Here is a 144,018-nt window from a genome sequence, read left to right on the forward strand (position 1 = left end):
GACTTAATAATATTTAGCATTTTACTTAAATATTTGATGTTTACATAATGCCCTGCTGTAGGATTTCCGGATCCTTTTCAAGGCGTGATTTGTTTGAAATCGAAACTATTTGTAGATATTGTAGGTACATACGTAATATTATAATATTGTTTTTAATAATTTTTATTTTCGGGAAAAATACCCCATTATACATATAAACTATAAAATATACATGACTAACATAGAAAACATGCGATCTGATAAAAGAATAAAACAAGCTCAAATTAGTTTACAATGTCATATAAACGCTTTTTACACGCGTCAATTGACTTTAATTTAAAAACATCCAACGTCAATATATCACTTAAATTGATTGTGACTTTATAGAAAACCATTTTAGAAATTAAATTAAGACATCAACAATACAGCAACGTTTAGCCTTCTACCTTTTATAAGTTATAATTTGTTTTATTTTTATTATATTGATATTCATGCAACAATTAATATTAGGTATATTGATTTTTGGCTACGGATAATGAACTGTTATAAAGAATCACGAAATTATGTCGTTTAGGCTTCTGAGGCTATACAAACACCTAAAATTTAAAATTATTTGATTTATATAAGAACCTCCTCAAATAAAAAATTACTGCGCCCATGTGTAAATAGTTAAACTACAGCGGACCAGTAAATTCGTTCATTTCTTTCTTAATCCATGACCGGTGTAAGTCTACCGAATAGACTTTACTGTCACTTGGCCATGATATGTTGAACCTATAGATCTATCGCGTTTTTTTTTATTATTAGGGAAATGCCACTTAACTGGCTTTCGGCTCGCGTTTATGATAAAATTAAATAACTTAAACGAATGTAATCCTACAATAATTATTTATAATTTTCAAAGCACATTTCTGTAATCGAAAGACTAAGTTTTCAATCTAATAGCACATAAAACAACACTAAAAATGTTGCTCCACATCCTACCAGATTGAAAACAATGGGAACATTCTCTGGTTACACCTCCCGAGGCTTTTAAAATTTGCAAGCCATAACGGATGTGCTGAGACTAAGGAAGATGAGGGAATTTTACCATTTATAATTCACGTCCCATCTGCTCAGCGCGGTTAACTTCCAACGAGAATGGTTCCCTTCGTACTCCAATCAGAATAACCATGTTAATCAAAAATGAATAACCATTTTCAATTTCGTTGCAACACGAAACTACTTTTAGTGTTGTTTTATGTGCTATTAGATTGAAAACTTAGTCTTTTGCTAGCAGTTGCCGCTAGGGCATCCATGCAATTTCGTTCGTTGCAATTCGTGACTGTACGCCGGGGTTTGTCCTGGTTGGGTCAGAGAGAGCAGCATATGTGCCACCTGATGAGAGACTAATAAGTTTCGAAACCGGTAGAGGTGCTTGCAGCACCCTCTGATTGAACTAGAATATGATGCGGCTGTAGTTTCGTGTTGCAACGAAATTGAAAATGGTTATTCATTTTTGATATCCGTAATCATTATGTTAAACATGTGAAAACAAGTTAAATGTACAATATACTCGTAATATATTGCGAGGCAAAGTTAAGATTATAGAAAATTATGCTCATTTTCATAGTTGATTTTTTCGTGAACAGATTAACGGCTTCCTCTAATTTTGTTTTTATTATTTTAGGGTTTTCTTTAGTATTTACACACTTGCATCAAGGTTTACTCAAAATCCTTTTTTATACTTATACCGGGTGGAAGAAAAAATTTTTGAAGTTATACTTCTTTACGCGCGATATGAGGGTGAATTTTTATATGTTAAAACCTACGATCCCGGCGCATGCGCATTATAACTTTGTTCTGATTGGATGTTCAAATGACATGTCAAAAATTATCCAATATGGCAGCTGTAGCGCAGCTGTGGTTTGGACGGTTGACGGTTTGGTTATGTATGGTTGTTGCGTTTTAAAATTTGTGGGAAGAGAAACAACAAAGGTTAGTTAATAGTTATACTGCCTTTTTAAATAGTTTTCATATTATATTTTTGAAGTTATACTTCAAAATGTTTTAATTTATGTATGTATCAGTCCAGAAAAGGTGTGGAAAGAATATATTAGTGTTTTTAAATATATTTTTCTACAAACGTGTTAAAAATGCAATTTTTAGGACTTCATAGGAGCGTTAAAAATGCTACTTTAAGGCACTAGTGCTTTAAAAATTTTAAAGTACTGCAGTTAAAAGTGAATTGTCGAATTGTGAAACGTCAAAATATTTATATTTCATTTATTAAGATTAATATTAATAATACAACTTGCGCAATTTGAAAAAGGTGGTTTAAAAGGTTTTTTATTATAATTTTGTTTCTTTGGATTTGTCTTCCTTGGGCGTAAAATAGTAAAACATCTATTTTTATATTTCACTTGTCACCGTGATGTATAATTATGTATATCTGAAAGGTAACTAGCATGCGGCTTGATGGCCTTGTTGGTAGAGCATTGGACCAGAGATCAAAAAATCGCGAGATTGCGGGTTCAAATCCCGGACGATTCATACTTTTTTCTTTTTTTTTTTTAATATTTGGCATTGTTAAGTTTTGGTTCATTTTTGGTAATTATTGTTAATTTTTTGTATTGTAACTGTTAAGTAGGTATATTTATTTCGTTGAAATTATATTATAATAGAAGTATAACTTCTTACGTGCGTACAAAGTACACACACATTCTTTTTTTTTCTTATGCTAAGTTTGAGGCACCCTGTAGGGAGAACGAGGCACAAATGTGAGTATTCATCGAAATCGTATGGTAGTCTTATGTTTTGTGAACATTTTGTTTTTTGAATCTCCCTGATATCTTTAGAAACAAAAAAAAATAATAGGTGGTTTTACTCCTTTACATGTATTTTAACGGAAATAAAACTAAATTAACAATAAAAAATAACAGTTAACAAAAATTTAAAAATAGAATGGGGGGCGTTCAAGTATTACGTAACGCGATTTTTGACCTCCCTCCCCCTATGTAACGCACCGTAATGGACCATTCAACTATTACGTAATGCAATTTTTGAATATTTTTGACCACCTCCCCCCAACCTGCGTTACGTAATACTTGAACGGCCCCATGGCACATTACGTTATGTGCCCCATGGCACATAACTTCTTATCGACACCTATAAGAATTATTTGTCGACCAGGTAAGCGGTATGCACTGCGCAACATAAGAGACAAGATGGTTTAATGAAGACTCTGATGTTTTGGGGTGGAATTACCTTGAGAGTAAGTACGGATTTGGTGTCTATACATTTTTTTCTTTTAACACTCGCACTATGTATAGGAAATAATTTCATCTTATCTACGTCGCACGCCGTCTGTTAAAACACATTAAAGAGTAAAACCGTCTAGTTTCTTTGATATTAAAGATATCGGAGAAATTATAAAAAAAAATTCATAAAATATGAGACTACAGCATACTATTGATGGATATGTTACCGGCCAAACCCGACTTCAGGACTTTGGCCTAGGCCAAACTAGTTTGTCCTGAACGCGTTAGAATAAACTAGTTTGGCCTAGTCCAAAATAGTTTTTCCTAAACGCGATAGGATAAACAAGTTTGGCCTAGGCCAAACTAGTTTATCCTGATATTATTACGAACACTGCAGGAAATATACGAAAATAGGTAATACAAACAATCATATTCTAAAAAATAATCAGTGTTTTTTATAAAAGCAATAATTATGCCTCAATTATAAAAATTACTATTTTTCCGTGGAGTGTTTTGGTGACACTTAGAATTATTGCGGATTATCATTGCCTTCTTGCTCTTGCAGCTGTTTCTGAAACAGTTTTGTTGCAGTTACACTTCACAAAATCTTATTCTGATCCAACTGAACCTGTCGGAGCTTAGTGATATTTCAGAGCCTTAGTTTACTTATCTACTACTATCTACTACCTATAAAAAAGTTTGATGACAAATGTCGAATCCTTATCTGAAAACAAATTAAAAATCTTTTAGAGACAATAATACCCCAAAAATTTAGATAAATTATCTCTAAAATATCACTAAGAGTTGCAGCTACGAGAGATTCAGTTGGACCGGACAAGGTTTTGTCAAATGCAGCTGGAACAAAAACTGTTGCACAAACAGATGCAAGTGCAAGAAGGCAATGATACTCCGCAATTCGAAGTGTCATAAAAACACTCCATGGAAAAATAAATAATAATTTTTATAATTGAGGTATATTTATTGCTTTTATAAAAACACTGATTATTTTTTATAATATGATTGTTGTATTACCAATTATTCATTAGTTTTAATGACGAATCATTATTATCGTTTTAATAAAAATTATTATTTTCCAATTACGGAGTATTTTTTTCAGTTTATCTGTTATTTTAATTTTGCAGGTACACTACAATGTTTATACTAATCCGTACTAGTAGTGGGTCTAGCAGTGTCCTTATTAACATCAGGATAAACTAGTTTGGCCTAGGCCAAACTAGTTTGTCCTGAAATCGGGTTTGGCCGGTAACAGATACACACCTTTTTACCTTTTCCTACCTACAGGGTGTCTCAAACTTTTATTTCGGTTAAAACACATGGTAAACTACAAAACCGTCTATTTTTTTTTTGTTTTTAAAGATATCAGGGAGATTTAGAAAACAAAATGTTCACAAAACATAAGACTATCGTAAGGATCCGATGTATACTCACATTTGTATCTCTTCCTCCCTACAGGGTGTCTCAAACTTAACACAAGAAAACATTTCTTTTCTTCGACCCAGTATAATTACAAAAAATTAATTTGAGTAAACTTTTGCAAAACTATATAAACACTAAAGAAAAATGTAAAATAATAAAAAAAAATTAGCGGCATCCATTAATATGTTCACGAGAAAATCAAATATGAAAATGAGGCATGATTTTCTATATCCTTAACTTATGTCTCGCAGTGTAGAGTATGTAAATCAGAGAAGTATTTTGTTTTTTTTTTGGTTTTTTGGCATTGGGAAAAACCCGTTTGACCACAAAAATTTATAACGTTTGAAAATCTATACATATAAATACAGTAAATGAATACAATTTGGTACAAATACAATTTTTACAAATCTCTACATATGTATATGTAAATACAGTAAAAAGTATTTTGTAATTTTCTTGAAACTTTAAATACTCAAGGGAATTAGCGTAAGAAGCTTATTTTCAAGTAATTCTCCAACTTGTTATTTTTGCAATAAAGATCACAACTATTTACAATTGCAAATCCTTTATCACCTTAAGTCCAAACAGACTAGCTGAAGTTAAAAAATTGAAACTCTGTATCAATTGTTTACTGCGCTGCAGAAAATGTGACAAAAGTAATATAGTCTATTACATTTTGGTATCAATAATCAAGGTAACACTAGTAACTCATCGAGAAGAAATATATCCGGAAGATAATCAAAATTTCAATTCTCTCCTGAAATTAGCGCAAACTGTTTAATTGCAGGTAATAATTGCTCGAGCATTTTGTTTTGTTAATTCCCTTGGTAGATATATCTGATAGTACGGTAATGTACTTTCTTGTCATATACAGTCCGTCCAATACACTTACCGTTGCACGTCATCCGCGTCATAGCCCCTGACGTCACATGATACCAACACGAAATATTTAGGCGGTAGGTCTGTTCCTTTTTAGAATCATTTAGCGTAGAAATAATATTGGAAGATTCTATTTATGTAAATTTAAAGAAACATACCCTAACTTGTTTCATTTAATTTGTATAAGTGGAATATAAAGCGTTTTTATAAAGCACACTTATTCGGATTACACTCTAACTGCGATCGAACAGAGGTAACATTTTGGCATAAATTGGTAACATTTATTTGACAGTTGCGGTGATGACACTTCGTTTGTTTTTATTTTTATTATAAGTATTTGTTTTATAATATTTACTGTTTTTATTATTTACTTTAACGTAAGATTATAACTTAATTCTTGTTTTCTATTTCTAAAGTTTCATTTATTTACATTGGATATTAATTTGTTTTGTTGTATAATCAACTTCCGCAAACATTATGTGATATATTTGATTTAAAATGAATTCAAGAATTTTTTGTAATTGGGCAACAATGTTAACTTAGATCTCTGACGTAGATAATGACGTACAACGGTAAGTATATTGGACGGACTATTACTTGATAGAGGTAGCGAGTCAATGTTTATCTCTGAAGACATGTGTAAAAAAGTTAAATTTAAATACAACACCAATGCAATATTCTATTACATCATCATCAGTGGCGTCACAGCTCTTTATGAGCCAAAGCCTTCTTCAGAACAATCTGGCTGTCTCTGTTCTCTAAATCCAATAGATTTTAAATCATTGTCTAAGTTGTCTTGGTACTTAAGTCTCGGCCTTCTTCTTGCTCGTTGTCCTACCAGCCCTCTTCGGTCAAAAACTTTTCTAACAATGGCATCTTCCTCTCACCTGATTACATGCCCTATCAATCTAAGGCGTGCTACCTTAATGAATTTTACAACGTCAAGTTCACCAAGACTTCTATACAACTCAAAGTTCTAACGCCTGTGCCACAAACCTTGTTCTTTTATCCCTCCATATATTCTTCTTAAGGCGCATTTAAATCAAACGAACACGAACGAGGGAACGAATTCGTAGGTGTTCGCTTGGTCATTCGTTCGCTACAAAGTAGGACCATTTACATTGAAGCGAACGTTCGCATTCGTTGATGATCGGGAGTGCATATTGACTGCAGATGTATTTAAGATGGGTCAGTCACACATTGTGTTTAAGTTTATTGTCGTGTTTCTTGCTGGGTAAATTTAATACAATAATAGCTTATAAAATGCAATGTGTGTTCTGTAAGGAAAAAAATATGTCATATTCATAAATATAAGTATAAATTTTGATACGACTTCAATAATTTCATTTTGTCCTGTCTCTATTCTATAATTGAAATGAATGTCGACTCGATTCAAGTTTTCTGTTAACCCAGATATGAAAATATCAAAAGGCACCGCTAGGAAAATATTCCAAAAAGCGATTCAGAGAACCTATAAGAAACGAGTCTTTGTACTCTCATACAGAGTATGGCATTAGTAAAAATAGAAAAATAGACGGTCTCGTTTTGATTTAAATCTGTCTCCTGTCATCCCCCGATAGCGCTATTTCTGGGTCTACCTGTTGTCAAGGAGGCTATGCAAGAAGACAAATTTACATCAAAACTTCCGTAGTTCTCGGTACACAATAAAACTATTTATACCGGAGTAAGGTTAGAACGCCCTATAACGGGGAATAAGCGAAATGAATGTCGACTCGATTCAAGTTTTCTGTTAACCCAAATATGAAAATATCAAAGGCACCGCTAGGAAAATATTCCAAAATGCGATTCAGAGAAGCTATAAGAAACGAGTCTTTGTACTCTCATACAGAGTATGGCATTAGTAAAAATAGAAAAATAGGCGGTTTCGTTTTGATTTAAATCTGTCTCCTGCCATCCCCCGATAGCGCTATTTCTAGGTCTACCTGTTGTCAAGGAGGCTATGCAAGAAGACAAAGGGTACCCCCCGTTAAGATAGGCAAAATGCCCTCACTCCCAGAATTCAATTTTTTTAATTTTTTTTACGTTCTATGCAATTAAAAAATGAGATAACGCGGATTTTTAGTTTGCCACCCCCTTACCCCTCCCCCCACAGCCATAAAAGTAGATTTTTAGATTTAATTTTTTTTAGTTGGGTTGCAATTGATTTAAAAATTTAAAAAAATTCACACATATATCTGAGACATCTACAAAACATGTCCATTTTTTATGGACCTGTAGGTCGAGTGTACATAACCTCAAAATTTTTTTAACTTTTTTAAAGCTTATAACTTTTTCTTGGAGGGGGCTGCAGGTACAATTTTTTTTGCATTTTGTGTATTTTATCAAAAGCTATCTCCATGATTTTTTTTATATTTTTCCGTCACCTGTGTCATCTTGAAAAATCCGGAAAACTGTTTATTTAGGGGGTTTTGGGGATTTTCTCCATTTTATAGACTGCAATATAGATCAACTCAAAATTTTGTTAATATATTATGCATAATTTGAAATAACTGAGTATTTTAGGACTATCAAAAATTGGGCGAAACACTTTTAAACCCCCCCAAAACCATGTTTTTTTTTAAGTTATATAAGGGTTTTTGCGGGCTTAATGATATTTTTTTAGGTCGATACAACCTTAATACATTTTTTATTTTTTTACGTTATACGTGATTAAAAAATAAGACTCATCGCATTTTTAGCCCACCACTTCCTCTCCCTGCCCCCACAAAAACGTCAATTATTTTATTTTTTATTTAGTTTAAGTTTTGTAAGGGTTTTTGCGGGTCTAATCATATTTTTTGAGGTCGATACAGCCTGAATATTTTTTTTACGTTCTATGTGATTAAAAAATTAGACCTCACCGCAATTTTAGCCCACTTCCCCTATTACCCCTCCCCACGGGCGCCCATACAAAAATTTTCAGGGGGGGGGGGCAGACGTGAAGATGTTGCACATTATATTTTGTATACTTCGGATAACCATATATAGTCTACAGCACCCGAAAAGTTAGGGGGGGGGCACGGCCCCCCCCTGCCCATGGGTATGGGCGCCCATGCCCCTCCCCCACAGCCAAAAACGTAAATTTTTCGATTTTATTTTTTTTTAAGTTGGCTTTGCACTTAAATCGCAAATGTTGTTCTAAAGCTATTTCTTTGTGGCATTTTTGTAATTAACCATTCTAAATGGGAAATAAGCCACAATTTAACTAAAAATGATTTTATTTTTCATCTGTAACGCGTTAGAGAGAATTCGATAATCTGTGACGCACTGGAAAAAGGGTTTGGGGCGATCTATATAAATAAGTCAGATTAAATTAAATTATTAGATATTTTTAAGATAAGATTTTTTTACCAAGCAACATTTTTGTTTAATTTATTAATATTTTGTATTTTGACAAAGACGTCCGTGGTGGACGTCGAAACGTTAATAAAATCATTTTTTAATTAAATTGTGGCTTATTTCCCATTTAGAATAGTTAATAATTATTAAATTATAAATTACAAAATGTACATTTTAATATATCATAATTCTTGTAGTTTTGTGAATCAAAACACTTTGTTCTTTGTTCATTAGTTTGTATTTAGTAGGTACCCTAATATTACCTTACATTATACATATTCTAATTATTCAAACATGTGCGTGTACCATCTACATAACCTATATGTATCTCTACCTATAATGTCATGTTGCTTCACGTTTACTGCCACATAAAACACCATAAAAAGAATGAAAAAATATTACAAAAAATATCATTAAGCCGGCAAGAACCCTTATATAACTTAAAAAAAACATGATTTTGTGGGGTTTAATCGTGTTTGGCCCAATTTTTGATAGTCCTAAAATACTCAGTTATTTCAAATTATACATAATCTATTAACAAAACCTTGAGTTGATCTATGTTGCAGTCTATAAAATGGAGAAAATCCCTAAAAACCCCCTAAAAAAACAGTTTTCCGGATTTTTTAAGATGGCGCAGGTGACGGAAAAATCTAAAAAAAAAATGAGAGAGATAGCTTTTGATAAAATACACGAAATGCAAAAAAAATTGGACCTGTAGAACTCCAAGAAAAATTTACGTTTTTGGCTGTGGGGGAGGGGTAATAGGGGAAGTGGGCTAAAATTGCGGTGAGTCCTAATTTTTTAATCACATAGAACGTAAAAAAATAAAAAAAAATATTCAGGCTGTATCGACCTCAAGAAATGTAATTAGACCCGCAAAAACCCTTACAAAACTTTAACTAAATAAAAAAAAATAAAAGAATTGGCGTTTTGTGGGGGCAGGGAGAGGAAGTGGTGGACTAGAAATGCGATGAGTCTTATTTTTTAATCAAATATAACGTAAAAAATGAAAAAAATATTAAGGTTGTATCGATCTCAAAAAATATCATTAAGCCCGCAAAAACCCTTATATAACTTAAAAAACATGGTTTTTGGGGGGTTTAAAAGTGTTTCACCCAATTTTTCATAGTCCTAAAATACTCAGTTATTTCAAATTATGCATAATCTATTAACAAAATTTTTAGTTGATCTATATTGCAGTCTATAAAATGGAGAAAAACCCCAAAAACCCCCTAAATAAAGTTTTCCGGATTTTTCCAGATGGCGCAGATGACGGAAAAATCTAAAAAAAATCAAGGAAATAGCTTTTGATAAAATACACAGAATGCAAAAAAAATTGGACCTGCAGCCCCCTCCAACAAAAAGTTATAAGCTTTAAAATAGTTAAAAAAAATTGAGGTTATGTACACTCGACCTACAGGTCCATAAAAAATGGACATGTTTTGTAGATGTCTCAGATATATGTGTGAATTTTTTTAAATTTTTAAATCAATTGCAACCCAACTAAAAAAAATTAAATCTAAAAATTTACTTTTTTGGCTGTGGGGGGAGGGGGGTGGCAAGCTAAAAATCCGCGTTATCTCATTTTTTAATTGCACAGAACGTAAAAAAATTTAAAAAATTGAATTCTGGGAGTGAGGGCATTTTGCCTATCTTAACGGGGGGTACCCTTTGTCTTCTTGCATAGCCTCCTTGACAACAGGTAGACCTAGAAATAGCGCTATCGGGGGATGGCAGGAGACAGATTTAAATCAAAACGAAACCGCCTATTTTTCTATTTTTATTCTATAATTATTATTTAATTTAAAAAATTTGATTTTAATAATTAAACTAAAATAAAAATTATTTCCAGATACAAAAATAATTTATCCAAACATTTTTTATTTTGTTTAAAATTTTGATAAGTTTTTTTATTAATATTTTATTTAAATCTGGCATTATCAACTAAAGTTTGAGATAAATAAAACGTTCAAAAATGTCTAGCAATTATAAATTCATATTTCTTCTTCTTCTTAAGATGCCGTGCATTTCTGGGTAGGCGTCCACCGTATATTGTCTTGTTTATAAAATATTACTGCTTTTAGCAGCATGGCAAAGCATTTCATAGCCGCGGATTCTTGTCCACTGGCGGTGGCGATTACGCAGCCATCACATCTTTTTCCCAGACCCCTCTTACCCTCCGTTTATTTTATTTTTCCGTCGAGTATGAGTTGCTGAAAAGTGTATCTTTCCCCTCGTAATATGTGCCCCAAGTATGCAGCCTTCTTACTTTTAACATAATTAAAAAGTTCCCTATCCTGTAAACCCGCTCTTGTTAGTACTTAATCATTTCTGACTCTGTCCGTCGATGATATTCTAAGCATTCGACGTAGGCACCACATATCAAACTCTTCAAATTTGTTAATGGAACTGGCCTTTAACGCCCATGCTTCCATTCCGCACAAGAGCACAGGTCAAACATAACATTTTTAGTATATAAATTACTGATAAAATATTTGTATTCATATTTCTAATAATGACAAAAAATTATCTTCTTAAAATAATTTTGAATTCAATATACAGGGTGTAACAAAAATACAGGTCATAAATTAAATCACATATTCTGGGATCAAAAATAGTTTGAATGAACCTAACTTACCTTAGTACAAATATGCACATAAAAAAAGTTACAGCCCTTTGAAGTTACAAAATGAAAATCGATTTTTTCGAATATATCGAAAACTATTGGAGATTTTTTATTGAAAATGGACATGTGGCATTCTTATGGCAGGAACATCTTAAAGAAAAGTTATAGTGAAATTTGTGCACCCCATAAATATTTTATGGGGATTTTGTTCCCTTAAACCCCCCCAAACTTTTGTATACGTCTCAATTAAATTATTACTGTGGTACCATTAGTTAAATTCAATATTATTAAAACATTTTTGCCTCTTAGTATTTTTTTGATAAGGCAGTTTTTATCGAGTTGAGGCTTATTTTTCAATATGTTTACATACAAATTTTATGGGGGTTTTGTTCTTTTAAACCCCCCAAATGTTTGTGTACGTTCCAATTAAAATATTACTGCGGTACCATTAGTTAAACACAGTGTTTTTAAAACTTTTTTGCCTCTTTGTATTTTTTCGACTTCTTTTTATAATATGGTTCAAAATATCCCTAAAAATGTAAATCATAAATAAATGTTCATATTATTACCAAGTCTCCATAATCGTACTTAACCATATACAAATATGTGGTGGATTTGACAAATATTCGAAATATCTCGATAAAAACTGACTTTTCGAAAAAGTACTAAGAGGCAAAAAAGTTTTAAAAACATTGTGTTTAACTAAAGGTACTACAATAATAATTTAATTGGAACGTACACAAAAGTTTGAGGGGGTTTAAAGGAACAAAACCCCCATAAAATTTTTATGGGGTGTCCAAATTTCACTATAATTTTGCTTAAGATGCTACTGCCATAAGAATGCCACATGTCCATTTTTAATAAAAAATCTCCAATAGTTTTCGATACATTCGAAAAAATCGATTTTCATTTTGTAACTTAAAAGGGCTGTAACTTTTTTTTATGCGCACATTTGTACTAAGGTAAGTTAGGTTCAATCGAATTATTTTTGGTCCCAGAATATGTGATTAAATTTATGACCTATATTTTTGTTACACCCTGTATTTAGGTAGGTATGTACCTGTAATGTGCTTCGAACTAATGAACGCAATCTGTATCAGCAGCCAGGTAAACTGTCAAAACATTAGAATGTAACTTTTCATTACTGCCATGTTTATTATAAACATGGCAATAATGAAAAGTCACATTCTAATGTTTTGACAGTTCTCTTCCGTCAAAAATTTTGACCTACGTAATATCGCTTTTGTAGTAAAAATACTATAGCAGGTATTACACGTTGTTTGAGGGCGCATAGAGAATAATATATTAAAAAACCAGCTTTTTTAAAATTTTCGTCTAAATGATGCCAGAAGCTAATTCATTTTTTTAGTTCAGAGATATCACAATATCCATTCCTATAGAAATGTTATTCCAAACATCAGTGTTTCTGTTTATTATTTTATATTGGGACCGTGCAAGTTCGGCAAAGCGACCCCTATTTCTACGCTCTGTACTTTTATTCGCACTTTTAGTTATATTGGCCAATTATATTAGTCCTGGTTACTGGATAATTGTCAAGGCCATAGTCCAAAAAATAGTAAGAAGAAAAAATAAGATTCAGGTTATGTTATGAAAACGTGAACAATTGTATGTAGTAAATAAAATTAGTTATTAAAATGCAGTACTGCACTCAAAATACAATTAATTAAATTTACCTTTATATAATAATTGCATATCATATCAATATTGTGGAGCAATATATAATTTTTCTGCTTCAATGACAGAAGGTATGAAATATACGTCAATTTGACAATTTCAATTGACAATATGAATTATTTAAGATATACAATATTTCTCCGCGACTCGCGCACGGTCGTTTCTCGTTTCCCTTCCAAGTACTTGCACACCGCGAATAGCTTCGATTTCGGGTTTCATAGGCATTCTTCATTTCTACATAACTCAATTAATTGAAGTATTTTTTCATTGGTCCATTCTATGATTCCATATTGCAAAATTATGTTTTCACGACTACACAATAAACAACCCTCTCAAACTAATGTTTGTAAATAAATTAAATCAGTACTTCTAAACGAATTCGTTCGCTGCCGTCTATCCACTGTCCACATTGAACAACGATTTCCTTTGACGATTCGCTAACTTACCGACATCGGTTGGAACATGTGCGAATGCGAACGAATTCGTTCCATCGTGCTCGATTCGCTGTACAAATACAATAAAGTTAACGAACGAATTCGTTCATTCGTTCGTGTTCGCTTTGATTTAAATGCGCCTTTAGGATTTTTCGCTTGAAACGTTTGAGCAGTTCTTGGTCATTCGTTCATAGATATTCTATTACAAGTGTTGACAAAAAACGGGGTTCAAATGGGGTAGTGATGCGCCAAATAAGATGCTGTATCCTGTTAGCATCGCTAGGCTCTCCTACTCAATTCCGACTCTCACATCACGAGGTGGACTCGGAAATAAAAGCAACCCCGGGTAAGATTGTGCTAGCCAACCCCAGTGGAAAGTAGGGTCAAGGCTAACGAGAGCGGGAGAAATGGTCCTCCGAAGATTAGGAAGTTGGGCAAAAGGTTAACGACCTCTTCCCTTAAAAAACTTATTGTTAAAAAGCATAAAGAGGAAAAGCCGGACCGTTTAATTCAAGATGACCTAGCAAACGACAAAAGGATAACGAATAATTGCAGATTAGCGCTTGAAACGTAGGAACCCTTTATTCCCAGGCACCAAACGAAAGCTGATGTAATTAGCTATTCAAGATGAGATGGAATCGTTCAAGGATGTGAGAAGAGACTGCCATATACTATAACGGACATGCCACCTAACACGAGTTTGTCAGTGATTTTATAGTCAGCAAAAAGCAAAGTTATTAGTCCTAAACTTTGATCCCAATAACAACAGAATACATATTATGTTAGCTACATCTTAAAGGAAAATTATATTATTACAGCTTACTTAATGTATTTATTACAAAGGCTTATACTTCAACATACAGAGTGGTTCAAAATTATGGAATAAATTCATTTTTTCGAGAATAGGCCACTTTAGAAAAAAATCCCGAGACAGGTCGATTTTTAATTTTAAATTATGATTTTTTGAGATTTTATATGCCATAATAGTGACGTCATTCGTTTGGGAGTGATGACGTAATTGATGATTTTTTAAAATGGGAATAGGGGTCGTATGGCAGCTCATTTGAAAGGTCATTCAATTCTCTATTCAGTAATATAAATATTAACATCATTATTTATACAACGTGGCCAAAAAATAATTGTTTAATTAAATTAATTGGAGCAAAAAAAGAGTGTATGTAATTTATTTAACTCAAAATACATTTTACTGATGTCAGGAAATATAAAAAAAATGTTCATTTCATAAGGCCACCCTGTATAAATATTGATGTTAATATGTATATTACTGAATAAAGAATTAAATAACATTTCAAATGAGCCACACGACCCCTATTCCCATTTAAAAAAATCATCGATTACGTCATCACACGCAAATCGCTGACGTCACTATTATGGCATATACGTCAAAAAATCATAATTTAAAAATAAAAATCCACCTGTCTCGGGATTTTTCTCTATTTTTCAAAAAAAAAAATGAATTTATTACATATTTAATTTAGAACCTCTCTGTATAAGAAGTTGATATACATAACATAAGTGTATAATGAGTTACATACCCATAAGGCCTGTTTTAAGTTGACTATGGTTCGTACAGTATAAATACTGTTGCACGTCATCCGCGTCATAGCAAGTGACGTCACGCGCTTTAGGTGTGTTCCTATCTGGTCTTTAGGTCTGTTCCCATTTTAATATACATACAGTCGGACCCATGAACGATCCCATCAATCACTTATTTTGTATTTGCTGTCTTTTTCTATAAATAACAAACGTTTGTTATAGAAAAAGACAGCAAATATAAAATAAGTGATTGATGTGATCGTTCATGGGCATTCTTTCATTTTTCCGACTTGTACTTACGTTCATATCACCTCAAAATTTTACTAGTTGTGGTAATTCATTAATTCACTTTAATTATACTTTATTAAACTAAAGTGGATACAACCTGAGATAATTTCCAACAATATTAAATATAATAAAATTTGTTTTAAATAATATTAAATATAATAAATTTTATATTTTTTACATTCTATAATATATATTCTCAAACAATAAAAGAATATTTACAATTTGTTCTACAGATCTCTAATCACAGTTAGGAAAATTTATGTTTTTGCTGATAGCTGAAACAAATACACACTTATTATTAAATAGTCATGCTTTCATACACAAAATGAAGTGAATAAATAAATTAAGGGCGTAGGCGCAAAATTTCGCGCGAATGTGTTTTAAATGCATTTATTTTTTCGAATCCTGAGGAAACTAACTTTTTAAGTATTTTTGAAAATTTTAAACGCCGAATGAAAGATTGCATTATTACAGAGGTCCGAAAGTCTCTGAAAACTTATATAATGTTTATTTTAATTACAAGTTACAAGGGTGAAAAAAAAAAGAGAAAATTTAGTGTGACTTTTAATTTTAAGTATTTCATTCAAAAGAAACTTTTTGGTTATTCTAAGCATAATCTAAGTAATCTTTCACACTGCGTTATGCGTTTAAATTTTTCAAAAATGAAAATGTTTTCTGAAGATTTGAAAAAAGTGAATGCATTTAAAACACATCCGAAATTTTGCGCCTACGCCCTTAAGTACATACATATATACATGTAAACCCTTAAGTACAAATGAAATGCGTACATTATGTTAGTTACAGTTGAGTCCACGATTCTTTACCCGTGCTTTATCATTTAAAGCATACGAAATAAGTCGGAAATCTATTTCACGCAACAGCAAGTGACAGAAAGTGACTACAGCTCCGATCACGGATTATATTATAAAATTTATAATAATAATAGTCTCCCGTTTTATACCGCTCACGTGGCTTTGGGAGTATAGCAGGGTAGTCTGCTATATCTAGGGCCTACGGCATACAAGGAAGGTAACAGGGCCAGTGCTACGCTTCAACCGCCTATTATTACCCCTGGTTTTACTGAAGGTACTCATTTTATTCAGGCTGAGTCGACCTGGGGCCTATAAACATTTTAAAAATATCTAGTTGTTCTTGCCGGCGGTAGGATTTGAACTCCGGACCACCGGCACGCGAGCCAAGCACACTACCGCTTAGCTACGCCGGCCCACTATTATTATAAAAATATGACAATAAAATATTTTCTTTTTGTTATTTTTTCACTTTTATGGAAAGTTAAACAAAACCAATCCTTAACTATGAATGAGGTTAATTTTGTATGTAAATTAATGGCAAAATAAAATACACTTACTATGTACCATAAAATTACAAACTTTAATATAAAATTAGTTGTGAAAACAACAAATTTGTGTAACATAAATAACTTCTAAATGCAAAAACAGGACACAAAAACAGCAAATAAATCCAACGAACTGACAGTGACAAGCAAACAAACTAGAAACGTCACAAATAATTGTTCTTAATATCTGAAATCGTCCCCAGCACGTTTCTGTACCTATCTGTTTTCGATGTACTGAGTCCAGAGCGTTCAGAAAAATAGCATGTGTCTTTACTTAATAACAGGCGGTAGCTGTTTTGTCTTTAGTTTCATGAGTGGAAGACAATGATGCTAGATAAAAAGTATGTGTTTCATCTCGCCAGGTATTAATGACGCACGGGTAAAGAACCCTGGACTCAACTGTATGTTTTATATCATTAGTACATTAGTTACATAGATTGACATAAAATTTGGCATACGCATAGCCAACATGTCAAAGAAAAAAAGTGATATTGTGCCGATGTGTGCTTTTGCCCTGGGTGTGACTTTCAACCCTTCAAAATGCCTAATTCTAAGCAACTTTTATTCTATACAGTTTTTTCACCAAGTCAATACATTAGCATTAGACAATACATATTTCGCAAATAATTCCGTTTTGGTCCGTTTTGATTTGACATAAAAAAATCGGAAAAATCACCCCCTAATTAACAACTTAAATAGAATTAATCGTTACCGCTTCATATCTTGCTTTATTTATGCTGTGTCTATATGATCTGTAAGGTTCATCGATTCAACGTGCTTATTTTTGAAAAAAAAAAAATGGTTTTAAAATAAAATTTTTAATTTTGAAAAAAATTCTCTTTTTCAAAATAACTTGTAAATTATTAGTACATAATAGCAAAAATCTCAAGAAGTAATAAAATGTATGTTTTGCTTTTCTGAATATTTTGGACTTCTTGTTTTCCTGTTAAACAAAACTCGGTTATGCTATGGCTGTTCAAAGTTTGCATACACTCGGGATTAGTGACTCGTTCAAGCCATTTTAACTACAGCCTTTTCAAAAATAAGCACTTTGAACCGCTGAGACTTACAGATCGTATAAAGAATAAATAAGCAAAGTAACTTGTGAAGCAGTAACGATTAATTTTATTTGATATGCTAATTAGGGGGTGCTTTTCGCGATTCTTTTTACCAAAAAATAAAAGGTACCAACAATATTTTGAGCATAACTCACTTATTTTTAAGGTTAGAAGTTTTTTTAAAAAACAAAAATAAACCCTTTTTAAACACTTTAAAAAAGTTGAAATGAGTGTTCCCCGAAAAGTGTTCCGTTTTTTGTTATTTCTCGATGAAATATACGATTTGGAATTTGACGAATAAGAACACACTTTTCATTAGCTACAACTTTGCTTGGACTAGATCTACAGACTTAATATATGCACCATTTTTTTCATTTTTTTATAAACTATATTTTTATTAAGAATGTTTTTTTCGACAAAATACTTCTACAAAACCGTCTAAAAACGTGGTTATTTTCTTTAAAAATGAACAAATTCACTCGCAAATAAATCGAAAAGTATTAACTTGGTGAAAAAACTCTATAGAACAAAAGTTGCTTAGAATTAGTCAGTTTGTCAAATATAGAACTTATTTTGGACATATAATTTTTCACCCCCGAGAAGGGGTGAAACTCACCCCCAGGACAAAAGCACACATCGGCACAATATCACTTTTTTTCTTTGACTTATTAGCTATGTGTATGCCAAATTTCATGTCAATTCAGGCGGTTCTTTAAAATTTAGAGGTTTTGCAATATTTTATGGTTAAAGAACGTACTACACTGAGTTTAGGCGGAAAATACTGGAACCAGTTCATGTTTAATTTTAAATTTATATTCTGTGAGATTTTTTCTTTTAGTCTTAGTCACGTCATCTATATGAATTTGATCTGACAGCAAGCAGTTATGTATCACCCATCATGCAATAGTTATTATAACATGAACAGGCCTAACTGGCATTTTGATGACAAAATTCTTATAGGTACAGGGTGTTTCAGAAAAAGTTAACACTGTCTCTAGGACAGATAAAAAACTGAAAAATAAGGAGTTTGCTTAGTAAAAATGTTTTGTAACGCCACCCATTTTCAAGATATAGGGCGTTGAAGAAAAACAAATTTTATACATTTTTTACGATTTTGCCGAAACTACTGGCAACATTGTAATGAAATTTGGTGCGTTTTTAGAGGTAGTTGTTGTGCATTTTTTGACAAACAAACATTTAAAATACATTTAAAATTTTGACAGGCGTCAAAATTTTGCATTGTGTTCCTTTCCTCTTAAGAATTTTATATTCATCTGAATTTTTTAAAGAAAAAAAATAGTACGCTTGTGAGATATTTCAAATTAAAAGTTACTTTTGAATTCATCGTTTAATTTGTAACAAAAAATCTATCCTCTCTTTTTTTCATACGACGCGCCATTTTTATGTAAAAAAAAATAACTTTTCGAAATAAGTTTCTATACATTCATAATAGAAACTTAATTCAAATACTTCAGAAGTGTTAAGATATTTTATTTTTTGCATGAAAACAGCGTGTTGTATGAAAAAAAGGGATAATAGATTTTTTGTCACAAATAGAACAAGGAATTCAAAAATGATTTTTAATTTGAAATATCTCAGTGGGATACTATTTTCTTTTCTTTAAAAAATTCAGAACATTACCTGTACGAGTGCTAATGATAAAAATATAAAATTCTTACTTGTATGTTAAAAAATGCACAATACCCTCTTAAAATCCACCAAATTTTATTACAATGTTGCTAGTAGTTGCGGCAAAATTGTAAAAAATGTTACAATTATTTTTATTTAACGAATTGAAAACAGATAGCGTGACAAAAAATTTTTACTGAGTAGCCCCCAATTATTTTTCAGTTTTTCCTGTACATACTAGAGACCGTATTACCTTTTTCTGAAACGCCATGTATATGTGAAAAGCAAGGATAGGATACACAGATTAAAAGTGGATTGATTGTAAGAGTGTCATATTTTTTCAATGAATTCTTAATTCTGATTTGATACTTAAGAGGTAACAGTAGTGATCAACAGGTAGCAACAAACGCGGTCCAAGATTGTGGCTGTAATTTTGAATATTTTGTCGAGATATTTGGCACACATATTCGTAATATAATAAAGAATGGCGGTACAGAGCCCAATTTGAGAAATATGTTAGTATGTGGAAATTACTCTATAACTAAATAAAATATTGCAAAAAGGAACCTGTACCGCCATTAAGAAGAACAAAAAAATAAACTTTCTTCCAATAAACTTTTTTATCCCGTGCCTAGATTTTGTGTCATATTGGACCTAGTAAAATTTTTTATCTCTAAAAAGAAATCGAACATATTATAACTAGATAACTGATAAGTCAACATGGAGAAAGTGTCACTGTCATTTTGACAAACCTGCGTCAGATTTCTGTTCAGCATAGGGATTACAAACACTCGATAAGAATCGTATCCGCCATGTTTTACCGTAAGCTGCTACAGTAAAACATGGCGGATACGATTCGTATCGACTGTTCGTAATCCCACCTCTGGGCCCAGAGCACGCCAAATAGAATTCCATTTTGCTGATGTCACAAAATAGAATTTCATAATGGGAGAATCGACGGTTGCTAGGCAACATGACGTCACTAAAATAGAATTCTATTTGGCGTGCTCCCGCTACCGCAACAGAAATGTTCGGTTCCTTGTTATGAGATAAAAAATTTTACTAGGTCACAAAATCTAGGCATGGGATAAAAGAGCTTATTTTTTTGTTCTTTTTAATGGCGGTACAGGCTCCTTTTTGCAATATTTTATTTGGTTATAGAGTAATTTCCACATATAGACATGCCTGTCTGTCTGGATAGACAGACAGGCATGGATTATGTAATGGAGTCACATTTTAATGATGTAAAATGGGTGAAAAAAGTACTACTAAACTGTACTTACCTCACAGCTCTATACATTTGATAGCATTGAGTCATTGCTACAAATATATTAACACTAAACAAGGAATAGTTTTTGGGTATAATCACCAAAGAATACCTAGACCATATAGCTCCTGTAGCAAGAAGAGCTCCACATTGAGCTGGACTAATTGTGTCAGCAGGTCTCTGCAAGTCAGCTATGCCAGCTATGACTAAACCCTAAAATAAGTTATATACATATCACCTTAAAGCTATGGCTAGATAGCTCTTATAAAATCTCTAATAAATTATTGAAAATTACAAATGATTCCCAAACTCAATAGTATAGATTCCCTATAATTGCTCTTCACTAATTGGGTAATTTGTCTGTTACACCATTTAGGGCCGGTTGTTCGAACGCTAATCAACAATGATCATTATCAAATAATTAATTACTGTCAATGTCAAATGTTAAAACATAATTAATTACAATTCTGAGACTATAATCAATTAATATAACAATAATTATTAACATAATTAATAATAAATCTCATAATGGACATTAATTATGTTTTCAGCAACCCAAACAAAGTTGACATTGACAGTTTTGGTGACAGTAATTAAATATTTAATAATGATCATTGTTGATTAGCGTTCGAACAACCGGCCCTAAGTCTAACAGATTATTGGTTTCAACAAATTTAAATAAATAGCTTTTTTTTATTAATAGAGATTAAAATTTCTTTTGCCAACAACACTGGCATAATACCAGTGTAGACAAAGATGTCTAAAATTTTCGAAAAATCGCATGATTTTACCAAATCATTCTAAGTGCACAAAGTTGCTAGGTCAGTCAACTGATCCTGTTTCATTTTAGATCTCATATCATTTTTTATGCGAGAAAGAAAACTAAAAGGAACTTTTCCCTTTTTGCGACTTCCACCGGTAATCTGCAAAATATTCTTGACGCTATAACGACGTTAGGAAATAATGACTCCAATTTGGGATGTTCAATTTTATTAAGTAAATCTATTGGAGAAAGTTGAGATTCACAAATATTTTCCTTGTATATCGCTCTATCGGCTTCTTTATAAAACTCGCAAAATATATCAATTTTTTTTCTGTATATTGTCATTATCTTCATCTCAGAATGTCCCTAAAATGTTAAATAGCGACTGAATTTCAATTGTTGCAGTAAATCTTCTGGTTAAGTTGCTTATTATACAATCTATGAAAATATTAAATCTCCTCTTCTCTCGGACCATCACTTCAAGTAGAATATTGGGCCATTGGGTGCATCTAAGTTTCTTGGCAGATGGTGTAAGATGGCTGATGGCCTCAATACTAGGCCCTATATTTCAGGTCTTTGGTCTGGTCCATGCCAGGCCCCAGTAAAATGTACCGGCTGTACCCCCTCTCAGCGGGCCTGCACCCTGTAAGTAAGTTACAGCCACGTTTTATTAAGTGATTTGGGTTAAATCTTAATATTTTGAGAACAAGAATCTACAGTTAAAATATTTCCGATTATTAATTAAAAACCCTCTACAGTTGAGGCCAGGGGTCTTTACCCATGCGTCATCATTTAAAGCATATGAAATAAGTCGTAAATTTACTAAACGCAACATCAAGTGACAGAGTGGCTACTGCTCTGGTCACAGGTTATATAATATAAAATTTGACGTTATCAAATAAATAGAATGTCAAATGTCGGTTTTGCTTTAAAATTACAGCTACATTTGAAGTAGCTTAATAAATTCTTTTAATATCATTGATTAATAAATAAATAGACAATTTATATAAAAAAAGCAATAACATTTTCTTTTTGTCATTTTATTCACTTTGGCGGAAACTTCCTTAAGGGCCGGTTGTTCGAACGCTAATCAACAATGATCACTATCAAATATTTAATTACTGTCACCAAAACTGTCAATGTCAACTTTTATTGGGTTGCTGAAAACATAATTGATTAAAATTATGAGATTAGTTAATCAATTAACATAACAATTATTAACATAATTGATTAAGTAATTTCATATTATGTTTTCAGCAACCCAAACAAAGTTGACATTGAGAGTTGGTGACAGTAATTAAATGTTTGATAATGATCATTGTTGATTAGCTTTCGAACAACCGGCCCTCACTGTCTAATAATTAACTGATTAATAAATAAATAAATAAATAAACTGTGTGAATGAGGTAAGCTTTGTATGTTGTAAAATGAATGTAACACATGTTGTAAATACACTTACTATAAAATTTCAAACTCCAATATAAAATTAGTTGTGAAAAAAACTGTTTGTGTAGGTACTATAAAAAACTTCACAATGAAAAATTCGACAAAATTCAACAGACTGGCAGCCACAACAGTAAACAAACCAGAAACATCACAAATTATTGTACCTACTCAAAATCTGAAAACATCTCCAAACAATTTTTTTGTAAAAATGTATAAACATGTGTCTTTTTTTGTACCTATCTCTTTTCAATGTACTGAGTCTAGAGCGTTCATAAAAATAACATGTGTTTTTACCTAATGACAGGCGGTAGCTTGTTTGTCATTAGTTTCATGAATGAAAGAGAATGATGCTGCTAGCAGATATAAAGTTAATAAAGTATGTCTTTTATCTCACCAGGTATTAATGACGCGCGGGTAAAGAATTGTGGACTCAAGTGTATATAGAATGATTATGATATGAAGACTTACCCATTTAAATACTGGTGCCCAGAAAAATACAGTTTTTGGTCCTGTAATTCAAAATACTTATATAAATATCTAATTCGCCAATTTGCAAAAAGTAGGTTCTTTTTTGGGGTATTTGAAAACAATATTCTGATTGCTAGTTTGTAGATTTACGTTAGATAACACTAACTTAAAAGTTAACTTAAGGACATTTGTAAAGTATGCTAATATTATAAAATTGATTTATTTACCTGCAGGATGCATCCATAACGGTTGTAATTTTGGTGGCACTACTTTATCTAATGCAGACATTGTTTTATGATAAATGGCAGACATTATTCACGATTAGAAAAATAAAATTAACTACAAAATAAAGTAATTTTACAAGGTTATCTGTAGTATTTTTCCTCTATCATCTAATCAAATCCTGGCAACTAGTGTGAATATAGCAACTATTAATTCTCCACGCAGAGACATGTCAAGGGTAGACACGGAATACTCACCAAAGAAGCGTAACGCGGCTGATTCTAAATCAAATTTCGACCAAAAATAAGTCGCTTTCAATATGGCGACTGTCGAAATTATTTGACACGGAGATGAATGAATGGCCAAAAGCGAGGTTAGGTTTAGTTTAGATGTGTTTTGTTTATTTCTTGCAAGGAAAACTAAATCAAAAGGTATTATAATATAGCTGGGTTTAATTGAAATTTGCTTGTTTTGAGGAATTAGATAGAATAGTATTAAATTAGAAATATAATAATTGAGAATGTCCACAACATGAATCATCAACTCAATGAAAGATGTGAGGTAATAATCTGGGAAAATTAGTAAAAAACAAGGAAAATTAATTACCAGCTATTTTATTGCTGGACATGCTGAAATCAAATCTTAAGATTTCCTATATTAGTAATATAGCTGTGCAAAGTCCACAGAAAGTGTGCTATTTTGTTTATAAACAAATTAGCGCTCCGAAATCTTTTTTTTTTATTATTGCTCTATAACTCCGAAAATTTTAACTTTAAACCAAAACACTCACATAAAAATTGACAGTAATTTAATTCTGCACATTGATAATTTATTCCAATTTCCTTCGACGGAAATTTTCTTCGGAAAATTCGGGTTTTCCAAACAAAATCTTTAATTTTCAACTAAAATTTGAGGGAAGTAATTATTTATCAATAATTAAATAATTTGGTGACAGTAACATAAATCTTTTTTGTTATGAGTGTCTTGAAGATATGAAAATTTGTATGTACAGAGAGGACCGGAATTAAAAGGTATCTAATGGTTCAAAGATTAAAATCCTGTTGTTTATAACTCTGTCGCAAATGCCGGTCAAATTTGACCGGTTATACCTGGAATCACTCCTCGCAATTCAATTTGTTTTTCTTCGAAAAGGACACAGAAGCCGTGCTCTTTTGAACAGCGTTAACTTAATTTAATTTAATCTAATATTTTCTGAGGGGTTCTATTTGTTTATAAGCCAAAAAATTGTTTCTTTATAACATTCCTGAGACCGCTCAAATGGTCCAATTTCAATCCTGTAAGGTACGTTGAATAGGTATAGTGCTTTTTTATATGAAAATCATAGTTATTCTGGTGTATCATAATCTTTCTGGTTATTATTTCGACCGAAATTTTTTAATTAACATTTTAATTATTGCTAAACTATTGGTTAGATTGTCGCCGGTCTCCTGATATACAGAGAGGGGCTAAATTATGGAATAAATTCATTTTCTCTAAAATGGACGATTTTAGAGAAAAATCCCGAAACAGGTCGATTTTTATTTTTAAATTAAATTTCTTGGCATATATTTCAAACTAGTAACGTCATCCATCCGAGCGTGATGACGTAATTATTTTTTTAAATAGGAATATGGGTTCGTGTTGTAGCTCATTTACAAAGGCGTTCAATTCTCTATTCAGTATTATAAACATTAATATCAATATTTATACAGGGAGGCCAAAAAAAATTTTGAATTAAATTAATTGACGCAAGAAGAAGAATGCATGTAATTTATTTAACTCAAAATACATTCTATTGCTGTCAGAAAATAGAAAAAAATGTTTATTTTGCAAATAAACATTGCTTTTAGCTTAAATTAAAAGTTCAAACTGCCAATAGGTAGGAGGGAGGCTGTTTGTGATTTAATTTAAGCGAAAAGAAATGTTTATTTGTGAAATAAACCTTTTTTTCTATTTTCTGACAGCAGTACAATGTATTTTGAGTTAAATAAATTACATACATTCTTCTTTTTGCGCCAATTAATTTAATTCAAAATTTTTTTTTGGCAACCCTGTATAAATACCTAATGATATTAATGTTTATATTACTGAATAGAGAATTAAACGCCCTTTCAAATGACCTACCACACGACCCCTATTCCCATTAACAAAATTATCGATTACGTCATCACGCTCAGATGGATGACGTCACTAGTATGAAATATATGCCAAAAAATTGTAATTTAAAAATAAAAATCGACCTCTTTCGGGATTTTGCTCCAAAATCGTCCGTTTTAAAGAAATGAATTTATTCCATAATTTAGCCCCTCTGTATAATCTACTATAATAAATCTTTCATGTCTTCAATTATTTAATTATTGATAAATAATTAGGTACTTCCCTAAAATTTTAATTGAAAATGGCAGATTTTTTGGGAAAACTCGGATTTTCTGAGTAAAATTTTTGTTGAAGGAAATCGGAAAAAAAATAACTTTGTGCAGAACTAAATTACGGTGAATTTTTATTTGAGTGTTTTTGGCTCAAAGGAAAAATTATAGGAGTTACAGACCACTAATTGAAAAAAAAAAGAAGATTTAGGAGTGCTAATTTGTTTATAAATAAAATAACACACTTTCTGCGGACTTGTCATACCCCATATTACTAATATATGCAATCTTAAGATTCGATTTTAGCAATAAAATAGCTGGTAAATAATTTTTCCCAAAAATGGTATTATTTCGATAATTTTCCCAGACTATCAACAAAATCCAAGAAACCGAAGCGCCAACCCAAATTCTGAGCAGTCTCAACATGATAAGGTTAATATCCCCAGTTGCTGTCATGGCGGTGTCGAAATGAAATTGCGACTGTCGAAATGAATTAGAATCAGGGCCGCGGAAACAGCATGGAAACAGTCGATCGGTGGTCTATCTATCACTTTTAACCAAGCGACCCCGCGCATGTGACCGACAAAGATGGCTATACCACTTAATCCTATGTCGGCGTTACACCTCGATGCATTGAGTGGCATCATGCCCCGCTAACTCTAATAAAAAACATGTAATCGTATTTATTTTCCTTCCGTTTAGTCAGAGGCGCTGATGTCGGCATTGTGATTGGTGGAACATGACTTTTGACAAATCCTGCGCTATCTGTGAATCTGTAATCTGTGTTCGTTCGTTCGTTGTTCGTTGTCGTTCACTTATTTTATATGGTCGGTTATGTGATGTGTTTGGTGTTTGTGTTTAGTTTGTGTCACCATAAAAAGCTGATATTCAGTCGTGTTTTTTGATATTTTTGTTATTTCATAATCGAGTACCTTTTTAAAGGTAAGCTTTTTTGATTGTAGGTACTGTTTATCCAACAGTTTTAAAATACACATTTTATTTCGCGTTTTGTTGTTGGGTCTAATGGCCGATCAGCTGTTGTGTGCAGCCGATAAATTCAACAAGTAAACATATATTTAATCGAAATTAAATACTCATATTTCTATGTAAAATGTCACATTATTGTATAAATAAATAATTAAGAAACAAAAGTTGTTTGTGTTTTACCTTTATTGTCCACTTGAATAACATAATATTAAATATTGGAAGTACCGTATGGAGGCTATGGTGTACCTAGCGTGGAGGCTAGATAACGCTACCCTTCCTATCCAATCAACAGCAAGAACGTTTAAAATTTCACACCTATCATGTCGAAGCTACAGACCACTTATGTGGAGGCCAGATTTGTAGTATCCTTCCAATTTTCCAGGTGCTGAAATACGTGACATATTTTTGGAAGGGTAAGATCGCATTCTACCAAATCACACAACACTTTTTTCTATGAGTGGCATAAAGAGAGATATTGCAAATTTAACACAGCCTACGTTGCGCTATTTACACCGCGCTATTTTGACAGAATTGACATTTCTCAGATGTTTCATAAATGCAGATATTAGAGAGATATTGCTGAGTCTTTTTTGCACTTGCTGTATTACAGCACGCGTTATTTTGACAGTAGAGCATGCGCAGATGTGATATCTGGCTTACGCTGCGTTATTGGAAATACGGCCTGCCGTTATTAGAGGAGTCGTTACGCTGTGCGGTATTCGTTGCGCTATTTTGTTTTCAGGTTATGTTTGTTGTTTATCTTTCATTTAAACCATATGTATTCGTAATAATTTGCTAAAATTGGTACCTCAGACAGTAGCAAACGAATTAGATTTACGTCTGATGACGATTTGTGTTTATTAAAACAAGTTTTATGTCAAAATCCATTGACTTCTCCAGAAAATTGGACGTTAGTTCAGTAAAACATGAAGAGTGCAACAGGAAAATCTTTTATTTATAAGAACATTCAAGGATCATTTGTTTCTCTTGCTCGATATTTGGAAGAAAATACAAACCTTTCTTCCATCTAGATTAAATTCTGGATTTTGAGTACAAATTAGATAAACAACTAATCTTAATTGAGCCGTAAAATACCGCAACCAAAATGTTGATGTTGAGCAATATCTGCATTTATGAAACGTCTGAGAAATGTCAATTCTGTCAAAATAGCGCGGTATAAATAGCGCAACGTAGGCTGTGTTAAATTTGCAATATCTCTCTCAACATTGCTCAACATTTTGGTTGCGGTATTTTACGGCTCGATTAAGATCAGTTGTTTATCTAATTTGTACTCAAAATTCAGAATTTAATTTAGATGAAAGAAAGCAGGTTTGTATTTTCTTCCAAATATCGAGCAAGAGAAATAAATGATCATTGAATGTTCTTACAAATAAAACATTTACCTGTTGCACTCTTCATGTTTTCCTGAACTAACGTCCAATTTTCTGGAGAAGTCAATATGGATTTTGACATAAAACTTGTTTTAATAAACACAAATCGTCATCAGACGTAAATCTAATTCGTTTGCTACTGTCTGAGGTACCCATTTTAGCAAATTATTACGAATAAATTTGGTTTAAATGAAAGATAAACAACAAACATAACCTGAAAAGAAAATAGCGCAACGAATACCGCACAGCGTAACGACTCCCCTAATAGGGAGTTTTTGTGCACACAAATACGTAAACGCAACGCATCTTTTTGACATATACGCTTGCGCATTAATGGTTGAACTCCCGTATCGCGATACGTATTACCTAAGATTACGGGCTGGTACGTTAGGTTCATACGCATCCCTATCGAGCCGAAAGTCACCGAATGCACACGAGGATCTTGCCCGATTACCTACCAAATGAACATTTCATCAGCGTGTACTATCCGTTTATAAACATTTTAAGGTTATATTGGTTATTGGTTTAGTCTATTTGAGTAAAATTATTCTGTTTGTAATTGGAAATTGGAACTTCATAATAGATTTAAAATTTTATTGTTTTTAAGTTGTCTATTAATAAAGCAAAACAAAAAAATCTTGTATTAATTTAAGAAATACAGTGATCACCACAATTAGTAACTAGATAAACAAATGACCTAGTTTCAGTAAAATTTTCAAATAAATATTACCACACTATTTACATTATACCTACTGGAATTCTGATGTAGATATACAATAATTTACAACTAAAAAGTAGGTATAAACAAAAATAAAAAAAATTTAACCTAAGGAAAAATAATATTTTTATATTTAAATAGAAGCAATTAAAACCATACAATTTCATTATTCATTTATCTTTTTTTACATTTGTATATTAATTGTATATTGTGTGAACATTGGGTGCATTCAGCAGACGCAATCGCTGACTAATCGATTAGTGATTTTCTGCTGAATGCCACATAAATTGTCGATTAGTTATCATTTGATGACTTATCGGTCGCCATTTTAAACATCGGGTTTGAAATATGATTACTTAGCGAAACGAAACAAGATTGACGTATGACGTGTGACTAACAAGTGTATCATGTATTTTACATGTATTTTAAGACTGATTTTAAGTTATCTGCTATCTTAACAAAACAAGAATTGAATGCAAGGAAGGCATATAAATCACGCTGATAAAATAAATCAGCAACAAAACAAAAATGGAAAAATATGACAGTTGTCATAACCTATTTCGTATGTACATGAAAGTATACCATTCAGAAGAATCGTTAGCGATTACACATCGCTAAGTAATCGATTAGTCATCACAGTTTTCTGCTGAATGCAGCCATTGTTTTATTTTTTTGAATGTCAACGGAATTTAAAAGTGACTTTACGATTTGCTTTACGTTACGTTAAGGCAGTTACAAAAACTACCTATTTTAATTAACGGCAGGCCGTATTTCCAATAACGCAGCGTAAGCCAGATATCACATCTGCGCATGCTCTACTGTCAAAATAACGCCTGCTGTAATACAGCAAGTGCAAAAAAGGCTCTGCAATATCTCTCTATTAGGGATTCCAATGAACTGTCAGTGGTGGTCGGTGGATGGCTAAACTGACATGGCCATAGACACAGTTAAGGGGGGTGGTCATGGCGTATCTAATGTTTACATTGAATATTGACAAATTTGTAAAGAATATCCTGTTTGGTTTTGTTTTTTTGTTAATTGTGTAGCGAAATTTGTGAAATTGTGATAGCAAATTAAATATGAAGTGGTTTAAACATTGGATACGCCTATGGATGACAGTTTCGCCATCCAGCAGCCATATTATATCACGTGATTTGGAATGCCTAATTATGACTAGCTATCTTTGCGTCCACGTTTTCTCAACTGTCATCAATTCGCAAAATTAAATTCCGACAGAGGGCGCTCAAAATTTCAAAGATGGACGATAACTCTAGGAAAACAAATGATTTTGTCATTTGACCCCACAGTTCTAAAACGTTAAATTATAAAATCATTTTCACGAGTGTTTTGCCAAAGTAACCACTAAGTTTTGCCACTAAGACATCTTATAGGTTAAAGACGACTCAAAATTATGTTTCTTCTGTATGCATTCATTAAAATTTGATGCTTAACTACTGATTTGTTTTTACCTTTTCTTCATAAAAAAAATCTGACTAATCACACACCGTTTTAAAAATTATTAATCTATCTTAAAATTTCTAATTTTGTTTTAATTTAGTTAATAGGTACAGTACAATTTATTTTACACTAACAGATGACAATTTTTAATTAAATAAAAACTGCAAACTAAGTTTGTGAATTTATTTTATAATAATTGTGTTTTGGAAATTGTGAGGTGGTCGGAATATTTTGCATAAGAATGTACATTCTATGTACAGAATATATACTACATTTTATTTATTTATTCAATTTTGCTGTCGCTTAAACATTTAAAAATACTGTGTTTAATACAAACGTTAAATTAACAAAAAGTGTGATTTGGCATTGGTTAGTTTACGTCCTTACGTAGAGTATAATAGGAATGAATACTGAGGAACATTGCAATAGTTTTTTTAAGTCGAAATCATTGTTAATTACAACATAAACTGACCGCAAATATGTACACAAATTAATGACAAATGTCTGTTTCCCTAGAGTCTAGAGTTGATGCTTTTCAAATTCGCCACCAGACCGCCCACTTTGCGGTTCCTCGACTAATTTCACGCGTAAGCGTAACATAAAAAATATGCAGTGAAATCCAGATCCCGTAATTTTTTGAGCGTTAAGACCTATTCTCAAGGCCGCGTCCCACCATCAAATAATTTGATCAAACTGGTTTGAGCAAACTGAAGGCCGCGTCTCACCATCAAATAATTTGATCAAACAGTTTGAGCAAACTTGACGTACTTGAGGAAGTACGTCAAAGTGACGTCACAATTGCAGTTTTTTGAAATTCTAAAAATCTGTGCTCTCACCATCAGTCTAGTTTGATCAAATTTTTTGTATTGAGTTGTCTAAAGTCGGATTTATAGTTTGACGTAGCGTAGACGTAGACGTAACGTAGACGCACTGGAAAAGATCAACACCGAATTTTGTGTACTCCTGTTTATAAATGAACGCAAGCGCCTGACGGAACATAAGAGAAACGTAACATAACGGAAGAGATGACCAACTTTCATCTTTTACAGTGCGTTTCTTACGTCTGGCCAATCAAAATTAAGAATTTTGTTCTGTCACCCAAAGTGGACACGCCCTCATCAATTTTGTAAAGATAAAGTTGTTTATCAACATATTCGAATTTTGTTAATTATTTGAATACAATGGATGTTAAGTTATTAATTTAATAAAAATATATCATAGAGTCATTTCAATATTTCAGATAAATATGAGTTGTTTATTAGCCTAATTCGGGGTTATATACACATATTATACGATAGGTATAAATCCAATAAACATTTTAAAGATAATAAATGAAACAAAATAGTTGGAAATCCCACGGCATGCGGCACCAAGGAGCATATCTTCGTTTATTTCCTAATCCATGTAACACACAAAACAGATAAATATTATAATAATAATAAATAGTGTATAAGTATAAATAAATAAACACAAAGTTTGTTTATTACTGTTCGCATAATTTATAGGCTATGTTGTTGAATTAGAATTAAGTCATTGTTTACTCTTTCTACTCATGCGCAAAAATTCCGCTACGTCGAACTATAAATTAGGGAGTTTTTGTTGCTACGTAACGTACGCATCTCCGTATACGCTGTGAGCTCGTACGTAGAAGGGATATTTACAAATTCGGGAGCGCCAGTAGTGGCAAGTCTGTAAACGATTACTGGAAATTTGACATAAATGTCAAAGTGATTAATTTAAAATTAAAATTAAAAACATTAATTATAAAAAGTATTAGTTTGTCAAAGCTGTGTTATATATTTTTACCTTAAATATACAATACGTTTTAAATACTGAATTTAAGTTTTTTTAATGTTCCGTAATATCTAATTATAAATTAATATATTAATCTTACCGCCATCTACAGGATAATTGTGAAAGTATCCGAAGTACGAAATTCATATTTTATCAATAGAACGTCAAAATGATTAGCAAAATCTTAAAAAAATCGATTATAATTTAATTACTTTTTTGCGTTGTAAATATTAAGCGATAACAATTAAATAATAAATTTAAAAATTACCAGTGAAAGTTGATTAGTAATCCGCCAGGAGCGACACCAGCGAAGCTCACAGCGTATACGTAAAGCAACTAACGTGTCGTAGAGGATGAATGTTAAAATAGGTAGTTTTTGTAACTGCCTTAACGTAACGTAAAGCAAATCGTAAATTCATTTTTAAATTCCGTTGACATTTAAAAAAATAAAACAATGTTCACACAATATACAATTAATATACAAATGTAAAAAAAGATAAATGAATGATGAAATTGTATGGTTTTAATTGCTTCTATTTAAATATAAAAATATTATTTTTCCTTAGGTTAAAATTGTTTTATTTTTGTTTATACCTACTTTTTAGTTGTAAATTATTGTATACCTACATCAGAATTCCAGTAGGTATAATGTAAATAGTGTGGTAATATTTATTTGAAAATTTTACTGAAACTAGGTCATTTGTTTATCTAGTTATTAATTGTGGTGATCACTGTATTTCTTAAATTAATACAAGATTTGTTTGTTTTGCTTTATTAATAGACAACTTAAAAACAATAAAATTTTAAATCTATTATGAAGCTCCAGTTTCGAATTACAAACACAGAATAATTTTACTCAAATAGACTAAACCAATAACCAATATAACCTTAAAATGTTTATAAACAGGGAGTACGCTGATGAAATGTTCATTTGGTAGGTAATCGGGCAAGATCCTCGTGTGCATTCGGTGACTTTCGGCTCGATAGGGATGCGTATGAACCTAACGTACCAGCCCGTAACCTTAGGTAATACGTATCGCGATACGGGAGTTCAACCATTAATGCGCAAGCGTATATGTCAAAAAGATGCGTTACGTTTACGTATTTGTGTGCACAAAAACTCCCTATTGACATAATATTTTCTTACGTTTCCAGTCCGTTTCTTACGTCTCCGTTGCGTCTACGTCTACGCTACGTCAAACTATAAATCCAACTTAACTTGTTTGTACTTTATTTAAAATTAAAAATTTTTATTATTATCCACAATGAACACTCAGGATGTGACGTCACTAACTGTCACTTTCTTGTCACTTTCAGTTTGCTCAAAGGGGCCTGATTCTAATTCATTTCGACAGTCGCAATTTCATTTCGACACCGCCATGACAGCCGGAGAGTATAGCGATTCTTGGGGATATTAACCTTATCATGTTGAGACTGCTCAGAATTTGGGTTGGCGCTTCGGTTTCTTGGATTTTGTTGATAGTCTGGGAAAATTATCGAAATAATAGTACCATTTTTGGGAAAAATTATTTACCAGCTATTTTATTGCTAAAATCGAATCTTAAGATTGCATATATTAGTAATATGGGGTATGACAAGTCCGCAGAAAGTGTGTTATTTTATTTATAAACAAATTAGCACTCCTAAATCTTCTTTTTTTTTTCAATTAGTGGTCTGTAACTCCTATAATTTTTCCTTTGAGCCAAAAACACTCAAATAAAAATTCACCGTAATTTAGTTCTGCACAAAGTTATTTTTTTTCCGATTTCCTTCAACAAAAATTTTACTCAGAAAATCAGAGTTTTCCCAAAAAATCTGCCATTTTCAATTAAAATTTTAGGGAAGTACCTAATTATTTATCAATAATTAAATAATTGAAGACATGAAAGATTTATTATAGTAGATTATACAGAGGGGCTAAATTATGGAATAAATTCATTTCTTTAAAACGGACGATTTTGGAGCAAAATCCCGAAAGAGGTCGATTTTTATTTTTAAATTACAATTTTTTGGCATATATTTCATACTAGTGACGTCATCCATCTGAGCGTGATGACGTAATCGATAATTTTGTTAATGGGAATAGGGGTCGTGTGGTAGGTCATTTGAAAGGGCGTTTAATTCTCTATTCAGTAATATAAACATTAATATCATTAGGTATTTATACAGGGTTGCCAAAAAAAATTTTGAATTAAATTAATTGGCGCAAAAAGAAGAATGTATGTAATTTATTTAACTCAAAATACATTGTACTGCTGTCAGAAAATAGAAAAAAAGGTTTATTTCACAAATAAACATTCCTTTTCGCTTAAATTAAATCACAAACAGCCTCCTTCCTACCTATTGGCAGTTTGAACTTTTAATTTAATCTAAAAGCAATGTTTATTTGCAAAATAAACATTTTTTTCTATTTTCTGACAGCAATAGAATGTATTTTGAGTTAAATAAATTACATGCATTCTTCTTCTTGCGTCAATTAATTTAATTCAAAATTTTTTTTGGCCTCCCTGTATAAATAATGATATTAATGTTTATAATACTGAATAGAGCATTGAACGCCTTTGTAAATGAGCTACAACACGAACCCATATTCCTATTTAAAAAAATAATTACGTCATCACGCTCGGATGGATGACGTCACTAGTTTGAAATATATGCCAAGAAATTTAATTTAAAAATAAAAATCGACCTATTTCGGGATTTTTCTCTAAAATCGTCCATTTTAGAGAAAATGAATTTATTCCATAATTTAGCCCCTCTCTGTATATCAGGAGACCGGCGACAATCTAACCAATAGTTTAGCAATAATTAAAATGTTAATTAAAAAATTTCGGTCGAAATAATAACCAGAAAGATTATGATACACCAGAATAACTATGATTTTCATATAAAAAAGCACTATACCTATTCAACGTACCTTACAGGATTGAAATTGGACCATTTGAGCGGTCTCAGGAATGTTATAAAGAAACAATTTTTTGGCTTATAAACAAATAGAACCCCTCAGAAAATATTAGATTAAATTAAATTAAGTTAACGCTGTTGAAAAGAGCACGGCTTCTGTGTCCTTTTCGAAGAAAAACAAATTGAATTGCGAGGAGTGATTCCAGGTATAACCGGTCAAGTTATAAACAACAGGATTTTAATCTTTGAACCATTAGATACCTTTTAATTCCGGTCCTCTTTGTACATACAAATTTTCATATCTTCAAGACACTCATAACAAAAAATATTTATGTCACTGTCACCAAATTATTTAATTATTGATAAATAATTACTTCCCTCAAATTTTAGTTGAAAATTAAAGATTTTGTTTGGAAAACCCGAATTTTCCGAAGAAAATTTCCGTCGAAGGAAATTGGAATAAATTATCAATGTGCAGAATTAAATTACTGTCAATTTTTATGTGAGTGTTTTGGTTTAAAGTTAAAATTTTCGGAGTTATAGAGCAATAATAAAAAAAAAGATTTCGGAGTGCTAATTTGTTTATAAACAAAATAGCACACTTTCTGTGGACTTTGCACAGCTATATTACTAATATAGGAAATCTTAAGATTTGATTTCAGCATGTCCAGCAATAAAATAGCTGGTAATTAATTTTCCTTGTTTTTTACTAATTTTCCCAGATTATTACCTCACATCTTTCATTGAGTTGATGATTCATGTTGTGGACATTCTCAATTATTATATTTCTAATTTAATACTATTCTATCTAATTCCCCAAAACAAGCAAATTTCAATTAAACCCAGCTATATTATAATACCTTTTGATTTAGTTTTCCTTGCAAGAAATAAACAAAACACATCTAAACTAAACCTAACCTCGCTTTTGGCCATTCATTCATCTCCGGATCTCCGTGTCAAATAATTTCGACAGTCGCCATATTGAAAGCGACTTGTTTTTGGTCGAAATTTGATTTAGAATCAGGCCCCTGATTCTAAATCAAATTTCGACACTAAACAAGTCGCTTTCAATATGGCGACGGTTGAAATGCGATTGTGCGAGCCTTGTGGATTTTAGTTGAACTAACGAAGTGACGTCATGAAATAGCGACTATCGAAATTAATAGCGACTTTAAAAAGGGTGTTGATATTATAATTTCGACTGTCGAAATTATTTGACACGGAGACACGGAGATGAATGAATGGCCAAAAGCGAGGTTAGGTTTAGTTTAGATGTGTTTTGTTTATTTCTTGCAAGGAAAACTAAAGCAAAAGGTATTATAATATAGCTGGGTTTAATTGAAATTTGCTTGTTTTGAGGAATTAGATAGAATAGTATTAAATTAGAAATATAATAATTGAGAATGTCCACAACATGAATCATCAACTCAATGAAAGATGTAAGGTAATAATCTGGGAAAATTAGTAAAAAACAAGAAAAATTAATTACCAGCTATTTTATTGCTGGACATGCTGAAATCAAATCTTAAGATTTCCTATATTAGTAATATAGCTGTGCAAAGTCCACAGAAAGTGTGCTATTTTGTTTATAAACAAATTAGCGCGCTCCGAAATCTTTTTTTATTATTGCTCTATAACTCCGAAAATTTTAACTTTAAACCAAAACACTCACATAAAAATTGACAGTAATTCTGCACATTGATAATTTATTCCAATTTCCTTCGACGGAAATTTTCCTCGGAAAATTCGGGTTTTCCAAACAAAATCTTTAATTTTCAACTAAAATTTGAGAGAAGTAATTATTTATCAATAATTAAATTATTTGGTGACAGTGACATAAATCTTTTTTGTTATAAGTGTCTTGAAGATATGAAAATTTGTATGTACAAAGAGGACCGGAATTAAAAGGTATCTAATGGTTCAAAGATTAAAATCCTGTTGTTTATAACTCTGTCGCAAATGCCGGTCAAATTTGACCGGTTATACCTGGAATCACTCCTCGCAATTCAATTTGTTTTTCTTCGAAAAGGACACAGAAGCCGTGCCCTTTTCAACAGCGTTAACTTAATTTAATTAAATCTAATATTTTCTGAGGGGTTCTATTTGTTTATAAGCCAAAAAATTGTTTCTTTATAACATTCCTGAGACCGCTCAAATGGTCCAATTTCAATCCTGTAAGGTACGTTGAATAGGTATAGTGCTTTTTTATACGAAAATCATAGTTATTCTGGTGTATCATAATCTTTCTGGTTATTATTTCGACCGAAATTTTTTAATTAACATTTTAATTATTGCTAAACTATTGGTTAGATTGTCGCCGGTCTCCTGATATACAGAGAGGGGCTAAATTATGGAATAAATTCATTTTCTCTAAAATGGACGATTTTAGAGAAAAATCCCGAAACAGGTCGATTTTTATTTTTAAATTAAATTTCTTGGCATATATTTCAAACTAGTGACGTCATCCATCCGAGCGTGATGACGTAATCGATTTTTTTTTAAATAGGAATAGGGGTTCGTGTTGTAGCTCATTTACAAAGGCGTTCAATTCTCTATTCAGTATTATAAACATTAATATCATTATTTATACAGGGAGGCCAAAAAAATTTTTGAATTAAATTAATTGACGCAAGAAGAAGAATGCATGTAATTTATTTAACTCAAAATACATTCTATTGCTGTCAGAAAATAGAAAAAAATGTTTATTTTGCAAATAAACATTGCTTTTAGCTTAAATTAAATGTTCAAACTGCCAATAGGTAGGAGGGAGGCAGTTTGTGATTTAATTTAAGCGAAAAGAAATGCTTATTTGTGAAATAAACCTTTTCTTCTATTTTCTGACAGCAGTACAATGTATTTTGAGTTAAATAAATTACATACATTCTTCTTTTTGCGCCAATTAATTTAATTCAAAAAATTTTTTTGGCAACCCTGTATAAATACCTAATGATAATAATGTTTATATTACTGAATAGAGAATTGAACGCCCTTTCAAATGACCTACCACACGACCCCTATTCCCATTAACAAAATTATCGATTACGTCATCACGCTCAGATGGATGACGTCACTAGTAAGAAATATATGCCAAAAAATTGTAATTTAAAAATAAAAATCGACCTCTTTCGGGATTTTGCTCCAAAATCGTCCGTTTTAAAGAAATGAATTTATTCCATAATTTAGCCCCTCTGTATAATCTACTATAATAAATCTTTCATGTCATCAATTATTTAATTATTGATAAATAATTAGGTACTTCCCTAAAATTTTAATTGAAAATTGCAGATTTTTTGGAAAAACTCGGATTTTCTGAGTAAAATTTTTGTTGAAGGAAATCGGAAAAAAAATAACTTTACGGTGAAATTACGGTGAATTTTTATTTGAGTGTTTTTGGCTCAAAGGAAAAATTTTAGGAGTTACAGACCACTAATTGAAAAATAAAGAAGATTTAGAAGTGCTAATTTGTTTATAAATAAAATAACACACTTTCTGCGGACTTGTCATACCCCATATTACTAATAAAGTAACGCATAAATTCGTTATTTCGTAAACTGGTTACTTTAAGGAAAATTCCCGAAACACGTCGATTTTTATTTTTAAATTACGGTTTTTTGGCATATATATCATACTAGTGAAGTCATCCATCTGGGCGTGATGACGTAATCGATGATTTTTTTAAATGAGAATAGGGGTCATATGATAGCTCATTTAAAAGGGTATTCAATTCTCTATCCAAGAATATAAACATTAACCTAATTATTTATACAGTGTGTTCAAAAAACATTTTTTAATTAAAATAAGTGAGACAAAAAGAAGAATATAATGTAATTATTTGATTCAAAATACATTTTACTACTGTCAGTAAACAGAAAAAAATTTTATTTGACAAATAAACATTGATTTTCGCTTAAACGAAATGTTCAAACTGCCAAGCGACAGGTGGGTGGCAGCTTTAACATTGAATTTAAGCAAAAAACAATATTTATTTCTCAAATAAACATTTTTTTCCTGTTTTCTGACAACAGTAAAACGTATTTTGAATTAAATAAATTACGTACATTCTTCTTTTTGTTTCAATTATTTTAATTAAAAAAATGTTTTTTGAACACCTTGTATAAATAATTAGGTAAATGTTTATATTAGTGAATAGAGAATTGAATACCCTTTCAAATGAGCTATCACATGACCATTCTCATTTAAAAAAATCATCGATTACGTCATCGCGCCCAGATGGATGACGTCACTAGTATGATATATACCTATGCCAAAAAATCTGAATCTAAAAATAAAAATCGACCCGTTTCAGGATTTTTCATTAATGTCGCTGGTTTACGAAATAATGAATTTATGCGTTACTTTATGGACGCACTGTATATGCAATCTTAAGATTCGATTTTAGCAATAAAATAGCTGGTAAATAATTTTTCCCAAAAATGGCATTTTTTCGATAATTTTCCCAGACTATCAACAAGTTCCAATAAACGGGAGCGCCAACCCAAATTCTGAGCAGTCTCAACATGATAAGGTTAATATCCCCAGTTGTAACTAATATCGAAATGAATAAGAATCGCTATATTCTGCGGCTGTCATGGCGGTGTCGAAATGAAATTGCGACTGTCGAAATGAATTAGAATCAGGGCCCAGGGCCCAGTTTGTGATGGTGGGACGTGGCCTTGAAAGTGACAGTTAGTGACGTCACATCCTGAGTGTTCATTGTAGATAATAATGAGAAATTTTAATTTTAAATAAAGTACAAACAAGTTAGACAACTCAATACAAAAAATTTGATCAAACCTAGACTGATAGTGAGAGCACAGATTTTTAGAATTTCAACAAAACTGCAATTGTGACGTCACTTTGACGTACTTCCGGAGTTTGCTCAAACTGTTTGATCAAATTAGTTGATGGTGAGACGCGGCCTTCACCATCAAATAATTTGATCAAACTGAAAGTGACAGTTAGTGACGTCACATCCTGAGTTTGTTCAAATTTTCTAATTCAAGGTACGTCAGTTTGCTCAAACTGCAATTTTGATTGGTCGAAAAATATATAACGACAAATGACAATCAACTGTTGTCAAATGACATAACATGATGGAATTTTAATTTTTATGTAAATAAATTAATATTCAAACAAATGGGAAGAGTTGAAAAGTCCTATTTTAAATTTTATGAACAATAATATTATTATTACTGATTCTGATTGGTATAAAGTGAGTACAAAAGCATACATATTTCTTTTTTTTTTTTTTGTAATTACAGTTTCGCAATTTACCGTACACTTCTCATAGACTCTGCTGATTAGGTAGAGTCTTGTTTGTTGAGAAAACCTGGCGTGTCCTATTTATTAATTCATATGAGGAGTATTCCCACGGTTATTAGACTTTATTACGGTTGTCTTGTCCGACGGTTGTGGGGAGACCTATATTTTTGACTTTACGTCACAAGAGTTTACATTCCCATATTTTTAAATTATTTTCGACATGCCCCGCGCATTCTAATAAAAAACATGTAATCGTATTTATTTTCCTTCCATTTTGTCAGAGGCGCTGATGTCGGCATTGTGATTGGTGGAACATGACTTTTGCCAAATCCTGCGCTATCTGTCTGTTCAGTGTTCGTGTTTGTTCGTTCGTTGTCGTTCAGTTATTTTATATGGTCGGTTATGTGATGTGTTTGTGTCACCATAAAAAGCTGATATTCAATCGTGTTTTTTGATATTTTTGTTATTTTGTAATCGAGTACCTTTTTAAAGGTAAGTTTTTCTGATTGTAATGTAGAGATTTTCTGATTGTAGATACTGTTTATCCAACAGTTTTAAAATCCAAATTTTATTTCGCGTTTTGTTGTTAGGTCTAATGGCTCCCATCAGGTGTTCTGTGCAGACGGTGGAAAATTCAACGAGTAAACATATATTTAATCCAAATTAAATACTCATATTTCTATGTAAAATGTCACATTATTGTATTCGCTCCGAGCGTTAACAAAGTGTCAAAGCAAAATCGACCGACCTGCTCATGGTGGCGGTTTTTTGAAATTTTATAAGGACGCTTTGTGTATGTTTAAATGAGACATTTAAAAAAATGTCGTGTCACGCTAGTGATATTATGTATTAATATGAACAGAAAATAAAAACGCACTATAAATTCTTCACTTTCCAATATTGATTATCAGTTTGATTTTGTATGCATAACCTCACTATCGCAGTTTATGTCAATAAATATTTATTAACGAAAAAGAAAATATTTTGTTGCACTATAAATTACAGTATAAATTAATAACTAATGAATTCTAACAATTGTATTCGGTTATTATCACTACAAAATAAAATATTCAAGTTTAACAAAATAATCCCATAAGACTCAATGTTAAAACGTCCTTACAAAATCTGACAGCGTATCACGTGACTGTACGTAGAGGGGAGACGCACGGAGCCAATAAATAAATAATTAAGAAACAAAAGTTGTTTGTGTTATACCTTTATTGTCCACTTGAATAAAATATTAAATATTGGAAGTACCGTATGGAGGGATGTACCTAGCATGGAGGCTAGACATAGAGAAATAAAAAATAGAGAAATAAAATTCTCTTTTTATTTCTCTATGAGGCTAGATTACGCCACTCTTCCTATCCAATCAACAACAAGAACGTTTAAAATTTCACACCTATCATGTCGAAGCTACAGACCACTTATGTGGAGGCCAGATTTGTAGTACCCTTCTATTTAACCAGGTGCTGCGATGGCGCTGAAATACGTGACATATTTTTTAAAGAGTAAAAGTCGACTTTACATTACATGATTTATCATGTGATTTGTCATATGATTTGGTCATGGAGTGAAATTTACATGTTTACACTGTGTGATTTGTCATATGATTTTGCATTGTTTATACGGCTCGTTTTGTCATAAGCATTGTCATGCGGCTCGTCATGGGAAAAATCATATGACAAATCACATGATAAATCATGTAGTGTAAAGTCGACTTAAGATCGCATTCTATCAAATCACACAACACTTTTTTCTATGATTTTCGATCATTGAATGATTGAATGTGTGTTATTGTGTATAATATATGTGTATTATTTGTGTTATTATGAAATAATAAGACAAATATGTACACATTTTATCTTATACCGGGTGGCGAATCGTAAAAAGGGCCATAGGAAACTCAATGTAAAGTTCTGAATTGTTGAATTCCTGCTTCCCTAATTATTCTACATCAAAAGTCATGAGAGAATACTTGTAGAGAATTAAAATCTGTATTAAAATCAAAAGTTAAAATTGTTCTACGATTTAAATGCATTCCAAAATTATGAAAAATATGATACATTTGCCACAATAGGTATGCGTGTAAAAGTAAGGCCATTGACCGTGGCTCACACCATTGACTGAATAAAAAAATCTTTATTATTAATCCTTTCTCCGCAACTGAGGGTATCTTATCAACTGTATTGTTTTTAAACAATAGATGATAAAATAAAAATATTGACAGTTCAAAAATGTGAACATTATTGCATTGTGTGTGGCCTAAGTTTGGGCTGAAAACTAAAATGTATTACATTTTTACAAAATTTTGGAATATGTTTAATTACGCAGACCAATTTTAACAGTTATTTCCAATACAGATTTCAATCCTCTTCAAATAGTTTCTAATGTCTTTTGATGTAAAATAATTATTAGGGAAGCTGGAATTCAACAGTTCAGAATTTTACATTGAGTTAATGCAAAACTTTGACGCATGTCAAAATTCTCAATGTGTTTTAATTGTATTCATTTTTTTCGAATCCTGAGAATACTAATAAATATTTTTGAAAAATTTAAACTCAGAATGAAAGACTACATTATTACCGAGGGCTGAAAGTCCCTGAAAACTTCTATAATGTTTATTTTAATAAGTTACAGGGCTGAAAATAAAAGAGAAGTGTGATATTTAATTTCAAATATTTCATTCAATAGAATCTGCTTGTTTATTCTAAGAGGCTTTCCGCCCTCGGTAATAATGTAATCTTGCATCCTGCGTTTAAATTTTTCTAAAATACTTGGTTTTCTCAGGATTCGAAAAAAATCATATTACGATTCAAATGACAGTAAACTCTCGTGACGTAATCTCACCCTTAATGTTCATTGGTTAGTCGATTTAGGCAACCGTAGTAATGTCTAAGAACCGTGGAGTATTCCCAAGGTTCATAGATAGGGGTTAGGTTATCTCATAACTATGTGGGCGGAAGCGAGAGGGAGGGGAATGCCTACGTCACTCGTACGACAAAGTCAAGTTTGACAGTTGTTTGTGGTTATATTTCCGTATATTTTTGTGGAATTTTCTTATAATATCGTTTATTTGTTTAATATTTGTTGAGTTTTTAAGCATATCAGGACAATATTACTATAATTACTTATTTGGGTCCTATACAAAGGCAGTAATGACGGGCCCAGAGCACGCCAAATAGAATTATATTTTGCTGACGTCACAAAATAGAATTTCATAATGGGAGAATCGACGGTTGCTAGGCAACGTGACGTCACTAAAATAGAATTCTATTTGGCGTGCTCCCGCACCTGTGAAGTGTGTTTTCGTAACCGTGTAAAGTTAGTTTAAAAATTAAGGCCCCGTCTCACCATCAAATAATTGACAGTTATTTGATCAAACTTGACAGTTAGTGACACAAAGTGACAGTTAGTATGTATAGTTTGTGTCACTAGTCAAGTTTGACTGTCAAGTTTGATCAAATAACTGTCAATTATTTGATGGTGAGACGGGGCCTTTATAATATTACACATAATAATATGTAGTTTTGTATGTTATAATAATAAAACATTTTTTAGATGAGTGGTGGTAACATTTGTAGCATAGCTATATGTAAAAGCAACTCCAAAATTCCTGAACCAGATGGAAACAAAATAATGTTTTTGGACATTTCCCAAATACCTTAACATTATCAAACAATAATGGATAATAAAATGTTACAAGATAAATGGGCCTCTAAACATAAGAAAATAGGTAGCAAACATTTCCTCGTGTCTGAATATGTTAATATTATGTTACATCTTTTTTATATTTTAACCTAATAATAAATTATTTATATTATTCGTTCTTTTGTTGTTGCATACCACAAAAAATGATAAAAGTGCTGCACATTCCACGAAAAACACAATAAGTAAGTACCTACATATTAGTATTTTTGATTTTAAACTTTTTCTTCTATTTTTTTGGATTTTTGTGCTAATTAAATTGTTTTCTCCATTTAAAACACCCATAATAAGTGTTAAATGAATTCTAGTTTTTTGTTAGCAGACTATTGATTTTTAAGGGAAAAATTGATATAATTACCAATATAAGAACCACTTAATATACCTATAGCCAAGAAAATCTCAAAATATATTGCAAAACCTAAGTTTTTGAACCTTTTATTAGCTGACTCTTATGACAATTTTAAAATTGTCGTACGGATGACGTATTCCCGCCTTTAAAAAGCCAGCCTTTGATTGGTCTACAGTTATGAGACAACCTACGCCCTAATCTATTAACCTTGGAGTATTCCCATGTTTTCCCAACTGTCAATGGAATCGGTAACACAGAAATCGTCACGCGCAGGTCGCAAGATGCATAAGTACCAAGTTGGATAGAACCCAAAACAGAAGCAAAATCCGCCAAGTCACATCTATCAAAATTTTCAGGAGACGTGAAAAACCATTACAGAGGACTCCTGTGATATTTTGAGCTTTCCGTTTGATTTACTTTTACACCAACAATAAATTGAATAAGAAATTGACAAATTTATTCAAGGCCAAATTTGACGTGTTCAAAAAACAACAATTTGACATCCAATTTTGTTCGTTATTTAACATCACGTCAATAAATTCGTGAATTTCTTGGAAGTCAAAGTTTCTTTGACTTCAATAAATTGAAGGAACTTTGAATAAATGTTGTAAACGTGTCAATATTTTCAGTAGTACCAATGCAATGACACAGTATAATAAATCTAGTTAAATCTAATTAGAATTATTATGCTGTCACAGTGTTCTATTTCGTCAATTTCTTCACGTGTGCTTTAACACGTCAAATTTGGCCTTGAATAAATTGGTCAATTTCTTGTTCAATTTATTGTTGGTGTAAAGCGGGTAAAATTATTTTAAAAATTACATAGACTCTCATTACTTAAAACATCTTTATTTAATATTTATAATAATTATTGTTCTAAAACTGAAAATAACATAAACTCATAAAAATTTTGCAGGAAAGGGTAAATCACGTGTCAGTCCAAAACGTTATGCCATTGGTCAGACGGCACTCGGCGGTCTTTGCAACTAAATTTTTTTAGACAGGGTGAGTTTTGCAGCTTACGTCGACTTTACATTACATGATTTATCATGTGATTTGTCATATGATTTTGTCATGGAGAGAAATTTACATGTTTACACTGTGTGATTTGTCATATAATTTTGTCATAAGCACTGTCATCCGGTTCGTTTTATCATAAGCATTGTCATGCCGCTCGTCATGAGCCAAATCATATGACAAATCCAGGGACCCGGACCGAAATGAAATAAAAGGTTCCGGTCCGGTTCAGGTCCTAGTAAAATTCAAAATTTTAGGTCCGGTCCGGTTCCGGTTTTGTGAAAATATTTTGATTCGGTTCTGACCAATTTTTTCGGTCCAAACGGTTTTTTTCGGTCCCTACAAATTTTTCAGTTTCACGGTCTGATAAAAAAGTAAATATATGGTGTAAATTTTTGTATGTAAGATATATCTATAGTAGGGGAGGAAAGTATGCTAAATGTGCAGTTTCTTGAGCGTTATTGGGACCTATTGGATTGTGAAGATTAGGTCCTAAAACCAAAAACAGTTAAGTAAAGTTTTCCACTTAAGTGTTTGATTTCCACGTTTCCACATTTTTTAATTTAATTTTTCATTTCGAACAATCGTTTTTTCCGATTATAGCGCCATCTATCCATAATTCGAAAAAAATATCTCGAATAAAAGTTACTTATTTTTTACGTAAGGAATCCAAATCTGCAATAAAAAATGGGGGCTTCTATTTAAGATTTTAAAGTAAACCCCTATTAAAATTCCTATTTAAAATTTACCCCCCACTCCTCTCCGTGGGGGTTTGTGTTTGGTATCATTCGATTTTGAAAAATATTGAACACGTAATTTTTAGTTTTTTCGATCTGACGTTTATTTCTCGTAATATTCGCTTTTTTCTTGTGAAGCTTTGTGACTCACCCATTTCCTTACGCGCCCCGCTCAAACCGTCAGATTTTTGAAATATACACTGTTCTGAATGTAGGTACTTAACTTACTTTATCTTAATCTGACAATTTAAGTTTTTCTCAGGGGAGGATTTTTTTTCGGACCCCCTGTATTATGTAAGATCCAATATATGGTAGGGGTACATTTACATAGTACCTACAAGGTTTCTCCACGTATGATTTTCTGGCGCGCTCGAGTAACTACAAAAATGCCCGCTTGAACTCCCCTACCAGTATGCCTCAATTCATTTATATCTCTGTATTCTATTACATTCTACATAATCTAATGAATTGTTGACATTGACATTATTAAAATTATATTTTCCCACCACAACCAACACCAAAGATTTATCACCGATTATCAATTATTAGTGACCGCTGATCAGGTGCAAAAGTTAACAAGGGATAGATTAATTTTATTATTTTAGAATTTACTAAAGCGACATCAATTTAGTTAAATAAAATATTTGACAATATTCTGAAATACAAAAAATTGTATTTTCCTCAACAACTTCAGAAACATTTATTGACCAGAATTAAAAGAAGAAATTATTAAAACATAGTTGTTGTTTATGGTTTTTGAGTTGATTTTAAAAATAATAAAACATCTTGAAATGTATTCTTTATTTATTAACTAAAGTGGAAAACACTGCAAAATTGTTTGCATTAACTCATAAAAAACAAAAATAACAATATTAAAAACAACAAAACCGAAAAAAACCGATAAAACCGTTTGAAAAATGAAGTGTTACGGTTCGGTTCCAAAAATTATATTTAATATCAAATAAGGGTTCAGTTTCGGTTCTGGTCCACTAAAAATATCGGTTTCGGTTCGGTTTTCTGTTTTTAGCGTTACGGTCCGGGTTCCTGGACAAATCACATAATATAAATCATGTAGTTTAAAGTCGACTTTTTACGCGTATTTTCTCCTTTAAATTACTCCGATTTAAGGTGGGATTTGCACCTAAATTATATTTGAACTTATGTATATACACACACAAAGAACAAATTCCCGCATCAAACTAAAATTTCACAAAAATGTGACTTGGCGGGTTTTGCATCTCTAGCAACACTGCCGAGGTATCAAATAGAGGGCCTATTTATACTGTAGCGCAAAGAATCCAATTGTAATGGTTTTTATTTAATCTAACACAAACTATTATTTATTTTAATATACTATTTTAGTTGGGACTACGTCACAATTTTACTTTGAAATTAAGTTTAATTATTGACGATTTCAAAATAAACATTAATGCTCAATATTTTGTAAATGAAAAACAGCTACGTAAAGAAGAAGAGTAGTATTTCTATTATTTTTAGATATCTTTTTAGATAACCTAACCTTTTTTAAATTAATAATAATAATAAACGTCATAATAATAAGACGTCACAAGAATGTGTGATTAAAACAGAAAAATGATATTCTCATTCTCATAAATATTTTACATAGTTTATAATAGGATAATTCCTAATATATCAAAACTTAATAACGTATAACTATATAGTAGTAACCAAAATTAAACATGGGCAATGAGCAGTCTACTAATATACCAGGTATAGATATTAGGGAAAAAGCAGTAGAGGTTTGTGATTTTTGGACACAGCATTCCGCAGTAATTTTTAATCAAGAAAGCAGTTCGCATTTAACTGTATTTATTGGAGAACTATTTATGGACACTGCTTATTTATGGAAGTCACAACCTCCTCTCCAAATAAATTCAAAGGTAAAGCTTATTTAACCTTTAAATTACTGGGAAGGTACACATGTAACTATTTCTGTTTAAATTCTTTTTATTCTGCTTTTAAAAAAGATCCAGGTGACTGATTTCTTAGAACTCAAAAAGAGGTACAAGAAATTTGAATGCTTAAACATTTTTAGACTTTTTCAGGTAATTCAAAGTGGCAAAAACTAGATTATATTTCTGGACCTCGGAGGTAAACTACACTATGTCATTTCGAGCAACTGTGTTTAGTTTAGCGTGTGTTTGCAACAAAGTTTAGAGCACTTAGGATGTTAATAAAATCATGAAATATCCACATCCAATAACCATATTCCACACCTTGATATTAAAATATCAGATATATTTAGTAAACTCTCTTCTTTGGATGTTAACAAAGGGCCTGGACCAGATGGGCTACCTACCTTATTCTTAAAAAAATGCTCCTTTATTCTTTCAAGACCTCTACCACATTTTCAAGCTCTCCCTCCAAACTGGAATCTTCCCCGACTACTGGAAAGACAGCTTTTTAAAGCCCATCTTTAAATCCGGTGACAAAACCTGTGTAACAAACTATCGTCCCATTAGTATAATCAGTGCAATCCCCAAGGTATTTGAAAGTCTGGTATGTGACATTCTAACCCCTCTATTTGAACCTCTACTATTGTTTGTTTTTTAACCAAGAGGAGTGATTCAAATTTACCGCACCGTAATGCTTGTTTCTAATTGGTCCAACCGTAGGCAAGTTTACTCCACTGTTATTAAATTTTGACACTAATGACATTTATGAAATTTTGGAACTTCTGTCATTTTATAGGTTAATTAAGTATATCGGCGATTTTTTGTGTTTTCTGCATTATTCCTTAAATTTTTATATTTTTAGTCAATTTTTGTATAAAAACAGTTGTTTTTAGAACTCTTTAGCGATGTGTTAGTATAATATAATATGTATGGATTATCATCGAAAGCTGATATGATCAACGAAAAAAGAAGATGAATTTGGTGAATTTTCTAGCAATTTTCTTGGGTGTGAATCTGTTTTTTTAGTTTACTCCTCTTGGTTAAAAAATCAACTATAGTCCAACAACAGTTTGGGTTTAGACCACGAAAATCTACAGAATTAAATCTTCTGTCAGGTGGACTTCTTGCTGGACATAGGTCTGGATCCCGTGTATGAAAAAAAAGTTGATTAATAGCAAGCTGAAAATTTGTTAATAGCTTAAGGGTGTCTAGTCAGATAAACTTTGATATATGGGAACACTGGAACAGGGGCAGTTTTAATTGTGGAATAGGTTAAAAATTTGGAATGGCCAGACCACGAAAACGGCACGTTTATTTTGTCCTACAGAATAGACTTAAACTCTCCGAACAGAGATTATACTCTCATGCAAAAATCAGACTGCTATTTATCACCTGTCATAATTCCTGTCATTTGACAAATTCTACATGTTCCACTCATTAAAACGCCCATTTGGTGATAAATAGCAGTCTGATTTTTGCATGAGAGTTTAATCTCTGTTCGGAGAGTTTAAGTCTGTTCTGTCGGACAAAATACATGTGCCGTTTTCGTGGTCTGACCGTTCCAAATTTTTAACCTGTTCCACAATTAAAACTTCTCCTGTTCCAGTGTTCCCATATATCAAAGTTTGTCCAACTAGACATCCTTAAGATATTAACAAATTTTCAGCTTGCTATTAATCAACAACAAATCAAACAACATCAACAACAAATCAAAAAATACTGTTCCAATAAATAGACAAAAACCAAATAGTTTAAACTATGACAAATACAAACCAATTTTTGGAAATAAAGTAGTCAGTAATTTTACAACCGTCCCTAAAATGGGTCACGTTCATGTGTCGCGTGTGGGTGTAGAAATGGAAAGTGAGGACCTTTTAAATGTTCTAAAAGAGACTGCTCCAGATATTAATTTTAAATGTGTTCAATGGCATAAAACGGAAACAGCATCATCCTTTAAAGTTTCTTTCCCCTTAGAAAAACTTAATGAAATAAATAATCCATCATTATTGCCCCAAGGGGCAATTGTTCGAAGATTTAAATTTAAAGGAAATTTTCAAAACAGTGCAGCCGTATTGGAAAAGGACTAGTCAACACAAATAGAAAAAATATTGATGTTAACGTAGGAAGTTTAGAAGTTCCTGAAAAACATAATAATATTTTAATTGGCGATAACTTGGTGAGTGTGTTCCATGTTAATGTTCAATGTTTAGCAAATAAAATAGAAATGATTGATTTATTTTTGTTGGAATTAAACTTTGACGTTGTCTGCTTCTCATAGCACTGGCAGAGTGAAGCAAATCTCAGATACATAAATATCGATAGGTATTTACTTGCTAGCAGTTTCTGTAGGAAGAATAAAAAGAATGGTGGTACTGTAATCTATGTTAAAAATACTTTAAAATTTGAAGCTATAAACTGCGATAGTTTTAATATTGAACAAACATCTGAATTTTGTGGAATTTTTATTCAAGATATTAACACTGTTGTATTGGTAGTGTATAGATCTAGTAAATGTAACGATTTTAAGTCTTTTTTCAAAAATTTTGAAAATCTATTGGATCACATTATGAGGCCAAATTTGAATGTAGTGATTTTGGGAGATTTTAATATCAATTTTAAAGGAAAAACACCAAACATTAGTGAATTGACTTCTATAACATCATCTTTTGGTATAAAACACACAATTTATGACTATACTCGAGTTACTGCTACATCTGCCACTTGTATAGACAATATTATGACAAATTTTGAAGAAAATCAGTTTCAGACAAATGTCCTTGAACCTTGTTTTTCAGACCATCGCGGACAGTATATTAATTTAATCAAATCATCAAATAAATTAAAATCAAGTGTTTGCACTAGAGCCTTTACACAGGAAGGTATTTTAAAAATGAGAAACTTTTTATCAGAGTTGGACTGGAACATTTTTGATAGTGATTTTGATGTAGATTGCTTAGCAACGTTTTTAATAGATAATTATAATTATGCAGTATCTCATTATTTTCCACTAAAAACATTGTTTATTAAAAATAAAAAATGTCCTGTAAATTAGTTTAATGACAACTTAAAAAATATGAGAAATTATCTGCACTCTTATAAAATATGTGCTGATTCTAGTAAAAATCCAATACATTACAATGAATATAAAAAATACAAAAATCATTATAATTCCGAGTTGAAAAACGCGAAAAAGATGGCTTATGAGAAATTAATATTAAGATAATTAGATGGAAGTTGGTTTAGTTAGTTGGAAGATAATTAACTATGAGCGTAACAAAACAAATAGTTCACATAATATAACAACCAATTTATCTTGTGACACTTTCAATAACTTTTTTGTTGAAATTGCTGAGAACATTATAAAAACCCTTCCTAATACATGAGACGACATAATCTTGAAATATCAAAACTTCCCAGCTCCATCAAGTTCATTCTTTCTATCTCCAACTACTCAACAAGAAGTATCGGAGGTTATAAATTCACTAAAAAATTCAAATTGTTTGGATACAAATGAGCTAAACGCTTCTTTTATAAAAAATACTTGTGAAATAATTACTGATCCTTTAACACATCTCATTAATAACATTTTTTCAATCGGGATATTTCCAACTGGATTTAAATACTCCAAAATTGTTCCTGTATTTAAGAAGGGCGATCGTGATCTTGTAGACAATTATAGACCAATTTCTATCGTTTCCATATTCAGTAAAATAATAGAAAAAATTCTGAAGCAACGCATAATATCGTACTTTGAAACCAATAACTTTCTTACCAGTTCACAATATGGGTTTATAGTATTGTAACAAAATAATTATTGACCTACCCTCGTATACCAGCTCCCGTCTCCGCACAGACAGAACACTATCGATGTTTCGAGATACGCCGATGCAGCGCCGATGACGTGCAAGCGGTCACATGGACATAGCTGGAGATATATAGATATTTCTGGAATATCTGTATCGCATATATAAATAGGACATATTTGTAAATAGAGTTAGTCTTAAGCTAAAGTTTGTAAAGTAAACTTGTATAAATAAAAAATAAAGTCGTATATAAATTACGAACCGCTAGTTTTATTGTAATTAGAAGTAATTACACTAATCACGCTACAGTTGGTGTCGGTGTTCGGTTAACTTAGTGCGATATAAATAAGTGAATTACAGAGAGACTTTAAAAGACTTTTGAACTTTATTCGTCGGGAATAACCGGAGTGCGTTAATTGTTCGGTATTCGGAAAGACTTTAAAATACTTTTGGACTTTATTCGTCGGGAATAGTTAAAGTGCGTTGATTGTTCGGTATTCGGAAAGACTGTTAAAAGACATTTTGGAAAGTACGTGTGTGCCGACCAAAGATGTTGCTACAAGAACTTACAGTAAAACAGCTCCGTGAACAGCTCGGAAACGGGATCTGGACAGCAGTGGGCTCAAGATAGTCCTACAAGCACGACTCGAGGATGTCCTCACGAAGAACGGAGAAGACCCAAAGACGTTCCACTTCCAGTCAGCAGAACAAGTAATCTTATCGAAATTAAAAACTGTTTCTGAAACGATCGATGAAACTTCTAGAAGAAGCGACGAGAAACTTGAAGAAGTTAGTAGAAGAAGCGACGAGAAACTTGAAGAAGTTAGTAGACAGAACAACGAGAAATTTGAAAGTGTTTCTCAAAAGATCGATGAAACTTCTAGAAGAAGCGACGAGAAACTTGAAGAAGTTAGTAGACAGAACAACGAGAAATTTGAAAGTGTTTCTCAAAAGATCGATGAAACTTCTAGAAAAAGCGACGAGAAATTTGAAAGTGTTTCTCAAGTAATTAAAGACGTTTGTAGACAGAATGACGAGAAATTTGAAGAAGTTTCTAGAACATTCGATAAGATGCAGAAAAGTGTAGAGACCGTAGAAGAAAAGATCAAACAACTAGAGAGCATGATAACCGATACAAAAGTACAACCATCAGTTAATGCAGCAGCGTTAGATCCGGTAGTGAAAGATGAACTACCGAGAGACGAAACGTCGCATAATATGAGATTCAAATTACCACCATTCGATGGAAAGTCCTCTTGGTCCATATATCTTAGACAATTTGAAGCTATTGCGACCGCCAATCATTGGACCAAACAGGAAAAGGCTGTTTCCTTGACTGCTGCTTTGCGAGGTGATGCTGCAGATATATTAAGATCAATTCCTAAGGGTCAAGAAAATTGTTACCAGACCTTGTTCACTCGTCTAGAAAAACGCTATGGAGATGCCCATCTACAACAAGTATACAAAGCACAACTGCGAAGTAGAAGTCAACGAGCAAGTGAGAATCTGCAAGAATTTGAAGCAGATGTGGCTCGTGTGGTGCGGTTGGCTTATCCAGAGGTGCCAGACAGCGTTTTAGAAGAAATTGCAGTAGATACCTTCGTCAGTGGGCTGAAAGATAATGAACTACAGAAAGCTTTACGACTAGCAAGACCGAAAGTTTTAGATGAAGCACTTGCTATTGCCTTGGAACACGAAGCAGCTAGCCAAGCTTCACGAAACAATCGAGTAATAACCGTGGAAAAAGGCGATAAGAGAAAAGATGAACGTTTGGTGGAAATGGTACGGAGGGTGATTCGTGACACGATGCCGAAGAGACGCATGAAGAGGGCTGGAAGAGTTGGTTCAAATACAGATGCTTCCTCGATACGGCCATGCAGTGAAAGTTGTAATCACCGGCTTAAAGTAGATGAACAGCTTTGCCCTGTGAGACGAACTACCGTCGTTAATGAGCAATGGCAGCCACAACAGTTACAAGAAGCCCAAGAAGACGATCCATGTATAAAAAGAGTATTGGATTGGATGCGTCGAGGTGAGAGACCTAGTTGGCAAAACATTAGTGCATGTAGTCCGGAAGTCAAGGCCTACTGGAGCCAATGGAATTGCCTGATACTAAAAGATGATCTTCTGTACAGAACCTTTGAGAACGATGATGGTACAGAATCTAAGCTTCAGTTGATTGTACCTAAAAGTAAAGTGTCAGAAGTATTGCGTCAGCTGCATGACGGTACATCAGGTGGACACTTTGGTATTACGAAGACTCTGCAAAAGGTTCGAGAACGGTTCTATTGGGTGAACTGTAAAGATGATGTAAGAAGATGGTGCCAGAAATGTGAATTGTGTACATCCGGTAATGGTCCAGTTGGTAAAAAGAGAGCACCCATGAGACAGTACAATGTTGGCAGTCCTATGGAAAGAATAGCAATCGACATTGCAGGTCCATTTCCAGAAACTGATGCTGGAAATAAATACATCCTGGTAGCCATGGATTATTTTACGAAATGGACCGAGGCCTATGCATTACCAAATCAAGAAGCTGCTACCGTTGCAGAGGTACTTGTTAAAGAATTCTTCAGCCGATTTGGTGTTCCCTTGGAGATCCACTCCGACCAAGGGCGAAACTTTGAGTCAGCTCTTTTCCAAAACGTTTGTAAATTGATTGGTGTCAATAAGACCAGAACAACACCCCTGCATCCTCAATCAGATGGGATGGTCGAGAGGATGAACCGAACGATGGGTAAACACTTGTCCAAAGTTGTATCTGAACATCAGCGAGATTGGGACCAACACATTCATTTATTCCTGATGGCCTACCGCTCGGCCGTAAATGAAACTACAGGTCAAACACCAACCTGCCTGATGTTGGGTCGTGAAGTTCGTTTGCCCTGCGACCTAGAGTTTGGCTGCAGACCTTCCGAGGAATATGTTGCAGGCGAAGAATACGTAGACCGCCTGAAGTTACGAATGAACAACATTCATGAACTTGCCCGACAACACATCCAGATAGCCAGTGACAGAATGAAAGATCAATATGATTCTCGCTGCAAGAATGAAAGCTTCGAAGTAGGTGATCTTGTCTGGCTTTATAATCCACAACGTCGTCGAGGCCTGTGTCCTAAACTGCAAAGACAATGGGAAGGTCCGTATGAAGTTAAGAAGAAAATAAATGACGTAATATACAGAATTAAGAAGTTACCAAACGGTAAACCAAAAGTTATTCACATAAATCGTCTTGCACCATATGCTGGCTCAAATGAAACAGAGGAAGCCCGAGTCCTCCAACAGGAGATGAAAGATGCACCACAGCCAAGTTTTAAGGAATTTATGTCAAATTACGCAGAAAGAAAGAGTGCTAGATTCGGCGTGACCACAGAAGTTCAGCAAGATCTGTTTGGTGTTCCAGAAAACGTCTCTCTAGCCCACTGTGTTGCACAAGACCTCGAGATGACTAAAGGAATCTCGTCCGTATTCAATAGAAAGTTCGGCCGCCTGGACGAGTTAAGGAATCAACAACCTAAAATTGGAAGAGTATTGCGATTGGAAGATGGTCCTCGATCTTTGCTGTATATAGTGACCAGGAAGTCTTATACGGACACGCCAAGCTACGAGAACATATGGCGTGCTCTAACTAATTTGAAGAAAATGGTCTGTAATTATGACATCAAAGATTTGGCTTTACCAAAAATTGGCCATGCAGTAGAAAATCTGGATTGGAAGATTGTGAGAAGCATGCTGGAAGTGATCTTCAGAGAAACTGGCGTACGGATTACTGTGTGTTGCATGAACCCGAAGATGTCATACCCTTCAAAGACAGTAGACTGTTACTTCTTTTCTAGGGGTGTATGCAGAGCTGGAGAATCCTGTAGATTCCGCCATCCTGGGCCATCTAGAGTTGCTGATCGGGACGCTCAGATCTTAAGAGGGGAGCAGTGTAACAAAATAATTATTGACCTACCCTCGTATACCAGCTCCCGTCTCCGCACAGACAGAACACTATCGATGTTTCGAGATACGCCGATGCAGCGCCGATGACGTGCAAGCGGTCACATGGACATAGCTGGAGATATATAGATATTTCTGGAATATCTGTATCGCATATATAAATAGGACATATTTGTAAATAGAGTTAGTCTTAAGCTAAAGTTTGTAAAGTAAACTTGTATAAATAAAAAATAAAGTCGTATATAAATTACGAACCGCTAGTTTTATTGTAATTAGAAGTAATTACACTAATCACGCTACAGTATTTTTACTACAAAAACGTTATTACGTAGGTCAAAATTTTTGACGTAAGAGAACTGTCAAAACATTAGAATGTGACTTTTCATTATTGCCGTGTTTATAATAAACATAGCAATAATGAAAAGTCACATTCTAATGTTTTGACAGTTCTCTTATGTCAAAAATTTTGACCTACGTAATAACGTTTTTGTGGTAAAAAGACTATAGAAAGGATCGTGCCACAACTCATGCACTCTTAGATGTGATGAGTGGCAAGTGGATGGCCTGGAGAAGCATAACCAAACTGCTGTAACGTTGTGTGATCTTTCAAAGGCCTTCGACTGTGTTTCTCATGAAATTTTACTAAAAAAACTGCACTTTTACGGCATCAGAGGTACTCCTCTAGAACTAATTAAATCTTATCTAAGTGATAGATACCAAGCAGTCAGATACGGAAATTGTCTCTCTGAATTTAAGCATGTTAAGCATGGAGTTCCACAAGGTTCTGTTTTGGGCCCTCTATTATTTATTATATATGTTAATGACTTGCCCAATTTTATGGCTCCATGTAAAACAGTACTATTTGCAGATGACACTACTTTTATTTTTTCTGACAGAAATCATTCTCTTTTAGAAACCAATTCTAGGAACATAAATTCAAATGCTCAATCATGGTTCGCAGCAAATAAACTTAAACTAAATGACACCAAAACTCAAAATTTATTCATTTCAAGTAATCCATTCGATGCTCATGTGGAAAAAAATATTGTAAAATTGCTGGGCATGACAATTGACAACACACTGACTTGGTATAACCATATTGACTATCTCAAAGGCAAACTTTCCAGTACTTTATTTTTACTTAGACAACTAAAACTTGTTACAAGTGTTGATACCTTAAGAACAATTTATTTTTCTCTCTTCCATTCGTTTTTGCGTTATGGCGTTATTTTTGGGGAAACTCTTGCAATGCACTAACAATATTTAAATTGCAAAAAAAAGCAATTAGAATAATTGCAAAAGTTGGTTACTTGGAATCTTGCAAACCATTATTTATTAAATATAAAATAATGCCCTTGCCAACACTATGGCTATACAATGTTCTCGTGGAAACACACAAAACTGCAGATACTTTAGTTAAACAGTCTGGCTTGCATAATTACAGCACAAGAGGTGCAAATAATATCAGAACAGTCAAATATCGTTTGAGTAAATCACAAAAAAACTCAATTGATTTTAACATGTATAATGTCCTACCTATAGATTTTAAAAACCTTACAATCAATAAATTTAAAGTCATTCTGAAAAAATATCTACTGAGATGCTTTTTACTCCGTTAGTGAATATTTCGATTATTGTAAGCAGTATCATGGACATGAATATTACTCACTATGTTTTCCGATGTCATATTTTGTAAATGTGCGTGAATGTATTTATATTTCTATATGTTATATTGTTTATATGTACACATTATCTCATGTATTTTATATATATCAAATTGACTTGCTATGAATTCAAAAATTTTTTTTTTGTAAACGTAGTCAATAAATTTTTGAATCTTTGAATCAACTTTTTTTTCATACGCGGGATCCAGACTTAGCACCTTGGAGAAGGGGTATCAAGTTAATACGATATACACTGACTTCTCCAAGGCATTCGACAGGGTGCCACACAATATTTTGTTGCGTAAGTTAAAACTGATTGGGATTGATGAGCCTTTATTGTCATGGTTCCAAAGCTACTTATCTGATCTTAGACTGATTGTTAAAATTGGCACTTTTCTTTCTAAAATTATCCAAGTTCCATCAGGAGTGCCTCAAGGCTCTCACCTTGGGCCACTCTTGTTTAATATTTTCATAAACGACATAAATGAATGCATCGCAATCAGTGTATTTTTGCTCTTTGCTGATGATCTAAAATTATACCCAGAGGATTGTGAAAAACTACAGTACGATTTAAATAACTTGCTAGAGTGGTGTAAAAGAAATGACATGGAACTTAATCCAACTAAATGTAAAACTATGACTTTTCCCGTTCCAGAAATACTATTGTTTTGGACTACAAATATTAAAAACTAAAACCGGGCAGCCCTATACTTTATTACCAAAATGTTAGAGGACTAAGAACTAAACTGTCTGACCTCAGCTTGAATGTCAGCAACTGTTCCTATGATATCATTATCTTAACTGAAACCTGGCTCACACCTGACATTATGGATGCTGAACTTGGGCTTCTTAACTACAATATCTACAGAACCGACCGCTCTAAGGACTCCAGTGTCTTCAGTAGAGGTGGGGGAGTATTGATTGCCATTAAGAACTCAATTCCTTCTTATCAAATTCAGTCTGATCCTTCGATTGAACAGTTGTTTGTTCTCTTTAATAACAAATCTATAATCGGTACAGTATATTTTCCACCTAAATCTATAGCTACTTTATACCAATCATACTTTGAACAGCTTATCACTATAAGTGAGCAATATTATAGAGCAAACCTTTTTCTATTGGGTGATTTTAATCTTCCATCTGCAGTTTGGGATGTCGATGATTATTGTTCCGTTGCTTCTCCTCAGCCTACAGCTACACAATCTGAAGCTGATTCTATTGAAACTATATCCAATATATGTGCTTTTTTCAATCTCTTCCAGACCAACGAAATAACCAACAATAGAGGAGTTACGCTTGATCTCATTTTATCTCCATTGGGTATTGATGTATTGAAGGCTATCGACACTTTAATTCCAGTGGACACACATCATCCTCCGCTTGAATGCAGTTTGCCACTCAAAATCATAAATGATCATTCATCTGGTGAAGAGTATTATTATGACTTTGTTCATGCTGACTATGCAGCAATTCGTTCTTCCCTTGAAGCAATTAATTGGGATGGTGCACTTCAAGGAAAAGAGCTCTCTGACATGGTTTCTGTATTTTACGACATTTTTTATTCCATCATTGATCGTTTTGTTCCGCTAAAAAAAATCTGTGATAAGAAATATCCATGCTGGTACTCCTCTGAGCTGAAGAAGTTGCTTCACGAGAAGAAATCAGCGCACAAGATATATAAGAGCACAAGGTGTCCAGAAAGTTATGCAGCATTTAGTAGCTTAAGAACTAGATGTAAATTTTTATCAAGACAGTGTTATGCTGATTACATTCAACGTACCGAACATTCTATTGTTAATAACGTTAAATCCTTTTGGAAATTTGTAAGTAGTAAAAGGGAAAATAACGCTATACCTAATACAATGACTCTTGGAGATCGTACTGCCTTCAATGGAACTGATATTGCTAATTTTTTTGCTAACCAGTTCTCTTCCGTCTATACTAACCAATCCTTACATCCGCATGTAACCCAGATTTCACCTTTGGTTAATGTGTCTAATTATCACATTGAAATTTCAAAAATCTACGAAAAACTGTCTGAACTCAATACCAACAAAGGTCCTGGTCCTGATGGAATTCCCCCCACTTTCCTTAAAACATTCAGCTTCATTCTATCACGCCCACTTTTTTTATATATTTAATAAGTCTTTATTAACAGGGGAATTTCCAGACTACTGGAAAAACTCTTATGTCACTCCAATATATAAATCAGGTCGAAAATCGGATATAGGTAATTATCGTCCCATTTGTATTCTTAGTGCTATTCCTAAAGTTTTTGAGAGCATTATTTCCGATTTTTTAAGTTATGACTTCTCGCCAATTATAGGGGCCCAACAATTTGGATTTACATCCAAAAAATCAGCAGAATTGGGTCTCATAACATATGTTGATTTTTTGACAGATGCTCTTGAGAGGGGTTTACAAGTTGACTCTGTGTATACTGACTTTTCCAAAGCTTCCGACAAAGTTAACCATGAGCTCTTGATTCATAAACTTTATTTATACGGAGTTGATGGCCTTATATTGAAGTGGCTCAAGAGCTATCTTACGCAAAGATCACAAATTGTCAGGGTTAATCATCACTATTCTCATACCATCTCTGTTACCTCAGGTGTACCACAAGGATCACACTTGGGACCTCTGTTGTTTAATATATTTATCAATGATCTAATACCCTGTTTCCAAGTAAGTGAAACTTTGTTATTCGCTGATGATTTAAAATGTTTTAAAATAATCATATGTGAGGCTGATTCGCTTAGTCTACAAGGCGATATTGATCGCCTATCTAACTGGTGTATGCAAAATGGTATGTGTTTGAATGCATCCAAATGCCATATTCTTCGTTTCCACCGAACTCATCATCCAATCATCTTCGAATATAGTATAAATAATCTGACCTTACATTCTGCCGCTGAAACTAGGGATCTAGGTGTGATCATTGACTTCGCCCTTAGCTATAAATCACACATTTCTAGTACAATACAGAAGTCTATGAAGATGCTTGGCTTTATAAAAAAACCACCAGAGACTTTACAAACATCTCAGCTATTAAATCCCTTTATTTCTCCCTGGTTAGATCTCATTTCTATTACTGTTCCACAATTTGGTCCCCCCATTACTTTACTCATAAACTGAAACTTGAGGCTGTCCAACACAATTTTCTGATATATATACTGCCACTAAGATGCATGTATACTACGACTATTCTGTATTAGAGCGCATACTGAACTTACCTCCTCTTGAGGTACGCAGAAAACAAAGAGACTTAATAATTTTATTTAAAATTATCAACGGGCTGTGTAACTGCCCCGAGCTTCTCTCCAAAATATCTCTATTTGTCCCCAGTCGTTCGACTAATAGGCAGGTGCAAACCTTTCATGTCTCTTTTCATAGATTCAGTTATTCTTACAACACATTTATTCCTAAAACTCTTCGATTAGCTAACTCATTAAATAACCTCGAAATTTTTAATATATCAGTTTCCCGCTTTAAAAACCATATTTCTTCCCTAACTTTTTAACTTTTTAATATTTTCGGCCAGAGCTTTTGTATTGTGATTAGTGTTACATGACCTGTATGTATTAGATAACTCAAAACCGTTATACCTTGGAACATTTCTGAATTGATTTAAGTGATATCTTTTGTTTGTAATTGTACTGACCTAATGTTATCGTATTCTTTTTTTTTTCTTTTTTGTAACTGTACTACTCATAGCATTATTTTTATGTTATATAAATTATGTTATATAATTTAGAACACTGTAACATTTATATCTGAATAGGGCTTGCCCGTGAATAAATAAATAAATAAACAATATTGGTCACTATACTCTCGAAAGAACTTCCCTTTTTAAAGACTTGGGGGTCACCCTTGATACAAACTTACAGCTTTCACATCATCTGGAGAATGTTGTTAATAAGGCTTTCCAGATGCTTGGTTTTATTAGAAGATGCACCCAGGACTTCACAAATATTACAGCTTTAAAAACCCTCTACTGTGCCTTGGTCCGTCCCCATCTTGAGTATGCCTCCTGTGTATGGTCTCCTTTTTATGGAGTGCATACTAATGCTCTTCAGTTAGTTGAACATACATTTTTAAAGCAAATTGCATATAGACTTAATATCTTGGACAACTACAATGATGCAGATATTCTTAATATCCTGGATATGGCACCGGTCACTGCTCATCATAAGAGAAGGGATCTCATCACTTTCCACAACATCCTACATGGAAAAACTGGAACTCCAGAGCTTCTTCAAAAAATTAATATTCATGTCCCACTAAGAACAACCAGGGCTACAGTTAGTTTCCATTACCCAATCCACCATACTAACTATGGTCTTAACAACTTCCTCACTAGAACTGCCAGACTAGCAAACCAGCACCTTAATATTGACCTTTTTCAAACTTATAGCAAGTTCCTGAGTCAGGTTTTAGTAAACATTAACTACTTATTGTGCTGTAAAAATAATAATAATAATAATAATAATAAACTCAAAAGTGACTTGTCTGCTTATGTCCGCCGACCACACTAATTAATGTCCTTAGGTATGATTATTTATGTAATTTGTATTGGCAACATATTTTATTTATATTGATAATTTGTATTTTTTGTTGTCTTTATTGTATGTAATTTATATTTTAATCTATTGTTTTTTTTCTGTAAATGGTTGTAACCGTATATAAATAAAAAAATCTGATATATCCCATAATTAGTTGAAAGACAATATGACTATATTTTAATGATAATATATAACCCATTTGTGTAATCCAAAAGATGTCACTCTAGCACAGTATAGTTTTGTTACTACAAAACCTTAATTTTCAATTGAAAGTACAGTACAACCTGCCATATCCGGACCTGTCATATCTGGACCTCCCCATATCCGGACGGTTCTGCGCCGTCCGAAGGCAGTCCTGCTGTTGGACAGCGCACTAAAAGAAGAACTAAAAGATGGCGAAATAATGTGTTATAGAATCTATAAAACGTGTCTATCGACGAAAGTTATTGACGGCGTTGATTACTGGAATGTATGAAGAAGAAAACCTTTCAGAGACTGTAAAAGAAGTAGTGGTCTTGATATCCGGATTTTTTCATATCCGGATCGATCTGTCACCACATTGTTCCGGATATGGCAGGTTTGACTGTATTTATAATTAATTACAAAAGATAGGTTATCTATTGTCCGACAAAGGACCCCACAGAAACCTTATAGTGCAGTGACTGAAGGTGGATCTGAGCTATTACCTCCGATTTCGTTGAACCTTCGTCGATTTGCATGAAAATTGGTGAGTGGTTAGAGGATATCTCAAGGAACAAAGGTGACATGGTACCCACTTGTGCTTTTACCCTGGAGGTGGATTTACCCTTCTCAGGGGTGAAAATTATTTTATTGAAGATAACCCCATAATTCGATAGAGGGACAAATTCTATGCAACATTTGTTATATAAAGTTACTAAAATAAACCAAAACATTTGAGTTATTAAAGATCAAAGATTTTAATTTTTCGTGAGAAAAATGCATGTTTTTAACCAATTTTCCATAAATAACTCAAAAACTATAAGTTTTTACAAAAAAGCTATTATTACCAAAATTGAAGCTAATAAAAAACGAAATAAACTCCTTACTAGAAAAATCTTTTAGTGTTAACTAAAAGTGAGTTATAGGTAATTAAATGTATAATATTTATTTCGGCGGGTACCCAAATCTAAGTATTCAAGTTTGAATAACGAGAAAATTATGAATTTTATAACATAAACTTATTAAACATTTAATTTGTCAAAATACTTAGAAATATCTATCTTGATAGCATTAAAATTCATGCTCCAAGAATTTTTAAAAATTTATCTTAAAAATTTTTCCAAAAAATGTTATTGTTTTTTTTTAATAACTCCGTTAATTTTTACGATATCAGGTTCACCTAAAAACGATTTGAAAGTTAATTCCAAGGGCTATTAAACCACGTTGAAGTTAAGCTCTTAGACCCCTTACTTTTTTCAAAATAAAAGGTTAAATGGCCCCGGTTACATGGTTCTCACAGCAAAATTTAAGCTTTAAACGTTTCTATCTCGGTTATTTTTTACCCTACAGAACTAGTAAAAACGGTGAAATATTTGATACAGAAGACACTAAAATTTTGTTATATATAATTTTTTACGTATATTGAGTATTTTTGGAGTTATTATCCAAAGAAAATGAAAATTACGATGATTTTAAAAATTCTGTTTTTTTTAAATTACATCTTTTTTTCAAAAATATGCATTCTAAACCAGTCAAAATTGTTGAAATTATTACTTATGCGAATATAAAGAAACTCTTGTAATAATAACTGTAAATTTAAATTTTTGTGGAAATGGCGTAAATTTTATTTTTTCACTTTTTCTTAAAAAATTCTCTTATTTTTATCATAACTTGCTTAATTTTGATGCTATTAATTTCTTCTGGAGCTCATTTGATAGGTATTTCGAAGTACTTTGACAAGAGTTTACCAGGCATATTCTATAAAATCCATCGTTTTTCCGTTATTTAAGCTTGAATTATGAGTACTCTTCGAAAAAAATATACATTCAATTATCCATAACTCACTTTGAATTAACATTGGTTTAGTTTTTTAGGTGAAAAGTGAATTCAATTTTTTATTATCTTCAATTTTTGTAACACTTTTTTAACTTTTTGTAAAAGCTTATAGTTTTTGACTTTACGTGAAAAACAGCCTTAAAACATGCATTTTTTTACGAAAAAAATAAAATCTTTGATCTTTAATAACTGAAATAGATTGAGTTGATTTACAAAATATTGATTTACATTAATAATTTTTTATAATAAATTTTGCTTAGAATTTGTCCCTCTATCGATTTATGGTATTATTTTCAATAAAATTATTTTTACCCCCGAGAAGGGGTGGCATCCAGCCCCAGGGTAAAAGCGCAAGTTGGCATCATGTCACCTTTGTTCCTTGAGGTATTCTCTAACTACTCACCAATTTTCATGAAAATCAATGGAGGTTCAACGAAATCGGAGGTGAAAACCTTCAGTGACTGCACTATTATGAGAAATGGCTCTCTGTCAAATGCTCTGAAACTTTGGGTTCTGGTAGTCCTTGCTCATACAGACTGTATGACTTGTACACACTTCTAAATAGGTCAAACCGGCAAACAGGTGTATGTTCTCAAAGAAATTGAAAGTGTGTAAAAAACACACACTTTGGAACATAATATCATTTATGATATTATGTTAAGTTCATTTATGATATTGTGTGTTACCACACTTTTTTACACACCTTCAATTTCTTTGAGAACATACACCTGTTTGCCGGTTTGACCAAAAAAATCATAGTTTTAAGATATAAACCTCTGAGGCTGAGGTTATAGGTACTGCCAGTGAGTAGGTTTGAGTTGGAATAATTTCATTCTCTCGAGAATGGGCGACTCTGGAGGTAGATTCCGAAAGAGGTCGATTTTTATTTTTAAATTATAATTTTTTGGCGTATATATCATACTAGTGACGTCATCCATCTGGGCGTGAAGACGTAATGGATGATTTTTTAAATGAGAATAGGGGTCGTGTGATAGCTCATTCGAAAGGTTATTCAATTCTCTATCCACTAATATAAACATTAACATTTATCATCATCACTGGCTCGACAGCCCTTTCTGGGTCTTGGTCTGTTCCAGGATTATTCTCCATTCTGATCTGTTTCGTGCTTTTTTTCTCCAGTTTTTTATTTTTAAGGTTATTATATCATTTTCTATTTGTTCTAAATATCTCAGCTTGGGTCTTTCTCTTGTTCTTTTTCCTACTGGCATCTGTTTGAATATTTTGTTTGGTATTTCGCCTTCTTCCATTCTTTCTACATGTCCCATTCAACGCAGCCGTCCTATTTTAATGAATGTTATGATATCCGGATCCTGGTACATTTCGTATAGTTCAAAGTTGTACCTTCTTCGTCTTTGTTTGTTTCCTCTCTTTTAGTGAGTGTCCAGGTTTCTGAGCCGTATGTGAGTACCGGTCTTATTAAGGTTTTGTATATTTGGCATTTTGTTTTCCTTGCGACGTTATCTGATCTTAGTTGCCGAATTAAGCCATGGTAACTTTTATTGGCAATAAATATTCGCCTCTTCACTTCCTCCGCTACGTTATTATCAGACGTGACTAGGGATCCCAAGTATGTATTCTCCTATTGTTATATTTTGTGGCTGCCTTATTTCTGTGTTTTTACTTACCTGCATATATTTTGTTTTGTTCTGGTTGATTTTAAGGCCACTATTTTGTGCAGCTCGTTCTATTTGATTGAATGCCTCTATCATTTCTCTTCTTGAAAACATTAACAATAACATAATTATTTATACAGGCCTAAAAATTTTTTTTGAATCAAATTAATTGAGACAAAAAGAAGAATGGGTATAATTTATTTAATTCAAAATACATTTTACTGTTGTCCGAACACAGGAAAAAATGTTTATTTGATAAATAAATATTGTTTTTCGCTTAAATTCAATATTAAAGCTGCCACCCACCTGCCTCTTAGCAGTTTGAACATTTAATTTAAGCAAAAAAGCAATGTTTATTTTTCAAATTAACATTTTTTTCTATTTTCTGACAGCAGTAAAATGTATTTTGCATCAAATAAATTACATACATTCTTCTTTTCTCTCTCAATTAACTTAATTCAAAAAAAAATTTTTGGGCGCCCTATATAAATATTTATGTATGTTAATGTTTATATTAGTGAATAGAGAATTAAATAACCTTTCGAATGAGTTATCACACGACACTTGTTCTCATTTAAAAAAATCATCGATTGCGTCATCACGCCTAGATGGATGACGTCACTAGTATGATATATATATGCGAAAAAATTATAATTTAAAAATAGAAATCGACCTGATTCGGGATTTATCTCCAGAGTCGCCCATTCTCGAGAAAATGAATTTATCCCAATTCAAACGTCCTCACTGTACCTATAACCTCAGAAGCTTATATCTTAAAACCGTGACTTTTTGGAGCCATGGGCCCATTGAGTCTTTTGTTCTACACATCAAGGACTACCAGAACCCAAAGCTTCAGAACATTTGACAGAGAGCCATTTCCCATAAGTTTTCTGTGGGATCCTTTACAGCCTTGTTTCTTTAGTCCAACAACGTAAATATGTTAATTATGGCAGGTTATGTTTTGCGATAGCAAGCGTAAAGTGTAAAGTAGCAATATCTATTTCCATCTCCACTTCAATTAAAAAATCTTAGTAGCTGTAATTTTTTCTTAAACGTCTAAGTGAATGATAAAATATGTTTATTATATTACTAAAGATATTGTTTTTTATTTTTTCAGCATTTGATGATATACAGACATCCCTGCATTGTAAAATATGTATCTTCTTGGCATAAAGACTTGGCAAAGTATTATCTGGCCGTTGAAGAAATAACCCCCTTGTCTCAGGAAATTGCAAAACTAAGTGGTCTTGAAATTTCAGTTGGATTACATTCCATTCTGAAAGCACTTAATTTTTTACACAGTCATGCCGAAGTATCTCACAATAATTTGTGCATATCCTCAATATATGTATCAAAAGAAGGAAATTGGAAATTGGCTGGAATGGAATTTTTATGCAAATACAAAGATTTAACTGTGGATTATTTAAACAAATGTAAGTCCAATAGGTACAGTAAATCAGTTGACCCAAATGAGGAAAAACTGTTCCAGATGAGTTCGACTAGGAAAGATTTTATTGATATCTATGCATTTGGAGTGTTAGCATCTGATCTATTAAAAACTTTTAAGGATGAAAGTAAGTAGCACTTATTTATTCATCTTTATTGTCTTTGAATGACGTATACTATGTATCACTCTTACACACTCCATCATAACAATGCCGCTTCATGTTTCCTTTTTGTACGGATATCATAGTAATACTCTTCTAAAAAAAATTATTTCCCAGTTGAGGCATTTTTTCTTTATTGAAGTTATACTTCTTTAGGCACGAGGGTGAATTTTTACATTCCCTGGCGCATGCGCACACCGACAGTATGTTAGTCGCTACATCTTTATGTAGCTCAAATAAGGTGTGCGTGAAAAGAATATATTATTAGTGTTTTTAGTAAATATATTTATTATAATTTTTGTGTCTTTGGATTGGTCTTCCTCGGGAATAAGATATTTTATAATAATAGTAAGTATATTTAAAGTATTTTTGTATACTTCACTTGGTCTATTAAATTTGTCAGTATGTATGAGAAATCTTGTAACCTGTCAAAGCAAAGGGAGTATAGCGCAGTGGTAGAGCGCATGACCAGAGATCGAGAGGTCCCCGGTTCAAATCCCCGTGTGTTTTCTAATTTTTTTTATTTTTCTTATTGATTTAATAAAATTTTTTGGAAAGTACTAAGTAAAAATTAGTTTAATCTTTAAATAAAATACAAATAACCTGTTGAAAGTATATTTATTTCGTTGAAATCATATAATAGAAGTATAACTTCTTACGTGCGTACAAAGTACACACACATTCTTTTTTTTTTATTTTATTTTTTTCAATTACTTTAAAGCGAAATTACATGGTTCACTTTTGCCTTTCAATTTGGATGAAGCAACCAAATTGGCCGATGTAAACATGAAAATAAATCATTTTTTGTCATTGTATCTTGTCTTTCAGTGGCGTTGAAATAATTGAACATGCTCAATATTTTCACTTCTAGCGTTCAATCTTCAACGCGGTTGAACGAGAAACACAAGAATTGAACAATTTCACTTTTACAGTAAGTTGTGCATGCTACACTGTCGAAAAGGGGAGTATTTGGACGATACATATCTACTTTACTTACTACCAAGGAATATACACGCATATGCATATGTGTCTATTCGTTGCTACTACAGCACAACCAGCTTCACTTTGGATGTGAACTGATGTTGACGTTCGGTTTTTCCAAATTTTTTCAATTTTATTTAGGTACCGTCTCGCCAAGTAAAACACTTGCACGGTACCAAAATACAATTTAGAAAATATGAAAAACAGAACGTCGACAACAGTGCGCATCTAAATCTCAAATACAAAGTGAATCTGGTCGTGCTGTACATACCTACGCAATGGTGTTCAAATGGAAGGAAGAGCACACGCCTCTGTCCTTGGTACATTTTAAAAAGTATTCATATCTACGGATGACTATAAACGAACTATAAAATGTAGGCTTATAAAAACCGATATTGTCGTGTACTTACTTACTTAGTCCTAAGGCTTTCTACCTTTAGGTGTAAGGCTGGTGGATTTGAGTTTGGCATTGTAGTCTCCATGCTTTCCGATTTCTTGCACTTTCCAATGCCAATCCCTTCTTCTCGACTTCTTTCCTGATTTCATCTACCCACATAACTCTTGGTGTTCCTCTTTTGTTTTTCCCCTGCACTCTCGTTTCGAACACTCGTTGTCGTGTAAATGGTATTAAATTGCTAATTGAAGATTTGAATATTAGTGATATAACCGAAGAAAACATAAAATTGAAAATTAAAGATATCAATACACGTTATACTTGTGAGTTGATAAAGATAAAACGATCGACCAAAAGCGGCTGTTCCACAGATGATATTATGTTCCAAAGTTGTTTTGGTTTAGATTATATTGAGCATCTCGGTACTCTGTATAATGCTTCTAATGATCCAAGACAATCCCCAGTAGCAAGATGTTTAAGAACGATTTGAAATTTGACTTTTTCGGGCAAAGCGTCCCTCATCATAGTACATATTTTCTTTCTGAATTAACAGTCTAACCATTGTAAGAAGTCATCAAATTTTGTTTCAATCGTGCGGAGATGATTAAGGTATGCATCTGGATCCTTATCTGCCAATTCTCTCAATAGAATGCTTGAAGCTTCTAAGGCTTGTCTTCTTAATACCCATGATCGCACCCACCAACGACGGCGCGGCGTTTCCTTAGCTTGACAGGTTGGCTGCCTACGGGGTGTGCCGGCCTCCTTCGGTAACGCCGACTACCCCGTGAGCCTTACTTCGATTGTGTAATCGATACTCCGTTCGGAGTAGTCGGCGTTGCCGAAGGAGGCCGGCGCACTCTGATCGGAGTATTCGGAAGTCAACGTGTTAAATGACCACAAATTAATGCAACTCCTAAAGGCACGACTTACGGAATTCTTCTGGTTGATTTCTGTGCCCAGATATGTGAAGGCATCCACACGTTCAATAGTATAGTTGTCTATTGCCATATTATTTTCATTGTCAGGTGTTTTTTCATTTCATTTTCATTGTCAGGTCAATTTCGCTAGTTACCGAATTCTTCTGGTTGACTTATGTGCCCAGATATGTGAAGGCATCCACATGTTCAATAGTATAGTTGTCTATTGGTCTATTGCGATATTAGTTTCATTGTCAGGTATTCTTTTGGCGGTCATGTACTTCGTTTTTGTTTCGTTTATTTTAATCCCTCGTTTTCATGATTCTGGATCAATTTCCTTGAATGCTTCCATTCGTCATTGCTTGTTCCTATTAATGATGGCTACATCGTCTGCATGTGCAGTAATTTTTACTGTTTTGTTATTGATATGGCCGGTTATAGTATTTTTACTACAAAAACAAGATTACGTAGGTCAAAATTTCTGACGTCAGAGCACTGCCAAATTATTAGAATGTTACTTTTCATCATGGCCACGTTAATGTCATTAAGTACTTGTCAGATATTTTCTTTGTTTTTGTTTACTGTACAAATAATATCTCTAATTCTTTATTCTAATTAATGATGCCAATCGGTTTTCATTTCTTGTCGAAATATATTAATAATACGCCGAAATATTTGTAATCTTAATTAACGTAAATAAACATCAACTTTAAAATTGACATTTCTCTTGACCGATCTTGCAAAAGTGTCAACATGATATTATAATAAGAAAAACGTAATCGCGATTACATCGAGAATTTTAGAATTATATTAATTGAATAACCAAAAACATTTTTTATAATTAATAATATACATTTTATGAAACAGTTCTGTGTTGCTGTATTTTTACTTCATTTCGTACGCACAATCCACAATTTGATTCAAAATATAGCTTTAAAACACTGTAAGTACTACTGTTTTTATAAATACCTTCATATTAAATATACCTTAATTTAAAAACTATAGTAATTATTGTTGTGTACCTATATACTATTGTATTTGTGTTTGTATTGAGAAACATATGCAAATCAAAATGCATCTTTAATAGATTATTTTGAACAAGAACGAAATAATGGGATTCTCTTTTACCATTAACTGCAGTGCAGATAAGTAAGTTAAAGAATTTAAATTTCTTACATTAGGTTTATTGGAAATAACATTATTATTAAAAAAATCAGAAAGTTTTCTTCTGAATTTTAGCGTTTGCAGTAGGTACTTAGTTTAAAAATATTAAATAATCTATTTTAATGATTATACCTACACTATGATAATATTGTTGTTACTTAATATATTTCGGCAAGTAATGAAAACCAATTGACATCATTAATTAGAATAAATGAGGAGCTTGGTATCAAAGACGGACAACTCCATTTTTTTCAAAATTGAGTTAATTGTACAGTCTTTTAGGATTTTTCACAGATAATTCAAATCTGAATTGCTTTAGTTTCAAAAGCGGCTAGAACATGCAAGAAATTGCATTTCAAAACGACCACAGCTCCAACTTGATTTAGTAGCAAAATCGGACTACTCCATTATGGCCAATCGAAAGGTAGTATTTCCGTCAAGTTGTCATGCGCACTAGAACACACCTACTGAGAGTGGCCATTGCGTTTCAAGTTTGCAACAGTTTACGACGTTATTTCAACAGTTCGTTTTTTTTTAATATTATTCACGTTATTTTTCCGAAAAATGCAAGTGAACGTAGTTGAAGCACCTAAAAATTAAGCCAGGAAGAGATTAGACAACAAAAATGGTCGACATTGGGTTCAAAAACGGACAGCTCCACACCTTGGTTGCAATACCGGCCAACTCCATTTTCTTTATTGATTTTAGGGAATAAAACATAAATATATTTACATTTTCGTTATTCAAAAGCATTAGAAGACGCTAGAAGTATATTCATAAAAAAAATCACAATTGAATCTAAAGAATATAACGCGCTGCAGTTTTTCACCTTTCCTGAAAAAAGTACAAAATGGAGTAGTCTGTCTTTGATACTCAGCTCCTCAAATAATTATAGATATTATTTTTTAGCAAACAAAAAAAAAAGAAAAATATCTCTGACAAGTAATGACATAAACGTGGCCATGATGAAAAGTCACATTCTAATGTTTTGACAGTGCTCTTACCTCAGAAATTTTAACCTACGTAATCTTGCTTTTGTAGTAAAAATACATATATTGTTTTCTCTGATGACTGCCTCAAGAACTAGGTTGAACAGCATGGTTGATAGTGCGTCTCCCTGTCTCACTCCCACGTGGATGTCAAAGAGGGGTGTCAGTTTTTCTTCTTCATATTGGCTGTGATTTTCGACGGTAGCGCTCTCCCGCGGTTTGAAACTTATACTTTTCTGATAAAATTGGTGTATGTGAAATACACAAACCGAGAAAAATAGATATTTATCTAGAAAAACCCAAATTATGAACTGAAATATTATTGTAACCTGATTACTGAACGAATACACAGAATTAATAGTAAAAGTAATTATGTTTTTTTTTATTTTATTCATTATAATTTTAATAATGGACCATGATAGTCGTGACGTCAAAACGTCAAAAAAAGTTTTCCAAACACGTTATGTCTAGGTACACGCTAAAATGTACGCAAATAAAAAAGTTAAACTTCATCAAGCTAGTGACTATTTAGCGTGGGCAGTGACTGTATATTTTGATACACGCTATTTTGATATGTTTAGTGTTTGTTTGATAGAAAAATATTTGTTATGACGTTTAATTCTACCTAACTTTTTTATTTGCGTGCACGGTAGCGTATACCTAGACACAACGTGTTTGGAAAAAAATTGACGTTTTGACGTCACACTATCACGGTCCATTAATATATAAATTCGTGCGAATACATGACTGCTTGCGCAAGAGGCCATTGAGAAAAAGAAGAAGTTTATGTGAAATTTAGAGGTTACCTCTGTTTTTTTTTATTGGCTATGGGTTTCGTCGGTAGCGCTCTCTTGCGGTTTGAAACTTGTACTTTTCTGATAAAATTGTTCAAATTCAGTACACAAAACTGCCACCAACAACGCTGGCGAAAACTGTCAAATCCCCTCTACTCATCGGCTCACAGCGAATACTCTAACTGCGGCTTTTGAACCATACAACGTCATTTTTATGAGGCTGATATATTTTTTAGGTATATCTACACTGCCCGTAAGAGAAAACGGGCGACCCTCAAAATTGGTCATTTTTGATATCTCGAATTTCCTAAACCTATTGTCCGATTTAAGTGATTTTTTAATATATTATAGCCTTATTTTTTAACAATGACTGCGTTCACCAGATGCAAACACGTTCACAACTGTTTGCACTTTGATTCTTAAACTTGCTGACAGCGAGCTGAACGGTTGGTTGTTTAGGTTAAAATTTGACATTTTGCTTCTTTTGTTTGAAGGTAACCTAAAATAAATTTTCTCAATAAATAAGTTTTTGAAATTATTTTTTATTAAAAGAAAAAAGAAAATGAATTCAATAGATAATAACGTAGCTGAATATCTTCAGTAGCCGTTATTTTATATACAGGGTGATTGATTAGTGGGGTAAAGCTCAATAGATCCGCTATAGTAATAGATAGCAATAACAAAAATTGTAGCCAACTTTGAGCTACAAAATTAGTTAGAATGTAAAGGCGGGTATACATATGCGCTCTGCTCGGTGTGCGAGCCGCTCGCGCGCAGCATATTCGTCAGATTAGTACCTGTTTTCAAGTGGCGCACAAACGGCACGCACACGGCGCACCACGATCTAGCTTCTGTCGGTTTTTCAACAAACGCTTTGATGGTTCGCGATACGTATTTGGACGGGTTTGCAAATGGTTTGTTGGTTTTTGCGCGCCTGAGTTGAATATTTGTTAGTAATGAATGGAGTGGTCGGAACTGTCAGAAGGAAATATCAAACTTATTGATGTTTACCGTGGAAAATCATTATTGTGGGATCCTCAACAAAGAACCATTTAAAGAAACAACTTAAAGCCGATATCTGAAGGGAAATAGAAGCTGAAATAAAAAACATACATGCAGACCAATGTAAAAAAGTCATTTCATTGTTGTCTTCTTACCGGCGTGAGAAATACAAAATAAAATTTACTATTTTTATTTGGGCATAAGCCACAATTCAAGTTTGAAATCAAGTTTACTTGACGTTTTGACTTTCACTTCGGAAATAGTTATCAATATCAAAAAAACATTCATGAACTAAAAATTTAACTTTGTTTCTGGTGAAGCAACGCGTGTCTGGTGAAGCAACGCAGTTGAAATAAGCAGATATATTATAATTGTGTCACCGGAAAGCGAAAAAGGTAACGCACAACTTGGAAGAGCCTATAGTTTTCTAACTTCGCTTCTGGTGAAGCAACGGAGTTGGAACAAGCAGATATATTATAATTGTGTCACCGGAAAGCGAAAAAGGTAACGCACAACTTGGAAGAGCCTATAGTTTTCTAACTTCGCTTCTGGTGAAGCAACGGAGTTGGAACAAGCAAATATATTATAATTGGGTCACCGGAAAGCGAAAAAGGTAACGCACAACTTGGAAGAGCCTATAGTTTTCTAACTTCGCTTCTGGTGAAGCAACGGAGTTGAAACAAGCAGATATATTATAATTGTCACCGAAAAGCGAAAAAGTTACCGCACAACTTGGAAGAGCCTATAGTTTTCTAACTTCGCTTCTGGTGAAGCAACGGAGTTGAATCAAGCAGATATATTATAATTGGGTCACCGGAAAGCGAAAAAGGTAACGCACAACTTGGAAGAACCTATAGTTTTCTAACTTCGCTTCTGGTGAAGCAACGGAGTTGGAACAAGCAGATATATTATAATTAGGTCACCGGAAAGCGAAAAAGGTAACGCACAACTTGGAAGAGCCTATAGTTTTCTAACTTCGCTTCTGGTGAAGCAACGGAGTTGGAACAAGCAGATATATTATAATTGGGTCACCGGAAAGCGAAAAAGGTAACGCACAACTTGGAAGAGCCTATAGTTTTCTAACTTCGCTTCTGGTGAAGCAACGGAGTTGGAACAAGCAGATATATTCATGCGCACTAGAACACACCTACTGAGAGTGGCCATTGCGTTTCAAGTTTGCAACAGTTTACGACGTTATTTCAACAGTTCGTTTTTTTTAATATTATTCACGTTATTTTTTCGAAAAATGCAAGTGAACGTAGTTGAAGCACCTAAAAATTAAGCCAGGAAGAGATTAGACAACAAAAATGGTCGACATTGGGTTCAAAAACGGACAGCTCCACACCTTGGTTGCAATACCGGCCAACTCCATTTTCTTTATTGATTTTAGGGAATAAAACATAAATATATTTACATTTTCGTTATTCAAAAGCATTAGAAGACGCTAGAAGTATATTCATAAAAAAAATCACAATTGAATCTAAAGAATATACCGCGCTGCAGTTTTTCACCTTTCCTGAAAAAAGTACAAAATGGAGTAGTCTGTCTTTGATACTCAGCTCCTCAAATAATTATAGATATTATTTTTTAGCAAACAAAAAAAAATAAAAATATATCTGACAAGTAATGACATAAACGTGGCCATGATGAAAAGTCACATTCTAATGTTTTGACAGTGCTCTTACGTCAGAAATTTTAACCTACGTAATCTTGCTTTTGTAGTAAAAATACATATATTGTTTTCTCTGATGACTGCCTCAAGAACTACGTTGAACAGCATGGTTGATAGTGCGTCTCCCTGTCTCACTCCCACGTGGATGTCAAATAGGGGTGTCAGTTTTTCTTCTTCATATTGGCTGCGATTTTCTACGGTAGCGCTCTCCCGCGGTTTGAAACTTATACTTTTCTGATAAAATTGGTGTATGTGAAATACACAAACCGAGAAAAATAGATATTTATCTAGAAAAACCCAAATTATGAACTGAAATATTATTGTAACCTGATTACTGAACGAATACACAGAATTAATAGTAAAAGTAATTATGTTTTTTTTTTTATTTTATTCATTATAATTTTAATAATGGACCATGATAGTCGTGACGTCAAAACGTCAAAAAATGTTTTCCAAACACGTTATGTCTAGGTACACGCTAAAATGTAAGCAAATAAAAAAGTTAAACTTCATCAAGCTAGTGACTATTTAGCGTGGGCAGTGACTGTATATTTTGATACATGCTATTTTGATATGTTTAGTGTTTGTTTGATAGAAAAATATTTGTTATGACGTTTAATTCTACCTAACTTTTTTATTTGCGTACACGGTAGCGTATACCTAGACACAACGTGTTTGGAAAAAATTTGACGTTTTGACGTCACACTATCACGGTCCATTAATATATAAATTCGTGCGAATACATGACTGCTTGCGCAAGAGGCCATTGAGAAAAAGAAGAAGTTTATGTGAAATTTAGAGGTTACCTCTGTTTTTTTTATTGGCTATGGGTTTCGTCGGTAGCGCTCTCTTGCGGTTTGAAACTTGTACTTTTCTGATAAAATTGTTCAAATTCAGTACACGTCAAGTTTACTTGACGTTTTGACTTTCACTTCGGAAATAGTTATCAATATCAAAAAAAACATTCATTAACTAAAAATTTAACTTTGTTTCTGGTGAAGCAACGCGTGTCTGGTGAAGCAACGCAGTTGAAATAAGCAGATATATTATAATTGTGTCACCGGAAAGCGAAAAAGGTAACGCACAACTTGGAAGAGCCTATAGTTTTCTAACTTCGCTTCTGGTGAAGCAACGGAGTTGGAACAATTGTGTCACCGGAAAGCGAAAAAGGTAACGCACAACTTGGAAGAGCCTATAGTTTTCTAACTTCGCTTCTGGTGAAGCAACGAAGTTGAAACAAGCAGATATATTATAATTGTCACCGAAAAGCGAAAAAGTTACCGCACAACTTGGAAGAGCCTATAGTTTTCTAACTTCGCTTCTGGTGAAGCAACGGAGTTGGAACAAGCAAATATATTATAATTGGGTCACCGGAAAGCGAAAAAGGTAACGCACAACTTGGAAGAGCCTATAGTTTTCTAACTTCGCTTCTGGTGAAGCAACGGAGTTGAAACAAGCAGATATATTATAATTGTCACCGAAAAGCGAAAAAGTTACCGCACAACTTGGAAGAGCCTATAGTTTTCTAACTTCGCTTCTGGTGAAGCAACGGAGTTGAAACAAGCAGATATATTATAATTGTCACCGAAAAGCGAAAAAGGTAACGCACAACTTGGAAGAACCTATAGTTTTCTAACTTCGCTTCTGGTGAAGCAACGGAGTTGGAACAAGCAGATATATTATAATTAGGTCACCGGAAAGCGAAAAAGGTAACGCACAACTTGGAAGAGCCTATAGTTTTCTAACTTCGCTTCTGGTGAAGCAACGGAGTTGGAACAAGCAGATATATTATAATTGGGTCACCGGAAAGCGAAAAAGGTAACGCACAACTTGGAAGAGCCTATAGTTTTCTAACTTCGCTTCTGGTGAAGCAACGGAGTTGGAACAAGCAGATTTATTATAATTATGTCACCGGAAAGCGAAAAAGTTAACGCACAACTTTGAAGAGCCTATAGTTTTCTAACTTCGCTTCTGGTGAAGCAACGGAGATGAAACAAACAGATAAATTATAATTGGGTCACCGGAAAGCGAAAAAGGCAACGCACAATTTGGAAGAACCTATAGTTCTCTAATTTTGTTTCTGGTAGTTTCTGGTTGTAGGAACAAGCAGATATATTATAATTGTGTAACCGGAAAGCGAAAAAGGTAGTCCCTGAAATGTTCAGGACCGAAACAATAGCTTAGCGAAAGGCCATACGGGCGATAATTTACGGCGCCATAAGAGCGGTAAACCTGACGAGGCATTGGTTGACTAACCAATTGTAGATGAAGTGGTTAGTCAACCAATGTCAGGTTTACTGCTCTTACGGCGCCGTAAATTATCGCCCGTATGGCCTTTCGCTTAAAATTCGACAATTTTTACGATTTTATATCAGGAGATCAGAAACGCGAAAGGGTTGACTTTAATGGAAAATGATAAGTTCATTCGATTACATGAAATCAACTTTAACTTAAGAATATCCGAAAATCAGAAGAAAGAAAATCAGAGAATATCAGAAAAATCATAAATGATTACAGTGAAATCTTCTGTTAGTGATCCCATAGTAAATAACGAGGAAAAAACCTCATGATTTGATCCCGACAAGGTAAACATTTATTCGTACATTTAGTTTACTCTCAAAATCAACACGAAACTTTTGAAATATTTTATTTTTACTGTTTATTTTTACTGTTTTAACGTCAAATAAACTTGATTCAAACTCAAACTGTGGCTTATTCCACATAAAATAGGAAATTGCATAAGATGCCACAAGAAAATAGTTTCAGAACAATACCAAAATAAGATGTAGTAGAAGTACAGGACAGAGACATGATTATCTACAATTACTAAACGTTCGTAAGTTTCCTTTGGTTCGTCAAAATGAAAAATTTTAACGAACAATAACCGCGCCACGAACGCGCGGCGCTCACACGGCGCGGAGTTCGCGGCGCGGATATCTGTCTCCGCCTTTACAGGTTGTTCGATAACACAGTGGCAGACCAAACATATGTTTTTTTAAAATGGAACACCCTATATTTTATTTTATATTCGAAATCCTGTTAACTTCTCCATCACAAAAATATAAAGGTTTGTTATGTTATACAGGGTGTTTACAAATTTATAACCAATTTTGTATGAAAATTGTAACAAGTTCAACTCCCTGTATAAATAGAAATAAGCACAACAGCAATGGTTTATTAATGTCATATTTTTTTATTTATTGTCAAAATTTTCAATAATTATTGACATTGCTAATTTTCTTTATATCAAATACAGGGTGAGTCAAAACGCAAGTACATTATTTTCTCAGTAATGTTAAATGGAACACCCTGTATTTTATATCATTACTGAAAAATAACATTACTGTACTTTAATTTTTATATAACATTCCTTATGTCCAAATTTAATGTTTTTCGAGATATTTTCATTTTTCAGAGCAAATTATTTTAGGTGTCTAAATTTATCTAAATTTTAAGTAAGCCATGACTGAATTGACAATTAATGATTACTGATTATCAATCTGGTAATCAATGTAACAATGTAGCAAATAAAGAAATAAAAATAATTTATTAGTAATACATTTTACAAAAAAAAAAACACAACCAGAACATGCAACATTTTTGAAACAATTAAAAAGTACTTTTTTATGTAAATGTAACAAATAAAGAAAGAAAATTAGTAATAAATTTTACAAAAAAACAGACAAACACAAAATACAACATTTTGTGAAGACAATTAAACACTACTTTTGTATGTAAATGTAACAATGTAACAAATAAAGAACGAAAAATAATTTATCAGTAATACATTTTGCAAAAAAAAAACATGTTTGAAAAAATTAGAACCTACTTTTAATAAAATATTTTTAATATTTAATTACATAAGGTGTTCAAAATTACCTCCTAACACATTTATGCATGCCTAAAAGCGATCATTGAATGAGCTACTTACTCTACGAAGCATTTGTAAATTAACACATCGAAATACACTTTGTATTCTATTTTTCATCTCATCCCTTGTTGTTGGAGGTATTTTATAAATTTCATTATTAACGTAACCCCAAAAAAATCAGTCCAGTTTATTAAGTTCTGGTAATTTGGTGGCCACGCTACTGGTCCATTGAAAAATGAAAATTTCTCGAAAACTAGTAAATTTAGACATAGGGAATGTTATCTAAAAATTAAAGTACGGTAATGGTACTTTTCAATAGTAATATAAAATACAGGGTGTTCCATTTAAAATTACTGAGAAAATAGTGTACTTGTGTTTTGACTCACCCTGTATTTGATATAAAGAAAATTAGCAATATCAATCATTCTTGAAAATTTTGACAATACGCAAAAAAATATGGCATTAATAAACCATTATTGCTGTTTTGCTTATTTTTATTTCTACAGGGAGTTGAACTTGTTACGATTTTCATATAAAATTGGTTATAACTTTGTAAATACCCTGTATAACATAACAAACCTTTATATTTTTGTGATGGAGAAGTTAACAGGATTTCGAATTTAAAATAAAATATAGTGTGTTCCATTTAAAAAAACATACGTTTGGTCACTATGTTATCGAACACCCTGTAACATTCTAGCTAATTTTGTAATGTGAGGCTCAAAGCTGGCTAAAATTTTTGTTATTAACTTTTATTGCTATCTATTACTGTAGCGGATCTATTGAGATTTACCCCACTAATAAATCACTCTGTATATAAAAGCATTATAAATATATTCTATAATATATACAATTTAAATTCCCGCCATATCTTTTCAATAGTCAACACGTTTGTAAAGTTTAACATAAATATTTGATGCTTTCAAAAATGGCGATCGCTTTCCAAACATGTTTGCTGTCAAGCGCAAACTGATTGCCAACGCGAATCGCTGTAAGTATTAATATTGTTACCAAACAGGTAAATTTTCATTGTATACCGGATGGACCAATCAAACTGTGTTTTTTTCTCAAAGTTCGCAACATCCTGTGAAATATTCTAGCATTTATAAAATACTGAAATTAAAACCCAATTATAGCCTTAGGTTTTCTTAACCTTATGTTTTTTAATTCATTCGCTTATGTTGTTTAACAAAAAAGATAGGTACTTTAACAACTATCCATGTTCTTCATCAATACATGGTGTTTCTAAATAAGTATGACAAACTTTAAGGGGTAATTCTGCATTAAAAAATAAAGACCGTTTGCTTTATAAACATATGTCCTCAAATGCTTCGTTTCCGAAATACGGGATGTTAAATTTTTTCTTACAAACTGACGATTTATTTGTTGCTCTTAAACCGGTTGAGATATATGAAAATGAAATTTGGTAGGCTATAAGATGTAGTTAGTGCGCATTTTTTGACGTAGAATTAAAAAATTTATATTTATCATTGGCGTGCATACGTGTAATATGACCCGTTTGCGCGCCGGTGGATATTATAAAATTCTTAAGGGGATGGGTACGTATTTGCGGACGCAATGGTATTTAAATGGGGATTCATTTTTTTCGAATCCTGAGAAAACTAATAAGTATTTTTGAAAAATTTAAACGCAGAATGAAAGATTACGTTCTTACCGAGGGCCGAAAGTCCCTAAAAACTTCTATAATGTTCATTTTAATAAGTTACAGGGGTGAAAAACTAAGAGAAAATGTAGTGTGATTTTTAATTTCAAATATATCATTCAAAAGAAACATTTTATTTATTCTAAGGGACTTTCGTCCCTCGGAAATAAAGTAATCTTTCATTCTACGTTTAAATTTTTCAAAAATACTTATTAGTTTTCTCAGGATTCGAAGAAAATGATAACGTTTAAAATACACTGAAAATTTTGACAGGCGTCAAAATGTTTGTTTCCTCTTAATTGCATGTCAAAAAATGCGCAATAAAACCTACCAAATTTCATTTGCATATCTCAACCGGTTTTAGAGCAATAAATAAATTGTCAGTTTAAAAATTTAAAATTTCAAAAAATTCAACATCTCGTATTTTGGAAACGAAGCATTTACGGGCATATGTTTATAAAGCAAACGGTCATTATTTTTTTATGCAGAATTACCACTTAAAGTTTGTTGCACTTATTTAAAAACAACCTTTACTTATGAAGAACATGGCTAGTTGTTAAGTACCTAACTTTTTTATTATCCAACATAAGCGAATGAATAAAAAAAAAAGGATATTAACCCTCTGTTAGTCGCTAGGATCAACGGAGCATCAAGAGTCGCTACGGTGTCAGAGACCGACAATTTAAAAAAAAATAGTAATTGCTATAAAATTCATACAAATATTTTATATTATGTATAGGAATGACTGAAAAATATTTTTGAAAATGTTTTATTGAAAAACAACAGATATAAAATAAAAAACCCTAGTATAACAATGTACATATTGTTATTCGTAATATAAAAATTTTCGCTAGGAACCATTTCCCATAATTCCAACAAACGTTTTTGTTCGGCTTCAAAGGACATCTATAAATAAGATTTGACCTAAACTTACCGATAAAATGCAATAATAAGATGCTAAATCTTTACCTGAACTGCAAGTTATGCCAATAAAGTAATAACCACACCGTTAGTCGCTACGGAGTCTTGCACCGAAAATAGCTATAAAACTCACACAACTGTACCCAAGTAGGTAAGAATGTATACTAACACGAGGTTAGTTGATAGGAAGAGGTACAGAAAGTGGCGATAGAAAAAACCAGTTATTTTGTAAATCTCGAATGAATAATTATGTCGTCGGTGTGTGACACCGATAGCGACTAACGGAGGGTTAAGAAAACCTGAGGCTATAGTTGTGTTTTAATTCCAGTATTTTATAAACAAGAATAAAAAACCGCTAAACGCCGTAAAAATGAGTGGCGCATAAAATATTCCAGCTACAAAAGATCTGATATGAATATTACGTGGCGCGAAAATGAATTTTCATTTGATGCAAAACAAAATTCTAGTTTTATTTTAAAAGATTTTTCCATAATATTTGCTAAATTTGAAGTAAACGCGCCACAAAAGAGTAACTTTGATACGGTTTGAATTTTGAAACTCTTTTGTGGCGCGTTTACTTCAAATTTAGCAAATATTATGGAAAAATATTTTAAAATAAAACTAGAATTTTGTTTTGCATCAAATGAAAATCCATTTTCGCGCCACGTAATATTCATATCAGATCTTTTGTAGCTGGAATATTTTATGCGCCACTCATTTTTACGGCGTTTAGCGGTTTTTTATTCTTGTATCAGGAGTTTTTCAAAGTTATTTATAAACTAAATGTATGAAGTTGAATGCAATGTTCCTCTATTACACGTCAAGCTTTATAAATGGTCACCTTTGTTGCATTATCTCCCAAATGATCTAGTGTCCATCGAATGTACACTAGATTTTTTTTTATTCGAAATAGATTGAAAAAAAATTGAGATGACCGGTAAATGAAGTCGGATTGCCCTTTGCCAGATCAAATTTAGCGTCGTAACCACTACAACTACATAAACCATTTCGGGAATAATCGTAAATTGGATTATACTTTTGTAGCTTAAAAACTTCTAAACGGCTTAACCGATTTTGATCAGTAAACATGAGTTTGAAACGTATTGACCCGTAGTATCTGATGGATCTAAGGTCAAGTATGAAAATTGAAGCTACTACAGGAATTATTGAGCTTGAGAAACCGTTTTTACCACAGGAAATAGATTTTATCATACTTATGAAGCCTATAACCTAAAAAATTCAAATTTTCCGGGATATGAGGTATACACCGTTAAATTCGTCTGGTGTACTTCTATAAACGCTAAGTTATTGGCGCAATTTGTAGGTTGAAATGTTGAGTAATTGTCGAAAAACCAAAATTTTCAAAGTTTAGTTTTTCAGTTTTTCGGCTATACTGAGCCGTGTGTATGTCTGATTCTGACGGCTTAGACACCATTTGAAAGCTTAAGTCAACACTATTAATTTGATGTATTTGCGGTTCTCCTGGCTCTTCTTGATCCGAATATATATACCCCCAAAACATATGCCGTTTTGTACCTACCAAGTCCTATAGCTGGCTTATGGGTGGTCAAAAGTCACAAACTACACCGGTTCTAAATCGGCCCTGACCCCCTCTTCAAACACAGAGGAAAAATATCAAATCGGTTTAACTTTCAAACACACATACATATATATCCACAAACATTTTCCCTTTTTTAAATAAAAATTAAGTCACATTTCTAAGCTCTATAACTTTTGAATGGTATAACCGATTTTCAAAATTAGACATGCGTTGGAAAGGTAATGATCAGTACTGTTAGAAGTCGCAAAGGTCGGACTTAAATTTTTGAAGTTTTTGGGAGTTTTGGGGGCCAGAACGAAAAACAGACCTAAATAGGAAGGGCCGTAAAATCGACACCCTTGGACCAAAATGGATGGTTGACATATGAATGGGTGAGTCTTTTTCTGAACTTGAAGATGGGAGTTGGCACAATTTTCAATTCAGTCAGATTTAGAAAATTGAAAATTTCGTGTATATAATAGTGTCGCGTGTAAGGGAGCGTATTTGTGCGCCACTGGCGAGAACTGCCGTTCTCTGGTAATTTTTTCGATATAAAACTAACAGCTTCGATAACCAATAAATCGAAAACTATTAATTTTATCAAAAAAATGTATAATGAACATTTTTTGCTTATAATTAATATTTTTACCAGCATTTGCGGTCAAAATATAATAAAAAATTTCCACCCTCGAGATGAGGTGGCAACAACCCCATGGTAAAAGCGTCTTTCGGCATCATATAGATTTTGATCCTTGGACTATCCACTACTTATTGTCAAATTTTCAAGCAAATCTATCCATTCTGTAAAAATTGCGAAGTGAAAAATTTCAGTTCCTGGACTAATTATACTTTTGGAGCTCTATAACTTCTGAACGGTTTACCTGATGTTGATCACTAAACATGAATTTGAAACGTATTGACAAGTAGTATCTGACCAGCATCCAAGATCGAGTATGATAACTGAACGTATTACAGGAATTATTGAGCTTGAAAAACCGTTTTTCCCGTAAGAAATAGATTTGATTATACTTATGAAGCCTATAACTTAAAAATTCGAATTTTCCCAGATATGAGGTATACACCGTTAGACGCGTCCTGAGTCCTTCTACAAACGCTCAGTTATTGGTGCAATTCGTTGGTTGAAATTTTGAGTAATTGTCGAAAAACCAAAATTTTCAAAGTTTAATTTTTCAGTTTTTTGGCTATGGCGAGCAGTGTGTATGTCTCAGCTTGATCGCTTAGGCGCCACTTGAAAGCTTAACTCAACCCTATTGATTTGGTGTATTTGCGGTTTTCCTGTCTTTCCTTGAACCTAAGATATATACGCCCAAAAAATATGCTATTTTGTATCTACCTAGTCCTCTAGCTGGCTTACGGGTAGTCAGAAGTCAAAAATTAGACCGGTTCTGAATCGGCCCTCACACCTTCTTGAAACACAGAAAAAAAATTCAGATCGGTGTAACTTTTCCACACACATACATACATACATACATACATACATACATACATATCCACAAACATTTTCCATTTTTTAAATAAAAATTGAGTCATATTTCTGAGCTCGATAACTTTTGAATGGTATAACCGATTTTCAAAATTAAACATGCGTTGGAAAGGTAATGATCTGTGCTATCAGAAGCCGCAAAGGTCGGGCTTAAATTTTTGAAATTTTTGGGAGTTTTGGGGACGAGAACGAAAAACAGGCTTTAAATGGGAAGGGCCGTAAAATCCACACCCTTGGACCAAAATGGAGAGGTAACATATGGATGGACGAGTCTTTTCCTAAACTTTAAGATGGGATTTGGCTAGTGTTGCCAGGTCCAATTTGTTTTTAATCGGTACATAAGCAAAAATAAATCGGGATTTAGGGTTGTAGATCGGGACAAATAAACAACAATAGCCCAGTGGTAAATAAAAGTCTCTAGCATTAAAACTAAGCGAGTTACGCTCAAAATAAAGTTGGCTCCTTTTTTTGGTAAGAAAAATCGTGAAAATCCCCCCCTATTTAGCACCGTAATTAATCATAACCACTTTAAAATTTACTTTTATATGTGTATTGTTTATACGATCGGTAAGGTTTACCGGTTAGGAGTTCTTAGTTATGAAAAAAATTGGTTTTATAGAAAAAAAATTTCCTAAAATATTGAAAAATGCCCTTTTTTCAAAATAACTTATAAAGTATTAGGAATACTAAAAATCTCAAGGAGTAAAAAGTAGGTAGGTTTTGCTTTTATAAATATGATAGCTTCATTTTGTTTTTCTGTTAGACAAAAATTGGTTAAAATATGGCTGTTCATATTTTGCATACACTCGTGATTAGTGACTCGTTCAGACCCATTCAATCATGTAAAAAATACATAAGTAAAGTAAATTGTTTGTAAAGTCGTAACGAATAATTTCATTTGGGGTGCTAAGTAGGGGGAGTCAACTTGATCTTGAGCATAACTCGCTTAGTTTTGATGCTAGAAACTTTTTAAAACATAAAAATAAAGCTTTATTAAAAAAGTTTTAATTGGCTTTTTCCGAAAAATGCTTCATTTCTTGGTTATTTCACGTTGAAATATTTGATTTGGAATTTGACGGAATAAAAACGTATTTTTCATGAGCTACAACTTTGCTTTTGCTGGGTCTATATAGTTTACGAGTTCACGAGTTTTTCATTTTTTTTTATATTACGCTACATTTTTGCTAATCATATTTTTTCGATCAAATACTTACTTTTTGAGATATTTGTGAAAATCGCCTGAAAACTTGATTTTTTTATCGAAAAATAAACATTTTAATTCGTAAATAACTCGAAAAGTGTTAAGCAAGCAAGTTAAAATTCTATATAACTAAAATTGCTTAGAATTAGTAAATTTATCCTTCTCCTTATTTTAAACGCGCGGTTTTTCACCCCTAAGTAGGGGGTGACTGTTACCCCCCGAGTAAAAGCAAGCAACAGCACAAGCCGTCCAAATTTTCATGCAATTCAGAGTTGATCCTGAAAATTACACGGTATCGCCGTATTTCCCGTTCATTTACTGGACTACAAGGTGTTTCTATAATCTGTATTTAATCCTACATAATAATAATTATCAGACGAAATTACACAAAAAATGTTTTTATAACATAAAAACTTGTTTTTATAACATAGTTATAAAATTCACTGCAAGTCCTCCTGAAATTGGTTTTCGTGGGTGAAAATCGGGACATTTAGTGTCCCGATCAGGTACAAATCGGTACGCGTCCCCAGACCCCTCAAAATCGGGACGTCCCGCGCAAATCGGGACACCTGGTAACGCTAGATTTGGCCCAATTTTCAATTCAGTCAGGTTTAGAAAATCGAAAATTTCGTGTATATATAGTGTCGCTTGTAGGGGTGTTGTGCGCCACTGGTGAGAACTGTCGTTCTCTGTGGATGTTAGAATATTCCACAGGGTGTTGCGAACTTTGAAACACAGTTTGATTTACCTGTTTAGCAACAATATTATTATAGCGATATTGTTAAAGAATAAGGCTATAATATATTAAAAATATCACTTAATCGGACAACAGGTTTAGGAAATTCGAAACATCAAAAATGATCAATTTTGTAGGTCGCCCGTTTTCTCTGACGCTCAGTGTATATTATAAAGGTCTTCCAACATTTTGGCTCTTTTGGCACTATCAAAAGCTTGTTTAAATACAAACGCACTGTTTAAATGTGCTTTATATCTAATAATGTCTATTAACTTTTAGGTGATATGGACTCATTGGAAAGCTTTATTGGATTTTGTAAAAATGAATTACTGAATACAGACTTCTCGAAGAGGCCGACATTTAAATCAATATTAGAACACGAATTTTTCAATAACGATTTTATCACAATAAATTCATTTCTCTTAGAACTACCCGTTAAAAATGATAATGAAAAATTAAATTTCTTTCAAAATCTGAAACACAGGTTGTTTAAATTTGAGGAAGAACTAGTTGCATCACAGCTGAGCGGATTGTTGTTGTCACGGTTGGTTTTATTAAATAAAACAGCTCAAACCAGTTTTCTTCCCTTTTTGCTAACACCTCAAACAGGTATGTATACTATATATTGGTGCTTTAGTTTCTCCCCTAATTAGGATATATGGACTTCGACTTATAGACACATTGTCTATGTATGGCCTATGATTTAGGATATAACCTAGTAAAACTAGGTTATACAATCTTCCCAGAATTTTTAGAATAATCGTTTTTAGAACAATTTTCTGAGTGGAAATCGAAACGTCAAACATTAGTTAATTAAAACGGTGTACTCGAATTCCTTCCCGCTGTCAAAAAACACTAGAGTTCCTTCTCGCCCATGTAAGTTAATACCTAATCCCTCCCGCGGCAGGGTCACGGTCAGGTAGGTAGTCAAGAGAGGCTTGTGCAATTCCAACCTCGCAAATACTCTTAATTGCTGGATTTATTGCAATTTCGAAAATAACAAAAATAATTTTGGGTGAAAATAAGAAATTAATGTTATTAAATTATCACTGTAAAAGCCCGAAAGGGTTATAATTAACATCAGTGGCGGCCGGTCATGGTCGGCAGTGCCGACCCACACATTTATAGATATTATAGATTTTTTAATATTTAATTTAATCAGAGTTAATGTCATTTGTATCTGTGAAATAAAAAAAAATCTGTCAGATAATACAGACTAAATTTTATTCATGGTTTTTAAAAGGATTCGACCAGTCCGAGCCTTAAGTGATCCCTTCACATAACAGACTTTTCAAAAAATGAATGATCCGAGCCATTCATCTGACTGTTTTCGACGTTTTCGGCTAGCCGACCCCAGCTCATCCCTAGCTTGACGATTTACACGTAAAACTCAACGAAATACAAGTCGATGAGCAGCCAAACATACATACATTTCTCTCCGTAGGCATGTACGGCAGGTACGGCACATTCTGCCGATTCATCAGCATAATGGCTCGATGGCAGAATGAATCGATGCATCGGCATCTGCCGATGGAAGCATCGGCAGAAATTGTAAAGAATAATTACGCCGTTTTCATCGTTTAGTTGATATTGTAATTTTTTTAAGTTGTCAGGAATTATCATTTAGGGGACACTAGAATCAGATCATCCGTTAAATCAAAGTAATTATAGAGAACTAATAAAATTGTGTAAGAAATATCATTTGGAATTTTCTAATTTACTTTCTGATTCTAAGATATTTAGCGGCATGTCTAAAACAGTACAGAATGAACTAATATAGGTAATCAATTAGCTACCTTTTTGGATAACGTTATTGAATCTGAGATTCAGAAAACCATTTGCTTTTCGCTAGAAGTAGATGAAACTTCGGAGTATCTTGTCATTCACAATTATCAATTATTGTTGTTCAATACGCGTTATGTGGTAATATTTATGGGAGGTTTTTAGGTTTTACAGGCAAGGCAGAATATATTTTTGTTGTTTTAAAGAACAGACTAAAATTTTTTGATATCAAAAATAAATTGGTAGGGCAAACTTATGACGGCGCTGCCGTGATGTTCTGTGAATTAAATGGTCTCCAGGCAAAAGTTAAAACTATTGCACCACAAACTTTATTTACTCACTGTTATGCACATAGAATGAATTTAGTGTTACAGGATACTTTTAAAAAATAAAGAATATCGTCTTTTCTTGCCAGTTTAGCTCGCCTAAACGGACTACTATTTTAGAACAATTTGTTTCGAAAAAAAAAAATGCAAGCAGTTTGTCAGACACGATGAAATTTTAAATCTCGGTTAGTTTTCATTGTAGCAGATTTTCGTTAACAGCTTTTGGTTTTTTTTTATTTTATTATCGAAGGCGACGATTTTGAAAGTGGTGATATCTCGATCCGTGAAGCAATCGGTTTGAGAACTTTATTAAATGATTACTCTTTTTATGCTTTAAATATTTTTAGAGTATATTTTTAGAGAATATTTTTAAAGAGTTTGTCCAAACCGATTTGATATTCATGGTTGTTCAAAATCAATCCACTGACATTATTTATTCCAAAAATAGAATAAGCAATTTCAGAGATTTTCGTAATGATAGTAGTTTCTAATATATACGATATACGCAGTGACGTTTTGGATTCGCTTGATATTTCCGAACCATCCCAAAATAGACAAATTCATGATACATATCTCTAAAAACAAGTATATTTTGAAATTTTGGATACCTACTATTATGCAAATAGATACTCGTTTTTTCGAATTTTGAAGATTTGCAAATTTTTGACCTCTTTGACGATTCAAAATTTAAAAGTTACAAAATAAAAATGTATACCATTTTTATTCAGTTGCAATGCGAAGGCAAAACAATCTTACTTTTCAATTAGAATACGGAGTGCAGTCCAGTCCCTTGAATCGCGATTTTCGGCTCTTATTGGAGCCTTCATCGGAAAGAACGTAGACACTGTTCTCCATATTTTAACTGATTCGCATCGAGAGGTTTTCCCACCCATTGCAACTGAAGTGATGATAATAGGTGGCTAGCGCCATCTGGCATTGAAAGACGAAGTAGTTTTCAATCCTAATAGTAAATTATTAATATTGAAAATATTAAAAATATTACTAAAAGATTTTTAAATTGAAAACTTATTGGTACACTTTCCTGGTGACACCTCCAAGACTTCTACAATTTGCAAGTCAAATGGATGCTGCAGTGAAGACGAGAGGGAAGGAATTCTACACTAGCAATTCACATCCCCCGTCTGCAGCTGGTAAAGTTCCAACGGAAAAATGTACGTAGTTACTCTACGGAGTAATACGACTATAAAATAAAAATGTATACCATTTTTATTCAGTTGCAATGCAAAGGCAAAACAATCTTACTTTTCAATTAGAATGCGGAGTGCAGTCGTAGAAGTCTTGGAGGTGTCATCAGGAAAGTGTACCAATAAGTTTTCAATTTAAAAATCTTTTAGTAATATTTTTAATATTTTCAATATTAATAATGTACTATTAGGATTGAAAACTACTTCGTCTTTCAATGCCAGATGGCGCTAGCCACCTACTATCATCATTTCAGTTGCAATGGGTGGGAAAACCTCTCGATGCGAATCAGTTAAAATATGGAGAACAGTGCCTACGTTCTTTCCGATGAAGGCTCCAATAAGAGCCGAAAATCGCGATTCAAGGGACTGGACTGCACTCCGTATTCTAATTGAAAAGTAAGATTGTTTTGTCTTCGCATTGCAACTGAATAAAAATGGTATACATTTTTATTTTATAGTCGTATTACTCCGTAGAGTAACTAGGTACATTTTTCCGTTGGAACTTTACCAGCTGCAGACGGGGGATGTGAATTGCATAGTGTAGAATTCCTTCCCTCTCGTCTTCACTGCAGCATCCATTTGACTTGCAAATTGTAGAAGTCTTGGAGGTGTCACCAGGAAAGTGTACCAATAAGTTTTCAATTTAAAAATCTTTTAGTAATATTTTTAATATTTTCAATATTAATAAATTTACTATTATGATTGAAAACTACTTCGTCTTTAAAAGTTACCTTCGTCAAAGAATTTCCAAGATATTTATTATAACAAGTTAGGTACCTATTTAAAAAATATGCTGATCCAAATATATTCGGAATGTTGGATAAGTTACAAAATATGTATAATTTTGTATAGTAAGTACCGCAATTCATTACAACAAACTGTTCATCAATTCTCTTATTATCACCAACTGCTGCCTCAAATGAACGGGATTTCTCTTGTTTCAAAAGAGTCAAAACGTATTGTCGAAATACCATGAAACAAAACAGAATGTCAAGTAAACCAAACAAAAAAAAAACAAAGAATCTCCTATGATGATGTAAGCCTTTTAATTTGATGGTATACCTATATGAGGAAACAAAAAACCTTGCCGACCCTGTCTCTAAGGCCACGAGTCGCCACTGATTAACAGAAGATTTCACTGGAAGCAAAAATAACACCAAAGGTATATAAATATTATTTGACAGTCCATGAATCGCAAAAACTTGTGAGAAATGTTCTGGGCAACTATAAAATGTTCCGTCCATGGATATTGTAAGTGAAGACAAAAATTAAACACTTAAATGGGTTGAAAAAAGATGACAATATTTAAAGATTTATCATTGAATATAAGAAAATATTCATTCCTATTTGTTTTAATTTCCATATTATCTAACACGTCGTGAATTTCAGAGAATATTTTCGGCAATTTCAAAAAATTTCATCTTCTTGCATAATATTATTACGAATTAAAATAACATCGGATGTGGTTAAATATCGATATCACCTTTCCTTTACCAATATTTACCAACCTCTCCACAAACCACCATTGGAACTTTCGCTGATGACACAGCAATATTTGCAACTGAAGAGGATTCAAGAGCTGCAGTATTAAAACTTCAAGAACACCTAGACCAAATTGCCCAAATATTAGCCTTAATCAAGTCAACATACCACAACAGAACATCGTCAAATACCTGGGGCTTCATCTTGATTCTAAATTAAACTGGAAACAACACATTTTAAAGAAGAAGAAACAAATTGAGTTGAGAGTGAAAGAAATTAATTGGCTTATAGGTAGAAAATCTCGACTCTCAATTGAGAACAAACTGCTGATTTATAAAACAGTCATCAAACCTATATGGACGTACGGTATAGAACTATGGAGTTGTGCCAGCAAATCAAACACAAAAATTATCCAAAGAACTCAATCAAAAATTCTACGCACCATCGCAAATGCCCCGTGGTACATTTCCAACCAAACCCTTCATACAGACCTAAACATCCCGTTAGTCAGCACAGTAATTCAAGAAAGAGCCAACAGACATCACGAGAAATTGGAAGACCACCCCAACCAATTAATATTACCATTACTGCAGCCACTAAACAACAGAAGATTGCGAAGATTATGGCCCATAGATCTTCGCTGAAACTGAGGTGAAACCGTTGGGTGATGTACCTCATAACGCCAGTTTAGTGTACAATAATACACTGATATATGTTATTGTACTTGTTATCAAATTAGCTTATAGAATATGTAATTCTGATTGTTAATAAATGCTTACAAAAAAAAAAAAAAAAACCTTTCCTTAACTCTGAATGTAAAATTTTGGACAGCCTGAAAGAAATATCCTCAACTGCCTTCCTTTTTAACTTGTTGCAACGTTTCTGCCTATTTAAAATTTTATGTTTGATTCGATCATGCTCATGAGCAATATGCTTATCCACGATTTTATTTCTATCATTTACTTTGACAAAAGATTTACAAGATTTTGAATGACATGTCCGCCGTTCAATATTATTTTTAAGATTTTTGTAAAAATTAAATTTGTATCCATCAAGAACTAACACATTGTTACCTTTCTCTCCTCTTATGAATTCCATTTTTCTCAAGATCTCAAGTAGAAATACTTACTACACTTAACCAAACAAGATCAAATTAAACAAACACACAAGACGAAATCTCAAAGTAAAATGAATTTTAAAAATACACAACAAAATTTGGTAAACTTTCACTCTTATTGTAGGGTGACCAAACGTCCCGTAAAAACGGGATTGTCCCGGGGTCCCGAAAAAGTCTTTCGGGACGCCCAAATCTCCCGTATTTGCGTTGGGTTGATTTTATGTATCTGACTATATATTCTCTCGTTATTTTTTCTTCAATTTCGTCATTTGTTTTCATTCCTATTTCTCCCTGTCTTGTTACATTGTGGCCCAGTATTGTTCTCATTATTGTTCTTTCAAATTTCAGAAGGCTATCCTCCTCTTTGTTTTAAAATTGTTTTATTTTATGGTTTTTCTGTCTTTTTCAATATCCTTTAGCGAACCCAGACATTTTTCTTCTTTTTATTTGTTGAGTTGGCTTTCTGTCTCGCTATTTTGTATTCTTCCCTCCTTTCCTGTTTTGTTCTGACCATTGTTGTTGATCCATGTCATTCTGGCGGAGATTTTTAGTGTTCTGTTTGTTTCGCAGTTTTGATAGTACGTAAATTACATATTCAAAGGTAAATTGAAAAGGATTTGTAGGTCCCAAATTGACTAAATGACCATATTTCAATCGCCCCTACCTGTTTGGGTATCGTCCGAAACCCTTCTTGGCAGTGACGCACCCAGGGGGTTTCGGGGATTAAACTCCCTTTCTTCCAGGGCATATGGAAAATATATAAAGAATAGTAGGAAAATGTAACAATATTTCTCAAAAAATTCGGCACCCAAGCCAATCCCCCGCCATAGAAAAATTTTATGTGCGCTACTGCTCCTTGGATGTGTCCCGTTTTTTCAAGTTTATGATTTGGTCACCCTTATCTTATTGACCACAGGTAATTGATTTTATAAATACACAAAGGGTTAATACTTTAATCCGCTGAAAGGAATTCGAGAGCTACCTGGACTCAAAATTAGGGTTGGGAAGGAATTCGTAATCAGCCAATTAAAAATGTAATTTTCATTACATCAATAATTAAGGCTTAATCTCATATAAACATAATACATAAATAATAGAGAGATATCGAAACCCTATTTAACATCGTCCTTTAATAAAAGATCCTTTATTTTGACATAAATAACCATGCTTATATGTCAAAAGTGTCAAAATAAAGGATCTTTTAATTACCAAACGACGGTTTCGATATCTCTCTATCAAATTAATGTTTTCCAGCTAGCACATTTTAAAGTAATGTTGGTTTAAGGTGATGAAAATGAAGAAACGTCAACATTGTTTTCTGAAAACACATTTAAGAAGTATCTGTGTCCTAAATTGTTGGAGATTTTTAAGGTTCGAGATGTTGAAATTCGTTTATTATTGTTATCGTTTTTTCCAAAATATATGCACACTTTTAATCATGAAGACCTTCAGAATCGAATTTTACCAGAGGTAACGTATTTAAAATCTCGTAGAACATTTGCAATCAATTTAAAAATGTATGTTTAAACATCGTATTTCTTCCAGTCGTAACAATAATAATTGTATCTAACATTTCTTTTATCTTTCACTTGAAATATTTACCTAAATATATTATCTTCGTACTAGATAATTTTTGAACAGTGTACATCTACAGTATCCAACTTTAGTATAATACAGTATGCTTCAAAGTAAACAGTACTGAAATGCGTATGCGTAAAATTTGTATGTGTCATGCGCCGAAAGGTTTCCGAACGTCGCGTCGTTATAACATAAATGTGAATGTCTAGGGCAGTCAATGAGGGTATTTGGCTCCGAATTTCATCCTACCACATCGATTTACTTGATATTTTCACAGTAAGTAGGGAATAGCTCAAGAAATAAAGTCTACCCTATGCCGATGTGCGCTTTTATCTTGGGGTGGTTCCCAATCCTTCTCGGGGGTGATTCCCATCCTTTCTCGGAGGTGAAAAATGTTTTGGTTAAAATAGCCACGGAAAAGGCTAGAGAACCTAATTTTAAGGAAAAACTGTTCTATAATTGTTTTTTGAAAACTCAATACTTTTTGAGTTATTCGTGGTTGAAAATTGGCCATTTTCATTGAAAAACAACACCTTTTCGGACGGATTTTTGCGAATACCTTAGAAACTATGCATCTAACAAAAAAACTATATAAAGTATTTCTGTAAGTTATAAAAAAACAAAGAGATTCGTTCCTTCACAAGTCTTCTTTCTAGTTAAAATACAAAGAGGGATATGGTAGGTAAGAAGAGTTTGTTATTTTGCTGCATGCTCAAATCGGTGCATTCAACTTGAAATAACAGAGAAACGGTCAATAGGTGTATAATGATGCGAATAACTTTTGTAGTGCTTGAAAGGGCCTTTAAAATGAGCAATACTAAATGTCGATTAGATTCAAACTAAGCGGGATATTCTGCAAAAAAGTTGATGATTAATGTATTTTAAGAAGAAATGAGAAGTATATGTAACCCCTCATCCATCAGAATTTAAATACATCGTTTTCCTTCTATAATACTTTTTATTATAGCGTTATTTCTATGTTCAAAAAGTTGGACTGGTTTTAAATGAATGGTTTTTGTAAAAAAATTAATGAAATTATAGAGCGCATTTTTAAATTTTCTTAAAAATCTATCTTTTTCTCCATGTAACTCGAAAATGATAAGAGGTACGAAAAAAAGATACCGCACAAAAATGTAGGGTTTTTTCAGATAAAAATTTCCTTTTATTTTTCATTACTGTATCTCTTATCATTTTCAAGTTACAAGGAGAAAAAGGAAGATTTTTAAGAAAATTTAAAAATGCATTCTATAATTTGATCTTTTTTTTTTCAAAAACCATTCATTTTAAACCTGTCCACCTTTTTGAACATTGAAATAACACTAGAATAAAAGGTATTGTAGAAGGAAAACGATGCATTTACATTTTGGTGGATGGTTGTTAAAATTACTTCTCATTTTTTCTCAAAATACATTAGTTATCAATTTTGTTTGCAGCATATCTCGCTTAGTTTTAATGTAACGGATCTTTAATATAGCTCATTTTAAAGGTCTTTTCAAGCACTATAAAAGGTATTAGTAGAATTGTACAACTAAAATCGACCGCTTCTCTGTTATTTCAAGTTGAATACACCATTTTGAGAATGTACCAAAAAACAAACTATTTTCACCTACCATATCTCTTTTTGTATTATAACTAGAAGATTTATGAAGGCAAGTGTTTCTTTGTTTTTTTATAACCTACAAAAATGTTTGATATAATTTTTTTAGTTAGATGCATAGTTTTTAAGGTATTCGCAAAAAACCGTTCGAGAAGGTATTGTTTCAATGAAAATGGCCAATTTTCAATCACGAATAACTCAAAAAGTATTGAGTTTTCAAAACAAAATTATAGAACAGTTTTTGCTTAGAATTAGGTTATCTAGCGAATTCCGTGGTAATTTTAACCAAAAAATTGTCCACGCCTTAGAAGGGGTGGGAACCACCCCCAAGATAAAAGCACACATCGGCATAGGGTAGACTTTAAATTAGGAGATCAGTAGAGGCTAGGCGCAAAATTTCATTAAAATCCATGCAGTAGGATAGAATTCGGAGGTAATATTCTATTCTTGCTCCCATTGACTGGCGTAGTCGTAGTAATATTAGATACTTCAGGATGGTTTTCAGTGTTGCAGAAAAATTTTTTATCGTAGAGTAGTATTTTCGGTCATACGGATAAGGTCGCAATTGAATTGGCAATACCGCACAAGCTAATAAGACTCATTAAAGCCACAATGGATGAAACTCAGGCATGTGTACGAATACAAAACCACCGGACAGACTTTTCAAAATTTCGCAGGGACAAAGAAAGCGCTGGGAAGACATAGTAAACAGCGACGCACAAGCCCTTTTAGGAGTCCGTGTATGGAGAAGAGCAGCCACAGACAAGCAAGGGTGGAGGCAAAAAATAAAGGAGGCCAAGGCTCAATTTGGGCTGTATTGCTGTAGAAGAAGAAGAAGGACAAGGTCGCGAAAACGATCCAAGCTTAAAATCAGTTGCCGATGCATTTAGGCTTAATAAGCAGACAACACGATTTCTTGGATTCTAACGCCTCAACGTACCCGTCGAGCACCTCCTTCACAGTGACCATGTTACCATTTGATGTGCTGTATCCGCATAACCATGGTTAGGAAGGAGAAGCAGAGGAAGGCCACAAATGAGATGGGCTGATGATATTAAGAATATTGGAGGACACAACTGGAAACAAGTGGCGCAAAATAGACAACACTGGATTGAATTGGGGTAGGCCTATGTCCAAAGTTGGATTACTTAAGGCTGAAGAAGATCCGGACATGGCATATTGGGCCCCTATTGGTGTTGGCCCGTATGATCTTCATCGATTTTTGCCGTGCCAGTACCATACCACTTAATCAATAATGGTTTCAGTAGGACGGGGCAACCTGTCACATGACTAGAGAGTCTCTTCGAATGGTGCGCAATAATTTTTGGGATTGCCTTATTTCTATTTCGCGTGGCAGTGATTCTCCATACTCATTGCATTCACCAGACCTAACGCCATCTGATGCGTACATATGGGGACCGCTGAAGAGGCTATTTTTCGTACCGATCCACCGTCTGACATTTCAAAATTGCGGACTAACATCTAAGATTTTTTCGTGCCATTTAACAACCTTTGTTCATACATGCAGGGCAGCCACTACCATGTGTGCAAAGTGTGCATCGCACACGGGCGGCCAAGTATAGGGGCGGCCAATAGCAGGCCACTGATGATAATACTTTTTTTAAAACGAAAATAAATTCAAAAAATGAAATAGTAAAGATTGAGATAATTCTATAAACTCTAATATTCCACACAATCTAAACAAAAATGCCAGAAAATGTTATTTATTATATGAACTGCCCTTTTGCAGCTGTAGTCATAAAGTAGTTCCGGGAATGCTTTTTGGTACTAGTACACTTTAGAAGACCAAAAATAAAAATTTTTTTCAAGAATTTTTTTCTCAGGACCTTTATTAAAAATGGACATAAAACTTTTTACATATTAATATCTAACTCTTAGAGAGTACAAAAAAATATATCTTTTTCATTTATGCACGTACGCTAATATTGTAGAGGGCGCAAAACTCGAGGCCTCGAAAAATGAGGGCGGACAGTAGTTAATCTCAGGATTGGGATATCTGAAACAAAAAAATCGTACTGCATTTGAAAAAGGAACGTTTCTTACGTGACGATTTACCACAATTTAACCAAAAAATAAAAAATAAATATTTTTTAACCATGAAAAACTAAAGAAAAACAGGGATTTTTTCACAAAATTTTTTTTTGCGGAATTTTTCACTAACAGTGGTAAATTGTCACGTAAGAAACCTTCCTTTTTCAAATGCCGTACGATCTTTTTGTTTCGGAAATACCAATCCTGAGATTAACTGTCCGCCATCGGAACTACTTTTTTTCGAGGCCTCGACTTTGGCGCCCTCTAAAATCTATACGATGTCAATTGGACCAAGTATAAAAACACAATTTGACACCAAGTGTCAGCTTCTTCTGTAAAACATAGGCGGCACAATAGAAATTAAATAATAAACTATTACTTTTCAATTAAGGTCTAATATTTTTTAAACAGTAATAATTATATAAAATGAAAATAATATATGAATAATTAATATCTAATATTGTTAATTATTCACATTTCTTTATGAAATTGACACAAAATATGATAAAAGTACATAAACACTATAGCCCAGTCAGGATTGCATTTTTGACCTTGCATTAGGAGCTGCTCCAAATTTTATTTTTCTTATCTTTAGGAGGGGTCAATAGTAGTGTAAATTTAAAATCTCGACTGAATTCTGCCGTTGGGTTAATCGCTATATTGATTTTAAACGAGAGCTGTTTTTGCTCAATATCTCCGCCATTTTCAACTTTTCGACAAAAAATATATCAACTAAAATTGTTGAAAATTTGATTTTCTATAATTTCTTTTATTACAACTTTTTTCGTGCGGTCGATATTTTCCGAGTTATGGGGGAAAATAGTGACAATTAGAGCATACTTATTGAATTATCTCGTTTATTATTAGTTTTCCGACAAAAATGTACCCATATAAAAATAGAGAGAATTAAATTCTACACAATTTTGATATCTTTCATTTTTTTTGCTAAAATCAATATTTAAGGTAGTATGTATGCCGTAAGAGCGCGACCGTAAGACCTGATTGATTTTATAGCAATGGTTTTTGTTCAATATCTACGCCATTTTCAACCAAAATTGTTCCAAATATGATTTGCTAACATTTGTTTTTAACAATTTTTTCATGCGGTTAATATTTTCCGAGTTATAGTAAAAAGTGGTGGGGGAAGCATAATTATTGAATTGAATCTTGTTTCCGAGCTGTCCCAAAGTTTATAATTCTTACCTTTAGGGGAGATAAATGATAGTGTAAATTTAAAATCTCGACTGAATTCCGTGGTTGCGTTAGCCGCCATATTGATTTTAAAGGAGAACCGTTGTTGCTTAATATCTCCGCCATTTTCAGCTTTTCGAGAAAAACATCATTCACATCCATATGTGACCAGTGGTCTAATTACTGTTTTGTAGATTCGCTTAGACTCACGATTCAGTAACTTACTTTTCATTCAAGTCTTTGTATGCATAAAAGCACTTATTACCGCTAAGAATCCGTGCTTGTATTTCTTGACTGATGTTGTTGTCATTTATTATTGAGCCTAGGTAGGGAAAAGTGGAGGCATATTCGTAGGTATGGTTGTCTACCTTCAGATTCTCATATTGATTCGATTTTATGCACTCCATATATTTTGTTTTGCTTTCATTATATGTAGACCAAACGTAGCAGCTTCCTGTTTCAGCTCTCTATAGCTTTTTCGCTTAATATCCTTTTGATGCGGCTTACATCATTAATTATGGCAACATCATCCGCATATGCGCAAATTTGTATAGATCTTGTATTAATACATCCGTTTATATTCAATTTTCTAACAACAGCTTCTAAAGTTAGATTAAAAAGTGTTGTTGATAAGGTATCACCTTGTCTAACTCCATTTTCTATATCAAATGTCTCTGTCATATCTCCATCCATTTTCGCCATAGCTTTGGAACCCTCCAAAGTCATCCGTATAAGTTTAACTAACTTATTGGGTATCCCTAACAGATATCGTATACAAGTTGTAAATTATTGGTATATTATATTCAACACATTTTTTTTATGTTATATTACATTATATTAGATCAAACTACTAAAATTTGTTCAGCGCATACTAACTGAAGATTACCATTATAGTCACCGTGATGATTGCTATTATAACAAAATTGCATTAATTACGATATCGAATAAGCAGACTGCGCAATTTCGCATCATCAAATCTTGCATAATATATGGGACATCATGTATGAACGTATACATATTATAGTTATTAAAATTTAAAATTGATGATTAAAAGTATGTACATAATACAGATGACATTTAATGTGCTTATTAATTTGAGGACTAAAAAAAATCACACCACAATATTAATATAAAAATAAAATAATAACTTGTAAGTCTATGAAACATGAGAAGGCATTTTGGCAAGATAAGGCAAGATAACGATATGATTTGAGCGTAAGTTCTTCCGAAAAATTTGGCCAATTACACGTCAGTATTGCCCAATAAGATACGTTAAAAAATAATAAGCCACACCCGTATCCATGTGGACTAATACAAGGAGTGATCAATTAATAAAATTGTACAAATGTTTATAGGGTTTATCTTTATTTCTGTGCTCTCCTAGAATTACTGACCGGACCCAAAAAATGCGTCTTGTTCAATTCACATCGTATACACTTTACGTGCATAAATGAAAAAAGATATATTTTTTGTATTCTCTAAGATTTATGTTCATTTTTAATAAAGATTCTGTGAAAAAATATCTTAAAAAAATGCTTATTTTTGGTCTTCTAAAGTATACTAGTACCTTTTCAAAGTGGCTAGGCCTTCGGACTTTAAGATATTTTTATCTACGTGGTCCATATGCGATTTTACGCATAATTAACAATTAAAAAACAACGGCCTACATTGAAGTTAGATCCGATCTCTCTTCAGAATATTGAAAATGAATGTTTAAACTTCAATTTAACTACTTGGCAACCTCAAAAATACTAATTAAGATATGCGTTTTTACTGATACTTTACTATAACTCGAAAACTATAAATTTTTACAAGATACCTTTCTTGTTTAGAATGACACAAAAAACCTAAAAAAATATTTTTGGGAGCAAAAAAGACGATCATCTGTATTTGTTTAAAAAAATTGTTTAAACAATTTCTGCCCAAAAATTCCGCCCGGCACCCTTCAGATTTGTTTAAAAGGGACATTTTTGAATAGGAATCCGCAAAGAAACTGAATCGGAATTTTTTTCAGACGGAAGCGGTCTCACCACATGGACTAAGGGCTTGTCCATATGCGGGCAGTTTGCCAACGTCGACTGCGCGGTTTACCTGTTTTCCCCCTGCTTTTCTTGGTATTAGGGTGAAACTTCAAAGGCGGCATTAGGGTGAGATCAAGTAAAACAGGTAAACCGCGCAGTCGACGTTTGCAAACAGCCCACATATGGACAAGCCCTAAGTTAAAAAACCCAACCGCCGCGGTTCAAGTTAACGTAGAAACAAATGCAACCGCTAAACATCGTACACATGCAACCGCGAGTTTTACACGATTTACCAGTACGCGATTTACCAGCGTTTAAACTGGTAAATCGCTGCGTAACCGCCTGCATTTGTACGAGGCCTTAGATAATATCTGTTAAATAGAATATGTAAATTTTACAAATTATTATTGTTATGTATCTCCTGCACATTTCTTTAAATACTAGTACCTATGTTGAAACGACTAAAGTGTTGAAAGGGGGCGGCAAATATTAAGTTGCACACGGGCGGCCAACACTTTAGCGGCGGCCCTGCATACATGATTGAGATCCTTCGTGAATGCTACGAAATAGACTTAAAATTGAATAGGGGGCATCTTGAACATCTGTGTTATCGGGAACGCCATTATGAATAATGCTTGCAAGGCAAACTATATATAGTATTATACTAGTTATATTATAAATAATAATGAACATTTCAATATTAATTACAGTACTGTTTATTTTGCCGCATACTGTATTATAAAAATTCTATTATTTTCAATTCTTATTAAAAGAGATTATGTTTATATGTGGCAATGTGTTTATAGGTGGCAACGTTGCGCTAAGGGTGGCAACGTTGCGCTAAGTGTGTGAATATCAATTGTATTTTGATCCTGCATTAAACCCGTTTTTCGCGAAATGCAGAGTAAATCAATTACAGCAAACGCATAAAGTGTGAAGTTAAGTGAGTAATCTTCGCGCAGAACGAAAAATAATAAACTAAATATTGAAATTGTGCTCCAAATTGGCAAAAATCAAAGGTAAGCGTAACACATAAACAAATAAAACGTCATCGATATTACGATATTCGAAGTGGATTCTCGTTCGATTGGAACGCGGTGTTGCTAAGTCGACAGGGAAGTCCTGTAACTAGGGCGGAGCGAAATAGTATATACTGCTCAATATAATTTTATCAAAAAAAAAAAAAAAAAAAAAGAAAAAAAGTAAGACGTTACACTGAGAAAGGTTAAATTTCCGCGGAGATAGTCCGAACGAGACCTTTATCGCAGTAAAACGAACCAGTTGTAATGAGCAGAGAAGATAAAAATACGAAGAGCTATTTCGAATAGAAAGTGACGGTACCACGACAGACGAAAACGACAAGAAGAGAAAAGAGGAAGAATTGGAACGAGCTTTTAACAAAAGTCGAAAAATAAGCAGATCTCCCTCCTACAGAAAGGAGAAAATGGAGGAGAATGTACAAAAAATTATGGAAATGATGGCAGGAGTAAGTTTAAAAATCGAGGAACAATCAAGAGAACTTAGCGAGATGCGTAGAGAGCAGAAAGAATATAGAGATTAAATAAGAGAGCTACGCCAGGAGAATATAACATTAAGAGAAGAAAACACGAAACTAAAACAGGCAGTTTATCAAATAGAAGAACGGCGTGAAAGTTTAGAAAATCATAAAAGGCGGAAAAATATAATTATACAGGGTTTGAACATAGATACAAATGGCCCAGATATCCTAAAACATGCAGTGAAAAATTTTATGCAGACAGAATTAGAAGTAGATGTACAAATAGAGAAGGCTCTGAAGTTAGGAGAAAAAGTTTGTTTGGTCGAGCTTGAAAAGGAAGAAGATAAAAGAAAAATCATGCGAAACAAAACCAAATTGAGAAATCGAGAAGAAGGTCTAGTTTATATCAACGATGACCTATCAAATAACGACAGAATTGTACAGAAACGTGTCAGACAAAAAGCGCAAGAACTAAGAAAGGAAGGGAGAAAAGTGAAAGTAGGGTATAAGAAAATATATGCCGATCATGAAATATGGCGCTGGGATGGAATGAACCAAACGTTGGTGGTAGAGACCAAAGCAAAAAACTAAGCAATAGCAATGAAAGGAAACAAATGACGACGAAAAATGCAAAGAAGAGGATTACGAACTATGGAAATAAAACAAATCAAGACAGCAATAAAAAAGACAAGCCGAAAAATGACAAGATACAGTTTGCAACAGAGATAAATAAGACGGAAACGACGCAGACAATGGACAAGGCAATAAGTAAAGATAACAAAAAGAAAACTAAAGTCAACTTGGGTACATGGAATGTAAGAGGCACATACGAAACAGGAAAACTCAAAGAATTAATTAGAGAAATTAAAAGATATAATGTAGAAATAATAGCTTTACAAGAGACAAAACAATTGGAGACAGAAATAATAGAAATAGAAGACGTGGTATTTTTTAATAGCGGGGGAGAAACCAGAAGGTTAGGAACAGGTTTTATAATACAGCGAAAATGGAAGGAAAAAGTAATGGCATTCCAACCAATATCAGATAGATTATGCACAATAAGATTAAAAGGGGACAAACGAAACATAAGTATAATGTACACGCACCGATTGAAGATGCCACAGAAGAAGAAAAAGATGAATTCTACGAGCAATTGGAAACAGAATATGATAAATTACGAGGGTTTGGCATCAAAATAATAATGGGAGACTGCAACGCCAAAGTCGGAAGAGAGAATATATACGAACACATAATAGGGAAATATAGTAAGCATGAGGTGTCGAACGATAATGGCCAAATAATAATAGGCTTTGCAACAGAAAGGCAAATGGTGATAAGAAGCACACAATTACGCCGAAAAGATATATATATATAAAGGAACGTGGATTTCCCCTGATAAGAAGACAGTAAATCAGATAGACCATATTTTAATAGAGAAGAAGCATGCAAACAATGTAATAAATGTAAAGAGCATGAGAGGAGCGGACTGTAACTCTGACCACTACCTGGTGAGAGCAGAATATAAAATCGAGCATAATATAAAGCGAAACAATAAAACAACAGAAAAAATTGGAAAACAATTTAACATAGGACTACTAAAAGATAACAACACACATAAGAAGTATGAACAGGGAATAACCAACAGACTAATCAGGGAACAAGAAACGTCAAGCCCAGACAAACAATGGCAAAATATCAAAGAAGCAATCTTGGACACAAGTAAAGCAATCCTAGCGAAAACCAAAAGAAAACACAAAACAAAAGATTGGTATGATGAAGAATGTCAATAAATAGCAGAAGCAATAAGAAAAGTAAGACTCAAAAATCTCACAAATGACGAAGAAAGCACTAGAGAAGAATACAGAGAATTGAGAAAAATCATGAAAAGAAAATGTAGAAGCAAAAAGAGAAAATACAACGAGAACAAACTGAAAGAAATACATAGAAGAAAAATTTCAAAAAAAAAAGAAATAAGATCATTCTACCAGGAAGCAAAAAAAATGGAAAGAGGATATCAAAAAAACAACCCATATATGAGAGATTATAAAGGGATGTTGCTAAATGAGCCGGAAAAAATAATGGAAAACTGGCAAAACTATTTCACAGAACTGCTAAATAAGAGCGAAGTACAAAAGGAAACAAACCATGAAATTGAAGATGATCAGATAGCAATAGAAATACCCACAGAACAAGAAATAAAGAACGAAATAAAGAGCTTGAAAATAACAAAAGCCCAGGAATAACAGAAATATCGGCCGAAATGATAAAATCAGGAGGGAAAAGACTACAGAAAGAGATATATGACCTGATAAAGAGAATATGGGAAGTAGAAAAAATGCCAGAAGAGTGGACCATAGCAAGAATATGCCCTATACATAAAAAAGGTGATAGAATGCTATGCGAAAACTACAGAGGCATCGCACTATTAGAAATAGTTTACAAAATCTTGGCACAAGGTATAAGAAAAAGGCTAAGTCATTATTCGGAAAAAATGCTGGGGGAATACCAGGCAGGTTTTAGAAACAACAGATCAACGACTGACCAAATATTTGCCTTAAAAGAAATACAGACTACCTGTTACGAACATAAAACAGTACTATATGCTTTGTTCATAGACTTTAAGCAGGCTTACGACACAGTAAATAGACAGCAGATGTACGAACTGATGAAAGAATTGGGGATACCAATTAAAATTGTCAGGATGATAAAGATGACGATGGAAAACACAACAAACGAAATAGCTTGGAAAGGGTATACATCCAAAAAGTTTGAAACCAAGGAAGGATTACGACAAGGAGACCCACTATCAACAATGGCATTCAATCTAACATTGGAAGGAATAATCAGGAAAAGCAGAGTAAACATGCAAGAAACGATATTTAAAAACGGCCACCAATGCATAGCATTTGCAGATGATCTGACGCTATTAGCAACAAGCAAAAAAGAACTACAAAAGTTAATGAAAAACATAATAACAGAAGCCAAAAAATACGGACTTAAAATAAATGAAGAAAAGACAAAGTATATGATAATGGGAGAGATCCAAAAAGAAAAAGAGAATAACATCATAGAACAAATAGATGGAGAAAAAACATACTCGTTCAAAAGAGCCAAAGAAATTATTTACCTGAGAGCCAAAATAGATGAAAATGGTCATGAAGAAGGGGAGATAAAGGCAAGAATAGCTAAAGGAAATAAAAGATATGGAGCATTACGCACATTATTGAAATCCAAATACGTATCAAGAAAAACAAAAATAAGAATTTATAAGACTGTTATCAGACCTACAGTAACATACGCAAGCGAAACATGGGTGCTCAAAAAGTCAGAAACAGACCTTTTAGAAAGATGGGAGAGAAAAATGCAAAGAGCAATATATGGAGGTGTGAAAATAGAAGGTCAGTGGAGAAGAAGAACCAATAAAGAATTGGATGAACTATATCAAGAAATTGATCAACGATTACGACGACGATCAAAGCACAGAGAATACGATACTTGGGGCACATAGAGAGAATGGGAAGTAAACGAATGCCAAAAATGGTACTCTCACAAAGACCAATACAAAAGAGGAGGAAAGGCAGGCCAAGGAAAAGGTGGAAGGACAGTGTATATGAAGACTTGAAGAAAAGTAACATTGAGAGATGGAAAGAACTAGCATTGGACAGAAGGAGTGTATAAAAAAACTGAAGTGTATTTAAATAAAATTTATAAGTTATGTAAGTTATATTAAGTTATTTATTATATTATTTATGTAATCAGAAATGTAAACATTTTAGCCCTAGGCCTACAAGGCCTGTTGCGCTTAATAAATATGTTTATATGATTGGTAATACAATAAACATCGATATCGAAATTATTAGACAAAAGAGCCAAAATGATTATTTACAGAACATTGACTAGACCCGTAGTAACCTATGGTTGTGAAACATGGATAATGACGAAAAAATATGAAGCTCAACTCAGGACATTCGAGAGAAAGATACTGAGAAAAATATGAGCAAGAGACAGACGGCACGTGGAGAATCAGGAGAAACGACAGGGCTGACGAATTGAATGAAGGATGATATTGTAAGATTTGTGAAAAGTCAACGACTGTCATGGCTGAAACTTGTCCAGAGACAAGAAGATGCAAAATCAATAAAGAAAATATTGCAATGGAAGCCGATAGGAAAGGGCGGTATTGCGGAATCCCGCGTCATTTTCCAATCCCGCATGATGCGGGATTAAAGGCGCGGGATTTGCGGGACTGAAAAAAGCGTATTACATTCGACCTCTCGCCAGCGCTATCGCCCGGTGACTTTTGTGAATTTTGATGCTTTAGTAAATCTAAAAAATATCTTGAACCAAAACTTGCTGTCGAGCTCATCTGCCGTCAAGGTGACAATCTCATTACTGCTAAAGCTACGCCCAAATTTATGATCAAGACAGGAAGATAATCATTCAACGTTAGCTTCAGAATTAACTTTGACTCCGACGTATTTTACAACGTAGAAATGTGATTACACTACCTATTTATCACGCGTCGTATGACGAAGAGGCTGAGAGCAATGATGACGAAGAGACTGATCAAGTAAGAAACGTCAATGTAGATCTTGATCTTACATTGCAACAGGAGTTAGAGTTAACTTTATCGTCAGCATGTAATGTACTGTGTCCGTCACCATATCGAGCTAATACACTCGAGTCCATTATAAAAAAAAGAAATAACTATGAATCTGGGGCGTTAATGGGAAAATATCTTACATTTACATATAAAGCCTTAAAATGAATACCGCCGACAAGTGTGGAAGCCGAAAGGGCATTTTCTGCTACTAGCTATTGTGCGAAGATGTAGGTGTTGTTGGCCTTACACTTCGTCCTGGTGCCTTTGTTTCGCGCACCAGTTATAGATCGCTGGTTTTTCCCCTTGGGAAACTGAATTTTCTTTCCTTAGGGAAATGGTTTCACTTTTTCTCTACTTATACGAAGGACCACCCAAAGCTTTGGGACAAATGAAATATACGAGAAGAACGTTTTTACTAAGTCTATTTACCAAAAACAATTACAATAACGAAATTTTGGACGCCGATAGCTTGCTTGCAATAGCTCAATAAACACACTATGAGCACGAAAACAAAAAGAATTGGCACTAGTTACTGAACACGTATTAAAGAATCCGGTTTGCGCTGAACCGAGAGCGTTGAGCTCCAACTTTTCGACTGCTCCGTCTCGCAGTTGCAACTGTACTGTCTCTCGAACACAAGAACACCCCTCAACCCCTATTCATCGCAACCGTTTTTTGACCTTCAAAATTTCCTTTTTTGGTTAAAGTTTACGTCAGCCGTCTTTCTCATGAAATGGCCTGGTTGGAAATTTTGGATGCCAAAGACTGAAAGATAAAAATTTCTAACTGTGTACTGTCATTGTTATAATTCTTAAGAACGCATTAGGATTATATTTAGAAAGTTAGTTTCCAAGCAAGTACCGGCATCCATAAAGATAATTAAATTTTAGGAAAATTAGGAAAGTAAATCTTAAAACTAATATACAGTGTGAGCGAAATTAAACTAAATTTAAACAGTGTTGTTTAGCAACATAGTCCCCCCGTTGATGTGACCTACATCTAAATGAGTATGAGGTAGAGGACACACTTTAACAATCGATCTTATGAATGTTCCGTCTTTAGTTCTTACTTTTATGGTTCGAACCTTGCCGTCTTTACCTGGTAATGTTTCAATTACTCTTGCCAATGGCCACTTTAGAGGGGGAGCGTTGTCATCGAGTAGGAGTACCACATCGTCAACTTTAATATTTTCTTGGGGCGTAAACCATTTGGGCTTGTTTTGGAGACGATTTAAATAATCCCTGGACCAGCACTTCCAGAAATGCTGCTGAATTTTGCTGCATTTCTGCCACAGTGACAAACTATTTTCGGATCTTGACGAGATGTCTTTCTCTGGATAGGAAGTCATGCTGCTGCCGATCAGAAAGTGACCGGGGGTTAGAAATGAGAAGTCATTTGGTCTGTCTGACAATGGACAAAGTGGTCGTGAATTTAAAACTGCTTCTATTTGAGCTAAAATAGTGGTTAATTCCTCGAATGTAAAAATATTATTACCTATCATCCTTACCAAGTGATACTTACAGCTTTTTATTGCTGCTTCCCAAATTTCACCCTGATGTGGAGATCGAGGTGCAATGAACTTCCACTCAATTGATGTTGAGGCTGCGAATGCCTTTATGGCAGGTAGGACACCCGCTCCCATAAAGAAGTCGTAAAGTTCCTTTAACTGATTACGAGCTCCAAGAAAATTGGACGCATTGTCAGAATATATCGTTTTAGGGATGCCTCTGTGTGAAATAAATCTTTTCAAAGTTAGTAGGAAGGATTCAGTACTGAGACTGGACACTAGCTCTATATGGACTGCCTTAGTAACGAGGCATACGAATACTGCTATATAAGCCTTACAAATGGGTGCACGTCGCAACCTTGAAGATTTTATTTGAAGTGGGCCCCCGCAATCGATACCAACATTAGTGAACGGTCGAGAGACCTAAAACCGCTCTTTGGGTAAATCGGCTATTATTTGATAAGCCGGCCTTGCGTTAAATCTATAACAGCTCTTACATTTGTATATGATTCTCTTAATTTCTCTTAGTCCATCAAGAGGCCAATAAGTGAGCCTAATGTTTGACAATGTATTTTGAGGGCCGGTGTGCAATAGGCGAACGTGTTCTCTTTCAAGCAACGATCTAACTACATGGCATTTTGAAGGAAGAAGGAGTGGAAATTTTTGATTATATGAAACATTTGCGTGGCGAAGTCTTCCACCAACTCTTAAAAAAACCAGATGTGTCTATAAATGGATTCAATTTTAAAATTGCCTTATTTTTAACTAGTTTCTGGAGCTTTATGTCTTTAAATTCTGGTTGAAAGAATGTTAGTTGAATAATTTTGACTATCCTTTCCTCAGCTTCTATCAGTTCAGCAGCCGAAAGTACACCATTTCTTTTGTTTTTCTTATACTTAAGATTGTAAATATATCTATTGCAATATGCAATTACCCTTTGTAAACGAGTGAAGGATGAAAATTTGCAAAATGTTGTATATAGAGTTGGCTTCGAATTACTTACAGTGTGAAGAGTGCCTTTTATTTCAGGGACACCTGTTAAGTCAGTATTTGGAACGAATTCATTGAATTTAGTGGTTCTGTTCATTAAAAAGTGGGGCCCATGCCACCATAATGTATTTTCTATCAGCAGAGCGGGTGTGGTACCGCGAGAGAGAATATCTGCAGGGTTATCTTTAGACCTTATGTGATTCCATGAATAAGTTTTCGTTAACTCCTGTATTTGAGATATACGGTTTGCTACGAAAATTGACCAACGAGAAGGATGAGAATTAATCCATGCAAGTACAATTTGGGAGTCTGTCCATAACCTAACCGAAGCTATGGGAGAAACCTTTGGTGAAATAATAAGGACAATATTTGAAATCAAGGTAGAGAGCAAAACAGCACCTAATAATTCAAGCCTCGGTAGGGAAATGATTTTTAACGGAGCTACACGGCTCTTTGAGGTGATTAGGTTGCAAGAAACGGTTCCATTTTCATGTAAAACTCGTAAATAAATACAAGCACCATATGCTTTCATGCTTGCATCGCAGAAACCATGGATTTCAATTCGAGAAATATTGAGAGGATTGAGCAGAGGTCTAGAAATTGCAAGTTTGGCGAGATCAGGAATGTGAGCTAAAAAATTTAACCATTCTGAGGAAATTTCTTGTGTGAGTTTGTCATCCCAATTTAAGTTACACATCCAAATTTTTTGCATTAGCAACTTTGCAGATACAGTAATCGGATTTATTAGACCAAGAGGATCGAAAATAGAGGCAATAATTGATAGAACTTCTCTTTTTGTGTATTTTGTTTCATTGGAAATGTCAGGGATAGATATAGACAACAAATCAGACTTAGAATTCCAACATATCCCCAGAACTTTATTTGACGAATTTTCGGGTTTTACCACATAATTAGAATTTTGTGATTCAGTGGAAATGGAGTCGAGAAACTCAGAAGAATTAGAACTCCATTTATGGAGTGGTATTCCAGCGGAATTTAAACTCACAGAAAGTTGTTTATAAGTCTTATGCAAAGTGTTGATGTCATTTGCACCATGTAAAATGTCGTCTACATAACAAGAATTTTGTAGTGCATCAGCAGCTAATGGGTAATTTCCTTGATTACGAACTGCCAACTCTTTGAGGCATCTAGTGCTTAAAAAACTAGCTGAATTTGTGCCGTAAGTCACGGTCTGAAGTTCTAGACATTTTAATTCTTCTTGCGGGGAATTGCGCCATAGAATGTTTAACAGAAATGTCTGTTCCGGATTGATTCTTATCTGCCTAAACATATTTTCGATGTCGGCGATGAGAACATATTTATAAAGTCTAAAACGAATTAGGATTTCGAATAAATCAGGTTGTACAGTATAACCTTTAAGCAGAATATCATTGAGAGACACATTTGAGGTTGATTTCATTGATCCATCAAATACAACCCTGAGTCGGGTAGTTAGGCTATCATGTTTGAGAACACAATGATGTGGAAGAAAAAACTTATGTACTGACGATTCGTTAGTTTTAGAAAGAGGAACGTATTTACAATGACCTAAAGATACATATTCTGATATGAAATCATTGTACTGACGCCGTAATTCGTCTGATTTATTAAGCCTTTTTTCAAGATTGAAAAAACGCCTTTTTGCCAAATGAAATGATTCACCTAATTTTCGATATTCATTAGGAGTTTTTAGAGGTAGGTCTACTTGAAATCTGCCACTAGGAAGAATTGTAAACGAAGATTTGAATATGTCCTCAGCTTGCTGTTCTGAAGGAGTTAATGTTTTTGCATGAATAGGATTGATAGGTTTAGTCTCTTCTATTTCCCAAAAGTTCTTTAAAAGAGAATCGAGATCAGCAGTTTGTGCGTGTAATGAAACATTTGAGTAATGAGAGTGAACATTAGTTGAAGGATTCGAGTTTGATCCTAACATTGCATTACGAGAGTATGGAATATTTCCACCTACAATATACCCCAAATGAGTGTTTTGAAGAATAGGAAGGTTGGGACCTAGTTTTATTAAGCCATAAGTAACTAGATCGAAATAGATATCAGCTCCTAAAAGAATGTCTACGTCCGACGGGGTACAGAAATGTGGATCTGCCAGTTTTACATTTTTTGGTATTTTTAATAAATTTAAATCGAGCGTGACTTGTGGATGCTGGCACGTAATGCTTTCAAGGATAGCGCAAGACAGATAAAAATTTTTGCTAGGAGATGTGTTTGAATGGATTTGAAGGTCTACCATCTTGTTTGAAACAGAAGAAGCCTGATATTTGAAGATTTCTGGTATATGGTGAATAACAAATTCTTTTGGCTAACCTGTCTGTTATGAACGAAACCTGGCTACCGGAGTCTGTTAAACAACGAACTGAGATGGGGTTATTTTGAACATCATGAACAGTTACCAAAGCAGTTGTGAGTAAAACTTGTAGGTTTTTCGAATATACAGAGTGAGACGAAATATTGCTCGGACCTGGGGGATTTTGCATATCTGGCAAAGATTGCGGAGTTGCATTTAGAACAGAATTGTTCTGCGAATTTTCTTGAATATTCTCCGAGGTAGATTGAGAAGGATGCTGGTTTTGACGTTGGTCACGGAAATTACGAACAAATTGATTTTGGGCGGGTTGACTTTGATGATTTGACCTACCGGAAACTTGCTTTGCATTATTTTCCGACGGATGCGAAATGTGGAGCAAAGAATGATGGCGCCTATTGCAGGTTTTACAATTCGACAATGAGGGACAAATATTAGATTTATGGCCACTAGCAAGGCAATTGAGACAGAAACCTTTGTTCTTTACTATTTGTATACGCTTTTGAGCAGTCAAATTTAAAAATTGTTGGCAAGAGTATACCTTGTGTGAGCTAGAATTGCAGACGAAACATTTAAAAAGTGTATCTCTGTTATCTGCAGAAGTATGCAGAGACGGTTTTGGTTTATGATTTGTTTTCTCTTCAAAGATCAAATTTTCCAATATCTTACATTTCTTTTCAATGAAATTCAAAAACTCATCTATCGTAGGAAGTTCGTTAAAATCTCTTTCTGATTCCAAGGATCGTTTCATATTAAAATCTAATTTTTGTGTGAATATGTGAATTAAAATTATATCTGCAAGATTGTCGGAAATATTGAAATTGTTTATCGCACTTAAATTCTTTTTTATGTGAGTTAAGAATTCACGCAAGTTTTGAGCAGTATTTTTTGTTATTGAAGGAACGTTCAGAAGTTGTTTTAAATAAGTATTAATTATTAAACATTTATTTTCAAATCTATTTTTAAGTATATCGATAGCAATAGAAAAATTTGTACCCACAATTTCCAAATTTTCAATTAGTTGTAGAGGTTCGTTCTTGAGAATTGATTTTAAGTAGATTAGTTTTTCAATATCTGAAAGATGAGTGTCATTTACGATAAGTTTTGTAAACATCTCGGAAAAACTAGGCCAATTTCCTATAATCCCATCGAAATGAGGAATTTTTAGCTCCGGTAAGCGGACATGACGGTTATTTGAGTTTGTGGGACTTTGTTGAGCTGAGGTGCTCATAACAGAATTTACTGAAATTTGATCAATTTTATCATTTAGGGCTGATTCCAAGATTAGAAATCTCCCTTCTACATCTGCCATGTCAACAGCATATGCGTCATCTAATATTTCTAATTCATTTTGAACGTCAAGGTACTTGTCAAAAACTTTTGATAAATAATCTTTTCTAGAAATCAGTTCATTTTTTGAAATATTTTTATTTCCATTATCTTTTAACCAATTCTCTAATCTAGTTATCGAAGCTTTACTACGACCCCTTGCCTTAACAAGGTCATCCTTTGCTTTAGTAAGATCGTCAACGGTTTTATTCATGGTTGACTGAGTAAATTAGACAAAAATTTGATAAGCGAAAACTACGTGAAACGATTTGATCTTTGAATAAAAACCCAAAAATAATATTAAACAGAGAAAAATACGGAAATATGAGAATGTCCAATAAAATCAAGAAAATATAATAATGTCCAATAAATATAAAAAAGCAGCGAAATAACGAAAGTGTTCAATAAATATTCAACGAGAGTTTATAGTAGGCACTTCACAAGTATTATTAAAATAATTAAAAAGCTTACAGTTTGTTGCGAATTTGATGCGATGCGTTGAATCAGCTACCACGATGAAGAAGTCTAGAGACGTCCACTGGAGGATCCTGAAGGTGCGTTGATACTTGAAGGTGAACCAAGCGAAGATCTTTGGTTCGAAGTTAAAATGTGAAGATATCCGGGCTCGAAGGAACATGTGCGAAGATGTAGGTATTGTTGGCCTTACACTTCGTCCTGGTGCCTTTGTTTCGCGCACCAGTTATAGATCGCTGGTTTTTCCCCTTGGGAAACTGAATTTTCTTTCCTTAGGGAAATGGTTTCACTTTTTCTCTACTTATACGAAGGACCACCCAAAGCTTTGGGACAAATGAAATATACGAGAAGAACGTTGTTACTAAGTCTATTTACCAAAAACAATTACAATAACGAAATTTTGGACGCCGATAGCTTGCTTGCAATAGCTCAATAAACACACTATGAGCACGAAAACAAAAAGAATTGGCACTAGTTACTGAACACGTATTAAACAATCCGGTTTGCGCTGAACCGAGAGCGTTGAGCTCCAACTTTTCGACTGCTCCGTCTCGCAGTTGCAACTGTACTGTCTCTCGAACACAAGAACACCCCTCAACCCCTATTCATCGCAACCGTTTTTTGACCTTCAAAATTTCCTTTTTTGGTTAAAGTTTACGTCAGCCGTCTTTCTCATGAAATGGCCTGGTTGGAAATTTTGGATACCAAAGACTGAAAGATAAAAATTTCTAACTGTGTACTGTCATTGTTATAATTCTTAAGAACGCATTAGGATTATATTTAGAAAGTTAGTTTCCAAGCAAGTACCGGCATCCGTAAAGATAATTAAATTTTAGGAAAATTAGGAAAGTAAATCTTAAAACTAATATACAGCGTGAGCGAAATTAAACTAAATTTAAACAGTGTTGTTTAGCAACAGCTATATTGCCTCTAATATACGCAGTAGTTTGGCAGACGACAGTTTAGATATGTTGTGTCCTTCGCAAACATTTTCAATTGAAAGCTTTAGCTAAATAATGAAACCTATAGCTAAGTAATATAGCAACTAAATAAGTAAAGTAAACTATGTCAATTTTTAGTTGAAAATGTGTTTTTCTTGTTAATTTTTAAAAATTTGTGTATTTTTTTAAGAAAATAGATTTTTTGTTTTTTCAGTATTTGTTACTGTTTTTTGTGAAGAATAAACGGTGTAATTTGATTGATCTCATACTAATAGTAATACTTAAATAAATGTGGAGTTAGTTGATTAATTCATTGTTTTGTTTGCCTTATATAAATATGACTATTTTCAAAAAGCGGAATCTCGCAAATACCGAGACCCCGTGGATTGAAAATTGGTATTCCCGTAAATACCGAGATTGAACTCAGGCTGCGGGATTGAAAGCCCTAAGTATAACCGCCAGAAAATTGCATGGTTATAACAGCAAATCTACTAAGATATAAATTAGAGCTTGAGGGTCAGATAATAGAACAAATAATGAAGTTTAAATATCACGGCATCTCACTATCTAGCTACGGAAAGATGGAAACAGAAATGGAAGATCAAGTGAACGACAACTTACTAGAGAGAGGCACATTGGAAAACAGACTACTAACAGAAAGTCATGTCTACAAAAAAAAGAGAAAAGACTTTGTACTCCTACAATTCGATTGATACAATTTATAGCAACTAAATATTTATAATCCATAACTATTCTCCCTTTGAAACACACCAATCGAATTATTCTGTTCGTATATTTATTTTCATCATTTAATTTAATCGAAGTACTTAAAATTGTATTTCTCGCTTATTAATAATATTAAGAATAGGGTGGTTCAAGATCTTATGTGAATAACTCAAGTTGAATGTAAAAGCCAAGGGACCCTCCAAATCTTTTCTAATTGATAAAAGCAGTAAGCAGCCAAAATATGAAAGCCATAAATCACTTGGAAGGCAGTGCTCAATACTGTTTATATAATGAAAACGGGAATATTTTTATCGCTTTTTGAAAAAATTACAAGACATGTTAGGATACGAAAACTTAATTTATTTGTTTATTTTACATTGGAACTCATGTTTAAAATAAGAGTACATTTTGTAGTGAAGACCACAATAAAAATGAACTCTTTAAATTTTGTCTTTGGAAATGGATGGTTTCTGTAGGCTTTCTAGAACGGCCTTCTTTGTTGGCTCAGTCAGGACTTGTTTTCGATTAGCTTCTAAAATCTGCAGTAATAGCTGTTTTTCGTCCTCATAATTTGTTATGAGTTTGTTAAAATCTTAAAATAGTTTTACACCTCTTTCTGCGATCTCATTGACCACTTTGATTTTATTTACTGTATTTTTTGCCTCTGGGTCCTGTTCCCATTCACTTGGGTGCTTGTTTAAAAAGCTTTGCATAATGGTTAGCTTAGTTAAGTAAACAACAACATTGTTCTACTATCAGCAAAATCTGTCAATTCACATTAATCACCATAGACGGCTGTGGTGTCAAAGCCCATACCAATGACTTTATCATCGAGATCCCATGTTTTAAGAGTTTTAAGTACTGCATCTCCAGTGTTCAAACCTGTTGCACTAGCCAATTTTGGCACCCCCAGTCATTTCCACCAGCACAGGAAACTAGCACTGGTAGTCTATCTACCTTTTGTGAACCTAAAATGTCGGGCAGGACAGCTGTCCCAACGAACAACAATTGGTTCTTGGATGTCTAAGTTTGATTTAATCTCTGTTGGAAAATTCTGTCTTGCTGCTTCTCGTTTCCTTTTTACAGAACTTCTTGAAAGCGGTAATTCCGCAGGATCATGTCCAAGTGCGGCAGCAATAGGAATAATAAGCCTTACAGCTTCACGATCGGAAACTTTATTCCCGTCTAAAGCCGCTGCCACATTCATGTCAAAAAGGCTCTTCTTAGCCTTTGGTTCAGAAACGTCTTCGCTTTCGCCGTCTAAAACTTTGTTTAAGTTTTTTTCTAAACTTAAATGTTTTACGGAAATTTATGAAAAATAAATGTTGTTGAGCACTACCTTCCATATGTTCTAGAGTGTTAACATTTGGCATAGATTATTCTTTTATTAGATATAACAAAATGAGAGGGTCCCCAGGTCTCTAAAAAAAACTTGAGTTTTTTGGACCACCCTAATTAAGAAGGTTGCATATAATAAGCTATTTTAATTAATAAATGACTTAAAATTTCAGCTGCTAGTTGGAATTAAGGATACCAATGACCATCTAGTCTCCGTCACACTGACAACATTAGCGTTGCTTGTACCAGTTTTAGGTTCCGAAACTGTAGTCGGAGGCAAAAGGGCGAAACTATTTAATGACTTTCGACCAACCCATTCAGTTAGAAGATCATCGAAAAAAGTAAACCCGGAAATCTTTCAAAACTCATCCACTTCAGCCCAGATACCCCAAGAGGCCGATCAGATAAGTTTTAGTGGTCTAGAAAATGAACTAAATATTGTTAGTGAATTGCCCGAGAGACCCAGACCTGATGGTGAAGAAGGTGAAACATCAACCGAAGAAGTGGAACCTTCGGCAGACGAGGATGTAGATAATTGGGACGACTGGGACATAAATGAAACTCGCCAAACGATAACTACAGATACATCAACGTATAGAGACAATCGTGTCATATTAATTGATGAATCAAGCACGAATATAGCAACATCTCAGCATAAAGTAAAAATTCCAGATATTTCCGAACTAGATATAAAAACTCAATCTGTGGTTAACGAGCAGAATGATATAAATTTCTTTCAGGATATGGAGCCAGTGATAGAAAGTTGTAATAAGTTTATTGTAGATGAGAGTAAGGATGATATTGTGGTTACAAATGAGCTAAGTAGTAAACTTGCTGTGAGTGGTCTCAACGATGAAAATAATGCAGGGTGGGAAGAAGAAGACTGGGATTAAGTTGTTTTAAAGACTGCCGTTTATATTTCTTTTACGTTGATTCGAATCTGGCGAATTTAAGTACTACAACAAAATGATAAGTTTAAAACAGTGATTTTAAGAATATGGTGCAGTTTTTCGTTGCCATAAAAATATTATGCATATTTTACAATATACGTTTTATATTTATACAATCTTTATTGTCACATATTCAGTATTATATTGAATTAAAAAACAGAAAATAAATTCTTTATTATTATCTTTTCTTATTATTATTCATATTATTTTTTCTTAATATTTCTTTATTAATATCTTTATTACATTACGTCTTCGGAAGCAATTAATCAGAGATTTATAAAAATGAACATCATGATAAATGGAATCAGAATCATACCAGGAGTATATAGAATTAATGAGGACGCATTGGTCAACATTAAAGATGAATTCTTCGAACAACGGAACAATGAAATTATAAAAGTAGTAACACCTAGGGGGATCATACTTCTAAGAGACTTCATTATGATACTAGGTGAAAATACCAGAAATGATAATGGAATCAGAGTAATAACAACATGCGGACAAAATACCTTAAAAATATTGAATGGATTTTATCCACACCGCGATATACATAAATACACGTGGATACAACAGACCAAAAATCTGAAATATATAATAGATTACAGCGTTGTAAGACAGAGAACTACAATTAAAATACAAGATGTGCTAGTAGCGAAGAGGGCCATCATGTGGCACCGATCATCATCTGCTAAAAGTTAAAGCGGTACCCCCAAACAGATACGAAAAAGAAAAAGAGCACATCGAATCAAATCAGTTAAGGGTATAGGCGCAAAATGTCGCCTGTCAAAATGTTCAACGTGTTTTAAATGTGTTTCATTTTTTTCGGATCCTAAGAAAACCAATAAGTATTTTTGAAAAATTTTAACGCAGAATGAAAGATTACGTTATTACCGAAGGCCGAAAGTCCTGAAAACATCTATAATGTTTATTTTAATAAGTTACAGGAATTTTATTTTCAAATACCTTATTCAAAAAAAACTTTTTGGTTATTCTAAGGGACTTTCGGCCCTCGGTAATAATTTAAATCGTTTAAATTTTGCAAAAATACTGATTAGTTTTCTCAGGATTCGAGAAAAAAAATGAGTAGGTACATTTAAAACACATTGAACATTTTGACAGGCGACATTTTGCGCCTATGCCCTTAATAAAACAAGTACGATACAACCTCTCTCTTCAATCCTGACCCCCCGGAGGGAGGGTAGTGGTCGACGTGATGTCGTGTATTGTCCGTCTCCAAAGATCTCTGTCTCTGGTCATCTCTTTTAACTCATGCATAGGTCTTTTGCATATTCCTGTAATTTTATCGATCCATCTTGTTGGGGATCTTCCTCGTGATCTTCGGCCTTCCACCTTTCCTTGTATAATGAGTCTTTCTGTGATATTTTCTGTGTTTGCTCTCATAACATGTCCAAAGTATTTTAATTGTTGGAGATGGACTTTACTGGAGAGTCGATGGCTAACTTTTAGCTCTCTTAAAATTGAATTATTTGTCCTATGGTCGGTCCAAGGAATTCGTAGCATTCTTCTCCAACATAACATTTCAGTGGCGTCTATCTTTCTTCTTTCCGAATTTCTCAGGGTCCAAGATTCACATTCGTAGGTCAGTATTGGGAATATTAAGCAGTTGATCAACCTCATCTTTAACGCTCTTGAAATTTGACAGTCCTTCCATATTGTGGTCATTTTTGCTGTGGAGACTTGCTAGATCACATCTACGTTTTATTTCTTCCTGTAGTGACCCTGTGTTTGTGGTTAATGATCCCAGATATAAGTATGAGCTCACAACCTCAAAATGATCAATTGTGGTTATGTGTGGATGATTGTTATGTAGTCTATCCACTATCATGATCTTTGTCTTTGATATGTTTAATTGCAGAACAAATATTTGACTTTCGTTTTCAACCAGTCGTATAAGATCAATCAGCTCTGCTTGACTATTTGCAAGAAGGGCTGTGTCATCTGCGAAACGTAGGTTGTTTATTTTATGACCATTTATTGAGATGCCTTTTTCTCATAAGTGCTCTTCTCATAATGTGCTCCCCATATATATTGAATAATTGTGGATATATGCTTTTTCTCATGAGCATTTTTCAGTGCGTCACAGTTTTTCGATTTCTTTCAAACGCATTAAATTGTATATGACAGAAAAAAAGGCACGTCGGTGATTACTTTGGTAATTATTCTAGTTCGGTGATTATTCTAGTTGTCGATAGATGGCGCTATAATAGAAAAAAAATTATTTACTAATTATATAATATATCTACGAATATAATCTGTACAATTTATAAGACTATACAAATCAAAGAAAATACCATTTTATAAATGCAATAAAGACAATTGATTTGTTTTTATGCCCAATTGCAAATAAAATTTGACAACTGTCAGATTTAACTAAAATGTCATGTTAGAATAAATGTTATAAATGTATATTATCACGGACTTACCTTTTTTCTATCATTTGTGACGCACTGAAAAATCCTCATGAAAAGAACCATAGTATACATCCCTGCCTGACACCCCGTTCTGGATGAAATTCGTTTGAAAGTGTGTCAAGCACTTTAACTGATCCAGTAGTGTGTTCGTATAGTTCAGTTATAAGCGAAATAAGGTGTTGTGGTACGCCTACTTCTCTTAGTATTCATCATAAGTATCTCCACTTGACCCTGTCGAACGCCTTACGATAATCTATAAAGCATATGTACAGTGGAATATTGAATTCCCTAGAGTTTTCGATTATCTGTCTTATATTCAACAGGTGTTCTCGAGTACCTCTACCTTTGATAAATCCAGTTTGCTCTTGTGGAATTTCTCTTTGAAGGATTTTTTTACAACGAATGTTACGATACAACCTAGACCAGCGGTTCTCAACCTTTTTGAGTGATATACCACCTACAGTTATTTTTGGTACCACCTATATTTTTAAATTGTATTATCAATACATACTTACTATTACTAAGTACTACTATTTTATTTTTTTCTGTGTTTTGTGTACCACCGCCAATAATGATATGTACCACCAGTTGTACATGTACCACAGATTGAGAACCTCTGACCTAGACAGTTTAAAACTATGATAGTGTAAATCTACTGTATAAAAAACGTTTAGGTTTAGACGAAAAATTAGAAATGGGTAGTTTTGAAAATACTGAATAACACTACGAACACATCATAAAGTCCATTTATTTATCAGCAGAAGAAGCACTGGGGAAATGGGACGAAAACTATAAAGGAATAAAACCGTACTAGTGGAATGAAGAAAAAGAGAAGGAAATTACAGATAAACGTCGGAGATACCAAACATTCCTAACAACAAAAACAGAAAACGATAAAACAATTTACAAAGAAGCACAAGCCACAGTAAGAAAAAAGATAACTCAAGAAAGAACGAATTATGGAAAAAGAACTGCCAAAAAATCAACACCTACATAGGAGGTAGAATATGCACAGAGTTGGATATTAATTGAAAATATGAGAAATAATAAGAAAAAAGACGTTATATCACCAATAACAATGGAAAATGGAAATATTTCAAAAAATTACTAACAGAACAAAGACCAGAATTTACTAACATGGAAGGTAACACCATAGGTATACATATAAATTCATTACCAGTACAAATAAGTAAATCATATATGGAAGAAATAATCAAATCCCTGAAAAATGGAAAACCCCTTGGTCCTGGTGACATCCCTGTAGAATTAGTGAAAGACAGACAAACTCCAGGAACAGCTAAGAAAACTCTAGCAACCCTGCTTAAATGGTGCCGAATTACCAAAAGAATAGAAATTATATATCATGTCAACGATCCACAAAAAGAAGTTAGCTGGCTTTAGAGCTGGACAGTCCACAATAGACCACTTGTACTCTATTACGCAAGTTATTGAAAAAAAAAGCCGTCAATAAAGAAGTTCGCCTGGTGAATGTAGACTTACAAAAAGCATATGACAGTGTAACCCCTCGGCAAACTATGATCAACCCTATAACAAACCAATATTAAACATTTTATCAAAGCAGTACAAAGTCTGTATAATGTAACGACTGCAAAAATTAAAAATAATTTGGACCACATATTCTACACATATCGCACACCTAGTTCAATTGTGCCACAACTGCAAAAAATTCGAATTTTGGGTTAAGGCTGTAAAATATTGCCTATATAATGGCCCATCTAATGCAATACAGCCTGAACTAAAATATTGTTTTGGATAAGTATAAAGTAAGTTACTTCGGTATTTCACTGTAGGGTTTTTGGAGGTTTTGAAAATGCAATATGGCCATAACTGGGAGATGTGGCGATAATATACACTGCCACAATACAACCGATGTAATTCAATACGTTCAATACGGCCACAACTGCAAAAATCAAGAGAGATGTGGCGATAATATACACTGCCACAATACAACCGATATAATTCAATACGGCCACAACTGCAAAAATCAATTGATTTTTTCATTATATTGCCGCCGTATCTCCTAGGTATCGTTTTATAAATGACTTTCTTCACAATGCAATATCGCCATAACTATCAAAATAATAATAACGTTTTATTTTTAATAAATTGTAATAATATCCAGCCAATAAGTATATAATTTGCTACCTAAATTGTAATTTTGAAGGCAGTCATTCTCAAAATAAATTATTTACAGGGCAAAACGCGTTTACTACAGAACGTTTTGCTCATTTCTCGAGAATATTGTGTTTTGCACTTGTGGCACTATTGAACTAGGTGTGCGATATAAAGCTTCAAATTTAGATACGAGGCCATCTCAGATTTTGCCTTTTACAAAAATGGCGGGCATTCAAAATGGCGACTATACATATGTGACTAATAGAACGATAACTTTTGAACGAGACGTCCTATTTCAACCAAATTTGGTATGTATGTTCTTTTTTTAATGTATAAGATCGAGGTCTTGAACCGGAAGAATCGGTTTACCAAAAGTTGTGTTTTTCCTGGTTTTTATTTAAAAATATGTTGTTTTGTTTTCAACTCTTTCACCCTGTATATATTAATTTTTCAAGAAGTTAATACCGCCATTGAAAAGAGCGTAAAAATATTTTTTAGGAAATAGTTTGAACTTTTTAGTTATGTTAATTACCATTTAATAAATGCAGAACGTATCTTCCCATGTACCTATTTGCGGCAGACTCATGCAAATATTATAAGAATTATTGTGCATTTAATGGTAGAAGCATATAATTTGGAAAACATATACTACACATATAAAGGTTCAAATTTAGATATGAGGCCATCTCAGATTTTACCTTTTACAATAATGGCGGGCATTCAAAATGACAACGATACATATGTGACTAATAGCATGGTAACTTTTGAACAAAAAGTCCGATTTCAACCAAAGTTGGTATATTGGTTCTTTTTTTGATGTGTAAGTTCGAGGTCTTGAACCGGAAGAATCGGTTTACCAGAAGTTGTAATTTTACTGTTATTTTATGTAAAATTATGTTGTTTTTTTTCAATTATTTCACCCTGTAATATATTAATTTTTCAAAATATAATACCGCCATTGAAAAGAGAGTAAAAATATTTTTTAGGGAATATTTTGAACTTTTTATGAACTTTTATGTTAATTACCATTTAATAAATGCATAACGTATCTGCACATGTACCTATGTGCGGCAGATTCATTTTGAATGCCCGCCATTTTTGTAATGGACAAAATCTGAGATGGTCTCTTATTTAAATTTGAATCTTTGTATGTGTAGTGTGTGCGTGGTCCAAATTATATGCTTCTACTATTAAATGCACAATAATTCTTATATTATTCGCACGAATCTGCCGCACATAGGTTCATAGGTACATGTCAAGATACGTTATGCACTTATTACTTGGTAGTTAACATGGCTAAAGAGTTCAAAATATTTCCTAAAAAATATTTTTCAGCTTATTCAACGTCGGTATTACCTTTTTGAAAAATTAATCTATACAGGATGAAAGAATTAAAAAAATAAACAACATATTTTTACAAAAAAAAATCAGGAAAAACACAACTTCTGATAAACCGATTCTTCCGGTTCAAGACCTTGATCTTATAATTTTAACTATTTATAATGGGAAATAAGCCACAATATTATTAAAAAATGATTTTTATTAACGTTTCGACGCCCAAATCGGGTGCCGTTGTCAAAATACAAAATACTACTAACAGAAACAAAAAATGTTGTTGCTTAGTAAAAAAATTCTTCTAATAATTTATTTAATTTGACTCATTTATATCGGCAATTCAGATGCATATGATACATTTTAAAGTAGAAGACTTTAAAATGATATTGCCAATATTTATGAGTTGCGTTCCTGGGACGACTTTACTGAAAGATAGTTCATTCGATTACATGAAATCAACCCCAACTCAAGAATATCCGTCACAAAAAAATCATAGCATGTGATCTGTCTTTAAAAAGACAACCACATGCAACGGTGACATTAAAATTCTCGCGTTAGAGATCTCATAGTAAATCACGAGGGAACACCAGGAAAAACCTCGTGATACTATCCCGACATCGTAAGTATTTGGTCTTACATTTAAATTACTCTCAAAATTAATAAATACATTTTAAAGTCTTCTAAAGTCGAGTGATTGCCGGTATAAGCAATCCCCCACTTACTGACCAACAGCTTCGGGTGGAAGAGTCGGTAAGTGGAAGGGCACCTTCTTGTCCTAGAAATGAGAAATCATTTCTAAAGGCGGACGAACCAGGCATGGTCAACGGCGTGGAGATGCATAAGGCAACGGGAAACCAATGCATTAAAGGTTCATAGAGCATCCCTAGTTAATCATCATGACTAACAACATAACCAAACACTCTACCCACATAACAATGATGTTCGCATCACGTTCTAAGCATATCCTACCAACATTCGTCGAAGTATATCCTTTTTAGTATATGCGTAGTACAAGCATAGCATGTACCATAAAAAACATTCTAAATTTCATGTTCTTTGCATGTGCTTCGAAGAATATTCTTGCACCGAATATACTGAGCACATTCGTGTATTACGTAGTATCTCGGAATGTTCGTAAAAGTTTATTCTTAGAATATACCTTAATCGAATATTCTTAGTATATGCTTAACACGTACTTGTATATACTTTTAAAATATCTTAAAAAGAATATACTGTATGATGTACCTATAGGAAGAAGAATAATGTTAGCCTATATAGATTATCAACTTCGCGTTAAGAATAATTAATAAAATTTAGGTATTTTGGTAGGTACTACTGAACTATCTAATTCATTTTTTTTAAACCGTTTTAATTGTATGGTAAAAAAGTTTAAAACTTAATTCTATTGAAGAAAAATGAGAAATTCTCGTTCCTTTTTGAATTGAAATGAATATAATACTATTTTGATTTGAGTTTATACCATAAGTATTTTTACCTATAATTTTCGGGAATCCGGAAACGGCTATTCATTGTCATTCTGACCCCTTGCATTGCATATTATTTTATACCTGCACAAGGGAAGGGGGTAGGTAACAAAAGGGCAAAATATGAAAATAGTTTCCAGAGTACAGTTAGGCATTTATGTTTACGCTGTTAAGACGAAGCGAAGACGAAATATTTCTAGCTACAAGGACTAAAATATTTTTAAGAACATAAAAAGCAGCTTGAAAATAATAAATTCATATTGGTACTTCAATATTTCCTAAATACCTAGTAAGTAAAAGTATGTATAATGTATATAGATACCTATAAATTTTAGTAATTTACATACATATTATATATATTTGGCTATTATATAATTATATAAGCAGAATTTTTATTTTGATGTGCACATAATAACTAAATATATTACTTATATTTTATATATAGGCTACTTACCCATATAATATTTATTATACATAGGTACCTATATAACATAACTAAAGTTTATATATTTTATACTTACTTTTTACGTAATATTGTAGAATGTAATAACTACATTCTCATATGTAATTAGAATATGTAAATAATATTAGTAAAACCTAGGATGAGATTGGGTGATGGTGAAAACATACTTCTGAGAAATACAGCACATCCTTGGAATATTCTTCCCATATACTAAAAATATGTGCGATAGTACATTCTAAGTATATACATAGAAGGTATATAGCACTTCCTTGGAATATTCTTCCCATACACTAAAAATATGTGCGATAGTACATTCTAAGTATATAACTAGAAGGTATATAGCACTTCCTTGGAATATTCTTCCCATATACTAAAAATATGTGCGATAGTACATTCTAAGTATATAAATAGAAGGTTTATAGCACCTCCTTAGAATCTTCTAAAAAGTATGTTCTTGGTATATACTGAAAAGAAGTGCGGTAGTACATTCTAAGTATATACATAGAACGTTTAAGTACTGTAATGTAGTATATACTCAGTATATGCTCTGCACATTCGCAATGGTAATTACGCATATTCTAAGTATATACTTTTTCTGAAAAGTATGTTCTATGAATCTACTAAGAACATGAAATTGTTATGTGGGTACTGATCATGAAACTCGGAAAACAAGATCCGGCAGAGGAGGAAACTCACAAGACTGCAAGGCCTCCCCGGTCGTCAACATGCGAAAACCTTGCAAAGTAGCGACGTGGAATGTTAGAAGTCTACATCAAGCTGGAAAAGTGCATAATGCCGTTAATGAAATGGAAAGGCTGAATGTAGACATTTTAGGAATCAGCGATGTCCAATGGCCCGACTCAGGAAAGATGAAAATCAACAATAAAACAATATACTATTCAGGAAGTCAAGACGGTTCACACAGATATGGTGTCGGGATAATACTAAACAAACACATGGATAAAGCTGTAGTAAATTTCATTCCATACTCCAACAGAATTATCCTCTTACAATTAAATCAGAATAGACCCAAATTAAACATAATACAAGTTTATGCTCCGACTGCGGACAAACCAGAGAGCGATATTGAAACTTTCTACGAAGATCTAGACAATATTTTAAAATCCATTAAAACGCAGGATGTTACAATTATAATGGGAGATTTTAACGCAAAGGTTGGAGACGAAAAAGTAAAAGAATGTACAGGAGGATATGGTCTGGGCAACAGAAACGAAAGAGGTGACAGGCTTATCGAATTTTGCCAAAACAATAATTTTGTCATAACTAATACATTGTTTAAAATGCCAAAGAGAAGACTATATACCTGGAAGTCACCAGCAGATCAAGAAGGGAGAATTGTAAGAAACCAAATAGATTATGTATTGATTAGACAAAGATACAAGAACGCAATTATATCTTCAAAAACCTATCCAGGTGCCGACATAGGATCAGATCACAACCCAGTAGTGACCAAAATTAGGCTCAAAATGAAAATAATAAAACGCAGAACAACAGATGTAAAAATCGATACAAGTAAACTAAGAAACCCACTCATAAAACAACGCCTGACAGATGAAATTAATAACCGTTTAATGAATGTTAAAGAACAAATCCAGCAAAATACTGAAACAGACAAAATGGTTATTAATAAAGACAGAAATAGATAAATGTCAAAAAGAAATTCTTACACCAACCAGATACAAAAAGAAACAATGGATGACGGAGGAAATCTTAGATTTAATGGAAGAAAGACGTCAGCATAAAAACAAAGATAATCAGATGTACAAAAATGTGAATAAACAAATAAAATCCAAAATTAAACAGGCTAAAGAACAGTGGTTAAAAGAACAATGCGCAGAAATAGAAGAACACCAGAAAAGACATGATAATTTTAACACACATAAAAAAATTAAGGGATTAACGCAGATCAACAGAAAAAAAAAAACCGGGAATACTAAAAGATACAGATGGGAAACTTGTGTTGAGTACTAACGAAAAATTAAAGAGATGGACAGAATACATAAATGAATTGTTCAAAGACAATAGAACAGAGCAGATGGAAGTCGAAGTAGAAGATGATACGGTTTTGAAGATATTAAAAGAAGAAATTAAATCGGCATTAAAAAACAGCAAAAATGGTAAAGCAGTAGGTCCAGACCAAATCCCAGTAGAAAGCTTAAAATGTATAAATGATGAAACCTTAGACATTATCGTAGACTTGTTTAACACAGTGTACAAAACAGGAAACATACCAAAACAATGGTTACTCTCAACCTTTTGTGCTATCCCTAAAAATACAAACGCTAAAGATTGCAGTGAATACAGAACAATATCATTAATAAGTCACATTCTCAAATTATTCTTGAAAATAATACATGGTCGTATAAACAAAAAACTAGAAGAAGGAATAGATGATAGTCAGTTTGGGTTCAGAAACGGACTAGGAACCAGAGAGGCGTTATTTGCTTTTAATGTGTTAGCTCAAAGATGCATGGACATGAATGTGGATGTGCATGTTTGTTACGTTGATTTTGAGAAGGCTTTTGACAAAGTAAGACATGAAAAATTAGTCCAAATTCTAAAGACAAAAAACATAGACAAAAGGGACTTACGAATAATAACAAACCTTTACTGGAATCAAAGAGCACAAATTGTAATAGATAACGAACCCAGTCCAGAAATTGAAATCAGGAGAGGAGTTCGGCAGGGATGTATTATGTCTCCATTACTCTTTAATGCATATAGTGAAGCCATTTTTGAAGAAGCATTGCTATCTCAAAGTGAAGGAATAATAATTAACGGAAGATCTATTAACAACATAAGATATGCAGATGACACCGTGATTATAGCAAGCTCTGCTGAACAACTCAAACTACTACTGAACAAAACAAACAATTTCTGTAAAGAATATGGACTAAAAATGAATATAAAAAAGACCAAATACATGATAATAACTAAGAAAACAAACATACAAACAAGCATACATTTGGGAAATGTACCGATAGAAAGGGTTGATAAATACAAATACCTAGGAACCTGGATTTCAGGGAAAAATGATCAAACAACAGAAATAAGGACCGGGATAGAAATAGCAAGAAATGCGTTTGTAAAAATGAAAACAGTTCTCTGCAACAAAGACCTTAGCTTAGAACTGAGAGCAAGAGCTTTGAGATGCTACGTGTTCTCGATACTACAATATGGACTTGAAAGCTGGACATTAAAGCAAGAACACATAAATAAGCTACAGTCATTTGAAATGTGGTGTTACAGAAGAATGCTTAGAATAGCATGGACACAGAGGAAAACGAACACGGAAGTACTGCGAGAAATGGGTAAAGAATGCGAAATAATAAACACAATAAAAATAAGAAAGTTACAATATCTGGGACACGTAATGAGGGGACCGCGATATGAAATGCTAAGACTGATAATACAGGGAAAGATAAGAGGCGGAAAGAGTATATGAAGAAGGAGAGTGTCATGGTTAAAGAATTTAAGGGACTGGTTTAGATGCAGTTCTATAGAACTCTTTAGAGCAGCGGTGGATAGAGTAAAGATAGTGATGATGATATCCAACCTCCGATTAGGAGACGGCACTTGAAGAAGAACAAGAAAGTCTTCTACTTTAAAATGTATCATATGCATCTGAATTGCCGATATAAATGAGTCAAATTAAATAAATTATTAGAAGAATTTTTTTAGTAAGCAACAACATTTTTTGTTTCTGTTAGTAGTATTTTGTATTTTGACAACGGCACCCGATTTGGGCGTCGAAACGTTAATAAAAATCATTTTTTAATAATAGTGTGGCTTATTTCCCATTATAAATAGTTAAAATTGTAAAAATGCCACAAGAAAATAGCTTCAGAACAACTTGATCTTATACATCAAAAAAAGAACCTATATACCAAATTTGGTTGAAATCGGACTTTTCGTTCAAAAGTTATCATGCTATTAGTCACATATGTATCGTCGTCATTTTGAATGCCCGCCATTATTGTAAAAGGTAAAATCTGAGATGGCCTCATATCTAAATTTGAACCTTTATATGTGTAGTATATGTGGTTCAAATTATATACTTCTATCATTAAATGCACAATAATTCTTATAATATTTTTACGAATCTGCCGCACATAGGTACATGTGAAGATAAGTTATGCATTTATTAAATGGTAATTAACATAACTAAAAAGTTCAAGATTCCTAAAAAATATTTTTACGCTCTTTTTAATGCCGGTATTCCCTTTTTTGAAAAACTAATATATACAGGGTGAAAGAATGGAAAAAAAAACAACATATTTTTACATAAAAAATCAGGAAAAACACAACTTCTGGTAAACCGATTCTTCCGGTTCAAGAGCTCAATCTTATACATCAAAAAAAGAACCTTCATGCCAAATTTGGTTGAAGTCGGACTTTTCGTTCAAAAGTTATCGTGCTATTAGTCACATATGTGTATCGTCGCCATTTTGAATCCCCGCCATTTTTGTAAAAGGTAAAATCTGAGATGGCCTCATATCCAGGGCCGGATTAACACTTTTGCCGCCCATGGGCCAGAGGTCTGCCTGCCGCCCTAGCGGGGGTGCAACACCGGGGGGGGGGGTCCGGGGCCCCCCCCGAAAAAAATTGAAATTTAGAGGCAAAATAACGCATTTTGGGACATTTTCCAGCGCTCAACTGTCTCTTGATATTGTAATGGTTTTAGTACCTCTCATGATGAAAACAAGAAACTATGTCCTAAAATTGCGTTTTATTAATTAAAATAAACTATTTGACAAAACTCCGTTAATTACGAAACCATTTTCTACAACCGTGATATTCCATTACTTAAGATTACAATAATAGTAAATAAAATCGTTGTTGATATTATTTTGTGAAACATCATGCAGCTCGTAATTCCCAAACTCAACAATTCTTTTATAGTTTTATGACTATTTTGGCTGAGAATGATTGATTTGGAGTGAAGTGAAAATTCGGCTTCGTTACTCGGCGACGGCTCACCTGTGAATGTGCCCGCAGGCTTTGAGCCATAATCGGTCATTGCTGTCGATTTATGGGCAAAAACAGGACAGTTAGGAAGGGGCTAAAATTAGTAAAAGGTGTACAGAGTAAGACTGCAAAATAAATGATAATTTCTGTATTGAATATAGGATAATAACAAATATATACAACATCGAAATATAACTGTTCAGAGCATACAAATCACATATCCAAACAAATAACTTACTCACTAAATTAGCTTTGTTAAAGTAAATATAACTTAAAACTTCTTCTTTCTTGCACGTGCATTGGAAAAATCATCAACAACTGCACTGAAATCGAGTTTTGTTGTCAGTTCATGTTCTATGGCTAAAACAGCCAGGCTGACGAGTCGTTCTTGAGTCACTGTTGAACGCAGATAGTTTTTTACTCTTTTCAAGGTCGAAAACGATCTCTCAGCAGAACAGTTTGTAGCAGGAGTTGTCAAAAACATTTTCAAACCAATAGCCACGTTGGGAAACAAGTCCTGTAGATTTTTTTCTATCAAAAATCTGTACAAGTTTGATAGTGAAAAGTCTTTTTCGGCTTCTTTGTAGTTTCCTCGGATCAGAAGTCCTTTCAGATGGATGCACTCGCATATAAACTCTGACTCTTCAATGTCTTCAATATAGATTTTCTGCAAAGACGTCGCGTTAGCAGTAATTTCTTCGGTAGTTAGAGTCTTTAATTTTGTTAGAAATGAAAACTTTGCAACGAAGTCTGTGTACACAGAGATCCTTTTGTCTAACTGAAACTGAAGTGTTTCCACGATGATGTCATAACTTTGTTGAAGACAATTTCCCCTAATGTCATCATCCTCATCATAAGTTCTTTCTTCATCTTCTTCTGAAGATTCATCAAAGAACCTCTTTCTTTTCGCCTTTCTTTTTGGGCGATCAAAATCTTGCTGCACCTGCGGCTGCGTCTCTTGTGGAAGTTCTGGCTCATCGTTCTGTCTCATTTCACCTTGCGCAATTTGCAGTTTTTTTTCGCCCTCTTTCTTATAGTGGGTAAACATGTCTTTCATGTTCATCACATACTCTGTGAGTGAGTTGTACAGGATTACAACGCTGTCCACGGTCATATTTTCAGCCTGGATCTTTTCACTGACTGAATTAAATTTTTGAAGTACATCTCCCCAAAGGGCTGCCATGAAACATGTTTCTAGAGACATTAGTTTTCGCAACAACCCTTTGGCTTTGGATTGTGTCTGTTTGTTTTCATGATTGCTTGAAGTCATGTCTATCAGCGTCTTGACCATGGGTTTGTAGTCTTTATTAAGGCTTTTGCAAGCTTCTTCCCTTGCAGACCATCTTGTAACACTGAGAGACTTCAACGACGTGTTCTTGTCCTTTCCTGTGGCCGTGAAATTTGACAGAAGAAGATTCCACCTGTGCGTAGAAGACGAGAAAAAATTGTACAATCCTTGCAAGAGATCAAAGAAATGTTTTGCAAGAGAACAGCATTCTGCTGCGCTTGATCCCACTAAATTTAGTGAATGCGCTGAACAAGGCACATAAAATATCAAGGGATTCTTTTCTTTAAGTCTTGCCTGCAACCCCGAGTACATTCCTGACATATTTGACGCGTTGTCATAGGACTGTCCCCTACAGTTTTGTATGTCCAATCCTTTCGACTGTAGGAAAGAAAGCACTGAGTTCACTAGTTCTTCACCTGTATGACCTTGATTTTTCATAAATTCAACAAAATGTTCTTCAGGGATTCCCAATTCATTCACATACCTTAATATGAAAGACAATTGATCAATGTGTGTTACATCAGGGGTGGAATCTACTATTATAGAATAGTACTTGCTTTTCTTAGCATCATTCAAAATTGTATCAATAACGGTTTTTGCCATTATTTCGATGAGTTCTTCACAAATGGTTGATGATAGGTATGACTGTTTGCCTTTACCCGCTTTCCCATATTTTTCAATGTGTGCTTTCAAAAATGGATCAAATTCGGCAATCAGCTCCAAGCACATCATATAGTTGCCATTTGAAAAAGAACCAAATTTTTCGTCAGTCCCCCTAAAGGCAAGACCACGCGAGGCAAGTTTTTTTATTACGGCCACCACTCTCTGGAGAACTGCCTTCCAATACCTTATTTCTTCTTCCACTTGGTTTTGTAGAAGCTTATCGATCCTCCCGGCTGCTTCTGCTCTTTGTTTGTATACTATTACACTATTGTAGTGAACGTGCGAGTTTTCATGCTCTTTTATTCTCGCTGATGCATGTTTCCAATCACTGAACCCATTTTCAGTAAACTGAGTAGAGGTCGAACTAAACAATTTGCATGGACCACAGAACAAAGAGCCTAAACTTGGTGAGTAAATCAAGAAATCTCTATTTACAATTTCGCCATTTGCAAGTTTTCTGTCGAATAGCCATTTAGCCAACACTCTTTTCCTGTCTGGATATTGCCTTTCAGATTTTTTAAAATCGCAATCTTTATTTTGATTCCATCCATTTTTAACAAAATATTCCCGCGTCTCTTCATTCACTATCCATAAAGCAGGATCATAATTTGGTTTCAAATGGACAGAAGAGTCAGGTTCAGAGACTGTTAATTGATCTTCAATCTCGTCAACAACAAAAGTTAATTCGGATATAGCTGGTTTGATCTTGTCAGTATCAACACATGACGAAGCTGAAGGTGCTGATGCTGAAGGGGTTGAGGGTGAAGCTGAAGGGGTTGATGCTGAAGCTGAAGGGGTTGATGTTGAAACCGGAGGGGCTGATGCTGAAGCTAAAGGGGTTGATGTTGAAGCTGAAGGGGCTGATGCTGAAGCTGGAGGGGTTGATGTTAAAGCTGAAGGCACTGATGCTAAAGCTGTTGAAGCTGAAGGCGTTAATATGGAACATACTTCTAGTTCTACTTCACAAAATTCTTTGACACTTTCTAAAAGCACTGGTTCTGGTGGCACTGGTAGGTTACTTCTTGTAAAAAATGTATCAAGCTTCGCAGTTTTATTTACAACTTCTGTCAATTTTTTTTTCTTCTCTTCGGCTACTTTTTTGTATTGCCACCCACTGAGCCGTTTGCGTCCATCCATTTGTACAGCTGCTTGTTATAGCATCAATGACATCGGAAGTAAAGGTCTGACTGTAAAAAAAAGAATATCTGTATAATTCAAAACTGTAGTACGATACGACAGGAAAAATGAAGCGAAAAAATGAGGGAAGCGAATTTCCTTCCATTACTTATTCAACTCATTGTGAAACCTATACGTATGGCAACATGCCGAATTACATTTTTCCTTATAGAGAACGGAATTAGCTAGAAAATCGAAATTTGCCTTAACATTTTCAGAAAAATATGCTCTACACGAATTTAAAACATAAAGAAGAATTTTTCCCATACGGGCCCCAAAAACCAAAATTTTGGGGTAAAACCCCCCCAAAAAGGGGGTAAATGTTATGGGATTCTTTTGGCTAAATAACTTAGCCGAGATATTGCAAAAAGGAAAGTGTGTGCGTGTGCCGAATTTGAAGAAAATCGGTCAAAAATTGCGACCGCTAGAGCGCGGTCTATATTAACTTACATTACCATTACTATAAACAAATAAATATTTCTTACCTCACAAGTTACAATTTCAAAATGTTACTCCGCTCAAAACAAATTACAAAAACGTTAAACCTAAACAGTTAGACAGACTGCAGTACGTGGAGTTGAGACCAGACAACCGAATGACAATGGCGCGTGGCGGTGATGGAGTTGGTGGGGGGAGGGAAGCGGCAAGGCGACAAGACGCCTGCCATCAGCCAATGCTAGCAACTACTACGATCCCACAACTAAATTTCCCGTGCGTAGCGTACGATACAGACTGCCGCCTCGCCCCTTCGACTCACTTGGATAGAGTGGCGTAGCGTAGTGTACTGCGACACATTACACCGCGCAGAGTGTCGCGTTATAAATAAATAATAAACAATAAAATAGTTTTTTAATATTTAATGCTCAGGTTCACTGGTCTTGATAATCGATAATAAAGCTTTATAATCAATCAAAAATAATTACACTTTTTTTTTCTCAAATCCGCCGCCCCAAAATTTTGCCGCCCTGGGCCGCGGCCCAGTTGGCCCGTGCCTTAATCCGGCCCTGCTCATATCTAATTTTGAACCTATATGTGTGTAGTATGTGTGCTCCAAATTATATGCTTCTATCATTAAATGCACAATTCTTATAATATTTGCACGAATCTGCCGCACTACAAGGATGTCTGAGGGATTTACGGTCACGAAAGGATTGGTTGTATTTCGCCTACCCTTTTTAAAATATATCTGCAACGAGCACTCCAGCTGTGGAAAAGAACATGTAATGGCAAGGGAATACCTCCCAATGACGAGACAACACTATACACTTTATGTTTCGCTGCACCTATTCTCATCTACACTGAGAACTATCATTGACCGAACTTTGGTTAAATTTGACCGGGGCCACTTTTCCATACGGAGTGTTGTGGGATGCTTTGTTTAACGTATTAATGTTTTATATTTGGATAAAGATTTCCGAAGTGGAAATCGAAACGTCAAATAAACTTAATTTCAAAGTAAAATTGTGGCTTATTTCAAATTAAAATAGGAAATTATTCTTTCTAGGTTTTTCTTTTATGCTGTTTATCCAAAATGACGTTTCCGTCAGAACCAGTTAGATTTCCTTTCTATCTTCGTCTTAGTCCACCTATAAGTTATTTAACTTTTCTATATACATTGTGACTATCGTACTTTGCAGAATCTCAATTTATTCGCATTTTTCCTTTAATTTTCTTTCGCTTGTGATTTTCCTTCTTCTTGATATTTGTTTGGGCCATTTTTGGATTTTCTTCTTTGGTCAATTAGTTTCAGGATCTCGTCTGTTAACCATTATTATTTATTGGTTAATTTATCTTTTTTTAAATATTTATCCTTTATATTTTTAACTATTTCTGTAATCTGCTTAATCATTATTTGTTCTTCGTTCGATTTGGACCCTCATTTTCGTATTAAAGTCTTTTAGCATACGTAGATCGTATGATTGTGATTTCCTTTTCTGCGCTCTTTCGAGTTTGACTCAGAATACCCTCACCAGTGGAACGAGGTCCATCTCCACGTCTGCTCCAGGATGCCTTAACAGATATAAAGCTGTTTGAAATCTTTTATTTACTAAAAAATGTAATCTATTTGATTTGTAATACACACACCAGCTAAATTAAAGGAACACCTTAAAAATGGGATATGTTTGATGTCTCGAATTTTCTAAACCAGTTGTCCGATTTGAGTGATTTTTTGAGTGTGTTATAGCCATATTATTTAAGAATATCGGTGTAATAATATTTTTGCTAGAAAGGTAAATGTCATTTTATACCGGGTGTAACAATCATACTGTGTTTTTCCTTAAAGTTGAAATTAAAACTCAATTGTAGTCTTAGGCTTTCTTAACATTTTCTTTTCAGATTCATTTGCTTGTATTAGATAATAAAAAAGTTTGGTACTTTAACAACTAGCCATGTTCTTCATCAATACAGGGTGTTTCTAAATAAGTGCGACAAACTTAAAGGAGTAATTCTGCATGAAAAAATAATGACCGTTTGCTTTATAAACATACGTCCGCAAAATGCTTCGTTTCCGAGATACCGGATGTTGATTTTTTTCTTACAAACTGACGAATTATTTATTGATCTAAAATCGGTTGACATAAACCGTCAGTTTGTAAGAAAAAATTCAACGTCCGGTATCTCGGAAACGAAGCATTTGCAGTCATATGTTTATAATGCAAACGGACATTATTTTTTCATGCAGAATTACCCCTCAGAATTTGTCTCACTTATTTAGAAACACCCTGTATTTTTATTATCCAATATAAGCAAATGAATCTGAAAATAAAATGTTAAGAAAGCCTTAGGGTAAGAACATAACAAGTAAGTCGAGGTGGGTGTGCAGGTCGCGGTAGATGCCACTAGTTAAGTCGCGGTCGATGTCGACAGCACATAGCAAGGAGATCACCTGCGCTGTCAGTCGAGCTAGAACCACTCATAGAGTTAAATATTAGCATAGAGAGAGTGTCATTCAGAACGAAGTGACGACACCATCTTTTTATTTGGATTAGTGCTGTTTCACTCTTACGCATAGTAAAGCTGCTACAGTTGTCCTCCTCTTCCGTGCCTATATTCACACTGAATGTCATTATAGATTCTCGATACAATGTGTTAGAAGGAGATGCAGCAAACCAGTCTCTGAGATCTTGTCGTCAGGAAGCGCGGAAGGTAGGCTCCCTCTATGTTAATATATACCTCTATGGAACCACTATCAAGTGAAGTAGTTTAATGAAATTTGAATGACAAAAAGACTGTGCTTTTGCGATGTTGTGTCAGTCAAGTGATGATAGTGACGAAATGTCAGCTGTAAATAATCAGATCCTCCTTCATATTTCAAAAAATTACTGAATTTAATTACTTTAGAAATTCAAAAATAAACTGAATACAAAAAAGGGATTATATTATAAAAAGTATCAACTCAGATAGCGCAGTTAATGACAACTTGGCTTCGAACGGACCAATCACAGAAAAGCATCTTTGTAGGCCGCGCAGTAGACATCCATGTAAAACAAACTCATTTTATTTTCAAAAGTATCGATGCAGTGGCGTGCGGTGACTTTTTCGAAAGGGGAAGCGATTCAATAAAGATATAAAAATATTTTCTTAACGGTCGAGGGTCGAGCCACTTCCCACCTGATAAAGGCCGCGTCTCACCATCAAATAATTTGATCAAACAGTTTGAGCAAACTTGACGTACGAGAGGAAGTACGTCAAAGTGACGTCACAATTGCAGTTTGTTGAAATTCTAAAAATCGGTGTTCTCACGATCAGTCTACTTTGATCAAATTTTCTGTATTAAGAGTTGTCTAACTTGTTTGAACTTAATCTAATCCACAATGAAAATTGAAAATGAAATGAAAAGGCTGGAGTGAGGAGTGCTGAAGGGAGTTGTGACTTTACTTTGTTGTCAAGTACTAAGTAGGGCACCTATTACCACTGTTCGGGTATATCAGGCAGAAAAAATAGAAAAGAAAGAATGTAGGCTAGACCTGGACTTTTTCCATGAAATGAGAACCCTAATAAAAACTAAATTGTGTACAAGAAGACATTGGGAAAAAATACATCTATGAGTGAAAGCATCAACAGTGCGAACAGGTACGAATCAAAGATTGAATTAACAGTATGTATTTATATTTAAACAATATTGTTCTTTACAGATTAATTGTTGCTTTACGCTATGTAGGCACAGGGCTCACATTAAAAAGGGTAAGCTTTTCCACGACAATTGCATATAATTTTTCTAAATTAGCAATAAATTTAATAGCAAATGGCAGTTTTCACATTGTCTAGAAGCTATGGATGGAAACATGGTGAACTTTCAACCTCTCAGAAGGGATACTACAGAAATTATAAAGGAACTGATGGCCATTACTTTTTGCTGTATTATATTATGCAGATGGTCAATTTCTTATTGCAGATATAAGAAGAAATGATCCAAATATATCAGATTTGAATTTCAGATTTTTTAATAGCTATTGGTGCAGTTAGCAACATTCGGCTGTGAATAAGTTTAAAGTGTAAATTATTTTAGTGCGTTTTTAGTTACACCTTATTGTATATTTGAAGATTTACAATTATTATTACACTGATAATTAATATAATTAGTTTTATTAATATTATGAGTGGCCAAAATAAATAAAAATAAAACAAGTGTTTTATTTCGACTAACAAACCAGAAACAATCCTACTACTAGTGCAGTGATGTTAAAAAGGGATTTAAAAATGGTGTGCTGTATTTTTAAACTGGATATCAAGTAAATGATATATGTCATATCAACAAAGTTATTTCCTAGTGCTAATGGCACAGCTCAAGATGGACTACCAAGATCAAAATCAACAGATGCCAGGTTTATCCACACAAATGCAATCAATTATCCCACAATATTTATCACAACCAAATCCTTAGCCTTTCAACCCAAACCTAGTAGGTAGTTGGTACATATATATCAAAACCCACAAGCATTCCAACACTTGGACGAATAATAAGCCCCAAACTCTGTCTCTGAATTGTAGAAGGTAGAAAGTAACAAACCAAAAAGCAATCAGAAGTCCTGATGAGAAAAAATCTAGAAAACAAACAAGTTGGCTACAAAAGCTGCTGTACATAAATAACTTGTTTAGTATGCACGCTAAAGAAAGCAAAGAAGGAAATCAAGGAAGGAAAGATCAACAAAATAATTTTAATATGTAGCGAAGCCACCACTGATATACAGTGTCTCACAGCTTAAATGATGCAGTCACTACTCAATAGGGCTTTTCATCAATTGTCATTTGTTTCGAGCTTCTGTCATATGTTGTATAATATTAATATACAGGGATTATTCAACATATGACAGACGCTCGAAACAAATGACTGTGAATGAAAAGCTCTATAAAACTAGCTTGTGTCAGTTGCTCAATATGTATTAGAAAAAAATTACATACTGAAAGTAAGTTAGTATAAGTTTTTTAAAATAGCATAAGCTGTTTTGGGTTTCAAGTATACCATACTTAAATATTAATAAACCTTTGAAATAAATTTAATTATTTAGGATATTACAAAAGAATAATCTACATGAACTGCAAGAAATAAATCTTCTATCAGCCAAAGAAATGGGCATATTATATTATTTGTGTTCCCTAGGGAGCATATTAACAAAGATTGTAACTTTTGGAATTCAGTAATATTTGCTGATGAAAATAAACTTGTTTGGGTCCGATAGACTAAAGAACTAAGACTAAAAAAAATGAAAGCACGTAGGAGGTGGAGTGATGATGTGGGGGTGTATGTTGTCTGCAGGAGTACGTAACATGCATTTTATTGACAGTAATATGAACCAATACATATATTTGGATATACTAACACATCATCTCACTGCTAGTGCTCAAAAATTATGTATCGATGATAATTACCCATTTTATCAGGACATTGATCCAAAACATATATGTGAAATTTAATAAAAAATTTTCTTCTTGGTAAAAGGTATATTAGTTTAAAAAGCCCTAAAGGGCTACAAACATGTGAACAAAACGTTTTCGCTCTGTAACAAGAGCATTATCAGTGTTACAAGAACATGGTGAGCCAACCAAAAAAATACGAAGGTCAAAGCCTTTTAAAAAGGAGACAAAAGTCTTATATAAATAACTACATTGAAAAATCCAAAGGATGGATAGAAATTCCTAAGGATACGGCCCTAAAGCAACATATGACTCACACACGTTGTAAATGGGTCAAAAGGTAATTAGGTCGTTATGTTATAAGAGGTGGCAGGCAACAATATAACATAATGACCTAATTACCTTTTGACCCACTTACAACGTGTGGGAGTCATATGTTGCTTTAGGGCCGTATCCTTAGGAATTTCTATCCATCCTTTGGATTTTTCAAATGTAGTTATTTATATAAGACTTTTGTCTCCTTTTTAAAAGGCTTTGACCTTTGTATTTTTTTTTTTTTTGGTTGGCTCACCATGTTCTTGTAACACTGATGATGCTCTTGTTACAGAGCGAAAACGTTTTGTTCACATGTTTGTAGCCCTTTAGGGCTTTTTAAACTAATATACCATTTACCAAGAAGAAAATTTTTTATTAAATTTCACTTGTAATTAATGGTATACAGCCAACTACAGGAAGTTCTTCCTTGTGGATTTTCAAAACATATATGTTATATCGGGTTCATATTTGGTTGCTTTATAAGTGCTGAAATGTCATTAAAACACCAGCCCAGTCACCAGATTTGAATGTTATTGAAAATTTGTGACATTAAAAAATAACATAAATAGTACCCCAACTGTAACTGATAATAAAGAAGGACCTATAAAATATTAGCAATCATAGTTCACTGCTGTCCAATAATAAATATTCAGAATTCATATTCGATATTGAACAGAATTATTTTATCACCCAGTAGACCGCACGAATTTATTTATTTTATATTCACGCACGTAGATTAATTAGTTTATTGGTCAATTATCAACAATATAATTTGGAAATGTCACGAAACTGCTGACAAAAGTAGAATTATTTACCTTAATTAGATATACAAATCACGGGTGACTAGCGTCACCTATGACCCAATTTAAGCTTCTATAAAACTAGGCTCTTGGGCCTAGAAAGAGGGTTCTCATTCAGTCTTCAGCTAATCGCGTATCATTTAACAGTTACAGTGTTCGGCGGTTCTCCCGGGATTGAAATATATCCTTGTGTTCGTCTATATCTATAAACGTATTTATCGCTACTCACGTCTTTTACATCCTACGTAATTACACATGGTCCTTATCGAAAAAAAAAGGAGGCCTACAAGTACAGTCCACACCAATCGAAATCAGTAGCAAATAGACGACACTAGGCCCGGGAGAACAGAACCCGAGCGAAGCAGAAGCCGTATCCAGAAAACTACAGGCCAGAAGCCTTATCCAGAAAAATACAGGTCAGAAGCCGTATCCAGAAAAATACAGGTCAGAAGCCGTATCCAGAAAAATACAGGTCAGAAGCCGTATCCAGAAAAATAACGGTCAGAAGCCGTAACCAGAAAAATACAGGTCAGAAGCCGTATCCAGAAAAATAACGGTCAGAAGCCGTAACCAGAAAAATACAGGTCAGAAGCCGTATCCATAAAAATACAGGTCAGAAGCCGTAACCAGAAAAATACAGGTCAGAAGCCGTATCCAGAAAAATAACGGTCAGAAGCCGTAACCAGAAAAATACAGGTCAGAAGCCGTATCCAGAAAACTACAGGTCAGAAGCCGTAACCAGAAAAATACAGGTCAGAAGCCGTATCCAGAAAAATACAGGTCAGAAGCCGTATCCAGAAAACTACAGGCCAGAAGCCGTACCCAGAAGAGTTACTGCAGATCCAGAAAGAAAACTGCAGGTCAGAGGGCATATCCAGGTGCGCATGCAGAGCCAGTCCAGAAACATAAAAAAGAAAAAAAAACCGTAAGTTTTTGAACAAATTAACATTTTTCCAACTATTTCGTATCGTATAACGCAATATTCTTTCCAATTTTAAACCGAATTATTCGACCTATACATATTTACAAAAATTTTAGTGCATTCTATACAATAGTTGCCATTCAAATAAATTTAAATATTTACTAACTATTTACTCTTTTATTTTTGTTAACTATATTTGCCTATATTTATTTATTGATTCTAACTATATTTGCCTTATATATTAACTATACTTTGACTATATAATAATAATAAACGGTTAGCCCTACAAATATTTACTACCTACCTATTTCTTTATGTTACAAGTTGATAAAGAAAAAACATTATACCCTAATAATTTCATATTGCTTGGTATTTCATTTACATAATTTTAGATCGCATTATTTTACATACTCATCGTAATACAGAGGTTGTATTCTTATTATTCTATTTATAACTGTGCAACATAATACTTTGATTGACATTAACCCACATATAACACTGACCTACAGATAAATAAGCAAACCTCAGCAAGGTCTACAGAATTACTATTTACGATTCAGCAAAAGGTGAATCACAGTAAATTGAAAATATAAATAGTTACGAAAAAATACGGTAAAAGCATTTATTACTGCATAAAATAGAAAGTACGTGGATTTAAACATGGAAGCGTTACAGAACAAGCAAGCTGAGCTTGGAGGAGAGATTTCTAAACAGGTGTCGTCTCTTAAGAGAGACCCTGGATCTCGCAAGAATCAACAATACATTAAAGAGCGTCAGGATAGATTAGAGGATTATTGGACAAGGTTTGGGCATAACCACGAGAAATTATTAGATAGCGGAGTAACGAAAGACAAGTACTTCGAAACAAAATACTACGAGCAGGTTTTTAAGACATATATTGAGGGAAAAACCCTATTGGAAGAATATGGAAGAATATTGAAAAGAGGAAAGACAACAAAAGGAAAGGAGATACAAATAAGAAAACAAAAAATCGAGGAATTATTACAAGAATATGAACAGGAGTTGCAGTACGATGAAGAACTGCAAGCAGAATTGAAAGAACACATGGAGAAAATAAACACACTCATCATAGAAGCAACAGTAAATGATGAGCTAGACGTTACAGACAGTGACGAAGTAGAGAGGATAGATCAGCTAAGGAGGAAGGTCAGGGAAACGATAAAGAAAATGCGGACTGCAATGCAACGACCAGACAGCACACAGAGAAGAGAGGGAGTAACATTACCGCAGGTAAAAATCCCTGTGTACGAAGGAAGATATGAAACGTGGAGAACTTTCCACGATCTGTTTACAAAGGTAATACATGAAAACGAACAGTTGTCGAGAGCAGAGAAGATGCAGTACCTCAAAACACAAGTAAGAGGGGAAGCCCACAGGATGATACAACACTTGCACATATCGGAAGCCAACTACGAAGTGGCATGGAACATGTTAAAGGAAAGATATGAGAATCCGAGGATGATACTGTTTAAACTAATAGACAGGATGTTACTAGCACAGGAAGTAAAGGATTCTTCCGCTAGAGCACTGAAATCACTACATGACACCTTCCATGAGTGCCTGGAAGCCATAGGAGGGTTGGGAACAGACACGGAAGCGTGGAGCCCATTGATAGCGCGAATTAGCATAACAAAATGGGACAATGAGACAAGGAGACTATACGAAAACCACAGCGGAGACAGTAGAGAGATACCGACGTTCAAGTCAACACAAACGTTTCTACAGCGACGATTCCAAACACTGGAACTGCTGGAGTCAGAAAAGAGACAAGAGAAACAAGGAGGAACGGGTAAGAAAACAAGAATGGGTTGCGTGATATGCAACGGAGATCACGGAGTACCATACTGCAGAGAATTTCTGGAACTCAAGGTAAAAGACCGGAACAGGATAATACGAGAAAAAGAATGGTGTGCGAATTGTCTAGCACATAAGAAGGAGAAACAATGCTTTTCACAGGTTAGGTGCAAACACTGTGGCGGAGACCACCACCAAACGTTGCATTATGAAACAGGAAACACAGGCAACAGCAGAAACACAAATGAAACAAGAGGAGAACAAATACAGGAAAGAAATGGAAGAGAATCAAACAGTAGAAGAAACGGGTACCAATCGGACAGGTACAGAGGAGGAAATAATTATTCCAACAACGCCAGAGAACAAAATAACGGAAGATGAGACAATACGCAAGGGAACAATGGGCAAAGAAACAACAACACACAGCAAAGAGGACAGAACTCAGTTAAC

General features: G+C 33.5%; 2 protein-coding genes across 2 annotated transcripts; one reads left to right on the forward strand and one right to left on the reverse strand.

The window, feature by feature from the left end:
- Positions 1-15,529: 15,529 nt before the first annotated feature.
- On the reverse strand, positions 15,530-23,932 carry LOC114334687 (mitochondrial pyruvate carrier 2). The gene is made up of 4 exons (XM_028284789.1): positions 23,689-23,932; positions 23,462-23,502; positions 20,801-20,997; positions 15,530-15,748 (listed from the first exon to the last, which is right to left on the reverse strand). The coding sequence occupies exons 1-4, from the start codon at positions 23,771-23,773 to the stop codon at positions 15,721-15,723; spliced, it is 351 nt and encodes a 116-aa protein (XP_028140590.1). The 5' UTR covers positions 23,774-23,932; the 3' UTR covers positions 15,530-15,720.
- A 23,975-nt stretch (positions 23,933-47,907) lies between these two features.
- On the forward strand, positions 47,908-118,075 carry LOC114334685 (protein-associating with the carboxyl-terminal domain of ezrin). The gene is made up of 5 exons (XM_028284788.2): positions 47,908-48,275; positions 67,029-67,485; positions 87,147-87,476; positions 94,065-94,249; positions 117,118-118,075. Exons 1-5 carry the CDS (start codon positions 48,075-48,077, stop codon positions 117,835-117,837), a joined length of 1,893 nt encoding a protein of 630 aa, XP_028140589.1. The 5' UTR covers positions 47,908-48,074; the 3' UTR covers positions 117,838-118,075.
- The last annotated feature ends 25,943 nt before the right edge of the window (positions 118,076-144,018 follow it).

This window comes from Diabrotica virgifera, chromosome 2 (genome assembly GCF_917563875.1).
Source record: "Diabrotica virgifera virgifera chromosome 2, PGI_DIABVI_V3a".
Classification (NCBI taxonomy): Eukaryota; Metazoa; Arthropoda; class Insecta; order Coleoptera; family Chrysomelidae; genus Diabrotica; species Diabrotica virgifera.

Excerpts from the sequence above, each read along its gene's own strand:
- LOC114334687 (XM_028284789.1), bottom strand. The coding sequence starts at position 23,773 with ATGTCTGCCATTTATCATAAAACAATGTCTGCATTAGATAAAGTAGTG. Across the intron at positions 20,998-23,461 it reads GGGCACCAGTATTTAAATGG|GGTTTAGTCATAGCTGGCAT; the intron begins GTAAGTCTTCAT and ends AACTTATTTTAG. Across the intron at positions 15,749-20,800 it reads CAAATGTATAGAGCTGTGAG|CTATCAGCAAAAACATAAAT; the intron begins GTAAGTACAGTT and ends TATTTGTTTCAG.
- LOC114334685 (XM_028284788.2), top strand. The coding sequence starts at position 48,075 with ATGGGCAATGAGCAGTCTACTAATATACCAGGTATAGATATTAGGGAA. Across the intron at positions 48,276-67,028 it reads CTCTCCAAATAAATTCAAAG|CATTTGATGATATACAGACA; the intron begins GTAAAGCTTATT and ends TTATTTTTTCAG. Across the intron at positions 87,477-94,064 it reads TTTGCTAACACCTCAAACAG|GTGATGAAAATGAAGAAACG; the intron begins GTATGTATACTA and ends TGTTGGTTTAAG.